Here is a 106,382-nt window from a genome sequence, read left to right on the forward strand (position 1 = left end):
TTTAACGGTGTCTTCGTAGGAAGAAAATAAATAAGTGAGAAATAAGATAAATAAAAATAGAAGAGAGTAACAGAGTGAATAAAAATAGGTAAGAAATAAGATAGGATAATAGAAATAAGAGTTTTGGGTTTCAGAGAAATAAGGAAAAAATAGAAAGAGAAATAAGAAAAAAAATAAACGTTTTTAACAAAGAGTTGATTGTTTTTTTTAAACAATTAATTGTTTTTGCGAACACGATCGATTGTCACCGCTGAAATAAGAAAAACAATCAATTTTCATTAGTAGATAATCAGTTATTTTTTTGGTGAGAAGCGTTTACAGTTCATTTTTTCTTGTTTTTTCAGAGAAATGAAAATATACGTGTAGGACTCACCTTTTTTTTATTTTTTTTTTATTTTTATGTCTCTTTTCTCATATTTTCCTCCTACCAAACATACTCCAAAACCTCCCATCTCTCCTCTATCTCTTCTCTATCTCCTAGAACTCGGCCAATCCATTGTGGCAAATGGGCCAGAGCAGGCTGGTGAAATGTTGGCCCAAAAAGGCCTGTTATTTTTTTTTTATAAAAAATTCTTATAAAATACCTATAAATTAATGGAAAAAAGGGGAACACTTTTAGTATTTTCCTTGTTCTCTATCCTATTTCCCCATTATTTTCCTGATACCAAACGAACCGTAAAGGACAACTCCATTCTTGCATATCTAGAAGTCCCATTTTCTTTCTTGTAAACCAAAAAAGTTTAGGGTTTTTCTCTGTGCATCCAGCACAATTGCTGGTACACCCAGCACAACAGTGCAATTCCACTTTTGCCTTTCTGTAAAGCTGATAATGGATTGGCCAATCCGTATTGAGCTTACGGATTATCAATTTGTATCAGCTTTATGGAAGGTCAAAATTGGAATTACACATGTTATGCTGGGTGTACCAGCAATATGCTGGTGTGCAAAGCAATGCCCAAAAGTTTAAGGCATATTTGGATTAGTTCTTCTGGGCCTTTTTTACAATAATTTGGTGCAAATAATACTGACTTGTAACAAGTCCAAAAGATTAGCACGGTCCATTTTCCTTCGTAAAAAACGAGTAGGATCCAACCATATGCCCAAGAATAAACAAGCAGAAGCAGGACAGGAGTGTATACTCTGCCTTTTACAGATGCCATTTTTTTAAATAATTTCTGACATAAATTTATATTGTAGTATAACATCTATATCTTTAATGTATGGATAAAATTAAGAAATTTTCCCTTTGATTGAAAACAGACTAGGAAGAAAGGGACGCAAGAGACAAAGAGAGACCTTTAATCTCAATAGCCTATAGAGCTAATTTACATTATGCTTCCAACCAAAACTTTTACATCCATGCTTTTTTGGTCTTGGAAGGAGGGCGAGGGGATCCATATTTTATTTACTAGCCGCATAATGAAAATTCATGTAAATCAGGAAAACCAATCGCAAAAAAAAAAAAAAATTCACTTAATTTGCCTTAAAAAAATCACTTAATTTACATTACATTTTCATTGATAAATTAATTGTGTGGATATTCAATTGTTGTAGACTAAAATTTCTCCTTTCTCAAAATCAACATTATATGACATGATTCACAAGTAATCTTATCATTTAAGTATTTAGTCAGAAGTTCAATATGAATAAAAAAATATTTGTTAGGAGATGTTAAGTTCTTATCTGATTAGATCTTTCTACTTGAAAATTATGAAATTTAATTAATTATATTTGAACAAAAAAGTCATAAGCAAGATAAAAATTGTGGAAAGTAATTCATCAACAGCCATAAAATTGAAGAGTTTAATGGATTGTGAAATTCATTTTTAAGTGAATTTCACCGTGTTTATGATTTTTTTAGATTTGAAGATTAGATCTGTTTCATTGTGTTTATATAGTTAAATTTAAATGAATAAATTTCACATTTTGAATTACTAAGACTAATTTTTTTTTTATAAAAATACTACACAAATTTTATATTAATATAGAAGACAAAAATATATTTTAGTATATATATATATATATATATATTATTGATTAAATAATGAAATGACTATGACATCAGGTAGCAACTACGTACCTTTGATAAACAAGGGGAATCATTTTGCTTTGTTTATTGCAACTTACGAGAAAAAGTAAATAAGAATATGGATGATCCTGTAAAAAGAAAAAAAAAAAAAAGAATATGAGAGAGAATCAGCAACGTTGACATGATTTACGCTTTTATTAGTCAATAACTTATTTCTTTATACTCTAATTCTTACCTCACAATCCACAACCCTCTAAAATATTGAAGTATGTTCAAGCAACTGAAGTAAGCCTTCAACAATGGCTACAACTTGAGTAATAATGGGTGCAGCTGAAGGAATTTGCTTATATGTATCAATTGCATTCTCATTGACAAAGTGCAAAGATTATTAATAAGCGACACATGAAACAGCTCATAGTTTTTCTCTTTCCAATTGAATGAAATCTGAACTGGATTCTGATAATAGTAATAGAGAGATAAAGACAGGGCGATGAAGAAAGGGTCCAAAGAGAATCTGAACATATGTTGAAATTTGAGATTTCCCCATCTACATCTGCCTGAATATTATGAGATTGTGTCTGTGATGATTGGACCGCAGTTTAAACTTTAAAATCAAGATCGTGGGGTTTTTGAACTAGGTATCTCCTTGTTGTGTGGGCCTCCTCCTAAAAAGTGAGGCCTAATTTATTACCACATCTAGTGTGCTTCATAGTCACACCTTTTGCTTTGCTGCTTGGTTTTTATTTTTTCACTTTCCAGGGAAAATACAAAGCATCACTGATTAAGTACCAGCACTGCATTATTATTGATGCAACTAAACTTCATCTCAATTAAATGAACAAAACCCATATGGGGGGGACCTCAGCTATGTAGTAGAGTCATTCCAATTAATGTTAGAGATTACTTGGTCCCATTGTGACAAAAAGAGCTGTGACTTTATGCGTCTTGGCCATGTCCCTACGCCCTTGCCTTTCACCACTAAACCCCAATTTAGTCCGTTTCAGTTTTTATGATAATTGGAGACATCTTGTCCTATTCTATTCCAATATTTCAAAGTTTATTTAAGCCCACCGGCAACCTTGCTACACGAATTAATTCTTGCCATCACCATCATTAACTAAATTAATTTAACTAAACATATGAAAGGCCGTGAACAATTTTGACACTACTATTCTATTGGTCTATAATACTACTTTACATCGGTGAGAGTGGAATGTCCAAGCACATATATTAACTATTCGAAGATGGGTTTTAGGGTAGGGACCACGGCGATTCCATAACGTAATGTCCATATTTCGGGGCACTAAATAAAACATCACGGGCAAGAGGGGGGGAAAAATAAAGAGAAGAAATACCAATGAAAAGCATTTCATGATTTCAAGACATAACTAAGAGGAAGAAAGTGCTACTTGGCATTACATAACCAAGTTCCCGCGTGGATCCTTGAAGGTGATGAGTAATGAGTTGATGCACCATCAATCTCCTTCCTTCATTCATGAAATATTTTATTTCATTGATTGAACTTTTTAATTACTTTCGGGAGAAAAAAACAAGAGGGAAGGGAATGTGCATGCTTCCGTGCCCCTCAGATCTACCATTCAATGAGAGGGCGATAAAGTAGTGGAATAAATAAATTAAAGTTTGAGATTCTTGTTTTAGTTCCATAGCTCATTTCCATCGCTTTTACGATTTTAACGTGGGTCCAACATGTATGTTAGCATTGTTGCATTTAATTTTGTCAACTGCCTCTCTATTACGTTTACCACTTTGCAAAAGTAGCGCAATAAGTTTAGACATGGTGTTAACGTAGTACGTCATAAAGCTCATAGATATATCACTGATGTACTAGTATGAGTTTTATTTTCTAGGGTGAGGGAGAGCATAGGTAGTGTGATAGTTAATTTCTGCAACTGTAAAGATAATCACAAGATGAACTATGATATTTAAAAGGGATGTTCAACTTTTATGCAATTTTTATAATTTCAACCTAATAACCTAATAGGAATTAGCATGAATATAATAATTTTTCTGTGAAACTTCAAGATATTCAGTCTTAAATTTTTGAATTCGCTATGAGACTAATACTTAGGGTACATTTGAAAATTCATTGGAACGGTCAGAAATAGATATTGCCAATGAATCTTCCCCTTATGTCTGTGAACGGTTGTTGGATTTGTCTCATAACATGCGCTATAACAAATAAAATGAGAAAACAAATATGCACTTAGTTAGGAATCAAGTAATACATAAAAATCTTTAACCTTCTTTAAGGATGTTCGTTAGAGCTGAATTCAAATTATCTTTTACAAACTCAATATATATATATATATATATATATATATATATATATATATATATATATATATATATATATATATTATCAATTGAGTTACATTCATTAAATTTCATTAAATAATATTATAAAAAACCAGTAAATGTACACTATCAGTTTATTTAAATTAATTTCTTAAAAGATTATAAATATAAAGGTTTATTTAATTTGCTAATTCCATCAGTATCAGGTATATGTGAATTGTGAGGCCTTGTCTATCAAATTTACACAACAGGAATATATGACTACTAACATTACTTGTAATATATGTGTTTTTTTTTTCTTTTCTCTGTACTACAATACAATTAATTTGAGTTGAATAAGGTGAACTTGATAAAAAAAATTAAGACCTATTTTTTATTTATTTATTCATAAAGCTTGAATATGAAATTTTATTTAAAGAAAATTAAGCTTCTTGTTACTTAAACCCATATGCGTTTCACTATAATATATTTGCTTGTGAATGAAGTACGCATTAATTTGGTGAATTTGTTTTGAAAAGATAATCTCTTCGATCTAATTCCCCCTTATAATTAAGTAGCTGTTCCAAACATGCTAACACATAGAAACGGAAGTACTTTCATTTGTTATTATACAATACTAGTATATCAGAAACACTCTCAATTGGCCTTTCCATTAGCAAATCACGAAGCAGAAACTACAAACGTTAAATCCTTGTTTTTTTTTTGTTTGTAACGGTTTGAGTTAAATACAGCAACCACACCAAGGAAAGGGCATGTAATAAACTGGATGTAGGGGGAATTTTAGATAGAAAGATTAAAATTGACATAGGCATAATACAGCAACACCACACCTTAATTTTGTACAACTTAATTCCTAGCAGAATTATGTCAATAAGGACGAACTAGTAACGTAGGTGTGAAATTAAGAACCATAGATGAAATTGAGAGGGATGGCGGAATATATGTGACAGCTAGCCTTGTCGTAAGTGCACATGACACGAGGCTCCAATTAATTAGCTTGCTCGGCCTTTTTCTTTCTTTCTTTCTTTCTTAATTTTCTCCTCAAATATATACTGCTATTATTATACTCTTTCACCTTATAATTGTGCAATGACCTTTCCAACCCTTCAATTACAAGAAGCCTTCGCGGTGGCGCCGGGTGGTGATGCACGGTGGTGCTCCTTGTTAGACCCCGCCTTCCACTTCTCTTTTCTCTGGTCCTGCTTCATCTGCTTCTCCCTACACTCCAAACTGCAAAATGCTGCATCACCCCTGTGATAAATGAATATGAAACAATTTTGTCAAATTCTGTCAGAAAACCAATTGAATTGTAGACTAATTAATCAACTACATCCTTTAGACAATGAATATTGAATTCAAACAAAAATCAACCTTTAAAGAATGAATGGATACATAATTATAAATAACTATAGGAGAAAACTTAGATACAATTCCTAAATGCTTAAAGTGTTGTTCATCAATCAGAATCGAAAATTAATTATACCTTAATAATACAAAACAATAAATATTTAGTACATCAAATGTCCGCTTCGAGATGAAACTCTAATTATGATAAGAGAATAACACCAAAAATATTTATAGAATTGCATCTAAGATTTTATTTTCATAACTAAGCATTAAATTAAACAAGTTGGCAAGGCCTAATACATATACATACCTATACATATAGATGTCTCGACCAGGTGCCAAATGACAGTTGCAGAGGCCACAAGTCCGAAGAAAGTGAGAAGTAGTGTGTATGTTGTTAGTGTTTGTTGTATGGTTGTGGATGTGAGTGTGACGATGATTATTTGAGGTTGTGGGAGAAAGGGGCATGCTCATGTTGATGCCCATCAAACGATCAGCATATACATATGATCCTTTGGCCTCAGAAACATGTTTGGTGTGGTCAGGCACGAATTCATTATTATTTGGTGTTCCCATGGCAACAACAACATGTGGATCGACGAGTTTGTTGTTAGCGGCCACCTCATCATGTTGCGAATCAGACATGACTACTACTTCCTCGTTGGTTGTTTTGGTTTCCACGGCCAAACCACCACTCATGCTTGTAGTTCTTTTCATAATCGGTGCCCGAGGACGTTTTCCAAGCAACATATCTTGTTCTTCTTCGATCTTCTTCCTCATCCCCCTCCTCCTCTTGGGTTGGGTTGTGTCAGAAAAAGTTCATGGAGCTATAGAGATAGCAACACCACTCCAAAACAAAACCTAAACAGGGAGAGAGATTGAGAGAGATGTTTTGAGTTCACACTTGACACAACTCGACACAACTCGGTGTGAGTGTGTGTGACTGAGAAGGAAAGGTGGAAAGGTGGGAACTGAGTGTGGAAGATAAACGGGACGTGTCAACCCCCAGAACCAATCTCAGCGGTTGCTTGCAGCCACCATCGACTTCTTATCATAATATATTGGAAAATGTTTCATAAACATATCCAACACTCGGTAAAAGAGAAAAAGAATATAATAAGAATTATGATATGAAAAAAATAATAATAAATGAAATATATATATATATATATATATATATATATATATATATATATATATATATATATATATATATATCCCACGTCACACTCTCTATAAAACTCTAATTAGAGCCAGAGATGTTTTATTAGGAATATACTACTTTGGAGTGTTACTGTTAATGGTGTTCATTAAGAAATATATATTCTGAGATTGCCAACTTCCGCGGAGAAAGAATTAGTCTTGAAAACTGACTTAATTAATTAAGAATCAAGTAAAGCGTGTTAATTAATTTATAGATGAAAAAATAACAAACAAGATGTGATCTCTAATTCTAGAATTTTAATACCGTTAATTGAGTAAAATTTTAGAAAATTATCATATTTCTTTTCTGGGTCTTGTTTGAAGATATAATAATTAAAAAATATTTATTATATTAAAATAAATATTTTTCACTATCGTCTTTTCAAGTAAGAATAAATAGATCTTATGTATTTTTAAATATCATAAATGAATTTTTTCCAATATTTTCTCCTAGTATTTTAGAAATACTCGTTAATATTTTTAATGAACTTAATTAAAATACACAAACATGGTAAAAAAATTATACTAAACTCATCTAATTATAATTGTGATGTATGATAAGTTTTTTTTGAGTTTTATAATACCTATTTTAAAAATTATGCTTGAGATAATATTTGATTACCATAGTTGATAATGCAAAAAAAATATCATGATTACAATGATTTTTTTTAAAAAAGAAATTATAATCTAATTAATAGAATTTCATTCGTGGGTGGATATTTTCATACAGTTAAAATTTATCTCGCTAATTTTGTATTATAAATTGTGTGACTTCAATAGTACTTCACAAAATTATTTTATTTTATTTAGGATAAAATATATTTGAATTTCATATTAAAATTTGAAAAAGTATTAATTTGATTCTCATAAATTTTTTTATTAATTTGATTCTTATAGAAATAAAATATTTTTTTATATTAATGAGTGGTAATTTCTTTAGACTATTATTTGACTTGATTAAGAAATTTATGCATGTAATTTAATTACAAATAAATTAAATAATTTGTAATAGTTAAAATCTTTTAAGATGAATTAAATAATTTTACTGGTTAAAAACTTCAAAAATTATAAATTTTCATAATTTTTTAAATGATTTTTGGGTACTTTCAAATGAGATTAAGAAAAATTATGAAATAAAAATGAATTTTGATATCTTAAGAGTTATTATTCAGAATATGTTTTGTTTTTTATAAAAACCAAATAATACAATTTAATTAATACTTTTTAAATTTTTTTTATTTTTTATTCATTAAATTACACGTGATGTGTGAATATTTTGGAACTGGGTGTCAAAACATTGAAACAGGCCACTTGGTACTACTAGTACTTTACAATTTTTTCCACTTTTACACACCTAGATCTTGTTTAAGATTTGCCGGGGACACTAATTAATGTAGTTGGACCTCACTTATTGCTTCTTTCTATACCTAAAAATCAGTTAAATTTTGATAAACATGAAAATGAAAGTTAAATTAATTTGATTGGACATAGGTAGATCGATGTTCTATGAAATCGAGATATTGGCATTCCAATCAAATTGACTCTTTGACTATTATTTCTTAATACGCTATTATTGTCGAGCCAAATATTACCGCCACTTATCTGGTAAAAAAAAAATTAAGGCATAGGCATAAAAAAGCAGATACAAAACATAATAGTATATGAATTTTATTTTATGAGTTTATTTTTTATATATTATTAATCTCTTTTGAATTAGTTAATATAAAAATTAATAAACTTATTATATGATCATGATGATCTTAATTGGATTACACTGTGTTTGTGAATTTTAATTAAATTTTATATTTAATGTATATTTTAAAAAAGTGATATGAAATTAAAAAATTACAAGTTAATTAGAATAAAAAAAGAACGATGATAATGAATAAATAAAATACGGAATTTCAAATTATATAAATTACTTTAATTCTCTCAAATTTAGTATTTATTTTCTATTCTTTAACCAATATTAGTCTATAAGAGTTTATAATTATTTAACATTGTTGTAATAGTTTAGAGTGATTATAATTATTTTTCTTGTGTTTTTTAGTAATTAATTAATTGAAATATCTTTATTAATTAGGAGATATAAATATCATTATTTGTCTTTGAAAAAGTGAATATTTAGTTTTTTTATAGAAGTCTATTATTGGATGCATAAACAAACTATTTTAAAATAAAAGTTAATAAGCAGGCATGTCATTTTTCTTTTCTCTCTTTAAGAAAAGGTTTAGGTACGTAATTAGTTATGTTTCAAGAAATTACTAAATTACGGCAGATATCAAGGTTTAAAAAATATTTACATATATACTTTTAAATTATCCAACAGCAACTCATAAAAAAATAATATTACCCAACAACAAAATTTTTATCTTAATAAAAATATTCACATTCTTGTAATATATGAACTAAATCAATCTTTACTGTCTATGATTACTTATTTAACTCCTTTTCACGCTCATCTTTAATTTACGTATAAATTATATCACAAAATTCCAATAAAATAAAATAAAAAGAAATGGAAAAGTGAAGAAATACTTAAGACTAGAATTTGAAGAAGCAAGATTTTGAAGAATTTCTCAAATTCATTTTCATTTTTTTCTTTCTAATATTAATAAGTTCTGACTTAATCTTTTTATGAAATATTTATTTCTTTGTGGATAAGGTTATCAAACTCGAGAGTTACATAGATTTGACTCAGATTCGTAGACTTATAAGAGTCCACTTCATATAAAAATAATAATAAAATATCTATAAATAACATATTAATTAAACATTTCAATAATATAATAAAACAAAATAATAAATTATAAATTTCATAATACTTAAATAATCAAGTCTAATAATGAATCACTATTAGATAATAACTTGCAGATGTTATGATAGTGGTAGATCATTCACATCGAGAGTTTGATGTTATTAGAGAATTATGATTTGATGTTATTAAAGATGAGATTTTTTTATTCGGGAACAACACACTAAATGAATGTATACTGAACACTAAACAGACTAAAAATAACTCAAAATATCTTACATTTTGTTCCAATTTTTTTAACTTACTGACTCGTTGATCTAGTAATAAATTTGAGAGTTTATCAAGTTTACTTAAAGTTTATAGAGTGTATCCAGAGTCTACTAAAAAAAATTTATAAACAAGAAAGGATAAATAAACTTGTAAACTCGTAAGAGTTAGCAAGTTGATTCAAAAATTTGATAATCATACTTGTGAAACTTCATATACATATATGATATACATATATGAGATTGTGATGCAATTAACTTCTTCCTTATAATTCAAGCTTTTATGTATGTATGTATGGTTTAACCTCTAAATCTATACTTAATACTTGCATGAAGTAGCTAGTCATATATTGATTTGTTGGTTTATTAAATAACTTTTTATTATCTGTAAAATAGATTATTTTAATTTTACTATTTAAACTAGCATTTTTTTGAGCAATGTGCTATAGTAAACGATATCATTATGCACGAAACGTTCCTTGTTTGTTTTTTATTGGTTAATAATTAATTAAAAATAAAAAGTAAAGATACATTTTAACGAAAATCATGGGATAGCCATTGATTGAACTTTTAGTTTACTTTCGACCAAATTGATTTTCTTACTATCCAATAATTTCTCTTTTATATATATATATATATATATATATATATATATATATATATATATATATATATATATATATATATATATATATATATATATATATTAGCTTCCACGATTATTTATGTTTGGTTTTAATATTTACTGGAAGATAATTTATTAAGCAATAAATTAGACTAATAAAACATCACATTATCGGTTATAAAGAAAGATAATTAACCTTTAGAAGGATTTTCATGACAAAGTACTATCCACTGGATAATAGTTACGATGCGTAAAGGTAATTAAGGCTGCATTATTATATTCTAATTAACCCTTTGACGGTGATTGCGGTTACTCTCCAATCTTCATACCACGTAAAAGCAATGAGTTTTACAGTAGGAGTCATTTTCTTTAGTTTTCCTTCCTCAAATTAATCGCCATATTCAAGCACTGGTATTGAAGGTGTAAATATTATTACGTATATCTACTTTAGTGTTTGAATATATATTTTAATATATAGATAAGGAAAAGGAAGAAATCTAAAGGGGGCACTGTATATGATGAAGAACAATAGGCCCTTGATGTTAAGCATGAAAGAATGTTGATGGTTTGGCAATGATTGAGTGAATGGCGCATAAGAACACAACACAACCAAACCAGAAATTGACATCTATTACTCTGTTTACCCAATGCTTGGCACCTGCGCGTCTTGTCCCTCATTTTACCCCGCATCTATTACAAACGTACTCCATCACTCTCTGCTACTGCTATTTCTTTTCAAACTTTTTGCATTTTACTCATAAGTTGTTAGTACAAATGAAAGTGAATTAGGTTTTTTTTTAAGTCTCAAAGTTCAGTTTGTGAGTAAATAAAAATGTAGTCGGAATGGAAGAGAGACCACATTAGCAAATCAAACTTTCAATTATGGATTAAATTGATAAATATGCTCCACGTTAATAACATGATTAAAAAATATGTTGTGTTTTTTTCCTTGTCTATTAATTTTTCAATTGGGACCTAACTAAAACAAATACAAATTCAAAAATCCAATTGAAAAAAATACTTCAAGGTTAAAAATACTTTAAAGACCTAATTAAAAATTACCAACCTCTACATGCCATTGATCTCATCTCTACAAGCCAGTATTCTTACTTTTGTATGTTATAAACTCAATATTATTCTTAGGTTCTTCAACCAGTTTAGAACCGCAAGGATAAAAATACTAACATAGAAAGATTCACAGTTTTTAATTAAATTTTGAATTCTTTGTCATTTTTAATTGATCCTTGCACTTTTTTTTTTGTTTCAATTAGGTGCCTAAATTTATGTTGATTTTTTAAAAAGTCTTGACATGAACTTAATCGAAAACAGGTCGAGGAACCTAATTGAAACTAAATAAGTTCGGGATTCTAATTAAAAATTTGATAAAAGTTTAACGACCCGTAAAGTAATTAAAATTATTTTTTCATCTATGAAATTCAAATTTAAATTTTTTTTAAGAAATCAAAACTTAACTCAATTTATTCGTTTGGTGGCCATATATGTTAAGATATAACATTATAACTACTTTAAAATAAGCAAACTACTTAAAATCCTAAGGAATAATTAATTTAATCAACTTGTAAGTTTTGAACTTTAATAATTGAGAAATTTTCTTGATATTAAGGTGATAATTTTTTTTTTTATCTATGAGGATAAAAACAATATTAAAAGGATTTACAATAAATTATGCATCTTACTCATCAACCAATTGAGACCCTTAGACAAGTTGATAAAATAATTTGGGGAAGAGACAACTTTGGTGTTTTAAATGAAAAAAAAATAGTAAGATTAAAAAAAATGTCACAAACAAATTAAATATGGTTTTTTGGTTCATTCTCTTTTTTTTTTTCTCGTATAGTTGTGGGTTTCGTAACATATATTTAAGAGTTAATTTAAATAAGCATAGTGTATCAAATAAATTACTAGATTGTAAGTGATTATTATAACTATAGCTAATTTTATATAACTAGTTATTGTTTTTAAAATAGAACTATATATATAACGGCGAATAAACTAGTTATATAACCAATAATACAACAAATTATAGATAAAATCATTTATTGATTAATTATGAAAGAATAAAAATAAGTTATTTAAAAAACCATTTCTAAAGAATGTTATATTTTTATAATTATAACTATTTTTAAATAAAAAATATATTATTTGAAATAACCATAACTATAAAATTAGTTATAATTTTATAACTACTTTTGTTCAATTAGTTATATTAAAATAGTTATGATTATTTTTTAAAAACTAGTTTTTTTAGCAGCACTGCTTCTGATACTAATAATAATAAAAAATACTAGAGCTATCTCAACGTTTGATTTCAGTCCACTTTAAAATCTTTAAAATGTCTTTTTTTTACAAGAAAATCTTTAAAAAGTTAAATTATGAATTGTTCTATAGCAGTATTTTTATGCTGATGACCCTGAGAGGAATTATAATGAACGGATCTAATTGCTTGACTGCCTACTGGATAGTTCGATCATAAATAATAAAAATATATTGATATAGTTTTAAAAAAAATATTGTTTGAATGTACTTTAATTTAAAATTCACTCTATTTCAGTTGAAAATAAAATTGGTGCTAATGCAGGTTAAAGCAAACAATTTAGAGTTTTAAACAAGATTATGTCCTCTTTAAAAATATGAGAACGGGTTTCCCTTAACGAGTAGTTTCTTGATGATGGTCATATTCTTCTAGCTTCTGTTTATAAAAAGTATGTGAGTAAATAATTTAATATTTTAAGATATGTATTGGGAGTTAATTAAAAAATATTTTATTTTTTAATATTTTTAAATATTAAAATAACATAAACTTAATTTCTTATTATTTTATTTATGTTATATATATATATATATATATATATATATAATTCTATCAATTTAAAATAAAAATATTAACCCTCCTTTTTCTTTCAAAAACCACACTTCTTTACATAGTAAATATTTACAATTTCACCTACCCTTTGGGACTCTAGCATATTACTGACGCCATAATCACTAATCTTCATATCCTTGTCATATCATTTTCATCTTTTAAAAAATGAATTACGTTAAATTAAATGCAATCACAATAATCACTCATTATTAATTTGTGCAGGATCTTTCTTTCTAATTTAAAATACTATATTTTTTTAATTTGGATTTAAAAAATAGTTTGCATATTCGGCAATAATAATTGGCCTATTAGTCTCTATTATTGGGTGCCTTGCTTATTTGGTTAATTCTAATATAAAAGTGGAACAGAAAACGAAAAGTATAATATTTGAATTATTGTCAAGCCTAGCACCAAAGATATGTAGGATATGTGGTGTCGTCACGAGATGGACCCATCAACATCATTCCCGTCAATTATATTTACAGGTGTTCTTTTCTAATAGGTGATGGGTCCTTGTCTAACAATTTTTATTCTTAATTTTTTGAATGGTTGCCTCAATTTATTCAACTATGTATTGCTTTATATTTTTCCATGAGCATACCAACAAGACAATATAATTCCCTAATATTGACATCTTCGATGTCGTTCTCAATTATGTCTACATTAATACACTAATTAACTACACCAAACCATAAGCGGCTCCTTAAAAGAAAAGGAATAGATCTTAATTCTTATTAACTTGACTTCAAAACGTTTTTAAACGTGAAAGAGATTTACGCTTGAGAAAAATACGTGAATTATATAAATATTTTAATATTATCTTCAATATTTACAGATGAAAAAAATGTTTCCAAATGAGTTAAATTTGAAGCCCAACATGATAGTTTATGAATTGTGATAGACTTTTCTTTTTTGGAAAAGAGCAAAATAGTATTATAAATCTGGAATACAAGAAATAATCTCTTTAAGCACGTCAACAATTTTTTTAATGGAATTAGCTCAAGAGATTTTGAGATATAACAAGAGAAGATCATGGAATCGGATTCTGGCACCATTCATAAAACTTCCTAGATGCATTATTAAATCTAACCTTAATATATGATCAGTTTCTAACTTGATCATTTCTTTTACTTTCGAGAAAAAAGAGTTGAGAAGAATTGGAAGAAATTTGATTCCTATATAACCATATTGATCATTGATCATATGATACAAAGTTGAGTTAATTTTTTTCTTTTTTTTCTTTCAAAATTCCTATTGATAGCTAGGACCCAAACCAAAATTTATTTTTCCACAACAAGATAATGTGGTATGTACCCTTACCCAATCAATCATAGCATTGTTGCTATATGTGATATATATGAAACTAGACATTTAAAGAATAGATGTTTTTGTTGATTCGAAGTCGATCATATTAATTTGCAGAAAACGTAAAGCAACTAATTGTGGATAAAACAAGACCTCACTCCTAAATATTTTGTCTTTTGTTGGGATTCTATTGTAAGGGCCTACCAAGCTAGAGCAATGCATTCTAGAGGTACAACGATTATTATCCTTATGGGAAGTCTAATGCTGAAGATTTTTATATGTTGATTTCACTGAGTAACTTCCTGATATTTATACGCTGTTTAGAACTGAGTTATTGGAGAATTAATGAACAGACCTAGTTATAAAAACTGAACTATTTTTAAAAATAAACTGAATCGAACTTTTTTATTAAGTTCAGTTTATAGAACTCATGAACTGTTCCTTCAGAGTGGTTCAATGATGCACTTGTTCCTCTTTGCGAATTGTTAAGGATGATCCCCTCTTTCTTATTTCTCATGTGTGAGTGGCTATGGTGTAGAAGCCAAATTAATGCCTCTCTTTTTGTTTAGCACCGCTGGACATGCATCAATCCTCACACTCTTTCTCAACTGTTGGATCAAGCCTCACAGTGTTTTATCTCATTTAAAATGCATTAGTTTTCTGGTGATTTGGGATACCTGTCAAGGACCAGCGACCTGCATAATGCACACATGCAAAGCTTGCCCTGATTTCTCTTTTTAATATAGAAGTGGTTCATTGATATAATAATTTGGTTCAGTTTTTAATATAGAACTAGTTAACTAAACTTATTAAATATTTCAGTTGAGTTGGAGATTAAAAATAAATAGTTCAGTTCAATTCTTTGGAACTATTTTTTGATTTGGTTTAGTTTGGTTCAATGTTCTTTCTAGAACTCAACTATGAGTAGCCCTAATCAAAATTGTATTGTTAATAAGGTTAGTCAAATTATTTAGTAAATCCTTCTCACATTCCAACACTTCTATATGCTAGCAAAATTTCCATTTCCAAGCTCCATTTTTCCTAGAACCCGTTGCTTCCATCAATTTTTTCTTACATGTTGATATCGAAAACACTCTACTAAACATCCTCCAACTTAATTTCACTGACCTATCTATCATATTAGAATAGTCTATAACCTCCATGCATTGCCCATTTTTATGCTTACTACCTTTTGAAGCTAGTCTTCTTCATTGTTCTATTTTTTTTCTATCAATCTCCTAACTTCCACCATATTCACCTTTTTTTTATTATTATTTATAAAAACTAACTTTCTAGCGTCTCTCACTCTCTCATAGTCATACTTTCCATATTTTGAAATTATTACCCTATTTCGTAAAGCTTCTTCCTATTTTCATTTCACTAATAGAGCCAAGTCAAATAACTCTAGATCTTTAACTCCTAAACCCCCTTATTTGTTTTTGGAAGACATAGCTAATACCACTTTATGATGAGGACATAACCAAGGGCAAGGACCATGAAGCACTTGAAGGGCCCATGACCAGAGGCAGACTTAAACAAGTCTAACACGTCATAGAGACAAGACTGGTCATTTGTATAGCTGTCATTGATGATGATTGAAGGTTCAAGTGGAGAAAGATGAAGGCTCAGAGGTAGAGGCACTACTAAGACTACTAATTGTTGCTGAAGGCCAAAACTAACTTGAAGGCCTAAGTTAAATAAGTTTTTAGTTATAATTTATTTTTATTGTAATTTTGGCCCAAACTGTTTAGAAGACCCATGTCTATTTTTATCTTTTTATTCAGATACACTATAAGTATTTGTTTTTGTTTTCAATAAAGGAACTTTTGGCATTTCATAAAATTTGGTGAGAGTTTCTCTCTGAGTTCCTTGTTGAATCAATCTCAGACTTATCAAGGTAATCCTTGTGGCGTCTACCCTGACTTATCTTTCTTCACCGGAAGTGGCGTCATCTAAACCTCCGTAGCCTGTATCAAACGATCCGCTCCTACTCAAGTTCACATCACTTTACCTAATTAAATTTCCTATTGTATCCAACCTTACCCCAAAGGAAGTCTCTCATGATCTGATTAAAGGAAACTAGTTCATTTCATAAAACAAATTCTAAGCGCTAATTGATTACCCTGTGTACAATCGATTACCCTGCATAGAATCTCAATTTGCAATACCAAATAATGGATTACACATTTTAACATTTCCATTCATAACTAGACTTAATGAAACATGTATAACATTCAATTTTATGCGCTTGATTCATTGGTCTTATAAAAAAGCTTATTTTCACTTGTTAAAGTTTTAAGTCTTAACTTCAACGAATTACTTCTCTTTTAGCCAAAACAAGACCAAGACTGAGCTTATCAAATACAAACAACACAACACACACCTAGCCCATTACAATTTGGTGTCATCAAAGTGACTATGTGAGGCTTCATCCAAACTCACCAAACTACATATATTAAAAGTATTTGATTGCTAACATTTATTATTGTAGTCCCTCAGCCCATAATTGATGTTTCCTATATCAATTTTAATGCTGAGATCGAGAGACAAATAATGTCCACGCAAATCACGTGGGTAATGCAATGAAAATTAGAAATTCTCTCTACTTTCTCTTTTTGTATTTTTTTTTAAATTTTGATTTCAAATTTTTAATAAATTCTTTTAGTATGATCCCCCATAAAGACCTAAAGACTGACAATAGGAACGAAAATGATCTGATTAGAGTTGGAGCTCATGAATTGGTCTAATAAGCCCATCTAAAATTGGCATATGAATACATGGGGAGTTGGGCTTTGGCAACGAGCCCAACTCAAAACACAAGGAAAAATTGATTGGAAAATAGAAACATTTTACCGCTCGTTAAAAAGAAAATGCAAAACAAATTAATTACATACGAAAAATAATAATTAATTATTAAAAAATTGAGTATGCCATTATTTTAAGCAGTTAATTTAGTGATTGAAATAAGATATTATTATTAATATAATATTTTTTGGTAAAATGTATAAACTAAAAAATAATATTAATTTTGAAGATATAATTAGAAGTTTATTTCAATTTTAATTACAATAATTAAATATAAAATAAATTTTAAACATATTTTTAAAAATGATATTTTAATTTTGATTTTTTAATGAAATACAAACAAAAATTATTACATCAATAATAATATGTAACTAAAAAATAAAAACATACAATTTTATAAAAAAATATTATTTAATGTAGAATGGCGAAGCCATAATTAAGATGTATAATATTAAAAAATATATAAGTTAAAGTAGCTTATAAACTGTTGGAATAACTTATCAAACACACTCTTAAGTTACATATGATATATATTTCATACATATTTCAAATAAGTTAAGCATTGTAACGATTGTTATGTATAGTATTAAAGTATAGAATAGTGAGATTAAATAAGTAAAATTAATTAATTATTTTATAACTAGAATCAACATTTGATTTTTCTGTATTAATTATATTTTAGTTCAATTAATATAAAATACAATTTTTGAAATAAAATTTTAAATTTGAAATATCAATAAATCATTTTTCTTATAAAAATTTGATATTTGATAGAATAATATATATATATATATATATATATATATATATATAATATAAATTTCTATATTATAATTATATTTTAGATTATAATTTTATTGATTTTAAAATTATAAAAATTTGATTTGAGCAATTGGAACCAAAAATATTAAAATTACTAATTTGATAAATTATAGGAACAAAAATACAATTAAGTCATAAATCTTTACACTCACATTTTATCAAAATTAAAATAAACTAATAATCACCTATAAATATATTTATTTTCTCAAGTTAACTTTGTGAAATTCAAATTAACTTATTAAATTTTACTTAATTTGTAAATTATAAATTATTTTTATTAAAAAATACTAATGCATCAAAACAATTGAATCAAAAGAAAAAATAAATAAGCGACAACAAATTTGTTTTTAGCACGTAGTGGCTCCTTAATTGCTTAAGCAGGTAGATTCACGCCCCCACGGATTGTAATATAGTTTAACATTTTTTATGATCCTTTTTCTTTCAGCATCAAGAACAGACAAGGCTTTTCTTTTTTGTTTACTTCTGATAGCTATATATATATATATATATATATATATATATATATATATATAATTTTACTATCTTTGCAAAATCATATTTTTTTCTAAATTAAATGATAATCCATTATTCACAAATGTTGCCTAATTTTTTAATTTCAATTATTTAAATATTTATTTAACCGGAAACGGCTTGTCAATAAGTGAGAAGGAGAATCAGTTTAGTTTAACATGATGGGTATTTTCTTATTGCGAGAGATTCTTTTTTATTTGCTCTTAGGTGACATTGAATTATGAAACGGCATATTTAACTATTCTATACTTTAATACTATACATAATTAATCGTAAATTCGTCAAGTATTTTTTGAACAAAGTTAATCAAATTTTATATCATGTTACTCCGAAGTAGTTTAAAATACCCATAAGAGAGTATAGAACATCTCTCAGTTGTGTTTTGTTTTCCTTTTTTGTGTATTTTTTTGCTTACGAAAAGCAATTAACTCGTTTGAATGTCTTATGTTGAATAATTTTTTGTTTTGCTGAAAACAATGTATAATTTTTAGCAAATTTAGATTTATTTATTTATTTATAAAAATCATGCACATGAAAAATAATACTCCATATGAATTATAATGTTTTTCTTACTTTTTATAAAAACCGTTTAAAAAAATATTATTCTAATTAGAAAGAGGTAAACGCCTGTACGTAGTATAAACAAATGAATTTTTTCTGTAATCGCCCTCAACATTAAATTGAGAGACACATATATCAATTCAACTTTTAAAATAATCGCTCCAACTGGATCCGTTAACTAATTAGATTCTTTTACGGCGATTCCTCTTTCTTTATATTCTTTTCACTTGTTTTTTTAAGCCGTTCATGAGAAGAAAAAGACCTACTTAATTTGGAGTTTGGAATTTGGTAAAGAGATAAATAAAATATGATAAAAGATTATTTTTATTAAAAATCAAACTTTAATATTAGTTGAGCTAGTAATTTAATCTTAACTTTCACACGTTAATTACTTTTATTTAATTACTTATTTTTTTCCCACTTGTTTCTTGGCTGCTAAAGAACAACTGACCTGTATATATACAAGAAGAAAATATGAAATACTATTTTTTAACTTTATATAATTCTTATTAAATAATAAATGAATTTATTAAAGATCTATTCGTTTAAGTTTCTTTAAAAACAATATTTTCCATCTAGTTATAATCATAAAAAATCTTATTTATTTTAAAAAATTATTTATAATTTCAAAATTTTTCAAGCTACTCAAACTAGGTTTTCAAAATAATATTTTTTTTAAAAAAAATTAAATAAACACATTAAAAATTGTTAGAAGTGATTTTTTTTAAATAATTAGAATGTACTAATGTTATAAAGAAGAATTCAAACTAGTTTCTCAAATTTCTACCTACCACAAAAATGATATTTAAGAGAGAGTATCAGAAAAACTGTTACTGACATTTCTCTTAATATAAATATATTTTAAATTATTATTTAATTATAATTTATCATGATAAGTTTATTATTTTTATAATATTTATTTTAAAAATCATATATAGAATGTTTTTTAATTAGTTGAGAATATAAAAATCTTTATATTAACATTGTATGAGAATTAAATTGTTTTTATATAAAAATATGAGGCAAATATACTCTAAATAAAACATGGGAATATGACTCAACAAAGAGCAAGAGTTTATGTGCTCCAATTTGTTGATTAAACAATAGGAAACAATTGAGGCTCCATTGTCCAAACACATTGTCCTTTTGTGTATAATAACTGGCATGCATGTCAAAATAGAGAAGCAAGCTAGAAGGGGTGAAGAATTGAAGCACCTTCTCTGACAACACTAGGTTCCTAAAATGTGTTGGAGCTCTAGTAACTCAGAGGTGGTTGCTTCAAACAAAACCACGTTAGAAGAGGTTTTGGACATTGAGAACAACATGGCTCATCAGTGGGTGCTCAATGCTCCAGAGCCACCTTCCATGCTGCGTCAGGTGGTGGACAACGTCAAGGAAACCCTCTTACCGCATCCAAATCCAAACACATTCTCTTATCTCAGGAACCAACCCTTTTCCAAACGTGCCTTTGCCTTGTTGCAAAATTTGTTTCCCATTCTTGCTTCACTCCAAAACTACAATGCCCAAAAGCTCAAGTGCGATTTAATGGCCGGTCTAACCCTTGCAATCTTCGCTATTCCCCAGGTTCACCTACTATATGAAATTAATTTTATTTTTCTTCACATATATCATTAGTGCCAAGGTTTTTTAGAAAAAGTCTAACTGTGATTTTGACCAAGGTTTTAAAAAATTATTGTTGCAGTCATAGTTTCGTCACATTTGATATTGAGAGAAATTGCAGACAAACGTGACCAATATGATCACAAATTGTGGTTGTAAACGCTCCAAAAACCATAACGTTATAGCCAAAAATACAACTATAAAATCCTAATTTTGATCACAATGTCAAAATTTTTGGTATCCCCACAATCACAATTATAATTATATTGATTTGCAATTTCTCATAATATCAAACACCTGGAAAAAACTGCGTCTTCAATTTAAAATCATGGTTAGGACATAAAACATTATAACAAAGGATGAAAAAGTAGCATATTAAGAAAGATATTAGCACTTAAAATTTGTAATTAGGAATATACATGATATAATTACGGAGTCAATCAAAATTCATGCCTTTAATTGGTGTTGCAGTGTATGGGAAATGCGACTTTGGCGCGGCTAAGTCCTGAATATGGCCTATGTAAGTTGCATAAACAATGACTTATTTTTCTAAAAAGTTAGGCACATTGGTTCTAGAATTAATGTCCTTAAGCATGATTTGGTCAGATACAGGAATTGTCCCACCTCTTATTTATGCCATGCTGGCGAGTTCAAGGGAGATAGTGATCGGACCTGGATCCGTGGATTCACTGCTACTTTCCTCAATGATTCAAACATTGAAAGTTCCTATTCATGATTCTAGTACTTACATCCAACTTGTTTTCACTGTGACTTTTTTTGCGGGCATTTTTCAAGTTGCTTTCGGGCTCTTTAGGTACGTAAGTGCTGTTTACACAGTTAATTAATTAAATCAAAAGGGTTTGATATGGACATATATATGGAATGTGTTGTGACGACCGCTATAGACAGTGCTCCGTGGTCAACGACTCATAATGATAAGTGGATCACCAATTCTCACGAAAATCGTATGAATACTTAAAGGAGAGTATATTTAAGTAACCATCTTATCTTATTCATATCAAATATTTACTGATTTTATAGATAATTAATTTCTACTAAAAATTTGATAAAATCTTTCTTTTTCATTATACTTTTCTCATTTATAAAATAGAACTCGTATCTTAATTATTCTTTATGAGATTTAAACTTAATTACACTCCCATTGAAATTATATTAATACATAATTAGCAAGTATTTTGCATATTATTCAAATATTTTTAATTTGAATACAATTTAAAATATAAATTAAATTAGTAAAAAAAATTAAAAATATTTTAAATAAAAATAAATTATCTATAATTATTTAAGCAAAAACAAAAACTACAAGTAAATTATTTTTAGGAAAAATATTATCTTTTACAAATTTAAAGAAAATAATTTAATCATATTTTTAGAACTGAGAATTTTTTTAAGAAAATATTAGAAATAAATTTTTGAGAAAAATGAACTTTAGGAAAAATATTTTAATATAAAAAAATTAAAATTAATTAATTTAATTTTTTTAGAAAATATAAAAAGTGTTAAATAAAAATAAAGTTACATTTATTAAGAAAAGTACAATATGTATATATATATATATATATATATATATATATATGTATATATATATATATATTATTGTTATATAAAAATAAGACCCTATTTTACTATACAGGGGAAAATTTTAATTATTTAGGACACAAAAATATTTAGAAGTTTTGTATAAGAAAGTAAATCAAAAATAAAAAACAATCAAAGCAGGTAATTTATAATTTTGATCATAATTAATTAACTTAAAATTTTTTAAAAATATTTTATGTTTTCTTCATAAGTGAAAAATACTATTTTATAAAATGTTGTATTTTGAAAATAATTTCTCTTAAAAAATTATCAACGCGCATCATAAAAATATTACGCTCTTTAAGATGGATTATTATATTGTAATATAATTCATTTTATGTTTTACATATATAATAAAAAGGAAAAAAAGATTATACAGTATAAATTTTTTTACAAAATATCTAATTATAATCTATTATATATGATAAATTTACTGACTTTTGAAATAATTATCTTAAAATAATTTAAAACAATAATTTTTTATTAAACGATACTGTAAAGTTATTTTAGTAAAAAACATTAAACTTTAATAAAAAAAACTAGTTAAAGTTAAAATAACATCATTTATCACCGAACACATAAATCAATTAGCTTGAAATGATTGTAGCATAATTAGTTAAAGCCCAACAACTACAGCAATTAAAGCCCAACAACTTTTGTGACTTCTATATACTCTTCTAAAGGTGTTCTACCTATTGATTCTAAAGAAACTATTTTTATTAATCCACCGCACCATGTTAATAAAAAAATAAAAAATACATTGAGTTATTGAAAATTAAAAACAATTTGAATGAACTAGTAGTCAAGTAAAACATGAAAGCACATTATTAAACAAGTGATATTGAATTCGATTTTTTAAAGTAATATTTTAAATTTAAACTTTGTAAATAAAAATAGCGTAATTAGAAGAAAAAAATTTATTAACTAAAGTCAAATTCTTTAATAAAAATTGATATCAACAAAAATATTTAACGAGATAATTAAGAAATAAAAGATTGCAAAGGTGATTTATCCCAATCACATTTTCATCTTGTCAATGCCATGTATAGTTATTGCTTAAATGCGTGTTTGAAAATCCGGAGAGAAGAAATTACGCTTGAAATATAAAAACTATAACTATTAATTTGTCATAAATCTGAAAAATCATGTTTGAGGGCGTGAAACCAAACACTGTAATTATTATGGCATGACTAAGCCTGTTTGTCACATTTTACAGGTTTGGTTTTCTGGTGGAATATCTTTCACAAGCCACGATCGTGGGGTTCTTGGCAGCAGCTGCCGTGGGCATTGGACTACAACAACTGAAAGGATTATTTGGGATCGATAATTTTAACAATAAAACTGATTTGTTTTCCGTGGTGAAATCTCTTTGGACATCGTTCAAAAACCAAGTAAGAAAAGTACAGTTCCGGTGGAAATTAAACAGACCATTGAATTTGATTCATTACAACTCAAAGTTCTTCATTATTAATTTTGCTAGTTGTTTAATTATTAATTATTTTTTTTCACTTACATTTTTGCAGTCAGCATGGCATCCCTACAATTTAATTATTGGATTCTCATTTCTCTGTTTCATCCTATTTACCAGATTCCTGGTTAGTAATGTACTAGTAGTATTTTTTGTCCTTCGGTAGTGTTACTTGAAAGTGGAAATTAACTAACTAACTAATTCATACACTAGCAGTTCATTTTCTATATATCTGAATTTGTTGTAATAAAGTTAAACTATATTATTGTTGTATATCCAATTAGGGGAAAAGGAACAAGAAACTGATGTGGTTGTCACACGTTGCTCCTCTCCTTTCTGTTATTGGATCATCTGCTATTGCATACAAAATAAACTTTAATGAGCTTCAAGTGAAGGACTACAAAGTTGCAGTCTTGGGACCAATTAAAGGAGGCAGCTTGAATCCAAGTTCACTCCATCAGTTAACATTTGATAGCCAAGTTGTGGGTCATTTGATCAGAATAGGGTTGACGATTGCTATTATTTCACTCACGGTGGGGTACCCCATATTCATACTATTTCTATTTAAATTAGTTAATTTGATTATTAATCTTTACTGACGGGAATCTTTCTAATCATATATATACATTTTTGTTGTACAACCATAGGGATCCATTGCTGTTGGCCGATCATTTGCATCTCTAAAAGGACACAGTATTGATCCCAATAGAGAAGTGGTATCATTGGGCATAATGAACATTGTTGGATCCTTAACTTCTTGCTATATTGCATCAGGTAATTTCCTCTCCATGTTTTTAACATTAAATCTCTAACATTGTTATATATATATATATATTAGAATTAATTTTTATCATTAAAATTGAGTTGAATTAAACTTAAATTCAAATTCAAATTTTAAGATGATACTAAAGTTTATTTTATTTATTATTATTGAACTTATTGATCTACTTATTAAGTGAGGGACAATTACTAACAAGTGAACAAATATATTTTTTCTGGGATGAATTTGGATATTTCTGGTCAAAAGTTAAACACCAATTTTTTAATGTATTAAGAAAATTATAACTTTTCAGATAAATGTTTTTTCATACATAGGAATTAAGAATCAAATCCTAATCACATATTTAAAAGATAAGATTATTCATCAATCATGACATATCATATCATAATTACAATAAATTATTCTATTTTGGTATTTATAATAAGTTAATAACAATATTGAAGGATATAAGTAAGAAACAAGAGAGCACTCTATTTTGGTAACAAATTTACAATAATGTTTGTTGATGACTATTGCTAATTAACCATGCAGGGTCTTTGTCACGTACTGCTGTGAACTATAATGCTGGATCTGAAACCATGGTCTCCATCATAGTGATGGCACTTACGGTGCTCATGTCACTTAAATTTTTGACGGGGCTTTTATATTTCACTCCGAAAGCAATCCTTGCAGCAATAATTCTCTCGGCCGTACCAGGACTGATTGACCTTAACAAAGCACGTGAAATTTGGAAGGTTGATAAAATGGATTTCCTTGCTTGCACTGGAGCCTTTTTGGGAGTCTTGTTTGCATCTGTGGAAATAGGCCTTGCAATTGGGGTATATTTTTGTTTTTTTTTTTCAACTTTTTTGCTTAATTTCATTTTTTTGTGTGACACGTTTAACTTCAATTATACGTTGAAAGATAATTTACTGCCCATATAGATACCCATAAATAATAATAATGACATGAATGAATAATGGTACTTATCCATATGGACTAGCTCATGACTCAACTGCTCATGATGCCGGTCTTAAGTACATATATATTTTATTTGAATACTCAATCTTCTTATTTTTGTCTATTTTTATAATCTACCATGTTTTATCTCGACTCCAAAATTGGATTTCAATAATTTTTTTAAAATATTGCAACAGATAGAATAAATTTATATATATATATATATGTATATTATAATTTAAATTTTTATTATAAATAAAAATATAAATTATATATTCAAAGAAGTTTATTTATTATGAATTTTAATTATAATATAATTTATATATTAACAAATATTTAATTATTGTTAGTTTTAATTATATAAAATAAAAATTTATATTGTACCATACACAAATTAAAATAATAATTTTTGAAAACGCATTATCCTTCTCTTAAAACTATAACATATTGAACTTTAAGTCATTTTAATGCGAATATTATTCATTAGCAAATTTTTCTCTATGACTTTTAGCCGTCATCACTAGTTAGTTTTAAGTGTGTTTATTTTTAATTTTAGAACTTTAGGAAATGAATAAAGATCTTTTAATGAAATTTCAGACTAAACAGTAAGAATATTTAACACTATTTTTTTTACTGTTTTTAAAATTAGTTGGTGGTATATATCACTGACAATCGCAGATAAAGAGAGAAAATGTCTCTAATAAGTCTAATCATAACACTTCATCTTTAACGTGTTTGTTAATTTGTGTTAAAATAGATTAATGATAGTATGTTTGATTCTTCTAGTGCAGATCGCGATATCATTTGCGAAGATAATTATAACCTCTATTCAACCTGCTATAGCGGTTATTGGAAGGCTTCCAGGAACGGCTGCATTCGGCGATGTTGAACAATATCCAATGGCTGTCAACATTCCTGGGGTTTTGATAGTCTCTTTAAAATCTTCTTGGCTTTGTTTTGCAAATGCAAATCTTGTAGAGGAAAGGTATCTGCTATCTACCATTACCCTTGGGTTTTAATTAATTTACTATTTGCTTGTTTTATGCATGGGTATTGAAAAATTTGATGAAAACTTGAGTACACATTATATTGAAAAGGATTGAGAGATGGGTGAACAATGCAAAAGCTAAGGATGGCAAAGGAGGAGAAAACACCTTCATACACGTCATTATTGATGCCTCAAGTGAGTCTCCCATTAAAGCATTAATTAACCTAAGTTATCAACATATGATCTTGCATCAAATTTTTATTTCCCTCATAATGCCTAAAATATTAGTTTATTATTTCTATTAAAAATGTCAAGTTAGAAAAATTCGAACTTTCAACTTTTTCTTCCTCAATTTTTCCTTTATTATTTTTAACCACTAGATCAATCTTATATTTCTTTTTTAATAACATTATAGGTCTTACAAATATTGACACTGTGGGAATTGCTTCTCTGGTGGAGCTCAACAAAAATTTGATTTCCAGTGGAGTAAAGGTGATCATTTTTATTTATTTTGTGTTAATTTCTTTTAATCTAGCTTGCAATTGACAAATCAATTTTACACCTTCTATTTTTACCCAAAAAGATTGACATCAATTCCTCCTTTCCCTTTCTTTCAGTTAGCTATCGCTAACCCTAGGTGGCATGTAATTCACAAGCTAAGATTAGCTAACTTCGTGAGCAAAATTGGAGGAAGGGTTTTCCTTTCTGTAGGAGAAGCAGTAGATGCATGTGTTGGCACTAAAATGGTTGCTGTATAACAAACAACAATTGGCTTTCTATGGATTAATTGTTTTTTTTTTTTTTTGTATTTGGAGCAAATTGTCAAACATTTGTTAGTTATTAATTTTATCACAAGTATTTAAAAATTTAATAATATTAACTGACAAATATTGGCTATTCATTTTTAATAAAGATAGCGCTTATACATACCATATTAGAAAGGTGCATTGTACACCGTTTATAAATATCACGAAATTAATTAATTTATTCACTTTTAAACATTAAAGACAAATTTGCATCTAACTCAAACATTCAAAGTAGTGTAATATTTTTCCTTAAAATAACTAATTAAACTCGATCTACCATGAAACTTGAAAATCGTTTTATTGTTGCTGCAAAACTTCAATAAACAATATAAATTAATTTTTCATTTGAAAATGAAGTTTTAAATTTATTGACCGTGTTTAGTGGTTTTGCTGAGCGTAGAAAAGTATTAGGAGAAATTCTTGGGTGGTTACAAACCCAACACTTCATCTTTATACATAACCAATATAGAAAATTTATAATTGGTAAAATAAACAGAAAAAATATCCATATTTATTATATATATATTTTGATTCCTTTAAATAAGGATGTAATATAATTAATTCTTTTAATAAAAATTTGATCTTAAGAAGATATGTTAAATATTTATATCATAGAATTTTTTTTTATATTTAATCTCGTCTAGACATAAGGTTTTCTAGACCAAAAGATTATGAGTTGAAAAAGAAACATAATTGCTACATGTATAGGAGTCACTTTTTAGGGAATAATACTGCCTTCGCTTTTCTTATTTATTTTATTTATCCACTCAAGTTAGTGGTACATAGATAAAGACATGCAATTAATGTCTACGGTTCATTTAAAATTATTTTTGAACTTCAAGTTATAGCTTTATTTTTTATATATATACATATATATATATATATATATATATATAATTCATATAAATATAAAAATATTTGGTTTTAGTTCTTCAAACAAAATTCATTTTATTTTGGTTTCTCATTTTCGAAATTTTAATTTATAAAAAAATCGTGTCCTTTCACTCATTTACAAAATTAGAGATCAAGCATGACAAATTTTATATATGCATGATACGGATTAAAAGGATATAATTTTTTAGGAATTAAAAGTAAGTATTACCTATTTATAGGAACTAAAATATTATCTTTTTTTATAGGAATTTTAAAAAAAATTCTTAAAAATTACATTTTAACATTATGTTATAACTTTATTTATTTTACTCTTACTTACCCTTATTAAGTAATGTTACATATTTTTATAATACATTTAAAGAAAAGGAAATTAAAAATAAATAAATTAATAGCTGTGATATATAAAGAGTATTAATACTTCTTTTAATTTATTAAATAAGAGAATTCATAAAAAAATATGTTGCCTAAAAATTTAAAACTATTCCTCTTATTAATAATAGAGTAATAATTCAGAGTTATAAGATTGATTTGCTTGTGGAAAGAAAGAGAAAAAAATCATGAATTTAAATTTCTTCCGCTAACAAATTAATAACTAATATTATTTTTTAAATTTAAAATAACAGAGTAATAATTCATTGATATTTACTAGGTGGTATAAACACGAAATAAATTATAATTAATATCAATCCTTAACGATGATTTAATTAAACATATAAAATTTATAAGTTTTATTATAAAAAAGAATTTACTTAAACTCAACCTTAAAGATTAATATTAATATGCACCAAAAAATATTAATATTAATAAAAATGTTAAAAAAATAATTGGAATTCTTGTTAGATAAACTTCTTTATAAGTATTTATAGAGTAAAAAGTAAGAGTATAAAATAAATTACATTTATCGTATAAGTTAAAATTAACTTATGTATAAAGTAATTTATAAAAAATATTTAACTTATTCAAAAATTAGTTTAAACTTTTGTATCAACTAATTTTAATTTATGAGAGGAATTTAATTCATTTTACCTTTTACAAGTGTTTATAGAAGAGCTTTTTATTTATTTATCAAAATACAGACTTAATATGATTTTAAATTGTGTGAATTCTTTTTTAATCGACAAATGTTAATTGTGGAAGATCAAATTTGTTATTTTTTTTAGTTATATAATCAATCTTATATCTCCTAAAATTGTATAAAGTTCTAAAGAAATAAAGTAGTAATTTTTTTAACAAAATAAAAAATTAACAAAATCAAAGTGTTTATTTATTTAAAATGAACTAAATTAAGCATTCACTTAGAGTAATTGCATAATTTTAATTGATTTAAATTCCAGGAATATTCGCTAAGGTCTTTCTTTTTTTAAGCTTTCGAACTGATCAACGAGTTTCATCTGGCCTAATTTTGTTTTTCTGTTTTCTTTTTTTAAAAAAAAAGAAACACTCATTTAATTTACTTGCTTATGGACACAGTATCCAGATTAAAATCCACTAATAATCAGTGTAATCCTTAAGCAAGATTACTATATATGGCTTCCATGTCATTCACTGTCTCCTTCTCTCCTATTCAAATGTGGAGGGGATTGTCGTTATTTAGGGTAGTTCTCATGAAAAAACATGTCTGCATTCAATGTACCGGAATGATCTGGTGTTGGTGCCTATATATTATAGTGGACCAAAGACAAGGTGCTTTAGCTCATTGATTATTAACCACTTCTACTTGGTTTATGTATATTCAAATGAGTGGCGTTGACAGAGTAGTAAAGCTCTATGCCAATGTTTTATTTATTTTACCCTTTTGTGATCGTTCAAGGATTGCCTTTTCATCATGGTTTATTGTTTTGTGAGTTCTATAAGTACTACGTCTGACATCATATAATTGGACAGTAGTATCAATTTTCACAAACTGTTGTGCTTGTTTGGATTAGCACTCATATTGATGTTTAATTCGGTTGTTTGTTTACATTTTGCAATTTTTCTATAGGAGTAAAATTTACAAAATTTTAAAAATGCATTTATACTTCCACTTTAATTTTTTCAAATTACTTTATCATTGAAATAAAATTTATTTTTAAATTTGGTTTTAAAATAAATATTGTTCATTATAAACACAAATTAGTTTTTAAAAACATTTTGTTTTCAGTAGCAAACATAAAAATAAACTAGTTTTTTGTGGTTGATCTATAAGCTGTTGTTCCTTTCTGCATGACTTCAATTATCCTTCATGCCTGATGTGCATGATATATATCAATGTCCTAAGACAAAAAATGATGACTGATGACAAAGGTGAGACGACTGAGGCCGTAGTGACATGAGAGAGGGAGGGAAAACTGTGTTTGAGTCAACCATTACAAATTCAAATTTAAATGGTGATTATTATAATTTTTATATTAATAATTAATCGAATTTAATATAAAATCATTAACTCAAAGATTTTTCTTATAAATAAAATAAAATTAATTATACCAGCACATAAGAGATACCATATTTCACAACCTATGCTAAAAATTAATGATATCAATGTTCTGTTATCCATCAGACACATACACTGAAAGCTGAAACTATGGACCTCCTGTTTAGATAAAAACATAAGTGCTTTTCTTTACTGAAAATATAAAAAAAATTCCTGTAGAGAAGCTTTGAAAAACTCTCAAAAACACGTTTATATGTCTGTATCTAAGTAGGCTCTATACATCTATCTGTACTCCTGTTATATGTTCTGTAACAGACATTTTCAACTTATTAAAATTTGTTAGCGGGCCATACGATCGTGAGATGGTGGACTTGTAGTTTGAGTGAACTGTTTTTCTGAAAATGGAGTATCTACTTGTAATAATCTTGCTTGTATACTCTTTTTATTTGTTTCTAATTATGCTAATGTAGGATTTATTTCCAACTCTTTTCCTCGTGTTTAATTTGCCAGCTTCTCTTAATTGTGACTTGTTTGACTTTTTTTTTTCTTCCTTTTTATTTAGAACCAACAACACTATTTTTATTTGCCTTTTTTTTTGGCTTTCCTATGTTTTTTTTTACTTCCATTTATTAGTAAAAAAAGTTGTAATATTAAAAATTATAAAAGTTTTTCTCTAATTTTTTTAATATAGATTATGAATATCCTTCATAAGTATTATTTGAGCTTTTCACAAGTATTATTTAAGTCAAATAAAATCATTATAGACGAAATTTTTTCTTCTTTAAATATTTAAGTAAGTTACATAATTTAAACTCATGATCATCACTTAAGTTAGAATAATTTTATATTAATAAATTTAAGTCTTCCATGATGGAGATATTATTTTTATGTATGAAATTGAGAATCATTAATTAAGAGTGTATATGTGACGAATCCCGAATCCTTTAGTTCATATCTCTTTTATATATATATATATATATATATATATATATATATATATATATATATATATATATATATATATATATATATATATATATATATATATATATATGTATGTATGATTTTTTTTTTTTTATATTTGGTGTGAAAATGAAGCAAGGCCTTTTGTTGCTTTATATAAGGTGCTTTCTAACCCCAAGTCCTTCAACTTCATAGCTTTGCAATTCACAGGTAAGTCACATCACATGAGAGTGTAGTTGGTCAGTTTTTCACGAGACAAAGTTCTCCCAAACACTTCAACATGGCTTCTTCAGCTATGGAAACCTGCAAATCAGAGGATTTGCACATGCAGGTTGACATTGAGAAGAACGCGAAGGACATAAGGTCTCAGTGGGTGCTTAACGCTCCTGAGCCCCCAAGTCCATGGCGTGTGGTTGCAGATTCTGTGAGCAAAACTATCTCCCACTATAAACATAAACTTTCCTCTCTCATAGATCAACCCTGCACCACACTCCTCCTTTCAGTTCTGCAGGTGGTTTTTCCAATTCTTGCTTGGGGCAGAAACTACACTGCTACTAAGTTCAGGAAAGATCTTCTTGCAGGTCTCACTATTGCTAGTCTTTGTATTCCCCAGGTATACATATTGCATATGTTATTATAATTAATTTATATATAATTAAGCTAAGCTACCACTTGCAATTGATATAGAACTATTTCTACTTGTTGTGTGATGTTTTCAATTTTCAATGCAGAGCATTGGGTATGCCACCTTGGCACATCTTGATCCTCAATATGGCCTTTGTAAGCCACTTCTTTTTTTCCTACTTATTATCATTACAATTGTTTTTCATTCCATATGATGCCTTTTTAAATAATAAATTTAGTACTCGATATTGGTTTATTACTAATTTGTGAAATAAAATGATTTAGATACAAGTGTGGTACCACCACTTATCTATGCTGTAATGGGAACCTCGAGGGAGATAGCAATTGGTCCAGTGGCAGTGGTTTCTCTTCTGTTATCCTCAATGATGGAGAAATTAGTAGACCCTGCTACTGATCCAGTGGGTTATACAAAGCTGATTTTGCTTGCTACTCTCTTTGCTGGTATCTTTCAGACTTCCTTCGGACTCCTCAGGTGAACAATTAATTAACATACTATGCTCATGTTCCTATCATTATATTTTTATAACTTTCCCATAAGGTTGAGAGTGATCTTTTTTAACTTTGGCATCAATTAAAATTTAACAGGCTTGGGTTCCTTGTGGATTTCCTATCCCATGCTGCAATAGTTGGATTTGTGGCAGGAGCAGCCATTGTGATTGGGCTTCAACAGTTAAAGGGACTCTTAGGAATTACCCATTTTACGACCAAGACCGACATAGTCTCTGTCATGAAAGCTGTTTGGGAAGCAGTTCATAATCCAGTATGCTACTTTTTATTCTTTTCCCAATAAATTGGGAGCTGGTGGGGGAGGGAACTAAGAATAAAGATAGTTTTGGAACCAGATTCCAATTCACCATTCAGTACATTTATTATAATAAATTTAATTATAAATATTATTAAGCATAAGTTTAATGATTAAAAAACATGTAGTTGTTTTCTGTTTGTTTGTTTTTGTCCCCTTGATTAAAAAAAATCTGATGGATTAGGTACGTGTTTAATTTGATTTATTTTTAAAAATATTATTATTTACTTTTTTTTATAACTTTTTTAAAAAATAATCACTCATATTCTGCATCCATTTATTAGTGAAAAGGTAAAATAATAACTAATTAGCTTCCAAATTAAACAGGCACAAGAAATGTAATTATTAAAATTTCCTAGAACTAATAAATATAATTTCATCATGCATACGCATATCATCAATGTTAACATATATATGTTGAATTACAGTGGAACCCTCGAAATTTTATCCTGGGATGCTCGTTCTTGGTCTTCATCCTAACGACGAGATGTTTGGTAGGCGATATAACTGAACCAACTCTTAAATATTACTATGTCTTTGTTCAATTCCCTATAGTTTGAAATTAATTTGTGCTAATTAATTGGCAGGGTAAAAGGAAGAAGAAACTATTCTGGTTGGCATCAATCTCTCCTCTTGTATCTGTTGTTGTGTCAACTCTAATTGTGTTTATCACAAGAGCTGATAAAAATGGAGTTAAAATTGTGAAACATGTCAAAGGGGGGTTGAATCCAAGCTCCATCCATCAGTTAGACTTCAACAACCCCTACATTGGAGAAGTGGCCAAAATTGGACTAGTGGTTGCTGTCGTTGCCCTTACTGTGAGTAACCAATTATAATTATAATTATATATGAAACCCTAAACTTAATTAATACAATATACGAAGTTACCATATTCATTCCCTATCTATTTTTTTTTGTCAAACCTAATTATTTTCCATTTCATTTTTAATTTATACAACTTGCATTGGTGCCTTACCCATTATAGGAATCTATTGCTGTTGGGCGATCGTTTGCATCCATCAAAGGATACCAACTTGATGGAAACAAGGAGATGATGTCAATAGGTTTGACAAACATCATAGGATCTTTCACCTCCTGCTACGTTGCAACTGGTATAATTCTTTTATCAAAGTATATACATAATTCTCAACTAATACAGAGGGATGAAAATAACAAAATTGGAGTTGTGAGATCATTTATGTTAATTAAGTTATTTGCAAATGCAGCTTTGAATTTTTATGATGATAAATTAATTAACTTGGCAGTTGAAATAAATCAATAGGCGAGTGACATTTGATTATACTTTCAAGTACATGTGTTTTTGTTTGAAAGGACACAAGGGGCAAGTAGTTTTAGAAGCATGATCGATATCCTAATTTTTGCATGCAAAAGAAAAACTATATAAAAGATTTTTTTAGGCTTCAAAAGTAAAAAAATACATTATTGCGGAATTTATATATAGTTTTATATTCTTATTGCATTTCTCACAATTTTACAAATTAACTGTCTTGAAAGTTGAAAGACAATATATATATATATATATATATATATACACGAATGGTTTTTATAATAATCACGATGAAATGGTATATATACGAATGGTTTTTACAAATTTTACTTTTGGAAAGCATAAGATCGATATTCCAAAATCATTGAATAATTTAGTTAATCAAACCATGACGTTCTCCTCCTTTGACCTCTTATTATTGGAAAAAGTAAATTAAGAATGGTTTTGAGAGCTGGCTAGGTAAAATGATTTTATCTTGCGACAAATTAAGGTGCTTTGGCAAGGAAAATTATTTTAATAATGAAGGTTGTTTTGCTGAATAGATAATAATGAAGCATATTAATTGTGGCAGGTTCATTCTCCCGTACTGCTGTTAATTATGCGGCTGGGTGTGAAACTTTGGTGTCAAACATTGTGATGGCCATCACGGTGTTGATATCACTGCAGTTTTTGACAAAGCTATTGTATTATACTCCAACAGCTATTCTTGCTTCTGTGATTCTCTCTGCCCTACCAGGACTCATTGACCTCAGTGAAGCTTACAAAATTTGGAAGGTTGATAAGATAGACTTTCTTGCATGCGCTGGAGCATTCTTTGGAGTACTGTTTGCTTCTGTGGAGATTGGTCTACTTGTTGCGGTAATCATTGCCACTTCCATATCTTCTCACTCCCTTCTGAAATGACTTTACTTATTAATTATAATTTGTTATTTAAAATAAAATAATAAGCATATTCTTAATTTTCTAGCATAGACGAATTTAAAAGATATTTGAAAAACTATATTAATTTTTTCATATGATAATTATATATCTATAATCCTTTATATATATATATATATCCTATATATACTTGACTTAAATATGTTTTTTATGCTTTTAATATATTTATTTATTTAGTTTATTATCAAAAATTATTTTTTTTATTTTATTATTTAATATTTTTTAACTTTTATTTTTAATATCATTAGTCTAAATTTGTTAGTAATAATGTAATGTTCTATTAGTTTATCACATCATTACTTATTTAATAATTGATATTATGATAATTTATCACGTTATCATTTAACTGATAAATAAAAATAAAGTACCAAAAATAAAATTTTGAAAGTGTTAGATATAATAAAAAAAATAGGTAATATACTGAAAATGAAATCTATTAGTATATGAAAAACATATTATATCTTGTTGTTTTTAAAGAAAAGAAAACGGAAGAGATGTCAGTTTTTGCTGCTGCTGCTATTATCCTTGTTATAATGGGGTTACTGGTTTAAGAACGTCACAATATATGGCTAGTGATAAAGCACTAGTGTACTAATGTAGCATATATATGTATTTTCATTTAAAGAGCTTTCAATTAATTAAATTAAATTCTATATTCTTGAAGAATCAACATTAGCATCTTTATGCCACATTACTCAACATTAGCATCTTTATGCCACCCCAAATAATAAACTATATATGAATGATACTTAAGTATAAATTCATATGTAATTGTGAAGGAACCCAAACTCAGATTTACTGTTGAACAATTATGAAACGCAATAATATTTCAACAGTTCTGTAAGTGAAGGCAATGGCACACTATGAGTGGATATGTAAAAGCTTGCAAAATAAGAAATTCTAGTATTCATAAATATGTATTGGTGATGGCATGGGCCAAAAGCCTAACTTCTCCATTATATAATAAGCAAAGCCCCCCACCACTTCACTGGACCCACATATTTGGCACTAAGTGTGATGCAGAATGGATGTGCACCGTTGAAAAACTGCATATTGTCTCTGTTTGGGACAGATTTAAAGCTTGAAAATTAAAGCCACCTAATAAATTCTGTGTGGAATGATATTCGTTGCTAGGGTTGCAATCACTTGACTGAGATCTTTAATATAAAAAGTTTTCAACAGATCACTAACACTTAAGGTCAAATTGTTTCCTTGTTCTAAATGGCATAGATCGAGTAGTCGTCATTTTCTCGTTTTGAAATGACAGTTATGTACAAAATTTCGTCTACAAATTATTAATTAATTAACATTGTGTTCTAGCAGAAACAACCTCCACACTTTCCACAAGATCATATTTCAAAGAAAACTAATGAAAGGAAAAATATTGCTTAGCTAGGCTTATGGGAATTGAAGTAAAATACTATTATAAATGAAGAATACATTAAAATTAAAATTTGGATTTTCTTAATTTGCAGGTGGTAATATCTTTTTCAAAGATCATTCTCATTTCAATTCGACCAGGGACAGAAACTCTAGGAAAACTTCCGGGAACTGATTTGTTCTGCGATGTCTATCAGTATCCTATGGCAGTTAAGGTTCCCGGGGTTATGATAATACGAGTCAAGTCTGCGTTGCTTTGCTTTGCAAATGCCAATTTCGTTAGAGAAAGGTATTTGCTACATACAATAAGTACTTCCAGAGTGGGAGAAGGATCAAATGAGAAATTAATGTCAGAAGCATGAATAATCTAATCTTTAATTTTTGTTTCAAGGATCATTAAATGGGTCACTGAGGAAGAATCAGAAGATGACAAGGGAAATTCAAGAAGCACCATTCAACTTCTAATTCTTGACACCTCCAGTAAGGCTTTCTGACTCTCCTTATTAAATATAGGAGGATATTGATCTTTCCACAAAAAGGAAAAGAAAATGAAATTAACAGCATATTTTGCACCTTTTACTTTTACTAAAGTACCTATAATAACTGATTACGTAAAGATCGAAAAAAGTACACATATATACATCTTAGAATATTATACATAAGACCATTGGTGAGAAAGCAATGTGGTTAAAAATTTTACAATTTCGATCAACTGCTGTTTTTTTTTATTATTATTAAAAGAAAAATGATACATGAACACCTCTAGTTAATACCCATTGAACACCTAGAAAAAGAGAAAAGCATATAGATTTGATAGATTTTGTGATGTGATGAAAAGAAAGAGAAAAAGAAATAAGAAATATTAATATGGTGTTTAAAATAACAAAGTGTATGTGTATTATTATTTGATTCATGAGGCTTTTCTTCCGATAGATTTGGTGAACATTGACACCGCTGGAATCACTGCTCTAGAGGAACTGCATAAAAGTTTGTCTTCACATGGAAAACAGGTAACTTCTTTTTGTTTTGGACATTAAGATATATGTTGGTTGCTTGAATGGCTCACCTAAAAAAAAATCATAAACTTAATGATGAGTTGTTAGGTGCGTTTCTGTTATTGTATATATATTATTATAAATTATAAATTTATGATAAAAGTATAATATATGGCGTTAACATACAAATTTATTAACATGGAAAATTGAGGTATATGTTACTGATGCATCATATTGTTTATGATAATTCTATTTTAATGTAGATTAATAATTTTTATACTAATTGCTTAATTAATTTCTATAAAATAAAAAGACAAATGAATCTAATGTTTATAAACTTAATTTTTTTATGGTATATGTAGCACCACTAAAGTGAAAAATGATCACAATCTTTCCTATATAAGATTTAGGAATTGGGTAATAAACCCACTATATATTAAACTTTTTAGTATTTTCAAGAAGTGTGACTTAATGTTGACCTAGAGGTTTTTGTATTGTTCTCAGTTAGCCATTGCGAACCCTAGGTGGCAAGTGATACACAAGCTAAAGGTGTCCAACTTTGTCGGCAAAATCCGAGGCAGAGTCTTTCTGACTGTTGAAGAAGCTGTTGGCTGCAAGAGCCGCTGCTAAGTTGGATAACCACACCTGAGTCTTATGATGTATCTCATGTGGGAAAACAAAAAACAGTGTCTAATATCCATTTGTCTTTGTGGAAAATCATAACACTAGTGCTTGTGAATTGTTCCCTTGTATTTCCACTCCCAAGTACGTACGTTATGTACGAAATGGGACATCAGAATAAGTCATCTCGTAATTCATGTTAGAGATGCTGTGAGTTTCTCTTATGTTCATGTATGTGCTTAATAAAATAGCAATTTGAAGTGACGTGTTTGTAAATATGCTGGAAATTTTTTTGGTAATGAGCTTTTTATTAATTTTAACTTGACGTGAATACTTTAGCAGCAGTGAGAATCGTTTTTAACAAAAAATAATAAACGATACAAATATATTAATTTTTAGAAAAGTAAGAATGATTATGTGGTTTGTCAATTACTATATATTATTTTACAGTCATAATTAATTATTATAAAAATAATGTTGGTGCAAAATTTCCATATTAAACAACACCGATCTGCTTTACTGACTCATACCGGAGTGCTTTTCTTTGTTTATTATTGGGTTGATGGCAGAGTTGAAAATCGCAAGTTTAGTGCTTAATGTTCTTCGACAGAATTACGTCTAGATTCATACAGTAAGATGATCAGATTAATATATAGTACTATGTTTAGTGTCCTGAAGCTGAAGCCACTAAGCACTAAGTAACTTTTCGTCTCTCTGAACATTGATTACACTAAGCACAGCCTGCACAATCTACATTTTGTTAACTAGTTATCGTACTTCTGCAAAAACTTGTCTAGATTCAATGAATATTGAGTTTTCTCTTTTTATGGTACTTTTTCTTACATTTCTTTCTTTTTATGTAGAAATTCTAGTAAAGATATGTTAAGGTTTTTTTAAAGATAATAAAGTGTTAACAAAATTAAATATTTTTTTTTTAAAATAAGTTGAAACACACACACATAAGTGACACGTTGCTCTTTCACTACTAGGTTATTTTTTAAGTTAATATATTATACTTGCTAGCTTGATGTTTTCTTCTCAGCAGAGCGTATGTTTTAATGTCTAAAACTACCCATAATATTAACTCTTTTCGGTTAACAATTGCCGACAAGTGTTGTTTGAAAATTTTAACATAACATAACATTTGGTCTCTTACTTAGTATGAGAGATTCAAATCGCAAGTCACATGCACGCAGCTATGATATTTCGGTTGCAATGCAAGTGCGTAACTCCAATTTAAGCTCTGGAAACTTTGCAAATGATGAGTGCTAAATCTTTACTTATGCTGTTATGCATCGATCAGTCTATTTGCGAGTGATTTTGGCTTTTATATGAGGGTGCTCAAAGTGCACATACAACAATCATAGAACTTTGATACTTATAAGAAAAAAAAATCTAAAAATAACAATGGCTCATTTCATCACAAAGATGACATAAAAAGTTAGATTTCCAACTCTATTAGTAATGTTTAAATTGGCGTAGAGTTGTTCCAACTTAATGAAGAGTCTCAGTTTCAATTCCTGAATACATTATTAAATATTTGAAGGGATAATTTTATCGCCTATAATGATCTTATTCGATTTGAACAAGATTACCTCAGCTAAAGAATACTTTGGTTTAGAAAAAAAAAAAAAAGTTTAAACATACATGAGGCTATAGTATTTAGCTGTAACCACAATGCATTCTTACCATTTTTCCTTTAATATTTTTCAATATATCAATTGCAAATGCATTCACTTTTCATGTAACACTTACTTTATAAAGAATTAAAAGATTTATAGAAGGATATAATAAGAGGATTCATCATTACTCATTTTCATAATAAAACTGAAACAGAATAAAGTAGAAGAGTGTAATTAGTTAAACAAGTGCATCAGAGCTTAGAGGGATAAGTGCTTTCTTAATCCTCTCCATGGTTGTCTTTAAATTAGTAAGGGATTCATCATAAGAGATGCGGATGCAAGAATCATCTCCAAATGCACTCCCCAGCACCAAGGCAAACCTGTTGTGAGTAAAAAAAATCAGTAAAACACCAAGTTATGACTTGGGCTAATGTATTTAATTTTTCACTATTTTTGAACTTTTTATGCAAAGTAGCTAGATGATGATGATCAATGCTATACTGAAAAGCAACATGGATGAAGCCTTAAAGAGATGTTTCAATCTTTTAGCTCTCATATTTCAAGAAAGAAAATCCTTTCAGCTGAAAATATTAAGTTCAATGGCTACTTTTTAGAGAATATGGTGGAAAAAACAAATAACTTGAAATTTTCTTTCCCTAAAGGCTTTCACCATGGTAGAAACAGCTTCCCCACCAGCATAGCCTATTCCTAATGCAGCAACTCCAGCTTTCTGAGATATACTACTTGCACCTGAAGTGAACTGTATTCAATAAAATGTCTTATTGTTAGTTAGAAGTTAGGCAAAGTAGAGTATCAATAGTTAATTAGAATAATCAGTAAGTTAGTATGCTAGAAGAATGGGGACTCACTCAATCTTATATCATTTGAGAGAACTAAGCAGAAACTCTTTTCTTATTTTTTCTGATCCGGTTCCTAACAAGATGTGTCTGACATTATATGTTGCATATAACATAAATAGCAACACTAGTCCAACCCTCCAAATGAAAGTTGGGAATTTTCTTAAAAGCTTTCCTCTCAATTGCAAAGTATGGTAAAACTTAAGCATCTGTTTAGATGTCTTGGAGGAAAAGGAAATCAAGAGAAGTTTGATATTGAGTTGTGCATAATTCACAAAAAGGAAATAAAAAATACATCATACCTGGCTTTGAATCTTTCCGAATGCTGCAACAAAATGTTTTGGACAAGCAATATACCCAAGCCGCCAACCAGTCATTGCAAATGTCTACAAGACCACAATTGAAAAGCATCATAAGACTTGACGCTTTCAACATTGTCATAATTTACAAACATTCTAAGAAATGCAGAATTTGCACTGAGTAGAAAACAAAAACAAGGGATTAACAACAGTACAACACAATTACACAAACACCAACATGCCCAAAAGAAAATTTATACTAACTAGAATTTACACTTTATCAGTAAGAGCACATAGCATTACTGAATACAGACCAACCTTGGAAAATCCATTCACAGTTGGAGTTCTGTCCCACATTCCAGGTAAAGATGCGAAGCTTGTATGGGTTGTTGGTGCATAATTATGTGCTCATATATTTCATCAGAGAGAACCTGTATAAAACAATCATAGAGTTTTTGAAAGGAACTATGGGGTGCTTAATTTGGGGTGCTTAATTTGCTACAATTTGGGCTATCTCTTCAAGTAATTTCTTAGAGTAGACAGATCCTGCTGGGTTACATGGTGAACAAAGAATAAGTAGTCTTGATCTTTCAGTAAGGCTGGCTTCGAGCAGTTTGGGATCCAAAAGAAAATTATTAGATATGTGGCTTGGAAGAATCACAGGTGTTGCATCAGCCAATCTTGCGATTTCTGGATCACTCGTATAGAATGGAGCAGGAATAATAACCTGAAACATTCACAACACACGGTAAATAAAACCCTCCACAGCTTGCAAAAGAATAAATAATATCTATGATCTATGTAATAAGTTCTTTGAAACCACAAAAGATGCAAAACAGGTGCACGATGTGGAATAAATTTTTACTTGAATAATGGTAAGAGCAAAGATTGCTGGACCTGGAATATACGATAATCATATTGAGAAAGTAATACGGAGAAATAGAACATAGAGGATAAAAGTATTATAGAAGTTTGGAAATGAATTTTTTGAACAAAAGAAGTCATGTCAATAAGTTCAGAATGATATTATTACAATTTGCAAGTATGTGATCTCATACAAGAAGAAGGCATCAAAAGGAGAGCACTTCTGAAGCTTCATATAATATTTAACTCCACTTTTTTCTACTCCTACTGTCAGCAGAAATTTTTGAATGCAATGGACAATTTTCTTTGACTTTAAAATAACTTAGTAGCATGAGTAATTCTAAATGCTTATGGTAGAGTATAAGACTGTTTCATGCCTCATCTCCTGGGGAACAAACTGCAAGCACTGCTTGAACAATACTTTGATTGGCTCCATTACTGACCACAATCTGATCAGAAGAATATGTAATTCCATATTGTCAAACTCCCAATCTCACATAATGTAAGAATGAAAAAAATCAAACACGCGAAGTATCAGCATTCTAAAGTAAACTTTTAGCTTACGACAAATTGCATGGCGCAATTCTAATGTTCCAGCATTGGGGGTATATCTCGTGTAACCTTCACGAGTTGCATTCATCCCAGCCTTAGCATCCACATACATGTCATGACATGATCATGAATTCTTGATACGTATAAAAAGAAAAGGGACAAAAGAAAAAAGAAAAAACACTTTTATTTAACTTAACAAACAAAGCGAAAATTTACAAAGAACTCACCTCAGCTATAACATCAGGTGAGTCAAAATCAGCTTGTAAAAGAGCAGTGGCATGATGACATATGGATAGAGTTTTGGAAGGTTTCACAGCATTAAGTCTGTGGCTCAAAGAAATATCAACTTCTGTTTCATCATAATCACTATTAGTCTTTGCCTTTACCATCTTAACCCTTCTGTTCAGCATCAGCTCAACGTGTTTTCCTTTCTGCATGGCTCTACAAAGGCAATATAATTAAGCATTAGCAACAAGTGATGCTGAAGCTGGAAGAGAAAGGAAATTGATGTCAAGAGAGGAAGAGTGGATAGGGATGGAAAAACCCAACGAGAAATGGAATATTGGTCTCCAAACACGACTCTGGAGATGGCAGCGTTATGTAGTGCATTGGCCATGGAAATGAGAAGCTATGCAACGTTCAAACACCAAGATTGGGTTGGGGGTATAGAGTTGACTAAGTGCATTGCAAGTAGTGAAAAGATGCAAAGCTAAGCTAAGGGGAACTTGTTTGTCTGTAAACGTAAAAAAATAGTTTCTTGTTTGTGTTGGGTAACAATGTCCAATTCAACTTCAGGAACGTACGTAGATGGAGAACGTTTAAATATACATAAATAAATAAATAAACTGGAGTAGTACGTATAAGTGGTATTTTTTAAAAAAGTCAGCTGCAGGATGTGTCAGTGTGATAGTATATTTTTTATAAAAAAATTACTTTTTTAAAAAGCTGTAATTTTGTTTAATTAAAGATAATCTCAGAATGTGGTAATCTGCAGATATACTGTATTCACAATTATGGTCATGGTCGAGGTGAGCTCCACTCAACATGTAAAAATTATTGATATTTTGGGTTCTCATTTCGGGCTTGAGAAGATAAGAAAAAAACTATTTAGAAGACAACAAGCTGTTTCCTTTATATATAAAAAAAATTAAGTCAATTGAGTTATCAGAATTCATATCTTAAAACTCCATAAACACTATTTTATTCATCATGAATGATTCTATATATGATATTTGTAGGTTATATGTTTTTCCTAACCCATCCTTGAGTGAATAGTTACAGGATGACAGGTAGAGAAATGAGATTCAAATAAAATAATTGTGGGCAATCATAGTCAAGAGGGAGCTATTGACTCCTCCAACAAAATTATTCTTGATCCCTATCGGTCAAAAATAATGATCAAAATATTCTTTGAGCATTTCATCATGTAGTTTCCCACCCCACCACTCTTTCCTCCTTCTGTTTCTTCATTCCTTTCATCATTTCTTCTCTCCCTTTTTTTCATTCATTCATTCCTTTTTTCTTTTTCACTCCCAATTATTTACTCTCTCCGCTCACGTTGTTGAAGGTATTTTTTTTTGTTTTTTAAACATAATGAAATCCTAATTCCGTTGTGCACTTTTGAACATCAGAATCATGGTTATATTTCTTTTCATGTCTTTGTATAACACAATAAAATTGTGATTTCATTGTATTATAATTTTTGTTATACAACAAAATCACAATTATGTTGTAATGCAAATTTGCACCCCATGCAACATAACGGAATCACAATTTCATTGTGTAATAATTTATGTTACTCAACAAAATCACACAAATTTTAGCACAATAAAACCATGATTCCACTAAGTAACAAAACTTGTTAGATAATATTCTATTGGGCTTCAAATTATATAGCAACCATTTTTTTAAATAACCAATGTTTTATGTTGATTGTGTGGGTTAGTGGATTGGAATACATATATATATCTGATGAGGTTACAAAATCACCTGAATGGAGAAATATGGATGATGGAAGCCAATGTTTCTTTTACCAATCCTTTGTTTTATATGGAACCAAGTCTAATGATACTGGTATGGAAAATGATAATGATGAAAATGTGGATGGTGATGACACTGATATGCCGTCGATATAATGTATTGGTCCACTCATCTAGGTTGTAAAGTTGGATCTTCTTTCCACTGAGGAGTCAAACGCTAGTTGCATCCCATCTTATTGTAATTGGATTTGTCAATAAAAATCACTTTGTATAAATATACATTATCCACTAAAGATACCATTTACTTTTGTAAGCTAGTACTGATTTATTCGCTAACTCTGAGTTTTGTATGGTAATGTGGTTTTTTTAAAGGGATAATTATTTGTTTTCTCTTGTTGTACCATAATGGAAAAAATATTGCACATCTGAAACCTGTTTATGACAAAAGTCTTACATGAAATGCATTGATATTTTTAATTCAATACAATTTTAATAGGTTAGAGGATTTCAATATGTAATACATTTTTCTAAGAATTGAAATAATTTTAAATGTTCAATGTATATCTAATTAATTCTATAAATGTGTATCTTAATATGTTATAAATATTTTTATAAAATTTCATTTAATATATAAGTTTTTTTCCTGTGCAAAACCTATTAGAATAACCATTAAAAAAACAAAAAAAATGTACAACAAAAATATGATTTTATCATATTTCTGCTGCAGTAGGGGCACAGAAAAAGACATCTGGATTCTGATGTTCACTGCAGGTGAGAATAAGCTTGGAATTTTCTAATGATGATAGGGACAATAGCAATTTGATTGGGACCAATTGCAACCCCTAATTAGGATTTACAATGCTTCATTAATTGAATTGGAAAAAAAGAAAAGAAAAAAAAGCCCGATAGCAGCACGTAGCCATGTACTTCGTTTCCAAGTTGTATCGTCAATTAAATTATTAGTATCGTACTCGGCAGAGGATGTTATGGATGAGAACAATAATTTTAAAACATATCAATTGATAGTCGGTGATTTAAATAATAGTATTTCATGTGACAAAAAAATTCAATACGAATTTATATTTTATAGGCTATATTTTCGGGAATGAAGATCCATGACAATTAACATAAAGTGAGTTAAGTTTTCGGGGGACACAACCATTTTTAGTTTTATTGATTCACTAATTTCTCTAGCTTCTATATGGGCAACTTTTTCACTTCAAAGAAAGATTATTATTGATTATCTCCACCCCTCTATCTCATTTAGTTATTTTTCTTCTTAAACATTCAACCTATTTCATTTTATTATTATTTTTTTTTTGTTTCAGTACAATCTTACTGGGATCAAAATCAGACATTGAATGTACCATTCCAACAGAAATTCAAACTGTTTCGCGACTTTGTGCGGGACAAGCACCTTTTGCTATATGCCTATATCTAATCCACGTTAATACCATTTTGACTTTTATTATAAACCACTCTATTCGACTCCAACCAAATGACCAAATCCATTCTCCAAGACATACAATAGCCAAAAACAGTACACATTCAATCAAATGATACGAAAAATTGCAGCTCCTTGTAGTAAAACAAATCATCAGTTGCTAAGGATTTGGTATTACATTTTTTATGTCATTGTCTACCAACCATATTCAATAAACAGAAGCGAGGTCCGATGAGGAAATAAAAGCTATATGCAAATATCAATTTGGAGACTTGCAGTAGAGTCAACAGGAATAAGCCAACTAAAAATACTGAGATCTTCCTTTTTTTGCAGCAGGATACTGTAATAAAGAAACCAACACTAAAACAATGCAATGCCCTTTATGAATTTAATGAATGTATTGCAAGAGTTTTGTTAGCTTCTCAATTGTATAGAATTTTGACACTTTTGGGTTTTGAAAGCTTACAGATGAACAAGATGTGAACCAAACACCAACTTATTTTTGTCCATATTTGTACCTCTTCATCAGGAATGGCCAACAGTGAGCACAAGGCCCAGAATGAATTTACTGTCGAATGGTTGACCATCAATTACCTTCCTTCTTCATGCTGGCAAGTTGCATTTCTAGGTGCTTTAAGCACACACTAAAGCAACAAACGCACCATGTCTCCGCTAACTCTGCATATAAATAGATCAACAAGATAACAATAATTCTAGATAAGAAATATATCTTACAGATGTCTCAATAAATCTTCAAATTCATTTCCCTGGCAATTTCTACATATTTTATAACAACTATCTTCTAGCCAAAATGTAAGAGTAAAGAATCTTGCAGCTTTCACAACTTAGAATTGAAAAGGGCAAGCACAATCCTTCTCCCCCCCTTTTTCAACACCAAATAAAGTTGACCATCACTATTTTTGTCTTGCAAGAAGAGAATAGTATTTTTTTACTTACAACAAAGTCCTAATACCACTACCATTCGCAAAAACAAAAACAAAGTGCACCAATACTGAACGTAGCATCAAAAAACACAGACTTTTCCATCTTCCAAGTGCATCTCCAAATCAATTAAAGGCATATTACAAATCAAGACACGTATTTTCAAATCAAATCACCAATCCAAAGATGTGACTTGGTCTAACAGGACCACACAGGAGAGACAAGTAATTTAGCATTGAAGCCAACCCATGATAGCCATCATAGCCAGAAGTCACCTATTCGCTGGATGAAAGTTTCACAAACAAGACAATAACCACAAATCAAAACTAAAGACTCTATGGAGTTAAATATACAAGGCCCCCCTTCCTAGCCCTGACATTGTAGAAACCTTAGCCTCATACGAACTAACAGACAAATTCAGGATTCTAAGACGCTCAAAGTTTACTGCAGTACCCATGAATCCATGATACTCAGAAATCTTGATATTTTCAAGCTGAGACAGTTATTTTGCATCCCTCGCAACAAACCAAACGGAAAAATCAAGTGGAATCAAACTTATATTAGGCTAAGGGAGCAAGCATAGGATAAAATATAGAAGAAGATATTGCACAATCCACCCACAGCTCAGTACAGAATTCAAGTACACCGAGATGCAATGAATGATTCAAGAACATCTAATTCCATCAATAAGAAACTTAGACAGGCCAAAGGAGTTATTGAAAGGTAAACCAAGAAAAGCAGCACAGTATGCTATAAATTAAACAAAACAAAACATAGATGCAGTTTCTTAAGTACTTTTGGTGCCGTTCTCCAATCAGAAGTAAAGTTTCACCTTGATGATTTGCCTAATAAAGGTTTGCATTAACGATCAACATAAATTACCGATATACATTAGAAGAACACCAGTTACAAGCAGCTTTATCTAATGAAACAAAACACAAATCGGTGATACATTAGAAGAACACCAATTACAATCAAAATGCAAAAAAGAAAGTAACTACCTACCTCATGTACGAGTACAAGATGCATCAAAATCATCAGGTGCAACACGAGCAATCCAATTACTAAGCGTTCTCTTAATATCAGAGTGATTAACATACGCCAACTCATACATACTACACAAATTGACAACAAGAGTCTCATTGAGAGCCACAGTGGGAACTCTCTCAAGCGCACTCTCCAACACCTTAATAGAATCCGACAAGTCCCTCAGATACATCAAACACAGAGCCTTGTTGTTCACCGCCACAACATCCGCACTGTCCCTCTCAATGCACTCCTCGTACTCCCTCACCGCCGACACATAATCCTTCCCAACCAAATACACCAACGCCTTGTTCCTATTCACAAGGTTCCTAAACTCAACCTCGCTCAACGACCCATTACTCTTCCCCAACTCCTCCACCTTCAAGAACGAAACTTTCGCACCCTCCAAGTCCCCAATCTGCAACTGCATGTACCCAAGCTGGGAAACCAGCAAAGGGTCAGAACAATCGCGAGAGAGAAGCTCCTTCATCAAGCTCAAGCACACCCCAAACTCTTTCTGACTTAAATGGTTCCCTATGATGCAATTCACCACAAAAACCTCTCTTTTTCTCCACAGATTAAGGGAGACGCCGAGGTTGCTCAGTTTCTCCTTTTCCTTAATCTTCCCGCGCACGAAATCGAGAAGAATGTAGAATCGGTCCATGCCTTGCTGACGTTGCCCTAATTTGATGGGGATTAGGGCGTGGAGCCACCGGAGGGAGAAGGGGACCATGGATCCGATCCGATTGGGGTAGATTTTGGGGTAGGTTTCGTAGCGGTAGTGGGAGCTGTCGAGGTCTTCGAGGGAATCGAGTTCCGCAGAGGCTTCGTTGAAACGACGCAGTTTGGTGAAGGAGAGGGCGTTGAAGGCAAGGTAGGTGAGGTGGTCGTGGGGCTTGTGGAGGAGAGAGAGGGCGCGGGCGCGTGAGACCTTGTCAATGATGGAACGCCACGCGCCGCGGTTCGCGAGCTCTTCCAGGGAGCTCATGTCGTGGCACGCGTCGTCGATTGGGTTCGAGAGAGGGTGCGGTTGAGAATCGGAGTTTGAAGATTCCGAGTCCATCGCCACGCCGGTGGACGGAGACTCAACGGAAAGTGACGCCGGAGTCAGCGAAAAATACAAAGAGTGAAAGACGAAGGAGCAAGCCTTGATTGGGTTTGTTGGTTGTTTAATGATATCTTCTTATTGGGCCTGGTCCAGGATTTTAGGCCCATAAACTAACAGTTATAAAATCTTTTTAACTACCGAAAAGTAAAGTTGGAGAAAAAACACCTGCACGACGCTATGTAGTTTCTTTACTTGAAGTTGAAGGAGTGATAATAGGGACAATTTTAATTGGGCAACAGATTAGATGTGGAAAAATATATATCTAAAGCTCGATTATGTAATGATAAAAATTATTTTTATGTATTAATAATTTGGGATAAATATTTTGTATATAATTGCTGAAAATTTATCGACTACACATGGTTCCATCATAATTCACGTTCAACATGTAAAAATAAACAACTCTTATGCTTTATTTGGTAGACTAAAATAGAGAGGAGAGAAAAGAAATAGAAAAAAAAAATTGTGGATCCTCTCTTTTAATTTAAATGTTTTTTATTTTGATTCTCTCTATTAATGTGTGTGCATAAAAATAAACTTTAGTCTAAACACCACCTCAAAAGCAAAGTTAAAGGGAATAATTTTAGATTTCTACACTATTCATGTGCATTCATCCTTCAAAACGCAAAACTAAAAATATTGTACTAATTGCTTGTTTCGTACATACACGCATAAGGGAAGATGCCCATGAAAGCAAACGTGTGCTTAATCTCATTCAAAAATTGATTTTAAGTCTAAACTTAATTTTAAATTAAAATAATTTCACATAACTTTTGCATGTTATCTATTGGAAAACAATGTATAATAATAAACATAAAAGCTATAACTATTAGGGTGTGTTTGGTTTAAAAAAAAGAAATAAAATAGATAGAAATAAAAAAATAATTTGAAAAAGGAAAAATAAAATAGAAATAAAATGATATGTTATATTGTTTGTTTTAAGAGAAATATGTGAAATAGAATATAAATAATATTATAAAATTGTTTTGTAAAGATAATATAAGAAATTAAATTCTTGGACCCACAAGTTATGTGAAATTAAAATGATATGTTATATTGAAATCATTTTAACAAATCTCTTCATGTCATTTCTGTCTAAGGACTATTATTTCCGTCGCCCAAATCAAACATAGCCTTACCTTCGTAAAATTGTATGTATATATAAAGTATCTTAATGTTGGACCAAACGTGCTATTTTTTGTTACATTTTAATACACAAAAAAATTAGCATTTAGACAAATAATTACTTTGACCCCTAAATGTGTAAATCATTAATAGTTTAGTCCTTAAAAGAAAGAAAAAATAATTATAAACAAGTTGACATTAAGTTATATAATACGATATAATTATCATATTTTTTATACATTTAGAAATTAAATGTAAAAAAAATTATCTTTTAAAGACTAAGCCTATTTAGTTACACATCCAAGAAGAAATAAAATGATCAATTACCCATTAACATTTTGGATATAAAATTAATTGGGGAATCACTTTTCTTATGATAAAAAAAATTATACCAAATTTTACGATTGATTTACTTTTAAAATAAAAATATCTAAATATAAATATCACTTTATTGTAAAATTAATTTTGCTGATATTCATTCAAGCACATACGTAACATTTGATTGAGAACCACTTTTGCTAGGGGAATAAAAAACTAGTTTTCAAAAAAAAAAATCCTTCATAAAAACACTTAAACACAGTATATTTAATAACACTCAACTTTAAAAGTCTTTGATCTTGCCTTAAATACGCACGTTTCTGTGTCAACTTTAAAAATCAACTAGAGAAAGAACAATTTGTGTCATCAAAGAAAACGTCCATTCAAGTTGGTGTCAGCTGATTTCCAAATACAAACACACCCTAATATGTTCATCATAAAGATTAGATAGATTATTGTAGTTCTCCCAAATTCAAATTTGTGTTTCTATGTTCTACTTGTTAGACATCTGGGTAAGTTAAAATCTACACTACACTACACTACGTACATACAGGGTTCGGTTTAATTTGCCTATAGCCCTACAACAAAGAAAGCCACAATTCATACGTAAACAGTCTGAAAGAACAACACAACTCATCAAATCAAAGGTTGCCTCCCTAACAAGTAACAACCAAACCCTATTTAAGGTCCCCAAACGTACGTCAAGACTACACAGTCCAAAACTACTACAAATTACGGTTCAGGAGTCGGGACCATTGAAGCAAAGTTTAGGAAAAAACAAGGATCACAAGATGTAAGGCTCACGAGGTTAACTCCAACAATAAAAGAACTAAAACTTACGATTTAAACTTATTAGAAAAAATTATTTGCTATTAGTACTTAAAAATAAAAAAGATCTCCTACATTGACAAAATAAATTCACATACGTCAATAAAAAGTTCTAACATATCTAAAGTTAAAAATTTCTTTTAAGAATTAATTTAGATCTCACTTATGTTGTTTCCTCTTCACACTACTACACACTGTAGCAAAACAAACACCTTAAAAATAAAGCAAACTATATATATTTAAAACTTGAAAATTTACAGTGCCGTGAGAAAAAAGTAAAACACCACTACTTTTAATTTATTTTTTCTCATAATAATAATCTTTCTAGACTCTAGTGTCTACATGATAGAACATGCATTTGGGTTTTCATCACTGAACATGGTGGTGTATGAATCTGCATATGCTGTTGTCACTGTTCCTATGGTGGCAGCAGAGTTGTCCACTCTCCTCACATATCCCGGAGGAGCCTTCTTGTCATAAGCTTGAACAGTATATGGATTAGCCACCATGTTGAAAGGCACGTAAGGCCAAATCTCAGCCTTTTTCCCTGTTGACTTGGCCTTCTTTAAGACCTTGTTTGGTTCCACATAACCAGTTACTGTTACTTTCTGCTGCTTCCTGTTTATCTCCACCGATTCTACTCCTACACTTACACCACCATTTTTTAGTTAATTTCATCACCTTCATACGTGTTGAATGCTATATAATTAATATATCACACTATTAATTTTCACCAAAAGAAAAATATTACACTATTAATTGATAACATACTCTCTAACACTTTTGTTTTAACATATTATTTATTATTAATTAAAATTTATTGAAAACCATAAATTATAAATTATAAGTGAAACCGTAAAATAAAGAGTCATATCAAACATTTTTTGTGATTTTCAACAAATTTTAACATAAAAGATGGTTGTGCTAGCTTTTTTTATATATATTATTATAATTATAATATGGCACACTACCCATGGAAGCTGATTTTGAGAATAAAATTGAGGGAAAACGTAGCACTTACCATCTAATGAAGAGAGAGTTTTCCTAACCTTGAGCACACAGCCGTCACAATCCATCATCACCTTCAGCTCCACGGTCTGTAATTGCTTCTTGTTCTTGTTCTTGTTGTTGTGTTGGTGGTTGCCATTCCCACTTCCCATTAAATCAGACCAGTAATCTCCAACCCCCATTTTTGTGTATTTAATATCAAAACCAATATGAAAGCAAGCTGGGAAGTTCTTGATGAGTAGAGAAAATTAGTAGGTATTAGATGGGTTGAACATCATTGATGGTGTGGGAGCGTAGGAGAAGAATTTATATAGAGAAAAAGCAAGGTCCAAAACCACAAGAAGTTACAAGGAACTTTCTTGCAAAACAGAAAAATATTCCTCACTCACTTACCTTCTAATGATCTAAAAACCAATGCTGCTCTTTGAAGAACTTTTTTTTAGTTACCTTGGGATATTTTTACCACATCTAACTAAAATTGATTTTGGTAGAAGTAAAAATTAATCTTATTTGTTTTAATTTTATCATAATTTTAAAAATAATTTAAACGTACAAAATTTAGTTAAAATCAAGATTAATTCACATCAGCATAGTCTACCAGAATTTTGAAAGTTATTCACACAATTATATATAGGCTTTTTCACCATTCAGATTCAATGATATGAATGGAAAGGTATAGTGGTCCCTAACTACGCCAGTGAATAAAGAACCTTAGAACGGATTATAACTTCTTAACGGAGAAAATTTTTACGTGGGGTTCAAGAAAGTAGATAAGAAGGAACGCATTCCTGTATCACCTTTTTCATTCGCAAATATATATGTAAATAGTAAAAATTAATGGTACTGCTTGCGGTTCAGTTGACACTTGACAAAGTTATTTATTTGATATGTAAAAAGAAATGGACATATCAAATGACAGCTAATACTGAGAACTCTCTTATTGAAGAGCAATAATTTATTGAGGACGAAAGTGAAAGACTGAAAGCAGCTTCCACCGACTCATGCACATATCCGATCGAATGAACAACATAATGTGGAACAGATAATGACGGGGATTGTATTTGAAGTGATGCAAGTGCAAGCATTTAGCACCATTGACAAAGATAATCCTTCATATTGCAACGGCTATGAGCCTTTTACCCTCTCCATTGATAAAATTTCAGTCAACTTAAGGCCAATCAAACTCACAAATATATGTCAAGTTTGTACTTTGCAAAAAGATAATAAGGAAATTATCTATCAAACTAAAATAAAATTCACAAAATCATCATTCCTTAGCCAGACTCATGATCCAAACTCATATTTTTAATTAAATTTCAGTCTTCTAACATTAAGGAGTTTTCCCATTTTTCTTGATTTTAAAAAGAAAATATTTCAATCGTCTCTCTTAGCGATACCCTTTGGACTCGTTGTGACAATATTCATAACACTTTCTCCTAAAATCTTTCGACCTTTCACTATAAATACTTGTTAATGTTATCTAAAAGTATGAAGCATTATTTTGTAAGCAAATTCTTTTAGCTTAGTCACGAAGAAGTTATTGGAAGTGTCATAATTAATTTCATCATGCATGGTTCAAGAATTCCATTAGACAAAGAAAATTGTCTCAGTAGTTATCATCGATAACACAAGCTACTAGACCAATTGACCAAAGAAGTTTCGTCTTTTAAATTCTTTTCCCATCTTGTTTGAATATGAGATATTTGATTCTCATTGATACTTTTTCGATAAGATAAAGGTGACATTTTGGCTTCTGTTTCTAAGATATTTCTATAAAGGGAACCAAAAGAAGCAATTTGAATCATTAATTTAACTAACCCACTAAATAATCTTTTTTTCAATTAGCAAAACTGCTGAAAGCTCAGTCCCACTTTTGGAAAACAAAAGTAGAGTGATAAGGAAAAGATAAAAATAAGAAAATGCAACGAAAAGTGTGGGTGAGAACAGAAAAGAGAAGCATGCGTCAGGATACCACCCTAAACTAAAGTATGTGCTTAAGTTTTGAAGTACCGGAGGTATACACCAAAGGCTTAGTTTCATTTGCATTAACATATTAATAATAATTCACAAGAGAAGAAATATAAAATAAGATAAATCAATTTTTTCACAAGTTAAATTTTATTTTATTTTTTGGAATTTTTACAAGAAATAAAAAAATTCATAACTTAAAATTAACTCATGTATGATAACTTTTTAATAGTTTTTTTGTTTAATTTTCCTAAAAGATAAGGCGTATAAATTAATTTTAGTTTACGAGAGAAGTTGGATTTGTTTATTTCTTATATTAAGTGCCTTGTTTAGAAATTTATTGAAAGTGACCCAAAATCAATTATATGTGGATTTAAACACTTCAAAGCTCGCTGAAACTGAAAGCATTTCATTCAAAAGTAAATTTAACGTTAATGTTCCCCTGATTAGTTGAGAAAAGGACATGAATTGTACTAGTATTAATTTACCTCGAGATCAAAGAGAGCAAAAAGTTTAATCATACTATATTTACGCAGAAAAAGATGATAAACAAGTGTATAGTACAGACGTGAGACGTGGAATAAAACTTTGATTAGTAATAAATTGGTCATTGTTGCTTTTAGAAACTTGCTGTGGACACACATGACAAAAGGGATTTGCATTTTTATGAAGCTCGTCTCATGTTTAAACTTTAATTTGGACGGAATTGAAAAACATCTCATTGATATATTCATGTGCTTTCTTCTTGCTAGCTTTTGGATTGTAGATACTCTTTGATTATCATAAAAGGAACGAACGACTTTAATTTGGAAATTGAGACCGAAGTTGCAATAGAAATCGTTACACGTCTTCTCTAGTGTGTATGTATTGTTTCCTTTTGGGTTTAAAGGATGACCAAATGTTGAGGCCAGTCACAATATAAAGGGAACTCACGAAGCTGGGGAAAGTGTTTAGTATAGTTTAATGTTTAAACTCATGCACGCACCAGATATCTTAAGAATCTATACCAGATATATAACGGTTGTCTATATAGTTTCTTTCCATTCCCATTGTTGGAGAATTAAAGCTTCTGATTATTTAGCATATTTTATTGTATAATTTTACTATATAGTATTTTGTACTTTAAGTATCTTATCAAATCTTCGGTTGCAACATCATTGGAGAAGATATAGTGGCATTCATAATGAATACAAGTCCAATGAATTCACTTTATGTTGTCAACTAGTAGTCCAATGAATTATGTTGTGGTTGGCTTAAGAATGAATACAAGTCAAATTTCAGCTGGCTTACAGTCACAGTGGCATGGAATATATAACAGAGTGTTGCGTCAAAAAAACAATAATGACGACAACAGGACTAAATACAATGCATGTATTTTTTTTTTAATTGAGAAATAATTTATTCTTTAAAGTTCTCTAAAAAAAGTAACATTTTACTAATAATTTTCCCCACTCGAATTGAGGGTATTAAAGTAATTTTCATTGTTTTTGCTTTTATTTTTTATTTAAAAAACATTTGTTCAGTTAATGAGATTAATGAATTTTGTCACTTTTGGGTAACACATGTAAAATTGAAGACGGATGCAGAAACAAACACCTACTAAATGACAGTATATGAAACCTTTATATCAAGTACATATATTATTTTCTCAATTTTCTTTAACTTTAACTCATTAAGCCAATCGATCTATTACATCTCTTACTTTGATTTGATGTTTCACTTATCATTAATTAAAGATAAACAATGTATTACATTTTCTTAACTAAAAATTAGCATCTAAGACATATATTTTTGTAGTTCATTTTGTCATGAAAAATATGGGTACATCATCCGATACAATTACTAAACTAAACTAAGGGAAGAATTATTCTCACTTTTATATTTGTTATTTAAACTATCAATTCTGAAATTTCTATTTTGCCCACTAACCAAATTCCTCCACCCCCTCTCTTTTCCCTTCCCTCCTTCTCATATCCAAAACCGTTGCCCCTACACCAACCTAGACTGCATCACCCCTCCCTCAGCGCCACCCTTCTCCCCACACAAAACGTCGTCAATCCACGACCACGCCATCCCTCCCTCCGCAACCCATTGTCAATCCACATGCATGCCATCCTCCCCCTCCATGCAATTCGTTGATCCACACAGCACCTTGCCCCATCAAGATCAAGCACCCTTGTTTCTCTTTTTTGGATTTTATTGCAGGTTTTGTTGTTGTTGAATCGTATTTCTGTTGCATCATTTTTTACACGCTACTGTCTGTAATGGAAATAGAATGAAATCGTATTTCTTTTGCTTTTTTTTCTTTACCCCATGTGTGCAACGAAAATAGAATTTTGTTAGAGACTTATTTAACGGAGTCATATTTTCGTGGGAAGGACAAGCTAAAAAAAAAATATTTGAAACTAAGAGGGATTGTGCCAATAGCAATATTGGTATTGCTAGTTCCCCTGAACTACATAAAACCTTCCTCGTATTGAAATATGCTTAATTAAAACTTTCATACCTGAAATATGGGTGTCTTCAAATTATTAGCTAATATTTATTTTTTTTAATCAAGTAGTTGAAAAAAAAATTCAGTTTCATTTTATTATTTATTTATTTTTCATCAAGTGGTAATATGACATACGGAGTGTTGCCTCAACCTGTCTTGTTATGGATAACTCATACTCATGTTATCATCTTCGATGATTGTGACAATAACATGTTGGTAAATTGAAACATAAAAAAATTTTAGATAACTATTTGACAAAAAATGAATTTTTAGGTAGTAATTTGAAAATAATTTATTTTCCAGGTATGAAAAACTTAATTAAATCAATCTGAAAAATAATTTTTTAGCTAACAAATGATAAGGAGAAATTTTATAAAAATAAATAATTTAATTTCAAATAAAATGATAAATTTTATTATTTCATTAAAAATAAAAATAAAAATGGTAATCATAAATTTAAGTTATGTTTAAAAGTAAATCTTATAAGTCAATAAGAAAAAATTATTTCTCAAACACTTTTATTTGATCAAATATTTGTAAGTTTGTGTAAAAAACTAAAAATTAATTAAAATAACCTGATGAGCATATATGTAATTTACTTTTATATAGACTTAAAAAACTTTATCTTTTTTTAAGATAATTTCTCATTCAAAATAAGAAATACATTAAATTAATGAGATATTTTTTTATTTGTAGAATTAAAAAAAGTACTATTTGAAATTCACAATAACACTTATCAATTTATCATATTTAATCAGCTGAACTAAATTAATAAAATAATATTAAAGATTAAATTAAAAAGTTGAGTTACATACATTGAACCAACAAGATCAAACACTGAGATATATATTTTGGATCCAGAGAATAATAAAGGAAGAGTGAAGGAAGGCATAACATGTTACATACATTGAACCAACAAGATCAAACAGTGAGATATTAATTATTTATTGTTTAAATAAATTTTTAATACCTGAAAAACATATCATTTTTAAATTATTACTTAAAAAATCATTTTTTTCAAATACCTACTAGAAAAAAAAATTTAGTTTTATTTTATTATGTCATTAATCATAATCACGTCCACTCGGTCATATGTCATTGAAAGTGATAACGTAACAATAAAATATTCGTGACAAGGTGTGATAACGTAACATTTTGTATGTCACATTATCATTTCACTAAAGACAACTAACAACAAATAATAAAATAAAATTGAATTTTTTTTAAAATACTTAACTTTAAAAAATAAATATTAAATAATAATCTAAAAATGATCTGTATGTCCATTATCAAAAATTTAAGTAAGCCGAAATATAACCTTCTTATTCAGTCATTGTGGATTCGCTAACAACTCGTGCTGATCGAGCCTATAGTAATTAGCTCTCTTAGCTAGAAACATTAGCCCCTGATTATCAATATGATGTTCTTGCACAAAACGACAAAATGATTTCATGATTTTTAGATAAATAAGCGCAGGATTCTCTATTATTCAGAGCAATTAAATGAACGCAATTACGAGGCAGCAAATGCAAAATGCTTCACATGAGGCTATTGGCTATTTAAAATTTCACTTTGACATTTTTATAATTAATTGTCTCAATAATTCGCATGACAATTAGCATTAAAGGTTAGCTAAAACTCTAATTTAAATTGTTACAATATTTTAAAAAAAACTGAGAAACATGATTTAAGTTTTGTTATTATATCAAATACTACTATAAAATAGAAAAAACTTACACCCTTCAAATGTACTAGATTCGGATTTTTTTTATAGAAAATATTTTAAAATTAAATGTCATACTCAACAGTCAACACGGTATTTCACAGTCCCCTAGAATTTCAAACAAAATCAACCAAGTAACATAAATTAGTTGACTGAAAAAATGAATTAAATTAAAAGGCAGTCATGGGATAACACCAGGCATATTAATTTACATAACCTCACCCGAGCAAAAGCGGGTTTAACAGATAATGGTCCAGTACGTGTTAGGAATCTAACATGCTGGCAATGTCAAAAAAATAACAGCATTGGATGGTGTAAGATCTAAAATACTTACAAAGCTAGGAGGAGGACAAAATGGATACATATTTGGATGTACATGTAATAACTCTATCTAGACAGGCTAGTTGAGATACATAAGAATAAGAACGTGTCTGTCTCAGTAAAGGGCAGACACAAGTAGAAGTAGAAGAAACAAATAGCAGTGCCAATGTACCCGGCACGATGAAATCATCCGAGATGGAGCAGCCGAAGGTTTGTGGGGAGCTCTTCCAGCAACAGCTGGAGCAACTGCATGCCCGTTCGTTCTTTGTTGCTCATCTGTAGGCAATGGGTTTGATGAAGTCTCATTTGGAGAAAGGGGCATCCTCTTGCCTAGACTCAGATCCTGACCTACAGATGCATGTAGACTGTATATAAGCAAAAGGAATAAAAAGGGAGACGGGAAGAACAGTGTTAAGGTAGAAAAAAGCCTTTGCATCAAGCACCAGGCAAATGGTTAAGAGACCAAGAACTCACAAGAAGTCAGCTTCATTGCCTAAGTAGAATGATTAGAACTAAAGCTAAAATATATTAGCTTATAAACTCAAAGTACTATGACTCACAATTTGAGCGTGACCACGCTAGCTTCTTGTTTCCCCTATCAAATACCAAACGGTATCCTGTCATGAAGTTCTCTGCCAAAAAAATTTATTAGTTTTAAGATCAAAGTATCTTTTAATACCATATTCCAGAGTATGGGTAATCAGTAGACTTTGATAAGGAAAATATTTAACTTACGTCCGATTGTTCCCATATCTCCTTCAGTTGGCTGTATGGCTAAACAAAATCCAATGACTCCCTGCACAGGAAGGACCGATCTAACTAATTTAGCTACAAGCCGACAACTATTCTTATAATGAAGTCTCTTGTAACATCTTTAATTATATGTCAAAATTTTAGTCCAGGATCACTTAATTCACACCCACCTCATTGCCATAGAATACAAATACGGGGTCATAGACCACAAAACTGTTATTCTGTTGGAACGTGAGAGTTAAGCTGGGAACCTTTGGCAACTCTTGCGAACTGTCTCAGAAAAGAATAATAAATAAATAAAGCCATCAAAGAGACCAGAAAATTCTACCAATTAGGAAATCATGCACCAACGCAAGAGGGAAGAGAGACAGAGATCTATCCAGAAAACTCACCTGGGAACATAACAATACTCCCAAGGAGATCCTTCAAAGCTAGATCTTGAACCATTTACTTGTTGATCAAACTATCACAAATAAAATCATATTAAAAGACTGAGCAGAAATTTACATTAATGGAATTTAGAAAACTAAAGTACCTCCTCAGCTATTGCTCCATACACATGACCAGGAAGAAAAGTAAATGATGTCCCGCTATCAACCTGCACTTTAAAACTTGTCATTTTAAGACAAGAATTCCCAACACAACATGACTCCACTCCAATAATGTAGGTTGAACTGACCAGGAAATTTATCATAATTAGCACTGTGACACCATTTTCTAAAGTATATTTTAGTGCAGTGAAACATTGTAAACTAATTTAAAGTACAGAATTTCATACTATAATCCATCCAAAGGCAAGAATGAAGTAGACTGTTGGATGGTTGGTCCCTGGTCCCCAAAAAATATTCTACCAGAATCATCTTCATTAAAGCACAAGGAAAAAGAATCGTGGATTAATCCTGATTTAGCAAGAAAACTTGGAACTGAACTCTCCCCAGGCCCCAAACCTAATAGGCCATCTGGAGCAACCCCATCCAAATAACCACCACTTTGCTTCATACCACACCTGCATTCAACAAAACTGACGTCAGAGAAAAAACCAGGAAACTTGTTTTTAATTAAAAAAAGAATACATCATCAGGGAAAGTGATGTTGAAGTAACAAAGACAGGGCAGTCAGCCACACCCAAGAACAACTGGAGCCTGAACAGATGAGTTTGATAAACTGCCGCCTGACTGAAGATGCAGTATGTCCTCAACCAACAATCCAGAACTCGACGTGTTCTCCGACAAGTAACTGACCATGTATGGACACTGCTGCTGTGAACTTTTACAATTCGAACCCTTATCACACAACTGATGACTGCAAGATAGATGCTTACTGGATAAGGACCGAGACGGACTATACTCATTCAGATCTCTATCCTGCATAATAGATGCCCCATATGTGAAGGAGCACCTGCCAATCAATTACTGGAAATAAGTGCTAAACCTGTTATAGATTCTAAACCTCATTGAACCATTACACTCAGAAAGGAACCATGTTTTGTGTTAGTGTCACATTAAACTCGAATTGAAACCTTATCCAATCAAGGATTTGCAATTCGCATGATTAACTATTTGTTAAACAATCAATAAAACAAGCTAATATAATCCGATATTTTATTATTTTTATTACATTTAAGATATTGAGACTACAAGTTACATAGTAGAGTAAACCAACATTTTAGTTCCTGAAAGTATAAAGCCTAGTCACATAAACATTAGTCCCCAAAACTAAGAAACTTCAAAAAAGTCCCTGAAGCTGCAATCCGCCAATCGCATTAATCCAAAGTTATAAAAAAATATGTGACTTAATGATAATATTATCATATGTTTAAGAGACCAAAATCTCAAGATGAAACAACTAGAAACTCCCTGGACTAATTTTAAATTTTCCTTAGTTTGAAGAACTAATGTGACACCTCGTTATGCTTAATCATAGTTTACTCTACATAGTAAGAGAAATCAAAGAAAAAAATAGATTAGGTATGATATTCATACCAGATTGGAATAGTAACTCGATGACAATGGAGCACACTGTACGCAATCACACGGAATCCAAAGGAGATCACTCCCTGCGTCCAACGCCACGAGAAACGAAGTGCTCGGTGTTCCTATATCAATCCACGTGTAATGCAACCTAATCACCAGAGACGCATTATCAGATTCAAACCGAAGAAAAGGGAGCAATTAGGGATTATTATTATTATTATTATTATTATTACCAGCCGAAGTCGTTGCCGAGCGACATCGTTTTGCTACCGTGAGAAGGAAACAGTAGCTGGTAGCGTGCGCCTCCGACTTTGATCTTGCGCCGGAGAATGTCGCCGGTGAGAAGCATCCGGTAGTAGCCCATGCTCCACCGGTCCGGCCAGTATCCGGTCGGAGGCCGAACCGGTTTCATTTCGTCGGCGAAGCGGTGAACGAGGCGGGCGGAAAACGTGATCGGAACCGGCATTGCGCGAGCCGTTACCAAAAGCAACAAAAGCAGCAACCGCCACCGCATCGAGATCGAGATCTGGCACTTGCACTTATTCTGATGCCTCGTTTTAACTGATTTAAGTAACGATTAGTGTTAATTAGTGAGGTGAGGGTGCGCAGTGTGCATCATCATCGCCATGGATCGTATCGTTTCGTCCCTGTGTGGCTGTGTGTGAGTGAGAGTGAGAGTGAGAGTGAGGGTGGATAAAACAAACAAACAAAACTAGCGCATTTTGTTGCGGGTGGAATTAGACTGTTACTAAGTGCTTAATTAATGGGGAAAGGAAAGTGGTATGATTAGTGTTTGTAACAGTAAGTGATTATTGTAAATGATGATTAGGAGGAATAAGGGTGCAACACTGCAGCGACGAAGCGAAACGTCACGCGCGGTGGCCCCACCATGTCTTTACGTGCTTGAGAATGAAACGGCCTTTTATTGCCGATGTCGATTTGTCTTTGCCACTGTGGGCCCCCCCACATTTATTATTATTCCTTTCCTTTTACGAAATAAAAAATAAAAAATCAAACAAACAAGGCAAAAGGTTTCTTAAGTATTTAGTTTCATTATATAAATAAAATAAATGCCTAGATCTAGTAAATAATCACATTATGTGGTGTGGGTCAGGAATAAAGCTTCACACACGAAAAAAGAAATCTTGCAAGTAAACAGCTGAACACATTAATTGTTTTTAAAGAAATCTAAAGTTATTGAAGAAAACAACTGAGACATGATAATTTGACTAATTAATACTTTTAGTGAAGGAGACGTATTTTAAAAGATAAAGTATAATTATAATAATAATTAATAAAATAAATAACGATTAATATTTAGTAATTTCATTCTATGTAATATTAGTATGATCTCAACTCAACTGATAATTTTCAAGATAATAGTTATAATTGCACTCTGTGGAATCTTAAGTTCTTTCTCCAAAGAAAAAAAAAAACATTTTTTCTTCCCCTTGTCGTGTTCTCTTATTCTGCCATCTCCAATTCTGTTCACAATCGTAGGTTGTGCCGCCAATGATGTTTAATGATAAAGATCAAATACGTTTGCAATGAATCGGGATGACAAGACTGAGACAACCAATAGGTGAAGCTAACCAATGCACAAGTGCTCCAATCAATAAAACAGGCCCAAAAAGGTGGGGTGGTCCAAAATGTGAAGGTAAGTTTAAGTAGGGTGTTCACGCCTTGGATTGCGTCTGTGTAAATCCGTCACCCAATCCAAACAAAAAATATTGGATGGATTTGTGTGTTTTTCTTTTTAAATCGACCTAATCTGATCATGAATGAATTTGATCGAGATGGATTTGTTATTAAAAAAAGTTCAAAAATAATTTTCTTAAATTTTTTAAAATATTTTTTAGAATTTACAATACAATTACTTGTAATATAGTTGCATAAAAAAAATTAACCACCAATTTCAATGCACATATTAACTGCATCATAAAATCAAATTGAAAACAAGTAACCAACAAACATTTAATTTATAAAGCAAATAATACTAAATCAAATTTCAACCATAAAGCAGATAACAAATTGTCTTGAAAACTTAGTAATCTTATAAAGTACACACTAGTACAAAATAAACTTAAAATCATCCCAAAAAATATATAATACTACAATAGAAACACTGCAATATAGTGATAATGTCAGACAATTGCTCAACCAGCCAACCTCACACATAGAAACACGGTAAGCAAAAGATCAAAATCAATTATTATACTAATAATAAATTTAAATTATGCTATGCAGAAAAAAGAAATATGCCAAAAAAGAAATCATATCATAAACTAAGTTAAAAATATTACCTTAAGAACTAATAGTCCTAACTCCCAATACTAATACTCCTAAGAATAGTCCAAGTAGTAATCCTAACACTAACATTATTTAAAGTCAAACCATACAACTTTAAAAAATGTTTTAAAAAGTTCATCATAACATAATATCAATTTATATTCATATTGTAAACAAACGGAAAAAAAAAAAGAAACTATTATTGAATACCTAGTTCCATCTTTTTTGTTTCATCTAATTCAACTCGTAAATCACCGACATTTTGCTTATTAGTTTTGAGTCAATTTTGGGTACAAATCAAAGCTTCAACAGTAATGGGACTTAAAGAACTACAAAAATGGATCAAGCACTCAACCTTTTGTACTAAATGCAGACTCAAATGACACAATAGACATAAGAATGACCAATATATCTCTAGCCATGAAAGAAATAACATGATATTTGGATGCTTTCATTTTCCACCATGCCAAAATGTCAAATCCAAGACCGTCATCTTCATTGTCATCCTTTAAATACATATCCAACTCACTCCTTTGCTATTCACCACATTTTTTATTCATTTTCAATCTAAATTGGTCGTCCCAATCCTCATCCTCATCAACATCGTTGGCATTACCTTGTGAAGCATGGTATGAAGCCAAAGTACTAGAATTACTACTATCAATGGAAATAGGATGTTCTGAAGCATATTCAACAAACATTTTTCTTATAAGATCATCCAATTTTTTCAGCATCTCTTTGGTTTGGTCAACACCATGCATTTTCTTAAAACAAAACTCAATATAATCAAATTTATAACACAGATCAAGAAAAGCAGTCACAAATAAAAGATAGCTAATCTGATCACTCTCTCAATACTTGTTAAACTTGAGTTGCATATTAGTTGTCTCTTTTGTATCACCGGATCATCCTCATGCCTCCATCTATTTAGGCATTTCTGAATAGTAACCAACTTCTTAAAGAAATTCTTAGCTGTAACATGTAGTGACCCAGAAAAAAAAATTGCATCATAGAAAACTTTCAAAAAACTCACAAACACACGAGCATGTTTCTAATCCATCTCTTTAGGACATCCTCCTTCACTATTTAGAAGAGTGAGCACATATGCAGCCTCAACATACTCATAACGATTGAAAGCTTGTTCAAATTTTCAGCAACATCTAACATCAAATAAGTGGAGTGACCCAGAAAAAAAAATTGCATCATAGAAAACTTTCAAAAAACTCACAAACACACGAGCACGTTTCTAATCCATCTCTTTAGGACATCCTCCTTCACTATTTAGAAGAGTGAGCACATATGCAGCCTCAACATACTCATAACGATTGAAAGCTTGTTCAAATTTTCAGCAACATCTAACATCAAATAAGTGGAGTTCCATCTGGTTGGCACATTAAGTGTTAGCATTGCCTTTGAATTTACACTAACGTCCTCCGCACACCTCTTTAAAGTAGTCAACCTACTTGGAGAAAACCTCACAAACTTACATGCAACCTTTATTTTACTAATTGAAGAGTCAATTTCCTTAAACCCATCACATACAATCAAATTCAAAATGTGTGTTGTTAACTCATTGGCAAGTGGACTAAATTGTCACAAGTAATAAAATAAAATAAAAGTCTGAGTATCAAGTCCACAGGAGCTTTATTTGTACTTAAATTAATGTAAACCCAAATTTTCAAACAAGAGATAAAGAATTGAGAGTGAAAAGTTAAAGGGCTAGTAAAAGGCAAGAAGATAAGAAAATAAACAATAATTTGAATGCAAAACATGACTTCAAAATGCAATTGTGTTGAAACTTAGCATGCCAAAACTACTTGTGCTACAATGTTAATATTTTTTCTCTATCTAATATTATCCCCGTGTTTACTCGCATTTACTATGATATTCTATCTTTGGAACCCCGCATCAAGAGCCTAATTTATCTATTTTTTCTCCCAAATTCCTTTGCAAAGATAAAATAGTAAATCATATTAAGATTAAAGATGTATGAAATAAGCTAAACAAACATCATTCTATTCCTAGACATGATTTCATTTAGATGTTCTTTCCCAATTCTCTAGGAAACAACCATTTTCAAATGCATTATCTCCTAAACAATACATGAGCATGGGTGATTAAACCACAATCAATAATAATAAAGCACATAAAAGAACAATAGAACTGAAATTGCATTAAATAAATAGTAAGGAAGAGTTACATTACAAGAGTTTGGTCTATCAGGCTCTCAACAATGAGGGGTTTAGCCTCTACCATGAGAGACTTTACACTTTAAGGGTTGATGGAGGTAAAAGAAGAAAAGGGATGAATAAAGAAAGAGAAGGAGAGAATGGTTATAGAAGGAGGGTTTCCCCTATTAGAGATGTTCAGGCTTTGGGTGTATTCAAGAGAGAGTTCTAAGTTTCGGTGTGTCTTTCTCCTTTTGCTTAAGGTAGCTTAAAATTCACACGATCTCACGCTAAGAGCGCCCTTCTGGGCTTAGCAGGTATGGCGGTGATCACGCACTAAGTGCGACGGCATCTGGGCTTAGCGAGTATGGTAGCAAGCACGCACTTAGCGCGAGATTCACACTAAACGCGCCTTTGGGCTTCTTCATGAATCTTCTTCACGCTAAGCTTGATCTGACTACTAAGTGAGACGACGCGCTAAGCCTTTCTTGTATGCTAAACAAGCTGTCTCCATCTTCAATTTTTTTTCAAGACTTTTTCTTCACGTTTTTGCATCAATTTTTTCTCCGGCACTTGTAATTTCCTTCTTTTGAATCTTGCTGATCAAGAATCAAAATGATATTAAAATCCTCATTATTTCATTGAAAACAACAGTAAAGTAGAGGAATTCTTAGTCAAAATTGACTATCAATTAAACCCAAATTTCCCAGTTATCATGTGCTGAACGCTGCATATGTATAAACTCTTCATTCAACAAAGTATGATCATTTCAAACACTAAGACCTCTACTTAAATATGAAATGGCTACACTGTTAGCACTTGCATTATCAACTGTTATACAACAAATTTTTTGAATCCCTCATTCTTTCAGGCAATTCTCTAGGGCTATCCAAGTGGTTTCACCTTTGTGGTCACCAATCAAACAAAATTTTAGTATTTTCTTATGCAACCTAAATACTTCATCAATGTAATAAGTTGTCACACACATGTAATTCACATTTTGGATTAATGTCCATGTATCAATTGTAAGTGAAACCATTGTTTATTTGCAAACAATATGCATTCCAACTGCTTTTCATTATTAAACACTTGAATGCAATATCTAGCAATAGTCACATGAGAAGAAATATTAAAATAAGGTTGAGCCACTTCCATAAACTTCCTAAACCTTTCATATTCAACAAATTTAAAAGAAAGTTCATTTGTAATGATCATCTTTGCAAGTTCTATAATAGTTCTCTCTTGATTGAAATCAACAAATTTCACACTAAGAGCATTAGGGTCACCCTCACATTTCTTTCCAACAATAATTGTTTTTTTATTTCTCATCAACCTGCCTAAAGGGTTTTTCATACATGAAGCTAAATGTTTGTTCAAGTTTTTGGTTCCATATTTAGAACTATTAGCCTTATAGCATTTTTTACAATACTTGCAAAAGGCATCATTATTTACCCTATCAAAATGATTCCACACTTCAGAAGGGGATCAAATAGAGCTTGCGACCCTTGTTGTGTGGGAACCTCCAGCACTTGTTTTGTTTTGATTGTGATGGAGCACCAGCTGCTACAGGTTCAGTAGGGGACATTGAGAGGGAGTAAACGGTGGCAAAGGACTTAAGACATTGACACTTCCAATAAAACTTCTATTTTCCATTTGTCAAATTTAATAATTTAACAACCGTCAACTACAAGTCTACAACGTGTATCATATAAAAAATAATGAATAATAATATAAATACAACTATATATTTTTTCTTAAGTGAATAACATCTACAAATTACACTCAAATGAGTCACTTAAGCATAATTATTAATACAACTATATATTTTCTTATGTGGCAAGAACATTATACTTTGTTTAGAGTTGTACAAATACTTACTTAGTAGTAGACAAGTGACTAGGAATTTTATTACCAAGAACTTATTCCACAAATCCAAATTCCAAATTCATGTTCTAACCTCTAACAACTATATATATATTCCTTGTCATTTGATGAGTATGCTTTGATTTCCTATGGAATCTCATCTTTGTCTCTAATTTGTATTCATTGAAACTCTTGAATTAGAAAAGCCACATGTACCTAGTATCATTTGATCATAATTCATATCCTTATGTGATCCAAATTTTCTTTGCTAATAATGTTATTTAAAACATGTACTATCTCTTTATTTCTACATCAACCAAGAATGTATTTCTTGATATTCATACCAGATTTTTGTCACACTGTTCCCCACAGTGATAGTTCCTAAATATAATTTTTTATGAGTCGAAGACAAATAAAAAACCACATTTATAACAAGCAATACAAACAAAGCAGTCACAATATAGCAATCTATCATATGCTGTAAGAGAATATCAGGAAGGTAATCATAAAATGAGATAAAGGCTGAATAATTTGTAAAATATCTCCACCTAGAGAGTATAAGTACAGATTTTAATAACCACATCAAAAGAATAAAAAAAAAATTATGTTTCAGACACATTCACCACAGTGATGGTTTCTTAAAAAAAATCATCTATCGATTCATATGTACCAATTATTAATACAATAATGCAGTTAAATATGCAGTAAGCATTTTGTCTACCAGTGCCATGTAGACGTAGGAGAGTGACAGAGAGGTTGCGGCAGCATCGCCGGCGTAGCGCAGTCGCGCAGAGAGATTGAGAGAGGATGGAGATGCGAAGCGCCAAAGAGAAAGGCGGAGCAGAGACCTGAGAAAGGACGCAGTCACGCAGTCGCACAACCGCGAGGGAGGAAGAGGCGGAGCGAGCGCAACGGCGCGGAGGGACGGAGATGCGAAGCATCAGAGAGCGAGGTGGAGCGGAGACCTTAGCGCTGCGACGACGGTGAACAAAGAGGCCGAGTGCAGTGGCGCGGAAGGAGGGCCGGACCGTCGGAGGGAGACGCGGAGTCGGAGTAGTCGAGTAGACATAGTGGGGGGCGATATCGCGATAGGATTTATCCTCTGGGAGGAATAATTAATTAATTGGTAATATATTATTTTTTTTATAATATTAATTTATTATATAAAGGTTTCATCGGACTCGGTATTATGTAACCCGTCCCGAATATGATTAGGTTTTATAAGGTTGGATTAGGTTTGATTCAATAAAAAAAACTTATCCAAATTAATTGGGTTAGATTGGATCATTGGATTATTTGTACATAAGTTTAAGAACATAATCGATGGAATTTGACAATTCATGAAGGGTATTTAGGCAATGTTTGTCTAGGTTTTCTTTCTTTTTTTTATTTTGTAAAAAAAACATTTTGCTTAATATTTTTTCCTTAATGATTAGTAATATAAAATATAAAAAAATGTTAGCAACACACTCTTTTTAACACATATTTTTCCATTGGTTAAAAATTATTAAAAACTACAAAAATTAGAAGAAAAAATTATTAAATAAGAAATGAGACTCACAAAAATTTATAAATTTTAATAAATTTTAACTAATAATAGTGTTATTAACATTTCTGGATATAGAGATTAATGAGGGGTTTTCTAATCTTTTCTTTATTAAAAAAATATGATGTAAAGGTCTAAATTTATAGTCCTCATGTAAATCACGTGTGTGTATTTGGAAAATATTCAAGTATCTATTAGAGCTATCTATATAATACGGTGGAGTGGAGTTGAGTCATATAGCCTCTCACCTACAATGACTAGGACTCTCGCAAATATTGGTGCGCAAACTCCTTGCTTCTGTATTTTTAGAGAACGAGAGGTAATATATGATCCATCCATGAGTATGCGAATTGGGAATGATGCATGATTTTGCTCATATCAAAGGGGGAGAGGGGTGACGACTAATATATCTTATAGTTAAATAGATAAAATGTTTTGATTTTTGTGATATTTTTTTAACAATAATCGTTGAATATCAAAAACTTATTATTATTTTTTTAGGACGAGGAAGGTGCTGTAAATGAAAAGGAAGTAATAAATTGAAGTTTATCAAAACCAATGCTTTCGGCTTCTGAAATACGAGATCTACATAAAGACAATTCTAATGAATGTTATGAAGAGTTTGATTGGAAAATCAATGGCAAAAGGAAGAAAATTTATTAACTCGATGTAATTAAAATTGGTGAAATAATAAAATCTATATTAAAAAAAAATTACGCAATAGCTCTTGAAACGAATCCCCAACAAACGATATGAATTTCATGTAGAAATTTGGTACTTTGATACAGAAAGAGGCAAAATGAAATGATTTTGTCATTTTGAGCTTTGATTTATTAGTAGAAAACCGTTCCAAATTCTGAATTGCCAAATTTTGGGAAAATGGTAATCCAGATTGATCTTTTGTGTGAGTGTGGTGATCTTGAATGTTCATTAAGAGCTAATCATTAATAGTATTTATTTATCACACACAAAAAAATCTTAAATATACTCCTATAAATATTTATATATAAACAAGGCACTTTAAATTGACAACGTGCAAAAATCATACAGGATTCGTAGCAGACCTAATCTTCGTGTGCCCCTAGGCATTTAACCTAGGGAACCAAGGATCAAGTTACAAAAGAATATTATTTTAAAAGAATTTGTTTGGGACTATATAGACCAAAGAACAAATAACTGTGGCTATGTACACTAGCAAGATAAATAATACAAAATTTAGACAAAAATTTCTTTTCAACCATGTATCCTGTTTTCCAATTTCAAAGCTGTCACTAAAGACAGAAACGGGTATCACTTGTTAGACCACTGAAATTCTATTTCTAAATTCCTCGAGGGTCCACTTTTACTTTCCGGCAACAGAGTGTACTCTCCAGATACTGCACCTAGCATTACTACCCGATCAATCTGGATTGTCACTTTCCCAAATGAACTCTGTGGTCAGATAAAAAAAAAATAGATGGGTTAAGCGGAAGCCTAAAACCAAAATAACTGAAGATGGATAGACTGCATTTACAAGTCCAATTTTTCCACAATTACCTTTCCCATTTTGCTCTTGTTTTTGCAAGAAATGTGAAGCTTTTGGCCTTTTGGAGGACTCTCAAAGGACCATGTAAAGCTCTCATCCCACTCCGGATTAGGGCCAGTTGAGACCACCTGATCAGCACATTCTCATGGTAATTAGCACATTCACTTTCCGAGTAGGAAATCACATCAAAATAGAAAGAAAACATGATTTTCCACGAATTGTATATTGTGATAACCACAGATTCAGAATGCAAATCATTGTCCCTAGCGTTTAAAACAATAGAAAAGAAATTGAAGTGGGTGTGGCTCTTGGCAAGTGAGAACCATATACTTCCGTATCAATATTGTAACAAATCGCATTTAAGTCAAAAGCTACTTCAAAAGGAAAGAAAAAAACAATTTGGGTGAATCTGGATTCTAAAGTCTGGCAACAGAACTGCAATGGAATATGTAATAGTCAACTGGATTTTTTTTTCTAGGAAGTAGCTATAAAGGTCTATATCCTAATTGGGCATTTTCTAATATTGGCATAATTTCGATAAGGACATAGCAGATAACATTATTTATTATGCAAAAGATTGACATGGAGATACAGTCATATATTAGTCTCACATAAAACAAGCACGTCATCCATTTCAACTAATCCTAGTGCACTAGTGGAGAAGAAGATCACAAAGCAAGATAATAAATACAAAATTATTTTTAAAATACCTTGGTTTGCCTTGGAGGAGTGTTTCCGAGTGTAAGCTTGCAAAAAACACTTGGGTTTCCAACAGATTGCTTCATGTTGTTACCGCGCTTGATGATCACCACCAATGTTCCTGGCAAACACTGCAATAAAAATTCTGCCTTCTCCTGAAAGCGAGGTGGGCCAGACTGGATTAAGTACTGCAGCAAAGGTATAGCATCTGCAGCTGCTATTGACTGAGCTCTTGAAACTTCTGCTGGACATGCTGACCAAGCTTGCCTAAGCAGGAAAAGTGCATTCAAGGCAGCTTCCTGAGTAGCCTCAGAGCCTGTCTTTAAGGACGTAACCAAATGGGGAATGCTAAGTGTTGCTGGTTCAGTTGCTCTCAGTCTTGGGAAGTTGCTAAATAGAGAATTTAAGGCTTTAAGATACTCATCATTCACAGATCCAGTAGCCCATAAGTCCTTTTCAATAGCAGCTAAAAGAACAGACACAAAAAATGTTAGGCATATTTACATACTGATGAGAGAGGTTATCAAGGTGAAGCAACTTATTGTCAGACAGACAGAATCAACATTGCTCACCAATGAATTCAGATTAGAAATAGCACCTTTATCTACAGACAAGACTTTCAAATTCAACCTATACTTTCTCTGATACATTAATGAATATTTACAGAAGACTAGGCGCCTATTTTAGCTAGAAGAGGTTATATAGAACAACTAAGAGTCAAGCTGTTCAACTTATGAAGCAATTAAGTGCACTACAAGTTTTACTATTCATTTGTTCCTTCCCCAAATTTTTGGTTTCATTACCAATAATCAACCAAAAAGAATCAGCTCTGCTATTTTTCCAAAAGATGTATTAAAAGTCACATGTAGCATTTTTGTTTTTTTTTTTTATTGAAAATCAAGTTATGCTTCTGCTTATAATAGCAAAGAAAAATGCTTTACTATGTCTATGACTATGAGAATCAATTATTTGATTCAAGAACAAGAAAACAACATCAGAAATTATCATGTGAAAAGTAACAAATACACCATTCTATATGATGAAAAGCGAAGATAAGATATACCGTAGTGGTTCAGAGTAAAAATAACAAGTATTTAACACTGCACGATAGGAAAATAACTCACCAGTTATTGCTCTGACTGTTTCACTAGAAGCATACTCTTGAATGGTATGATTTGAAAATAGAAGTTTAATAAACATTGCAGCCTGAACAGATGTTTCAGGATCACTTGAACCTATCAGATCCAGTATAACCTGAACCCCACCCGCCTCTGCAACTGCTCTTTTATTTGATCGACTGTACATCACAAGGTTTTGCAGAGCACATATGGCTACAACTTTCATTTCTTCAGTTGGTTGGTCTTCAAGCACATTCACTAAAGCACGACAAGCTGAAACTGCATCACTTGTCCGAGCAAGACCCTCATTCTGAAATAGATCACCAAGAGCCAAAGTTGCTAATAGCCTTGCTTGTTGTGCTTGGGTTTGTGGGTCCAAGAGATAATGGGATAATGGTAAGATGGCTGACTTGGTAACTTTTGTTTCTCTGATCTTTACATTGTTAAGCAAAACTTCTAAGAGTCTTGCAGCAGTTTCCTCGCACTGATGAGATCTTAGGAGCTCCAATAGAGCCTCTATAGCACCACTTTCAGCCATTGCTTCAGCGCTAGTTCCGTCATCACTTTCCAACACAAGAAGAGCATTTAATGCACCAACAACTGTGCTTTCTAAGCCAGACCGAAGCAGCCTAACCAAAACAGCAACTGGAACTTCCAAGTAGTATTCAGAACTAAATTGTAGAATACTAGCCAAAACAGAGGCAGCAGACTCCCATAAAGCATGAGGAATGGAAGGATCAGATTGCAATATAACTTTTGAAATTTCAATAACACCACCTTCTTTTGCAATTTCATTTGGCCATATCAATGCAATACTGACCAGGGCCTTTACAGCTCTTTGCTGCAATATATGTATACCAGAACCAAGAACTCGTATAAGAGGGCCAATTACCTGTTGCGTCACCGGATCTTTCTGAAGGTGTTCTTCTAAAAGTAGATGCGAGAGAAGCTCAGCAGCCAACTGTTGCACTGCTGATATTGGAGAATCAAGCAAAGGGATAAGAGGTTCAATAACTTGGTGACAAGTCAATGTGTAATCAGCACGACACTGCGGATGTTCTAAGATATTAACTAAAACCTGCAATGCACTATGTTGTCCATCTGGCCCAAATTCTTCTCTTGTCAGCAACATAAACAGGGGTTCAACTACTTTAGCAGCCGATGGTCCTTTAGCTATGCTAGCATTATTGGTCAATATACGCAACAATTCTGCAAAAGCTGCACATAGATAATCAGGTGCTTCATGAAGGATGTCAAGTATGCTTTCAATAACTCCAGCTTTCACCATTTCCATTTTACAAGCTGGCCTGTCTTTTCCTAACTTGACCAGAGCTCTGGAAATGGCCTCATGAAGTACATGATTCCTACCATAAAGTAGGCCAACAAGAGGAATAACTGCACCATGTGCAGCAACTAATTCAGCCAGTTGCTCATCATCAACAAGCCTATCCAATGCACGGACAACTGAATGGTGAGCAGGACTAAACTCACTTACAAGGAGAGAGACCAGAGGTTCAACACAATGTGCAGCAGCCATTGTAGACCGAATCCTTGTATTTCCAAAAAGAACAGAACATAATTCAGCAGCATCCCCTTTGAGGTCCATTGAGCAATCTGATGAGAGAATCCTGCAAAGAACATCCACTGCATTCATCTCAACATCTGCAACAGCAAGTGCTTTTGAAGGGTTTTCACTCAGTAACCTAACCAATGCAGCAATTGCAGCATGCTGCTCTCTCTCTAAACCAGTATTAAGAATCTCCACCAAGGGTTGAACAGCTTGTCGAGCAGTCTCTGCATTTCTAATATGGTCAGCAGAGAATAAACTTTCCAAAGCTTTTGCAGCCCTATACCTTGCAGCTCTTCCTCCTAAACGCAAGACAGCTACAAGTTGAGTAACAGCTCCAAATGCTGACTCATGTCTCCGAATTTCTGCACTGCTAAACAGAATTCCTAACAAATCTGTAGCAGCTTCTTCCGTTGCATCTTGCGGACCTAGTGAAAGATACTTGGAAAGTGCCTCTAGGGCCCCTGCCTCAACCATTAAAATCTTATTCGATGGACAATCTATAGAAAGCTGAGTCAAAAGCCCAAGTGCTAAAAATGGTGCTCCTGGGCGTTCTGGAATTGGTTTGAGCAGATCAACTAGAGCAGGTATTGCCTTCCGAGAAGTGGCACCAACTCTTATGTCATCAACTCTAAACAACCTCTCAAGAGCAACTTGATCAGGATAATGCACCAAAGAAAATTCATCTGACAATTCCAGAAGATCCTGTATATCAGAATCAGCACAGCCAAGCAAGGAGATAAGTCCACCTGCTGCCCCAGAATTTGCCACAGACAGAAGTGTTCCCCTGCTACCATTACAGACTAGGCTAGCTATTGATTGTGCAGCAAAATATCTGTTCGCTGATTCCTCTGACTTCAATAAGTTGGCAAGGGCTGGTATAGATTTCATGGTTGCATGCGCTCGTATGATATCCCTATCTTGAAATAATACTGCCAACAACAAAGCACAAATCCACATACTGCTATCTTCTTTATAATCAATCTGCATATCATATCACCATAAAGGAGCAAAGATTTACACACAGAAATAATAGTTATATACTAATCTGCTATCTAACTACTATGTCAATGAGGAGGGGTGTATTTGTAAACAACTTTGAAAGATATGGATGCGTCTATGCAAATAAGTAAATATTTACTATGGAAAGAATCAGATACCACTGTCTATTTCAAATTGACTGAAAACATGCACTAGAATACCTGACTATATTGTGAGAAACAATCTGCAATCCTGTCAGTGAGAACCTCAATTGCTCCAGCCTCCATTATTGCAATTTTACTTTTTTCATCATGGCAAGCAAGAACAGACAGTAACCATATAGCTAAGTTGGCACTGGAAATAAGAGCGGTGCCAGTGCTTGATTTACAATCATTGGCTTCTTTTGTATGCCTGCAAATGCTGATAACTTCCCTGCTGTCATCACCCTGATTATCCAATGTAGCCTGTGAAAAAATAAGCATATCGACCAGAGACTGAACAAGATTAGCACACAAGTTTGATAAATTGAGGTCCTCCACCAGCTTCTGATGATTTACTTTAGCAGCACAAATAAGAACAGCAGCTCCTCCAATTTTGACCTTTACATTTTTAGAAGTGGAATTGATTATCCTTTTAGCTATAGAAGATATACATCCAGAGGCAGTAACAACAGTGTCTCCCAGAACAAAAGGCTGATCCTTACATAATCGAGATAATATTTCAATAGCTTTATCCTGCAACACTGGCGTTGAATCAGCAATAGACAAAACTATTGGGATTATGCTTTTAGGAAATTCAGCTAAAACTGCCCAAGCAGGTTTACTGTGTGCACTGGTCAAATCTGACCTGGAAAGCATGGCAAGTGCTTCAAGAGCTTCTGATGTGGAACTATGTTCATCAATAGCAAAGTCTAAGAAAGAAACTAATGCAAGAACAGTGCCAGCTCGATTCACACAATCAGTTACAGAATAATCAACTTGCCTCTTAGAATGTAAGAGGCGAGCAATTGCTGCAGCAGCATGTGTTTTTCCAGAAATTGTGCCTTCACGTAATACTCTGGTAGCAGCCAAGATGACTTCTTCTGCAACAGCTTTCTCAGCAATTTCACTATCCAAAATAAGATTTGCCACAGCACATGTTGCCAGCTCTGCCACTTCTAAAACTGAAGAGTTAGCTAGTGCAGCTAGGGAGGGTAATGCATCTCTAGCAATAGCAGCCATATCCTTGTTCTCTTTGATGGAAAGAAATATAGCAGCCAAGCAGCGCGAGGACTCCATTAAGATACTTTCAGATTCAACATTAAGCAACTTCATTGCTGACCAAAGAGTTTTAACAGCAATGCTGCTTTCACGCACATCTTTCCTCGTTTCAAAAATTCCCGCCAGAGCAGATGCAGACTTTGCCTGAGTTTCTTCCTTGGTTGAGCTCAATAGTTTTATCATTGTAACAATTGCATCACTAGCAGCACTACCTTCACGTAGAAGATCAGTAAGAGCAACAACTGAAAGCATACTTCTCAAAGCATCTAAAACATAAACCTTAGATTCAGGTAAATCACTAGTCAATAATGCTGTAAGCTGACTGATAGTTGCTGTATCAGATTTATGAATTAAGTGATTCAAAGTCTTTGCTGCAATCTCCTTCCCATTTGGGCTTCCATTCTTCAACAGCCACAGCAATGCAGGAACGACTTCAGCACTTTCAACACAAGCACGTATATCCTCACTGTGATCGCATAGGTTCCTAAGGATTGTTGCTGAGTCTTCCTTTGCTTTTGCAGATCCTGACTCCAAAATTTGAACAAGAGGAGGTATACCACCAGCAGCAGTAATGGCCCATTTACTTTCATCATTTTCATTAGATAAAAGGCAAAGGAGGGCAACAGCACATTCTTGCTGCTGTTCTGATGAAAGCCCCAGAAGAGATATCAACAGCTGAACTCCTTCACGGCCTTGAAGTGCACGCCATAGACTGCATTCAGTATTGCACAATGTCAAGAGAGACTTTAGAAGCTCCTCTTGCACTTCATTGGCAGCCATTGTTATTAAACCAACAAGCAAACGCTTTGCATCAGAGTTTGTAAGTTTAATTGACAATATAGGATTGCTATACAAACTAGCTAGGGCTTCAATGGTCCGTTCCTGCACAAGGAATGGCAAGTGAGGTTTAAATTGTTCAAGTAATGTCTGCTCAACTACCAAAGGATCTGATGCCCAGGTAGATTCTGCCTTGTCATCATATATCATAAGAGCTGAAGCTAAAGCCCCCAATGTGTCAGCAGCTTGAGTAGGAGAGGAGCATGATTCAAGGCTTTGACCAAGACTGGAGATGACATACGACAACCCACCAGAGATGTTTGCTAAAGCACACATAGCATTTTCCTGTAACGCTTGAGCATACTCACCCTGCATGAACTCTTTGGAAGGAGCTATGGTAGCATTAATCAAAGCAGGAATGCCATTGGAATTGGCTATCTCTTTCCTTGCATCTTTGCACTGGGCAGATAGAGATTTAAGAGCACCAGCTGCCTCAGCCCTGACAGGGGCATCATTACCAGGGCCTAAAAGTTTGAGGAGTTGTTTTGTTGTCTCTGCTGTCAACAACTTTGAACAAACAGATGCATCCTCCATCATCATACAAGCAAGTAAAAAGCACACATTGGCTAAAGTGCTAGACTGCCCAGTTGTCAGTAACTTAATTAATATGTCCACTCCTCCAGCTTGTATTGTGGCATTCCAGAATCTCTCAGTGCTGCTGGAGAGATTTTTCAATGCCCCAGTCAATAAATTATCAACTACATTTCCAGTCTTCAGGCCCTTTTGCAGCTGCTCCCATAGCACTGGAACAACTCCTTCAGTTGAAAAAATTTTTGATCCAACATGATCTTTGGCACCACCTTGAGAGACAGCAAAAATAGTCTTTGCAGCAGCTACTTGACCTTCAGCAGAACTGGACTTTAGTAGACCAAGCAAAGGAGGAATGCAACCTCCAAGCAAGACTTTCACCCTCAGCTCATTTTCTTTACAAAGTGAGCCCAAGACAGTTGCTGCCTGTATTTTCACATTCAATGACCCTGACCGGAGAAGGGAAACAAGTACTGGAACTGCCTGAGAATGAGATCCAACAGCACTGAAAGCATTTTCTCTCATATCTATAAGCTCCAATAACTGCTTCAAAGAATACTCTTTCTCTTGCATAGAAGATGAGCTCTGACGCAGCTGCTCAATGCATTGGGCAACACTTGCTAATGTCCCATCTGGATCCTCCATGCTGCTGCTGTTGCTACGTTCTCTGCAAACAATTAGGAACGTAAGATACAAAAGTTTGCACATTAGATTTTATGCTCAAACTCAAATTTCCATAGACCATATATCAATTATCAAACCATCAAGTTAGATAGTTCTCATTATCTTCTATGTATGAGACTATCTGAGGGGGTGAGAGGGGAACATTTTTTTTCTGCCTTAGAACTTTTGACATGGATAACACAATAAGAGGGATTCAGAAGTCTTAGCTTAGCTGCAAACAGAAGTACTAATGTAACAGCATGGATTTTAGCTGAGCATTATAAGCAATTGATTTGGTGATTTTTTAAGCCATAAAATATTCTTTTTGGACATAATTAAAAGGCATATCCTAAGCTGTAACCAACCTCAATCCCATCTTCAGAACTGAATGAGGAGGTAGAGGCTCTGAATCTTGAGCCTTCCCATCACCATTTCTTTCCTGCAATCAAAAGAATCACAGTGAGCAAGTTTAAACGGAATGTCTGTACATCTGTAAATGATGAAAGTAACAAAAGTTAACATAAACATAGAAACAATATATTAGATTCGGTACAATATGGATAAAGATCAACCTTGAAGTTCTATAAGAGGAGAAATGGAAAATGAAGTTGAAAAGGAAAATAGCCAAACCATATATCAAACCTTGACTTCATTTTGTATCAAGTAATTGAAGATTTTCAAAGTATTAAACACACATGATTGTTGCTTCCGTTACAGTTGACTAATTATCATTAAGGATAGCATCTTATTGCACAAAACAGAGGGGAGATATAAAATGAAATAAAAACTATACAGCATTAAGTAATGCAACAAAGCATTTGTACATTACACTAGTGTAGAACAATTACCATAACTAACCCATTAAGATAGATGGTCATGAATGCTATATTTTTAAGAGAATCTAATAATGCCACCTTTTATTTTTCATTTTCTAGCATTACCCTGTACTCAATCCTAGTGCCAAGGATATGTATAAGCATATACCAAATGATGGTAGAGTGCATGACTAAAATAATGCTTGCTACCTAAAATAGAATATTTCTCATCAACTTCATAATATTTATAAAACCATGAGCATCTCAATTCAAAGAATGGCAACAGATATGTTCCAATGGGATATAAGAAACAGATAACGAAATGAAATCACAGAGCCTCTTTAGATTTCCATGGTTCTCATCGGTACTTTCTAGAATTATTTGATACAAAAAAAAAAAAAAAGTGTTTAATACAAATCAAGGGTTGTTGGGCTAGTTTTAGAAGTCTCCACAACCACAACTGCCGTTGCATCTCCCTTCCACTGTCTGCAATTTCTAAAATCACAGCATAACCTCGACCGAAATTTAAAAACATAAATGACCAGCAAGCAATCTGAAGCGATAATATATCCAATGTGTACAGGCCGAGTTAAGGATTCATAACAGTCAAAACTAATTGTTTATACTAATTCTCAAACACTTTTCCTCCACCAGTAATGATGATGTGATGACATAAAATGAATAAATAAAAAAGGAGAAATAATGGAAAAACATGAAGAAGTACCATATCATTAGCAGCAAGGGTGCTGCCATTATTGGCAGCAAACCTCCAAGTCAGTGTAGTCGCCAGCTTCGCTCCGCGTCACTCGAATTCTCCTCCAAGCAGATCAATCCAGGACACTGCTCCCTCTCCAGATCTACACTGGAGAGTTCGTCAGCACATCAAAGCCTCCCTGTCCACACCACACGGTAATTCAGATCAGAAACCAAACAGCAATTGCACAGAAATCGCAAATGCAAGTTCAACAAGTTAAAAACTACACAGTGACCTAACCAAAACACTGTAAAAAAAAAAATCAAGCTAACAATGGAATCGGTTAAAATTGAATCGCGCGAGAGACAGTCAGAGAGATTGGAGGTAGCAGATCAACAGCTACTACCGAGGAATGGGAGTGGAAAGCGTGCAGCGGGGTCAACGAAAAAGTCAAAGCGGTTACGACGGAATGCAGGAATCGAATGAATGCTAGTGAAAATTGAAGAATTGAAAAAAAAAACGAAGAGGTGAGAGAGACCTTGAGGGAGTGAGAAGCGAAGCAGGTTTGTTGGTGTGAGAATGACGCATGGATTGGTTTAGCGGTGGCGGTGGTGGTAGTGGGAGACAGATTTGATTATTGATTATTAGAGGTGAGGCTTCGTTAAGAAAAGAGTGCGTTATGTGATTTTTCGGTTTTGAATTGACGGAGAAGGGAGTGTTTGTGACAATGAGCACCGACAACAGCTCCAGCCTGCAAGCTCATAGCCTCGCCGCGTCATTTAACGGCTAGGCTCAGCCTTCAGGTTCGCTTGAGCCACCCGTTTGGAATAGAATCACGTGGAAATAAAATAATGTACCTCTTTTTACATTTTTATATCATTTCTCGCATGGACAAATTTGTATCTCATCATTTTTCTTTTTTAAATTTTTTTCTCATCAGTACACTTATCATTTTTATTATTATTTTCTCTTCTAATTCCACCCCAATCTATTTCATTTCAGAGTAGATAATAATCAATACTTATAATCTTTTGTATGCATATTTTTATTAGTTTTAATACGTGTGCAGACATGTACAAAATTGATTAATAAGTATTATAAATATTATATTAATATCGCTGATTAATATTTACTAACATAAATATTATAAGTATTATAGGTATGCGTTATATTCATATTCATATTTGTATTTTATTATATATATATATATATATATATATATATATATATGTATACATATTATAGTAAACCCACCTCATACTAATGATAGGACACAAATCATTTTTTGTGTTTTATGTATTTTTTTAATATTAATTAATTTCTATTAAACTTTAATGTAAAAATTAAAAAAAAATGACTTTTTTACAATTTTTAAGATTTTTGATACCATGTGAAAATCACTATTAATTTACATGTTTCATAAATTGTAAGTTTGTTGAAAATCACTCTCTTAAAATTTTCAGTGATTGAATTTTCTCTTTGAAGATTTTTTTTCTTCTCTTAAATTATAAATTAGATGGTTGAGGTTATTAATTTTGGAATACACGTAATTGTCCTTTGGAATTACCGAATGTCATTTTTGTATTCATGTTTTTCAATCTCAAATACAAATAAATAGTTGCTTATATTTTTAGTATTTTAAATTTTAAATTTGCGTAAAGAAAAATAGATTCTTTGAAATGATGGTTCTTTGAAAGTATATATATTTTTTATATGGCTTGCATAACATTGCGAATTTTAACTTGTGAAGAAATTAATGTATACAATAAATAATGTTTGCCTAAGAATATTTTTTATTAAATACGTTAACCAACTACTTCAATTAAAGTTTTAATGTTCCAACTAAGTTCGTATATATTAACGATACGAAGAACTCGAGAATTTTATTGACCATTTTTTTTTTTGCTGAGATTATTGACCATATGTTTATGAAATAAAAAATGATACCAGTGCAAACATTATTTTCACCAATTTCTTACAGAAAAACGTGGTATATATATACTGGCCATTGGAAAATAGATGACTAACTGTTTATACAGAGTTTGTTAGTATTAAGTTTTGTCAAAATAAAGTTAATGCAAATATTATTTCTTTATTTACAGTAGTTTTTGACATATACAATATTATTATATATTTTTTTAGGAAAGAATATTATTATACTTAAGTACTAACTATTATTTTCTGGCAAATATATTAACTAGTGTTATTTATTTGTGAGTACACTCGATTTTAATAGAAACATTAATTATTAATTACCTTTTCTTTGTACAGAGTTAATTAACATTTGATATATACTTATATGAGATTTTAATTTGAATTTAATATATTTTATATTCAGATATTTTATTTTAATTTAAAAATTGAGATTAGACATTCACATTTACAAAAGATAATCATTTTCATAATAGTTTTTTTAATATATATATATATATATATATATATATATATATATTATTAAGAAAATTTAAATCTTATGCATCAATTACATATCAGCCCTGCTCTTCCCACTAATAAAAAGCATATATGCATTCGTTATTGGAAGTAATTAAAGATTTTTGTGATTTATTTTTTCCAAATTTGAGAATTTTAGATTTCTTTTAATAATTTTTTTTAGGTTAAATTAATTTTTCCCTTTATTTATTTAGTTAGATCAATTCAATCCTTTTAATTTTTTAAATTGGTGTAATATTGTCGTTTTTATCCGATTTAGTTAAAATCAATAGCTTTGTAATTTAGTCCCTTAGTTTTGAAAGCATTGTAATTTACATGACAACAATAATTTAGTAAATAAATTATTTATCCAACTCGAATAAAATTATCTTAAATAATATATATTAGAAAAAAATGTTGATTTACTATTATAATATTTTTCACTTGTATTTACATTTTTTTTTACTAGTAAACTGTTTACTTAAAAGTGATTTTATCACCATTTACAGATAATAATATTTTTTACTGAAAAAACTTTACTTTAATCTCATTTTTAATTAAAGACAAATTTATAAAATTAAAATGATTTGAAATCATATATACAAAATATTGATCTGATCCAAACTCAATTGATTTTTTCATAAAAAAACACATTATATATTGTTTTGACCCAATAATTAACAAGAACCAAACTCCAATAATTCGACTTAAAAAAAAAACTTCAATTATTCGTTGCATATGACCACATGGTTTTCATTTTAGCTGAGCTTGAGCTCTTGATTGTGGCCAAGCCATAGCCTACATCCAAAAAAATGGAAAGTCATCTCAATTATATCCCATTTTTTTGTGCTTAGTTGGCAAAGGTATATTTTCTCTCTCACTCTATTGCACAGTGGAGCGTTTGATGGCAATGGAATCCTTTGATTTTTCAAAGGTAGTAATAAAGGCATATAAGAAAATAGTCTTTTATTATAAGCTGTGAGAGGTGGGTGCAGAAGTTAAAGACAAGCTACCAAGCATTCATGTTATTACTAGCATATATTATATGCACCAGCTGGCAAGTCATGAGGCTAGATTATTATGCAATAAAATCAATGTGGGTCATGTTATTCGCACTTGCACCCTGTAAGCATTTGCTGTTATCATGCAATCATAGGGACCCTGTACAGTACCAGCTAGCTAAACCACCCATTACTTGTTTTATTATTCTAGTCTTAAATTAAACTAACAGCAATTAGGTTGCATATTAATGTTAATTTCCTTCGATCGATTTGTCTAATCCCCTATACTGTCTTGCCCCTTGTTCATTTGCACACATCCTTATTTTTTTTTTTTTTCTTAAGCAGATCCAGATGACCAAGTGGCTTTTGTTATTTCATCCCATTTCTCAAAATACTGATTCAAAGTCGAGTTTGGCTCTCCTCGTTTTTTAGGCTCTGTTTGTTTGCGACCACATTGGTAATTTGGTGCATATGAAATTGAGTTGGGCTTGTTTGGTATAACTAATGCATGTGAGAAATAATTTACGACCAACCTAAGCGGTCAATAATTATCATTATAACACTAAATTATTGATAAACATTGTATTGGGCTTTCATTTAAGAGTGAATATGTGATGAATTGGGTCATTCATTGTGTAGCTCGTTGAAAAAATCCTTACTTGCTACTAGTGAGTTAAAAGACTAACATCATTTTTATTTTCAGTTTCATACCCATGTAAAAGCTCTCTAGAAAATGGGCAATTTACTCTCAATACAATAATTGAGTTCTCTCATGAGTTGAAGAGCCATGAACCTAATAATAAATCTAGGTATTCAGGTACACGTTTATTATCCCCTCTTTGTCGTAATTAATATATTGTAATTTGTACCCTTGTGTGATTTGGACATTCTACACACTTGCTTTAAAATTCATCAATTGGTATCAAAACAACTTAGATACAAATTATGGCTATTGTTTTTCATTGTTCTTTCATCAAAACATTGTCAAAACGTGGGTTTTTTTGGCTTATTGGTTATTTTTCTAAGATTATTAAAAAACTTGTTAATTTTTCATACATTAAATCTATAATTGTTTGAGGGTTTTTGGTTTATTTGCTTATTGGTTTGTGTTCCTTATCATGCTCGCGACAACATATTAAAAGTGTGATTTAGTAAACTAATTATAAAGAATTTGATGGTTGGTTTTGCAAATATCCTTCCACGAACCCTAAACATTTCAAACCAAATTACTCACAGATATAGTTTTTTTCAAAAATTGATTGAGAGATCGTGTAGAAAAAGTAAATTTCAAGCAAAACTCATCCTCAATATCCTTTTTGTATTGGTTTATAAACATGAGAGAATTGGGAAAACGCTTTTGTTTTTTGATCCATTCTCACATCTGCGATTTTGCTTCTTTTTCTTTCTTTCTTCCATGTATGTGTTTCCAACCTTTCTTCTGAAATTGATTGGGGATTCTCTATATTGATAGTTTTCAAACAAAATTTCTCAAGTTTTACTATGTATAGGGACATTTTATCAAATCCATAACCCATAAAATTTTATTTTGTTGTCATTTTTGTGAAAAATATGTACTAAATAGTTTATCTGATTACATGTCTTAGTGAGTGTCTGATTTCGATTAAAAAACATATGTATTTGATATTTTTCACAACAATTTCAGACTAAAGACACAAAAGCCTAATATACTTAGTTTAGTGTGATGCGCATCACCTTAGGTGCTCATACATCCAAACACTTACACACTTGTTTTAGTAAATAATGTTATATTCTATCTCAAATAAATCCAATGTTTAGAATAAATCCTTGATTGACTTATTATTATTAATATGCTCATTTATAAATTATTGTCAAAGATAATTTTGTTGAACAAATTTTTTAAATATTTACAAAATATACGTTTCTTGCGTTGTATATGAATCATATTGATTTATAGTTGGAGTTTTTAGTTGATATCACATTACATACTTTTAGTGTGTGATTGGATAGCTCCAAAATCATGGTTGATCATGATGAGGTAAGTCAATCTTAATTTTTATCAAATTTACATGTTTAGATTATTTTTAAAATTATGGTAGAATCAATTATGATGGAAAAAAAAATCATGGTAGAATTGAAACAAATAGGAGTAATTTCAACTTCTATCAAAATCAGTTATGTAAAATCATCATCAATCTAAACACACACTTATCATGTTATCAAAGCTAACTGATACAAAAAAATTATAAGGTGATTTTAAATTCTATGGCCCGCACTAATTTTTATAGGATTTTGCTAACTAATATCCTTAAAACATTAGTTAAAAAACTAAAAGAAAAAAAATACTTATGATGGAGATTATAAGAAAGCATAAAAAAGTCATAAATGATAATTTTGTACATCTCAATAATTTTTAATTCTTTAATCTTTTAAATAATATTCTAAGAACACTAGTTAACATTTGATATTTTTATAGATATATTAAGTGTTATTAATATTTTACATGTGGTATGCTTAGGCCTAGTAAGCCCTTCAAGATATTATGCATATTAAGGACTTTCTTTTCAAAAGAAAAGTAATAATTATATCTATAAAAATATCAAATGTTAACTCCGAAAATATCAAATGCTTAGGCCTAGTAAGCCCTTCAAGATATTATTCAATCCGATGTTTGTCCTCTCTGTATGGTAACTAGGGGTGGGAATAGGCCAGACCGACCTACATGGACCTACGACCTGCCCTACATAAAGTCTGGTCTGAACTGACCCATTTAATTAAGAGGTTAGGTTCAAGCTTTTTTAAAAAGCTTATTAAATTAAATAGATCAGACTTAGGCTTGTTAAAAAGCCTTATAAGTCTGATAGGTCGGCCTATATATATATATATATATATGTATATGTATATATATATATATATGTATATATATTTATATTATTTGTTGATACCAATTTATACTTATATTATTTTTTGGGTACAATTAATTTTTTTTTGAAACCAGCAGACTTTGATTATACATTACTGCTCCATAACTTCCATTCCTATAATCAAGTAAGACTTTAATTACCATTTAGGTGTGAATTATGTACCCCTTTATATTACCCATGATTTTTATTGGCTTTTTTGTTAACGTTTCCTTTTCCATTAACTTTCCTATTACGTTCCTACGTCAAAGCAAACAAATATAAAAAGGCTATCAGGCCAGGCTAGGTTTTTAAAAAGGTCAGGCCGAGCCAAAATAAAAGCTTTTGATAGGCTATAGGCCAGATTCAGGCCTCAAAAATTAATCGTAGGCTAGGCTCAGGTTTTTTAAAGTTTGGTCTAGCCTGGCCTATTCCCACCCCTAATGGCAACTCATTGAGAGCGTAATTGGGCCAAGCCACGCGGATTGTTATTGTGAGTGGCAATTTGGGGGCAATTGCTTCCTACACCTCTAAATTACTTAATGCAATCCCATAATTTTAAATATATCCAAATTGACCTTATTATAACTTCATTTCTACCTTCTTTCTCATTTCTCCTTCGTTGACGCATTATTGAGGTGTGCAGAAGGAGTGGTTCGTATACATTTTAGGCAAAGGGAGTGTGAAGTGGGTATTTTAACTATTTTTTTCCAATTTGCATATATTTTCCAAATAGCTGAATTCCTAAGATACAAAAAGAAAAAAAACCACTTCCAAAAAAACATTTCCAAAATCATGTTAACATTATTCCTAAATTGAATTTTTGGAATGCATTTTTTCTGGAAAAGGTAACCATGAATTATGTTAGCATAATTTCATAAATGCTTTTTTGGAAGTGTTTTTTTTTTGTTTTTTTGTATCTAACAAGCTCAACTATCTGAAAGGTATTAGAGATTTTTTTGGATTACATATTTTGGAGAATGCTTAAAATCAACAACCATACCAGTCAATTCACCAACAACATGCCATTGCTATCTTCGTCAGGTGCAAAAAGAAAATAAAGAAGAAAGGGGTTGAGGAAGGTCTCGGCTCCCAAAGGAAAAGGAATGAGGTATAAGAGACACTCAAGGGCATTTTGAACCATTCAAATTGTTTTAAAATTCCTATGGGATGCAGGAAGCAAATTAAGGGGTCTAGGAAGTAATTGTCCAATTTGGTTTTCCAACAAAATCATGCTTATGGTGAATCCACTCAATAAATAGATGCACTAGCTAAATTTTGTTTGTCTCAATGTGTTCCTTTTCATCTCTTTCATTTTGTTTCTCATTTTTCATCCTTACCATATGTTTGCTAAAGTGTCTCTTTTTCTAGAAACTTTTAGTTTGGGCTAAGGCCCTGTCATGAATAAAAATAGAATGCTCTTGGGGTGTTGCTAGTGGTCCCAACCTCTCTATGGAAAAGTATATTTTGCCCCTCCTTCTTCCTACTTCCTTTTCTCCTACCATCTCATCCACTCCCCCCCCACCTATTATCACCTAATCCCGACCAGATCTAGAATCCCTATCCCATTTCCTCCATGCCGCACACCACTACCAGCCTTACCATCACTATTGCACAAAAGTCCCTACTCGTGTATGATCTCCACTTTTGAGGCTCCATGGGCGCAACTCCTCCCCATCATAACTATGCCGCCATGAACATTCACAGTTGTGCACTCCTTTGTCATAATGGAATCACATTTTTGCATGGATATTTGGCTGCATAAAATCGTGATTTCGTTGGATTAAGTGGGGGTGTTGCAAAATATAACAATGAAATCATGATTTGTTGTTATATTTAGCGTGGAAATTTTTTTACGATAAAATTGTGATTCTATTGTGTTAGGGGGGTTGAAAACTAATAAAGAAAAGAATCACAATTTCATTATACATTTTATTCAATAAAATCACAATTTCATATAAAGGATATTCTTGGAATAAAAAAACTTCAGCCCCTTGATAGGAGTCAAGAAGCAATTTTAATAGGGCAATAGTAACTTCCCTCCTGTGTTGGGTATTAGAACTTTTATATGTCGGCCCAAATAAGAAACAGAAGCCCAGCTCAGGCACGGGGAGATGAAATTCTCGATTATCTTTCAGCCACGTGTTAGGGGCATTATCGGAATCACAACGAGAAAATCTTAATGTTAGCAACCGCTGTGGAACCGAGACCCACTTGGTATTACTTCAGGGTTCCCTCACGGAACGGAACAAAAGGCGCACACAATCGCCAAAGAGAAAAAGAACCCTCAACCAAACAACAACAACAACAAAAAAAAAGCCCTAGAAAAGATTTTGGAGAAGCAATTTCTCACTCCTGAAAATCTCATCCTCTTCTTCTTTACATTTGTTTTGGATAAAACATTTTGCTGATACTGAATTTTATTTTCTCTTGTTTTCGTTTCTTTTCGACCTTTTTTTTTTTCTGCTTCGTTGTTTTCAGGGAGAAAGGGATAGGAGTAATAAAAGAGAGTGCATTCGGTTTGGTTCTTCGCCTCGGGACTCGAATCTTCGATGCCTCTCTGTTTTTTCTTCTCTGGCGCCTCTTTTTCTATTCTCAAATTAGGGTTTCCGTGAGCGTTCCTTTTTCTCGATTCTCCGCAAACTATTATCATTGTGAGTAATTCTCCGTTCTCTTTCTTTCGCTTAGTAATTCATATATGAATGTATTTTTATATATAAGTTATTTTTTGTTTGAAATTTCATGGTTTCCTTAGATCTTGCCGTTATCAATTTGATGTCCAGTTCTCTTTCTGCACCAAATTCTTTCAGTGTGGTTTAAATTTTAATAAATAGTTTGTATGTGTTAGTATTTTTTTTTCATCCGCACCCAGTTCAGTGTACAGTGATTTTAGGATGAACACTGTGATTGTTGGAATTGATTGTTGTTTGTTTCTTGGTTTTTGTGAATTTGATTGTTGGCTTCAGGTTAGGGAAGGTGATTTGCGTTTGGACATAATGTCGTCAAAATATCAGATTCTTGACAACCGCCCTATTAATCAGTGGAAGGTTACAGAGCTAAAAGATGAGCTGAAGAGGAGGAAGTTAAGTATCAAGGGTTTGAAGGATGATTTGGTCAAGCGTTTGGATGAAGTCCTTCGTCTTGAAAGGGAGGCTGACGAGGCTTCTGAGAAGGATGAGGCCAATGGTTTCGATGGTCATGTAGATGGGGAAAAAGATTCAGAGGCGGTTACTGTGGATGCTGAAATGGTTGATTCAACTGACAGGGACAATGCCAAAACATTTGAGACTGCTGAAAAGGGCAAGAGCGGTGTAGTTGATCCTGTTGAAATAGAAAATGTGGAAAAGATTCCGGAGGTTGTGGATCACGACAGCAATAAGAATGACAAGCAGGATGGTGTTACCAACCAAGTTGACATTAATAATAGTGTGTCAGCCATAGATCAAGAGGTTGAACCTAAGGGCTTGCCAGCTGGTGGAGATTCTGCAAATGTGGGACAGGAGGCAATTGCCCATGGTTCTACTGTGGAGAAGACTACCATTACAGTTAATGAGAGTGTAGTAACAGAAGTAGTGGCCAGTGCTGAGGATTCTTATCGTGCAGAAAAGAATAATGAGGATTCAGCAGCAAAGCTGGAGAATGAGGAGTCAAAGGCGCAGCTGGATGGTGAGGACTCAAAGCCCCAGCTGGATTGTGACATCAAGCCCTTGCATGAGGATCCTGTGCCCGACTCTTCTGTTCCAGAAAACCAGGTATCTGAGGTCAACCCTAGTTTAGGGTCTCAAGTAAAATCTGATTCTATTTCTACTGATTCTCTGTCAATTAATCAAAAGAATGAACTAAAGGATACTATAATTACTGATAATGTCAAATTAGAACAAGATATTGTTAAGCCAGAGATGGTGGAAGAACCATCATCCAGAAATGATGTACCTGTTTCTTATGATGAATCACATTCAATGGATGTTGGAGGGCTGCATGAGAAAAAGGCATCTGTTGAAGAAAATTTCAATAATGTTTTAAGTCCAGACATGAACAAGACCAATAGCAGCGATGATGTGGGGTATCCCGAAGAGTTGAACTTGGACAGAAGTTCTGGTGATGATTCTATGGAAGAGGATTTGCCTGAGACTAAGCAAATTGATTCTAAGTTTAATGTTGATGAACTTAAAGACAAAATAGAGATTGAAGAGCCTATTGTGAAGGAGGAAAGTAGTACTATAGCTGTTGGAGATGGTCTGTCTGCAGGAGAAAGTGATATCCACCAAGATATTGACATTAGTCCAGTTGCTCCAACAGAGAAACGAAAATTTAATGGTAAGCAATATATTGTCTGAAATTGACACTTTTTTTTTTATTGGTTGTACTCCTGAAGGGCAAGAAAGAATTATAGGCACTATATGTTGCTTTACTGGCATGCTGTTATTATTTCTTCTTTGTATTTTTTACCATCCAGTATTGTTTGGAACATTTTGTCACAGAACAAGCATCAGTTGGGAACAATGAGCCTGCAAAAAGGCAACGCAGGTGGAACACTGAAACAGTTAAAGGTCCAGATGCACAAAGCACTACTCCCAGGCCTGCTACTACACCTAGAGATGAGCCAATTGCTTTGAAACGCAACTTCTCTAGGTCTGATTCCTCTGCAACTGATGATACACCTAAAGAACGCATTGGTAAGTCAACATTGTTGTGATTAGGGTAAATCTATTAAGAACTAATGCTCCTGTTTGTTGTGTAATGGTGGTGTTAATGGAGATCAAATTTCAATTCCTAGCTTTGTGGCTCAAATAAATAAATTCCTGGCACCTTCAGATTTTAATCCTGGACACTTCTTGAAGCACAAGTTGCATATATCTTATCCTCTAAAATGTATTTGTGGAGGTTTTTATTTTAAGATGGACAACTACCTGCTGGTTGATTTTTTCATGCACTTGTGCATTTACTGAGATAAGACTTAGTTGTTGACTTGTTGGTTGTCATGCGCTTTTTTACATGGGTGTATTTTGTCTATGTTGTACAGCATGTTTTTTTATGGATTACTTTGTTGTCATAGTGGCATGTGTTGTATTGTCTGTCTCTGTTTTTCAAGTTAAATAGTCTTTTTTTAATCTTTGGCAGTTCCACCACCACAAAGGTCCCCAACTAATTCCCTCAGGATTGATCGTTTTCTCCGTCCATTTACCCTAAAAGCAGTGCAAGAACTTCTTGGTAAGACTGGGAATGTCAGCAGCTTCTGGATGGACCAAATAAAGACCCATTGCTATGTGACTGTAAGATAACTCTTATTGCTGTCTTCCTTCAACTGTAAATTTTCATGTGATGTTGTTATATTATGACACGGTTCTGACATCTAAGTAATCTTTTGTTGATTTCTTGGTGAATCAGTACTCGTCTGTGGATGAAGCCATTGAGACACGGAATGCTGTATATAATTTGCAATGGCCACCAAATGGTGGGCGTCTCTTAGTTGCTGAGTATGTTGATCCTGAAGAAGTGAAAATGAAGTTAGAACCTCCTCCTACTCAGGCTGCATCTGTCAGCACTGTCCCAGCAGTTCCTCCTGCACCTCCCTCACAGCCAGAGCCTTCCCCTCGTCTGCACAGGGAGCCGCATCCAGTTCCAGCTACTCTCCCACCTCCACCACCATTGTCAAAACCCCCACCAGTAGCAAGAGAACGGCTTCCATCTCCACCACCCCTTCCTGAGAAAGTTGACCCACCCATTGTCACTCTGGATGATCTCTTTCGCAAAACCACAGCCACTCCTCGGATCTACTATCTACCTTTGTCTGAAGAGCAAGTTGCCTCAAAACTTACAGCACAGGGTAAAAGCGCGAGGCAGTAGATAGGCCATTAGCCTGCAAATCTTCTTCCCTTGCAGCCTTTACTGATTTGGATATTTTAATTAGTGGTATGGGATTATTTTGAATGTCTTGGCAGATCTGGTGGTGTTTTGTCTCGGGAAGAAATTGCATTGCTTGAGACTTAAATTTATTTAGTTTTAGAAGTCGTGAACTAAGAGCTACCGGGGTTGGATAGATTTTCCCCACTGTTTGAACTAGGCTTGAGCGAACCTTTACCTAAAATTTTATGGAAAAATTTGACGTTAGAATATGTTTATATTCCTAGCCACGAATTTTGTTTTCGGTAGCTGGCTTTTTCTTGATCCGTGTATTTTCTTATGCTGAGTGTCGATTGATTTTAGTCTGTTGATTGAGCATAGTAGATTTCTTCTAGCCACGTGGTTTGTTTGACATCAAGTCTAGCACCGTAGGAAGGTTGATTTGTATGGGTTGACTCGCCAATTTATCCACCGTTTGGGAGAATGTATCGCAAGTTTGTTGTTATTTTGGGTACAGTATGGCATGGATGTTTATTGTGATTTGGTTTTGATATGACTTATATAAGTTTTTCATCCATAAAAAATATGGTGTTTTCAAATTACTACTTAATCACGTCACTGAAATGTGACTAATGGTATAACTTGAAACAAAAAATTTTGAGGTAATTATTTGATAAAAAATTTTTTTTTAGATAATAATTTAAAAATAATTTATTTTTGAGGTATGAAAAATTTATTTAAACCTTTTGATTTTGGTTGTTATTGTGAAAATCTAACTAAATTGCATATTAAATTTATATTAATTTTCTTTTACATTCTTATTTAAATTATCTTTTCTATAACTTAAGCTGGAACTCATTTTTTATAATGATAGTATGTGGTTTTTTTTGTATTGAAATCTTAGTTATATTGCATTATTTATATATAATATTGATACTGCATAATTAGTTAACTAATGATTTGTAATGTATTTTTTTATGAAGTTTATAATAATTTAATTGTTGTCAAAAACCACTTAAGCTGAATGAAAACTAAACGGTGAAAACTAAAAAAAAAAAGAACAACACGGTGAACATCCCTACTACTAAGGACGTTGTATTTGTTTGTTGAGAGTTGTGGGCCTGTGGCTCCCTAGGTAAATCAGTAAAGAAAGACTAACTATTCATTTCCCTCCTTAAAAGTGTTAAAAGTCCTTCAAAGATAGAAAATTAATTTTTAGTCTCTCAATGTTTAAAAAGTGTAATAAAATCATTCTATAACTTTTTCTGTTAACTATCACGATTTTACCTAACACTTTTCGATTAAATTGTGATAAAGAATGTACATATGTGTTGTTTGGTTAGCAAAATGAGTAAGAGACTTATTTGTCAGCCAAAAGTGGATGGATTATTTTGTCTCTCTCGGAGATTTCTTCTATTTTTTCTCCCCCCATTTCTTTATCGTTACAATCCCAGCTTCCCTTCCAATTTGTTTTCACGCAGTTCATCTTTTTCACCTGGATGCTAGCAAATAGATCTGGTTGACCCGTGAACTGAACCGCACGCTGCAACCATTTTTGGCGACCAAATGGAGTGGGAAGGGATGCATTTTAATCATCTTGTGAAGGGGGGAAAACCCATAACCAATTTTGCAAAAGGTTTGATAAAAAAAGGAAAAAAAAAAACACAAAGAACAAACATCATTTGCACAACAATACGCTGGATCACTTTTTTTTGGCAAATTCTTTCATTTTTGAACAAATAATCAAGTTCTAATATATGACTTGCTAAGAATTGGTTTATCTACAAAAGCCCTTGATTGATTTAAAAAAATCATTGAGCAATGAGCGAGAAATTTGAAGAAAATGAAAGAGGAACACGTTTGGTTTGAGCAACAATTTCATAAATGAGTGTTTTTTGCAATTACTCAAGTTTAAGTATGGGTTTTGCTTGAAATTGATTGAACTACAAGAACACTCAATCAATTTTACAAAAAAGAATTCAATGGAGCAAAATCAAGCGCAAAAAGGGAAAAAAAAATCCCTTTTAACCTTATATGTTAGGAGTATGCTTTTGGGATCCAATTTTTAACCTGTTTCAACCTTAATTGCAATAAGCCCATTGGTGAGAGAAGAAGATATAGGGAAGAGGAGAAAAGAGATGATGGGAGGGAAGTTGGGATAGCAACAGTAAAAAAATGGGAAAAGAAAAAAATACAAGAAATCTTCAAGGGTAACAAAATAGTTCAACTTTTGGGTGATAAAAAGTTCATCCTACTCATTCCCCCGACTAAGCAACACACATGTACATTCCTATTTGGTCAAAAGATGTCGTGTATACAAAATTGTGAGAGTTAAAAGTAAAATCATTTTGTCACACTTTTTCAATATTAAGGGACTAAAAAATAATTTTTCATCTTTCAATAATTGAAATGTCAGAATTTGACACTTTCAAAGACTGAAATGAGTATTTATGATAAAAAAAAACTAATGTCACCCATTTAGAATACAAATTTGAGCATGAACATGAATATTCTTAATAAAATATTGTTGCAAAGTGTGTAGATTGAATTTGAGAACATCACAGGTTTACACCACAAGAAAGGATCAGGGAATTTTTAGGAAAAAATTCTTGAGTAACCAAAAAATGAAAAACCAATAGGTGTAGGGATAGTTTGGGTTCCAACAATAGAGTGTCAAAACCTGATAGTTGCTCAAGTCAATGAATCTTTAAAGCATCTCCAATAACTTTTCTTACAATCTAATCTTTCATGCAAGATCTGATCTTGTTAAGATTTATTACTAGAGTAAAAGGATTGATTTCCACCGTGGAGATCTGTTCTTCTACAAGAATAAGCAAGATCTGCATGTGTTTTCAAAAAATGATATTATAATGTCTCTCTTCATAAAAAGTGTAAATAAATATTAGAAGGTGAATTCATTGTAGGACCTACAAAAAGTGGTTTAAAATCACAAAGCTTGATTTTCTATTGAAGCAAAAAATTGGAAAGATCTCTAGAATGATATAGTATTGCAAGGTGCACCAAAAAGTTGACTTAGATCACAAAGTTTGATCTTCTATTAAAAATGTCTTTAGCGTGTGTTTGGATTATAATTTACAAAGTTAAGTTTAAGGTAACATAACTTTTTAACTTAAGTTTATAGATAAAAGTAAGTTGAAAGTAACTTGTTTTATGTTTGGATACTTTGTTGTAAAAGTACTTTTGACAGAATGAAACTTATTTGGATTATTTGGATGAAAAGTACATTTGATATTGTTGCAAAGGAACAAATGGATGTTGAGGGGTTATAATAAAGGTCAGATATGGCTTCTTTAAATTTTGGCAGGTAAGGAATAATGAAAATAATTATGGGTTTAATGCTGGTTGTTTAGAGGTAATTGCTGGAAGGAGTTATTGAAATTTTTAAAAAAAACCTTATCTTTCTAACGGATCCAACGAACGTTAACGGAAAAGTAACCTATAGTTGCTTCCCATTAAAAGTCGGATCATGTGCAATTCAAGTTTAGTTGAACCCTCGTTTGTAATGGTCTCACAGTAAGTTCAGTGCAACTTCTACTCCCGTTTAGAGACTCAAACGAAAAAACAAACACAACTTTATTTTTTTTTTCATTACGTGCGTTTGTACAACTACTATGAAACAAACATGAAAAATGCACAATTTACTCGTAGAAATAATAATAATAATAAAAATAAATAAATAAATAAAATAAAGTATTTTTTGAAAAATAAAAGATTGTTAGTACTAGTTACTACGGAGTATCGTATTCGTATCATCCACCCTGCGGCGTTGAAACAATTTTCATGGTTTTGCGCCAAATAAAATAGGCGAAGAACCCTAACTTAAAAAACCTCTTCTCTTCAAGTAACGCGTCTTTCTTTCTTCTTCAACTAATTTGCATTAAAAGTATCCTCAAGTAACTAAGAAAGCAATCAAGAAAGAAAGCTTCTTGTATTCATTCATTCATTCATTATGTGTGTGTGTGCGAGTACAAAATTTATTTCTGGAATCTGAGGTGTTTCATATAGCCATGTTGCTTACTTGCTTTAGTATGTTAATTCGGTTAACAATTTTTTGGGTAAGTAGCATAGCTTTGTTTTACTATTCTTTTAGCATATTAGTTCTTCGGGTCAATGGAAGACCCATTACACCCTTCAACAGAAAATTGACACACCGAGATGGTGGAACAGCAAGTAAATGTAAACTTATGTTATAAGAATAAGCCACTGAAGCTAGATAATCAGCCACCACATTAGCTTCTCTGAAAGCACGAATTTATTAATTGTTAACAGAATACAATGACATTATTTGATCCATGTAGCTGGTCTTACCTAGTGGAAAAGGCTTCTGTTTGTTTTTGTTGAGTGTATTAGTCATTAATGCAACGTAAGTTGTTGTCTTTAACGTTTGATATAGCTTTATCACATTGGTGTATATTTCACCGGAGCAAAGAAGAACTGGTTGTTGCCACTTGGAAAAAACAATTTGACAAATCAGAGATGATTCAAAGGGTCCTCCTTCTGTATCTTGCAAATGACATTCTGCAGAACTGTAAGCGTAAAGGGAATGAATTTGTGACAGAGTTTTGGAAGGTTCTTCCTGCAGCACTTAAAGATGTTATCAAGAAAGGTGATGATCATGGAAAGCGTGTGGTATCTACATTGGTAAGCCCTTTTTACACTATGTGATGCAAGTATTTCAACTGAATACTTAAATGGGAAAGGGTGTAAAAGAATTGAATATAAAATCATAGCAGATAGTTCTTCATGCATGGCTGAAACTCTAGATATGGTGTATAAATGCTGATCATATGATTTGTTTACCATGATATTGATCTGTTAACTTAGTTCTTTACTAACTTTAGATTGAAATATGGGAGCAAAGGAGAGTGTTTGGATCCCAGGCTAGGAACCTTAAAGATTTGATGCTTGGAGAAGATGCACCTCCACCATTGGAATTTGGCAAAAAGCGATCACGTTCTGTAAGAATTGCGAAAAGGGATTCTCACTCCATCAAATCGGTGAGACTGAGTTACTGAGGGCCTTTGCAACTACATCCTTCCTCTCCCCATTTCATACTTAAATCATTGATGTTAGATAGTTACATCCTTCATAGAGGTTTGCTATGGTTCTTTCATATCTCACTTCCTTGATATTGTCTTGATGCCAGAAACTGTCCATAGGAGGTACAGCAGAAAAAATAGTGTCTGCATTTCATTTGGTGCTCAGTGAGCAATCCGCTGAAGATGCAGAGATGAGTAAGTGCAAATCTTCTGTTCAGCGTGTGAGGAAGTTGGAAAAAGATGTTGATACCGCGTGCTCTGTTGGTAAGCATACAGCAGAACAGAGTTACAGAAGTAACACCTTAATTATGGAAGTTAGAGTTCTAATATTGTTTCTTTTTTCAGACAAAGATCCTAAGAGAAATACTTTAGCAAAGGAACTAGAGGAGGAGGAAAATGTTTTGAAACAATGCATAGAAAACTTAAATTAGTTGAAGCAAGCAGAGTAGCCCTTGTATCTCAGTTAAAAGAAGCTTTGCATGAGCAGGTAAGTTATACACTTGTATTCAATATTTTCAGTATTTTATTGAGTTTTCGGTTGTTCCTAACTGTGTCTTTCAATTGTTTGTGGATTTTTGTATTAGGAATCTGAACTAGAGAATGTTCGTACACAGATGCAGGTACGTACTTTTCATGATTCTTTTCCACAGAAGGTTGTCATATTTTGTTCATTTATCTTGGTTTGTTGCCATTTAATTACTTCTCTAATGGTACCTCTTCTGCATATATCCCTAGGAAGTAATTCTGAATATTCTCCTTGTAGTTTATTTTCATGCATATGAAGAGTTAATTTTCATGAAGGTGTTCATGTAGGTTTAATTATTTCTCTTATGGTACCTCTTCTGCATATAAAGAGTTGTGTCTGGAAGATGTTTAAATAGGAGGAGATGCTTTGCCTGATGAAATTTAAATGGGGAAGATCAGTGTAATTTCTGAAACAAGATAGGGTGTTTGCGTTAAGTTTCATAAACCTTGACGGAGGTTAGTGTAATAATCTTGATTTATGAAGAATAAACAGTTTTGGTTAAAGAATTGCTTAGTGAAAGCACCGTACACAATTTGAGAGTAAAAAATCTCTTGTTAATATTTTAATGCCGCGTATTACTTGTTGAGTCTGTTTTCATTATTGGCATTTGGACATGTTTGCGGCTTTTTAGCTAATCGCAACGACAAATTTGAACTTTATTATGCTTAAATGTTTGTTTAAGGATATTTAGGTTGCACAGGCACAAGTAGAAGAGGCTTGCAACATGCGGAAGATACTTGACAATGAAGATTCCTCTCAGAAAACATCCACTGGAAAGTCCGCTGCAGTAATTGCTGCCGAGGTTGCAGATAAGCTTGCATGTTCCTGCGCAAAAAGATTGGTGATCGTAAAAACCATTCAAAATTAAGATCGTGTAGTGTTGGTTTGAGTTGTCTAAAATATAATGATGTGAAAGTTTTTTAAAAAATCGATGGAAACATTGACTTGGTTCAGAATTTTCTTTTCTATTTGAGAGCCAAACTAAATACGACTAATTTAATTTGAAATAAAAAGAATCAATTAATCAAATTATTTGATGAACCCCTCTATAAAGAATAACTTTCTGTGATTATTACTATTTAAGTCATAAGATGACGGGGGGGATAAAAAGTACTCGCAGTATTTTATAAATGGGCTGAAACTCCAACATCAACTAGACTGTCGATACAGTTTCATACTAAACTAAATCTGTACATATATTGTCATCGTTATCCAGTTTGAGAATTGAAGGATTGCAATTTGCAAAGAGGTCATAATCCACCCTCGAAGTTTCGGAAAGAGGAAGCAAGCAATAAGCAGAACTGCACAACTCTGCATTGTGCATTACTGTTTTGGAACAGTGGCAGGAACTGTACCAGATTTGTGCTTTTAATAACTGAAGGGGACATGAGGCTGTCTGTCTCTGTCACGCTCCAAATTAGGATTCAAGTTAAGAAGTTTTTGAGGATGTAATTCAATTCCATTCCTATCATAAGAGCCGTGTAAGTCAAACTTATGAGGTGGGCAACCATACAAACATGAAAAAACACATTTATAATGTTGAGAAAAACTAACAAATGCAGAAAAAAAGTATAGCTGGTCTATGTTCAAAGAATGGGAAAGTTTCAGACACATTCTCAAGAAACTATGTCCTCAGTTTGGTCAAGTTTTATTCAAAAACTTTGTTCACTAAAATATGATAAAATGGAACTAAATAGAAAATATCTCTTCTGTTGCTAAAGGTAAAGTAAATGCTTTATAAGGTGTCCATGTGGAAAGATAGATGCACCACCTAACTATAGCTCAGCCTTTCATTGCTTTCTTCAAAACAAAATCTCTAACAGAGATCGGTAAATGATACATGATAGCCATGACAGTAGAGTAATGCCCATAGGTGAACCATGCAGGTGGTTTCTCCTTAAGGACAGCAGCTACAGTGCTTATAGCAAACTCATCTGTAGGGGTTGTTTTGGACTTCTGCGAAAAATAAGCTCTATCTCGGATTGCTGCTTCAAAAGGCTTGAATAATTTCCATTCTGGCATGCGGTTGTAGCTGGCTATGGCAGAATCTCCAATGTTTGATTTGATAGCTCCGGGGACAATATTGACAACATCAATTCCAAAATGTCCAAGTTCCAGTCTGTATACCACATGCTCGTGTTAAAGATGAGAACAATTAGATAAAATGTAAATAATTGGCACAAAGGCCAGCCACCGAATCCCTAATTGTTGCATTTGCATCCACTAGATTTTGACTTTGAAGTGCATATATAGAGTTTTACAAACTCCACTATATTGCAGTTTCCATGAAATCAACACATTGATCTGGACCAACCAAAGCCTAAAAGCTTGTTCATACCAAACCAACAATTTCTATAGAAACAAGGTGGATTTCTGTAGCCAATTACTGTTGCCTCTAGTTGATTTGATGCAGAAATGAAGCACAGGTGTAGAGTAACGCAAGTTTGAAGAAGAAAAATACCTTAATGTATCTGTCAAAGCATGAAGAGCAGCTTTAGAAGCTGTATAAGCTCCTGACCAAGGTCCAGAGGCCAAGGCAGCAACACTACCAATATTGACAATCTTCCCCTTTTTCTTAGTTGCCATATGAGGAACAACCGCCTGAACCATTCTCAAGGAACCTGCATGCGTATGCCCGATGAAACATAGCATCAAGTTTAACAAGCAATTCATGGTTTTGTACACCAAGGCAATTTTTGGATAAAAATTGTGAATGTGATTTTGGAAAATCCAATGTACATTCTTGAATTTCAACACACAAAATAAAGAAATAAGAATTTGTGCATGCTTGAATGAAAGTTAAAAATATTGTGTGTGCGTTTCAAAAAACAGATAAAAATAAAATAGAAACAAAAGCAAAGATCCTGACAAAATTACTTTTTTGTCTCAAATAATTTTTAACCTAAAAATCAAACATTATAGTTTGAGGAGTAAAAGTACTTTTTGAGTTCCAAAACATGTACTAATTCAGTTTGCGCATAACCTTTGAGGCCACAATTGACAAATAAGAATGAAAACAGGCAACAGCAACTTAAATAGAGTGGCTGGTTCCAAAATGCATTATTTATCTAGCTAGGAGTAACTGTAGTGAACAGAAGCCATCTGCAGAATGATTAAAATCAATCTAAAACAAACTCATTTGGTTAATCTAATCCAACATGGCAGATTAACAACAAATCCCATCCAACAAATAGCATCAAAATTCCAATTAAGATAAAGAATACTGACCGAAGACATTGGTGTCGAAAGTGTTTTGGATGGCAGAGAGAGGAGCCTCGGCGAGTGGGCCCACACACTGAACACCGGCGTTGTTAACGAGCACGTCGATGCGACCGTACTTGTCGACAACAGCATCAACCACCTTACGCACGCTCTCATCGGACTGAACATCCAACTCTTCCAAAAAGAACCTTTGGTCGTGTTCCAGCTCCGCCATGCTCGACCGCGACCTGCTGGTGGCCACCACCCTGCACTTCTTCTCAGCGAAGGCGCGTGCAAGCGCGTGGCCTATCCCTCCCGTGGAACATCCTGTGATCAGAACCACAGGTTTCGGTGGCTCCTCCTCATCGTGGCCGCGCGTGTCCATCGTAGAATACAAAGAGAGGCAGAGGAGGTGATTAGATTAGTGTCAACTTGTTGCTATGCCAACAATGACAACCCAACCCAACCCATCTAGAGTACAAAACAAAGGCAAGACTTTTATGCCAGCTTTTCCTATATCTAGAGTAGTACTCCTACAATCAAATGACAAGCAGCTACAACCAATTTTCTCTGTCATTCATTTATTACGGCTTATACATTTATCATTTATGACAACTATTAATTAATAACATTATTTTTCATCGTCAAAAATAAGAAAAAGAAAAACTTTATTTTTGAGTTTATATTAGATGATAATATTTATGTTTTTTTTAGAAAAAAAATGTCTTTTTTATTTTTATTTTTGGATACACATACTATATCCATTCCCTTACCCACATCTAAAACTCGGGTGGAACGGTACCTCGAGTGCACGTTGGTTTGTCATGCTTATGGACAACTAATCTTATATTCTCTTTTAACTGAAATAGTAGCTTAAGAAATAAAATACTACTTTTTTTGGTAAATAGAGAAAATAAGACTCAGAAGACGTCACACTTAAAAATCTTCTTAACAGGTTTCAATTTATTCAAGTTTGTAAAATAGATTTTCAATACTTCAGAAATGTTTGTCTCATCTCGATCCGTTAAGACCGTAATTTGGGTAGATTATGTTATTTCTTTACTGTAAGCACGGTAAATATTGAAGGCAAACTTGACTACATTACTACTATAGAAAAGGTACAAAGTATGTTTGATAACCGAGGTTTCAAAACAAAATTAACACAATCTCCTGAAATGACATTAAGCCTACTGGCTACCGGAAAGCAATCTACTCAGCAGCATCTTTTTTCTTCTTGGGCATTCTGTATCCACCAACCACACAGGCATGGTCCCTCTCAAATGGTTCAAGGGTGACTTGCTCGAATGGTTTGAATTGATCTGCCTTCAACTTGTTCACTTCGCTTTCAAACACTGCCTCGGCAGGGACTGTGGAGTCTATGCAGTTAGCCTAAACATACAAATGAATTCAAGTGAGAACAATTTAGCAGATAGTTAAGACATAGTAATACATAAGAGAAGAAACTAAACCACTTAATTCAAGGTAATCATAAACATTTCTCTTTCCAATGTTTTCAATAGAGGGCAAGCCTCGACACCTCCATATGTTTGTTGTTTGGAGGCCTGAAAGTCCCAAGTTCAAATTCTAAAAACAGCCTTAGAGGGTAAAAGCCTGATTCCTTCTACTCTCCTTAGACCTCACTAGGTGGGGACCATGTGCACTGGGTCACCCTTTTTTAAAATGTTTACCATATTGATTACTCAATAAAGTTTTATAAAAACATGATTAGATGTCTGAACATACCTTGATTGAAATAACAAAATGACCTCCTGCTTTCAGATAATATGAAGCATTCAGCCCCAAAATCCTTGCCTGCAATGGTCACCAAAAATCATAAACGAAACTGATACATAGAATATAACTGGTGTTTCAAAAATAGTGGTTTGATAATGTTTTAAGGAGCTTTTATCTTCAAATAGAATATAATTCATTTCCAGAAAATGTAAAAAGGAATCCACAAATATAAAACCTATGCACCACTCCAACCACAGCCACACTTTCCTCTTAAACCAGCTGCAGATATAAACTATCATAACACATCATCACACTCTCTGGACCATAATCCAATTGAGGCTGCTTATAATATCTGACGGCCCACCCCAATACCTGTAACACCTTGCTAATTTGCAGCCCCTAGACCAGCCGGGGGATTTAAAAACAAAGACAGTGTATAAACAAAATCCTTTCTCTTTGCCTTCATCCACTCCAAGAATTGAAGTTAACCATCTCCACTATATCACATTCTCATACATAAAATTGAAAAAAAAAAAGTACTTATAGATTCAAAATGGGGCCATAAACAGGCTAAGAAAAGATAATCCAGCACTGCTGTCAATTTAAAAAATTAAAGCAATAAAATAATAGCAAAAAGGAAAAGAAAATTATGCGCATCAGAAACTCGGGTCTGCATCATCCATGATGTCTTGAAGGGGAATCCGAGTAACTCATCATATGCACAGATTATTCCAATTTAACAGAATACATGCAAGTAAAAAAATAATATTGAAAATTGTAAAATACAAATTTGAGAAACTAAAAGAAAAACAACAAAATGAACTCTAAACTGAGATTTTAAAAATTCTTTCATTTTGAAAATCGAAAGTTATACACAAATGTAAAAGAGAAAATGCAACAAAAATATACACGTGTAGATGGCTGGCTAATATTTGGCAACCAAACGAAATAGTAGATGAATTGAAATTAAACAAACAATAATCATATGGCACTGCCGATTAAGTACATCAGTATTATGGAAAGGTAGTATGTATTGTCTGTAAAAACGAGACTGAAACCAAACTCGAGATATGTTGTAAGAAATTAAAACCAAACCTGATCGGGCTGAGCAACATCAGAAAATATGACATCAACCATTCCGACCAGCATCCTATACTTAGCTGGATGTCTAGCATCTTCAATAATGGGAATAACATTAGTTCGCTTCTTTGCCATATTAACCAGGTCACGTCCACTTCTATGGGAAAATTCTACTGCATAGACAACTCCAGTCTTCATACAAGAACAATAACACATTATAATCAGCACTTCTATTCCACAAATCTAAGATTATGCAATTCTAAATTCTAAATTTTACTTACAGGGCCAACAACGTCTGATACATGAGAAACAGTGGTTCCAGAAGCAGCTCCTAGGTAAAGGACTCTGGCTCCAGGTTTCTTCATAAGACACAAGACAAATAATTTAAAAAAATGAAGTGTGATTTGAAGAACTTCGCCTAAACATAGCACATGTTGTAAAGACACAATCTTACAATCCATATGTTGTCAACTCCACCAAGGATGGCAGCAGCCAACTTGGATCGAAAAGGATTCCAAACTCTGTACTCATCTTTGGAACCATCTTCGTTCTGCAAAATGAAACTATCAATTCATGCATCCATGGTTCAGTACTTAAGAAGAAAAAACAAATAATGGTGAGAAAGAAAAGAAACCTGAACAGTAATCCTTTTCTCATTGTAAACAGCTTCACCAGGAACAAGATTCTTAGTAACAAGAGCGTCTTCTTTACCCTTGGCAATGAAAATACCATCATGTCTATGGGGCTGAACCACAACCTTGCTACCTCCCTTCATTCCACCTCTGCCACCACCACGGCCACCACCCCTGCCTCCGCCACGGCCACCACCACCTCTGCCACCTCCTCTAGCTTTGAAGGGAGTGCCCCTGTCTCCTCCTCTTCCTCCACCGCCCCTTCCTCTGCCTCTGTCACCCCTACCACCACCCCTGAACCCACCGCCACCACCAAAACCACCACGACCTGAACAAATTCAAACACTTGTCAACAACAAAAAAAAAAAAACTATTACCACAACATTCTTACGTCACCAAAGACCATATCATCTAGTTCAAATGCCAAATGCCAAATGCAAAAACCAAAATCATCAAACCACATTTTCTTATTAAAAGGAAAATTACCTCTTGGAGGAGCCATTTTCGGGAGCTGTAAACTGAAGTGCAACGCAGCAGCAACAACTGGTTAAGAGGATTTTATAGCCAGCCGAACAACTGAAATAGTTAGGGTTTAATAGAGGGTAGGGTTTTGATTTTATAGAAAAAGAAAAAGAAAGTGTCTTGCATCATCCACTAACCTAACCCTAGCGGTCGGCCCATTTTCCTTACCCTGCTCACTTGTTCGTGGGCTTTTATTTGGGTTCATCAGTCTTCCTAACAAGCATTTATTGCTTTGGGCCACTAGCAAGGATTTCTCTTTCCTTTCTCAGCTCTCTACGGATTAATTAAGCTTTTGATATTTTCAACAAAAAATAATTAATTAAAATCAATGAACTCATAATATTTTTTTAAAAGAACTAAGGAGGGTATCAAGAATATGATGTTCTTCTTGATATATTCAGCAACAATTTTAGAATTTGCTCGAGATTGATGTTCTTCTTTACTCAACCTCTTATTTGACTCCATGATTTGTTCCTCATACAAATAAATTATTTCTTCATTTGTTGTAACCTTCAATTCAACTCCTCCATTTGTGACAACAAATGATTCACATCCACATTACTTCCACAACCCACATATTACCCCGCCACCATTACTTTCAAAGTCCTTGTTTAATGATTTCTTCACATCGTCATCCCAAACCCAAAATCTATAGTTCTTAACTTTCTACAATCACAAACAAACAAAAGCAATTTAAAACCATAGAATAGAACACAACACCCAATAAAGAGCATAAATCCTTACATTCCACCAAGCACATCACCAAAATAACTTGTTTGGATGCTAGTTGGTTTGTGATATTAATTAAATTGTTGGCTTCTCATAGAGACAATGAACAACACCACCAAATCCAATTGACGAAGACAATGCTCCAAATGATGCCATCCACGATGAACACGAACACCATGAACCCTACCCGACCCTCATAAAACCACTAAGAGCCACCCCTAACTCAAATTTGCTCTCTTTGACAATAAAAACATAGATTATGCTACTCTACTCGTCCTAGTCTCAAGTAGTTCACCTAAAAAACCATAGATAATCTAAAACAAAACGATAACATTTACACAATTTACTATATGATGCGTATGGGCATGTCCACCGAGACGAACCACATGGATCTCCCACAA

The 106,382-nt window shown here is 32.0% G+C and overlaps 10 protein-coding genes, 3 long non-coding RNA genes, 2 other non-coding genes and 2 pseudogenes across 17 annotated transcripts in view; 5 read left to right on the forward strand and 12 right to left on the reverse strand.

Moving 5' to 3' along the window:
* Positions 1-2,782, reverse strand: part of LOC102666593 (uncharacterized) — a 5,009-nt gene extending 2,227 nt beyond the window's left edge. The window contains exons 1-2 of the long non-coding RNA XR_419307.3: positions 2,265-2,782; positions 2,081-2,157 (exon numbers count right to left, since the gene is read on the reverse strand). This is a non-coding gene — a long non-coding RNA (uncharacterized lncRNA). The remainder of the gene's footprint in view (positions 1-2,080; positions 2,158-2,264) is intronic.
* Positions 770-929, reverse strand: MIR4355 (microRNA MIR4355). Its single transcript, NR_048675.1, has one exon. It is a non-coding gene; the product is annotated as a microRNA MIR4355 (primary transcript).
* Positions 2,783-4,926: 2,144 nt separating the features above from the next.
* Positions 4,927-6,782, reverse strand: LOC100775423 (FCS-like zinc-finger domain-containing protein). Its single transcript, NM_001254712.3, has 2 exons — positions 6,003-6,782; positions 4,927-5,596 (listed from the first exon to the last, which is right to left on the reverse strand). Exons 1-2 carry the CDS (start codon positions 6,470-6,472, stop codon positions 5,452-5,454), a joined length of 615 nt encoding a protein of 204 aa, NP_001241641.1. The 5' UTR covers positions 6,473-6,782; the 3' UTR covers positions 4,927-5,451.
* Positions 6,783-14,182: 7,400 nt separating this feature from the next.
* LOC121174019 (uncharacterized) lies at positions 14,183-16,503 on the forward strand. Its single transcript, XR_005889683.1, has 3 exons — positions 14,183-14,731; positions 14,848-14,959; positions 16,177-16,503. It is a non-coding gene; the product is annotated as an uncharacterized lncRNA (long non-coding RNA).
* Positions 16,504-20,627: 4,124 nt separating this feature from the next.
* Positions 20,628-27,765, forward strand: N-70 (early nodulin-70). 2 transcript variants are annotated; one of them, NR_160967.1, is made up of 12 exons: positions 20,628-21,033; positions 21,541-21,589; positions 21,676-21,883; positions 23,885-24,059; positions 24,192-24,263; positions 24,421-24,669; positions 24,784-24,910; positions 25,449-25,735; positions 26,643-26,841; positions 26,954-27,039; positions 27,260-27,336; positions 27,462-27,765. NR_160967.1 is itself a non-coding variant. In NM_001415919.1 (12 exons), exons 1-12 carry the CDS (start codon positions 20,692-20,694, stop codon positions 27,600-27,602), a joined length of 2,007 nt encoding a protein of 668 aa, NP_001402848.1. In that variant the 5' UTR covers positions 20,628-20,691; the 3' UTR covers positions 27,603-27,765. The 2 variants fall into 2 exon arrangements, 1 of the variants encoding a protein (NP_001402848.1); NM_001415919.1 differs by having other exon boundaries at positions 26,648-26,841.
* A 4,304-nt stretch (positions 27,766-32,069) lies between these two features.
* Positions 32,070-38,903, forward strand: LOC100817831 (sulfate transporter 2.1). Its single transcript, XM_003552772.5, has 12 exons — positions 32,070-32,530; positions 32,649-32,697; positions 32,827-33,034; positions 33,148-33,322; positions 33,793-33,858; positions 33,952-34,182; positions 34,350-34,476; positions 35,224-35,510; positions 37,067-37,260; positions 37,363-37,451; positions 37,905-37,981; positions 38,471-38,903. Exons 1-12 carry the CDS (start codon positions 32,198-32,200, stop codon positions 38,594-38,596), a joined length of 1,962 nt encoding a protein of 653 aa, XP_003552820.1. The 5' UTR covers positions 32,070-32,197; the 3' UTR covers positions 38,597-38,903.
* A 1,544-nt stretch (positions 38,904-40,447) lies between these two features.
* LOC100818364 (bifunctional aspartate aminotransferase and glutamate/aspartate-prephenate aminotransferase-like) lies at positions 40,448-43,397 on the reverse strand (annotated as a pseudogene).
* A 2,945-nt stretch (positions 43,398-46,342) lies between these two features.
* Positions 46,343-49,366, reverse strand: LOC100779691 (trafficking protein particle complex subunit 12). The gene is made up of 2 exons (XM_003552050.5): positions 48,152-49,366; positions 46,343-46,882 (listed from the first exon to the last, which is right to left on the reverse strand). The coding sequence occupies exon 1, from the start codon at positions 49,233-49,235 to the stop codon at positions 48,153-48,155; it is 1,083 nt and encodes a 360-aa protein (XP_003552098.1). The 5' UTR covers positions 49,236-49,366; the 3' UTR covers positions 46,343-46,882; position 48,152.
* A 2,398-nt stretch (positions 49,367-51,764) lies between these two features.
* LOC100780586 (heavy metal-associated isoprenylated plant protein 23) lies at positions 51,765-52,942 on the reverse strand. The gene is made up of 2 exons (XM_003552051.5): positions 52,573-52,942; positions 51,765-52,194 (listed from the first exon to the last, which is right to left on the reverse strand). The coding sequence occupies exons 1-2, from the start codon at positions 52,739-52,741 to the stop codon at positions 51,890-51,892; spliced, it is 474 nt and encodes a 157-aa protein (XP_003552099.1). The 5' UTR covers positions 52,742-52,942; the 3' UTR covers positions 51,765-51,889.
* A 5,986-nt stretch (positions 52,943-58,928) lies between these two features.
* LOC100782209 (aspartic proteinase-like protein 1) lies at positions 58,929-62,557 on the reverse strand. Its single transcript, XM_003552054.4, has 10 exons — positions 62,025-62,557; positions 61,801-61,939; positions 60,944-61,182; positions 60,597-60,824; positions 60,354-60,492; positions 60,211-60,281; positions 59,989-60,088; positions 59,801-59,861; positions 59,626-59,697; positions 58,929-59,413 (listed from the first exon to the last, which is right to left on the reverse strand). The coding sequence occupies exons 1-10, from the start codon at positions 62,303-62,305 to the stop codon at positions 59,181-59,183; spliced, it is 1,563 nt and encodes a 520-aa protein (XP_003552102.1). The 5' UTR covers positions 62,306-62,557; the 3' UTR covers positions 58,929-59,180.
* Positions 62,558-66,240: 3,683 nt separating this feature from the next.
* On the reverse strand, positions 66,241-69,306 carry LOC102667309 (uncharacterized). Its single transcript, XR_419308.4, has 2 exons — positions 68,833-69,306; positions 66,241-66,847 (listed from the first exon to the last, which is right to left on the reverse strand). It is a non-coding gene; the product is annotated as an uncharacterized lncRNA (long non-coding RNA).
* Positions 69,307-70,787: 1,481 nt separating this feature from the next.
* Positions 70,788-81,175, reverse strand: LOC100818900 (protein CELLULOSE SYNTHASE INTERACTIVE 1). The gene is made up of 8 exons (XM_006601878.4): positions 80,882-81,175; positions 80,374-80,542; positions 79,200-79,273; positions 75,769-78,838; positions 73,006-75,550; positions 71,893-72,347; positions 71,194-71,310; positions 70,788-71,088 (listed from the first exon to the last, which is right to left on the reverse strand). Exons 2-8 carry the CDS (start codon positions 80,374-80,376, stop codon positions 70,948-70,950), a joined length of 6,405 nt encoding a protein of 2,134 aa, XP_006601941.1. The 5' UTR covers positions 80,377-80,542; positions 80,882-81,175; the 3' UTR covers positions 70,788-70,947.
* Positions 81,176-88,863: 7,688 nt separating this feature from the next.
* LOC100786288 (apoptotic chromatin condensation inducer in the nucleus) lies at positions 88,864-92,775 on the forward strand. Its single transcript, XM_003552062.5, has 5 exons — positions 88,864-89,307; positions 89,620-90,970; positions 91,135-91,329; positions 91,775-91,926; positions 92,042-92,775. The coding sequence occupies exons 2-5, from the start codon at positions 89,650-89,652 to the stop codon at positions 92,498-92,500; spliced, it is 2,127 nt and encodes a 708-aa protein (XP_003552110.1). The 5' UTR covers positions 88,864-89,307; positions 89,620-89,649; the 3' UTR covers positions 92,501-92,775.
* Positions 92,776-96,518: 3,743 nt separating this feature from the next.
* LOC100819438 (regulation of nuclear pre-mRNA domain-containing protein 1B-like) lies at positions 96,519-98,982 on the forward strand (annotated as a pseudogene).
* Positions 98,983-99,132: 150 nt separating this feature from the next.
* On the reverse strand, positions 99,133-101,858 carry LOC100789660 (short-chain dehydrogenase RED1). 2 transcript variants are annotated; one of them, XM_003552069.5, is made up of 4 exons: positions 101,312-101,853; positions 100,545-100,704; positions 99,855-100,202; positions 99,133-99,548 (listed from the first exon to the last, which is right to left on the reverse strand). In XM_003552069.5, the coding sequence occupies exons 1-3, from the start codon at positions 101,667-101,669 to the stop codon at positions 99,866-99,868; spliced, it is 855 nt and encodes a 284-aa protein (XP_003552117.1). In that variant the 5' UTR covers positions 101,670-101,853; the 3' UTR covers positions 99,133-99,548; positions 99,855-99,865. The 2 variants fall into 2 exon arrangements, with proteins under 2 accessions (XP_003552117.1, XP_014626244.1); XM_014770758.3 differs by lacking the exon at positions 99,133-99,548 and having other exon boundaries at positions 99,700-100,202; positions 101,312-101,858.
* A 506-nt stretch (positions 101,859-102,364) lies between these two features.
* On the reverse strand, positions 102,365-105,374 carry LOC100789137 (rRNA 2'-O-methyltransferase fibrillarin 2). Its single transcript, XM_003552068.5, has 7 exons — positions 105,217-105,374; positions 104,733-105,058; positions 104,553-104,648; positions 104,380-104,457; positions 104,114-104,290; positions 103,028-103,096; positions 102,365-102,673 (listed from the first exon to the last, which is right to left on the reverse strand). Exons 1-7 carry the CDS (start codon positions 105,230-105,232, stop codon positions 102,494-102,496), a joined length of 942 nt encoding a protein of 313 aa, XP_003552116.1. The 5' UTR covers positions 105,233-105,374; the 3' UTR covers positions 102,365-102,493.
* Positions 103,671-103,741, reverse strand: LOC113000285 (small nucleolar RNA snoR60). The gene has a single exon (XR_003265576.1). It is a non-coding gene; the product is annotated as a small nucleolar RNA snoR60 (small nucleolar RNA).
* Positions 105,375-106,382: the final 1,008 nt, after the last annotated feature.

This window comes from Glycine max, chromosome 18 (genome assembly GCF_000004515.6).
Source record: "Glycine max cultivar Williams 82 chromosome 18, Glycine_max_v4.0, whole genome shotgun sequence".
Classification (NCBI taxonomy): Eukaryota; Viridiplantae; Streptophyta; class Magnoliopsida; order Fabales; family Fabaceae; genus Glycine; species Glycine max.

What these genes read in the sequence shown, in the direction of transcription:
- LOC100775423 (NM_001254712.3), bottom strand. Translation starts at nt 6,472, where the DNA reads ATGAGGAAGAAGATCGAAGAAGAACAAGATATGTTGCTTGGAAAACGT. An exon ending in CGAGACATCTATATGTATAG is followed by an intron (nt 5,597 to 6,002) that starts GTATGTATATGT and finishes CATTTATCACAG; the next exon opens with GGGTGATGCAGCATTTTGCA.
- N-70 (NM_001415919.1), top strand. Translation starts at nt 20,692, where the DNA reads ATGTGTTGGAGCTCTAGTAACTCAGAGGTGGTTGCTTCAAACAAAACC. An exon ending in CAATCTTCGCTATTCCCCAG is followed by an intron (nt 21,034 to 21,540) that starts GTTCACCTACTA and finishes TTGGTGTTGCAG; the next exon opens with TGTATGGGAAATGCGACTTT. An exon ending in TCCTATTTACCAGATTCCTG is followed by an intron (nt 24,264 to 24,420) that starts GTTAGTAATGTA and finishes ATATCCAATTAG; the next exon opens with GGGAAAAGGAACAAGAAACT.
- LOC100817831 (XM_003552772.5), top strand. Translation starts at nt 32,198, where the DNA reads ATGGCTTCTTCAGCTATGGAAACCTGCAAATCAGAGGATTTGCACATG. An exon ending in TGATCCTCAATATGGCCTTT is followed by an intron (nt 32,698 to 32,826) that starts GTAAGCCACTTC and finishes AAAATGATTTAG; the next exon opens with ATACAAGTGTGGTACCACCA. An exon ending in TTGCTGTCGTTGCCCTTACT is followed by an intron (nt 34,183 to 34,349) that starts GTGAGTAACCAA and finishes TACCCATTATAG; the next exon opens with GAATCTATTGCTGTTGGGCG.
- LOC100779691 (XM_003552050.5), bottom strand. Translation starts at nt 49,235, where the DNA reads ATGGACTCGGAATCTTCAAACTCCGATTCTCAACCGCACCCTCTCTCG.
- LOC100780586 (XM_003552051.5), bottom strand. Translation starts at nt 52,741, where the DNA reads ATGGGGGTTGGAGATTACTGGTCTGATTTAATGGGAAGTGGGAATGGC. An exon ending in AACTCTCTCTTCATTAGATG is followed by an intron (nt 52,195 to 52,572) that starts GTAAGTGCTACG and finishes GTGTAAGTGTAG; the next exon opens with GAGTAGAATCGGTGGAGATA.
- LOC100782209 (XM_003552054.4), bottom strand. Translation starts at nt 62,305, where the DNA reads ATGCGGTGGCGGTTGCTGCTTTTGTTGCTTTTGGTAACGGCTCGCGCA. An exon ending in CAGGCTCCAGTTGTTCTTGG is followed by an intron (nt 60,825 to 60,943) that starts GTGTGGCTGACT and finishes TGTTGAATGCAG; the next exon opens with GTGTGGTATGAAGCAAAGTG. An exon ending in ATGGAGCAATAGCTGAGGAG is followed by an intron (nt 60,282 to 60,353) that starts GTACTTTAGTTT and finishes TATTTGTGATAG; the next exon opens with TTTGATCAACAAGTAAATGG.
- LOC100818900 (XM_006601878.4), bottom strand. An exon ending in GTTCTGAAGATGGGATTGAG is followed by an intron (nt 78,839 to 79,199) that starts GTTGGTTACAGC and finishes AATTGTTTGCAG; the next exon opens with AGAACGTAGCAACAGCAGCA. An exon ending in CTCCTCCAAGGCAAACCAAG is followed by an intron (nt 71,311 to 71,892) that starts GTATTTTAAAAA and finishes TGTGCTGATCAG; the next exon opens with GTGGTCTCAACTGGCCCTAA.
- LOC100786288 (XM_003552062.5), top strand. Translation starts at nt 89,650, where the DNA reads ATGTCGTCAAAATATCAGATTCTTGACAACCGCCCTATTAATCAGTGG. An exon ending in AGAGAAACGAAAATTTAATG is followed by an intron (nt 90,971 to 91,134) that starts GTAAGCAATATA and finishes ATTTTGTCACAG; the next exon opens with AACAAGCATCAGTTGGGAAC. An exon ending in TACACCTAAAGAACGCATTG is followed by an intron (nt 91,330 to 91,774) that starts GTAAGTCAACAT and finishes AATCTTTGGCAG; the next exon opens with TTCCACCACCACAAAGGTCC.
- LOC100789660 (XM_003552069.5), bottom strand. Translation starts at nt 101,669, where the DNA reads ATGGACACGCGCGGCCACGATGAGGAGGAGCCACCGAAACCTGTGGTT. An exon ending in TTTCGACACCAATGTCTTCG is followed by an intron (nt 100,705 to 101,311) that starts GTCAGTATTCTT and finishes ATACGCATGCAG; the next exon opens with GTTCCTTGAGAATGGTTCAG. An exon ending in GCTTTGACAGATACATTAAG is followed by an intron (nt 100,203 to 100,544) that starts GTATTTTTCTTC and finishes TGTGGTATACAG; the next exon opens with ACTGGAACTTGGACATTTTG.
- LOC100789137 (XM_003552068.5), bottom strand. An exon ending in TATCAGACGTTGTTGGCCCT is followed by an intron (nt 104,291 to 104,379) that starts GTAAGTAAAATT and finishes TCTTGTATGAAG; the next exon opens with ACTGGAGTTGTCTATGCAGT. An exon ending in ATGTTGCTCAGCCCGATCAG is followed by an intron (nt 103,097 to 104,113) that starts GTTTGGTTTTAA and finishes TGACCATTGCAG; the next exon opens with GCAAGGATTTTGGGGCTGAA.